At 44.1% G+C, this 143,742-nt stretch overlaps 2 protein-coding genes across 2 annotated transcripts; one reads left to right on the top strand and one right to left on the bottom strand.

Moving 5' to 3' along the window:
• Window positions 1-3,330: 3,330 nt before the first annotated feature.
• On the bottom strand, window positions 3,331-24,468 carry LOC306952489 (protein-glutamine gamma-glutamyltransferase E-like; the record flags this gene model as incomplete). The annotated part of the gene is made up of 13 exons (XM_079543201.1): window positions 3,331-3,478; window positions 5,510-5,643; window positions 5,839-5,996; window positions 6,741-7,046; window positions 7,673-7,918; window positions 8,387-8,490; window positions 9,364-9,499; window positions 9,655-9,832; window positions 11,206-11,334; window positions 11,824-11,942; window positions 12,258-12,500; window positions 12,784-12,955; window positions 24,391-24,468. 13 exons carry the CDS (start codon window positions 24,466-24,468, stop codon window positions 3,331-3,333), a joined length of 2,151 nt encoding a protein of 716 aa, XP_079399327.1.
• A 15,969-nt stretch (window positions 24,469-40,437) lies between these two features.
• Window positions 40,438-138,203, top strand: KCNB1 (potassium voltage-gated channel subfamily B member 1; the record flags this gene model as incomplete). The annotated part of the gene is made up of 2 exons (XM_079543298.1): window positions 40,438-41,004; window positions 136,185-138,203. 2 exons carry the CDS (start codon window positions 40,438-40,440, stop codon window positions 138,201-138,203), a joined length of 2,586 nt encoding a protein of 861 aa, XP_079399424.1.
• Window positions 138,204-143,742: the final 5,539 nt, after the last annotated feature.

Genomic DNA, 143,742 nt, shown 5'->3' with positions numbered 1-143,742 from the left:
GCATTTCCTGATGACTTAACTTCCAGGTTGGTTAATGTGACTTCTGGTTTTGAGACCGTGCCCCCTGCCCTAGGTGAAATGATAAATTCCCACTAGAAACAAATATATGTCTACATGTTTTGTTAGCCAGCTCCATATTATCTATTTAAACAGAAATTTTCTTTAGGGAAAAAAAAAAAAAAAAAAGCAAAACAAACCCACAAACCCAGAACCCAAATTATTAACCACGAATACTTTCTATCAGTGCAAACTTCAAAATTTACTTAAAAAGCATGCAGGTAATAAAGTGATATTTTTTCTGGGGACAAATAATTATTATGTTTAAATTTCTCATCTCCACTGATCGTGTTTAGTGCTCAGTAAAGACTTAAAAAAAAAAAAAAAAAAAAAAAAAAAAAAAAAAAAAAGAAAGAAAATATATTAATCTGAATTTTGAAATTACAGCAAAAATAGAAAATAAGCAGAAATTACGATCTATTCTTTTTCTAAAATTAAATATATATATACATATTTTTATATTTATTTAAATATATATACATATACACACGTGTGTGTATATGTATATATATATATATGTATGTGTATGTACATATATATATATATATATGTAGGCTTCTCACATCTTTCTTTGAAACTTGGCTTTGATAGCATGAAAACTAGAAGAGTACTTATATGACTTTCATGCCTGTCCTGTCTTGAAAGAAAAACACTAAAGCTTTTCATACTTGGCAGCCCTGTATCTGCTATGACAGTGTATATTTTCACTTACATTATAATTCAGACGTCCTTCCTCTTCTTGGAAGTTCCTGGGATATTCAGGCTCTCAGAACTTGTTCCAGGAGTCTCCTTGAATGGATTTGATTGCTTTTCAGAGCTGCTTTAGTTAGTCTTTTTCTCTTCTCCTTAATTCATAGTCCTTGGAAACCATAAGAGCCACAAGCCTCTGATGTTACCTGATCTTCACACACAGTCCTAGTGATGAACCGCATCAACCAGTTCTTAAGTTCAGGTGTTCAGTACTTACAGTGATTGCTTCAGACGCTTCACACTGCTCCCTCTGGAGCATGACTAGTTCCTTTCTACTTCCTTACTACTCACATAGGCAATTAAAATTCACACCACTTTTTCTGTCTCGGCTGCATCCACCTCCTTTACCTCTTGTGACGTACCCACTGTGGTGTTCACCAAGCCATCCTAAACTTTCATAGTGTCCTACATCCTAAACCAGCACCTGACGGTCGACACCTTCACCACACCAAAGCATTAGCAGCCACTTTTGTAATCCCTTTGGAATGCAGCGGTCATGGTTCCTATGTGACTAATGACTTAATAGTGTCACAGGTGTTTTTCCTAGCTCAGTTCCACCCACCTATCATCCAAAATGGTCAAAATATTTTATTCCTTCTTTTCCATAGTTTCATGGCCTTGAAATTGCCCTTCAGTTTTCCAACTTTCCAGTGTAAACCTAAACTTACATTTTTCTTGCCTCCTCAATAATTTGTTGTTTGTGTATTCTGCTATCATGACCTCAGATTAGCCTTATTGCACCTTAAACTCATGTTGTTGCTAGTCTTTTCTAGAAAGTATAAGTTCCACAAAAACATTGCAGAATCCTATCTACGAGTCTGTATCCCAGTAGGCACACATTTAATTAGATGTGTTAACTTTATGCACATGTGAAGTGTTGCAAGGGAAGGGTGTTGCCTTTCTTTAATTCCCCTAGACGTTCACCAGATTCTGTCATTTCTGCTAGTGCAATTTGCTTGACTTCACCTGAATCTGGTTGTTTTCACTCATTTAAAAAGAAGTTGAAATTCTGAGTCAAAGTCTGTCCTTGAGCTTGAACTTCCATCATTTGGTCTATGTGATGATTTGGTCTTTGTTCCTGCAAGTTTTAAGGAACATCAGGAGAAAATCTGTGGGCTATTTGTACAACTTCCCTGTAGCTATGTGGTTATGCAGCCAGTATAATGATGATGTACTAATGTCATGTGTCTGGCACTGGTAAGTTAGATGGCTGCTGGTGCCCTCCTCAAGTGCTTTTGCAGGGTATAGGTACAAGGCAAGTTCTGCAGTCCAAAGTACAATAGAGCAGTAGCGTAACTTCTCATTCACTTCATCTACACAGTTCATTTTTCAGCCAGAGATTGACTTAGTGTTGCATAATTATAAGCCATAAACTAAATCACTTAATGGGCTACACCTAGCTCACTTGTTCCAGGAATCTTGCTTTTAGCTTCTGCTTCCCCACAAACTATTTAATCACCTGCCAGGTAGAGTTGCATTGAAAGAACATCTACTGTTACACATACTGTTTAGCAACAGGAATTCAAGATGTGGAATTCATAAGTGAAGTTAATTATGCAATTTTTAAAGGAAGGCTAAGGCACCTTTTATTAAGACGAGCCTTTTTGCTACCATTTTTGGCCCTCACAACAGTCAAACAAATTTGGATGCATTCTTTGCTCGCACCAGTTTTTTCATGTCTGTGGTCTGCACCTATCTGCCATTAAAAGTTTAACTAAGGTATACTGAACTTGATCTCAACATTACTGGACTCCGTATTTAATATATTATTTGCTGATAGAGGTGGCTTCCTAACACACAAACTATCATGATAAATTCTAGTTTTTCCAGAGTTAAAATACCCCCTGACCTAAGATTACTCTCCCTCTGATTTGCGAAGAGTATCAGTGAGTACAAAACAGCAGCATGCAAAAAGAACCTCGTATACGTTGAACTGGGCAATTATCCTAACATTTTTACCAAGCTGCTCTCATACTGGACGTCATCCAAATTGCTTTTCCTGTGCCTCACTTGGCCACTGTGATTTGGCAGAAAAGAAAAATGTCATGATACTTACTCATTATTGCTAAAAAGACTGGCAAAAAATTGTGTAAAACATGCACTTAATCCTGGCTATTTTCTAGTATCGTGATTGCAATGAAAGGAAACACCACTTTGCAATTGCACTGTATAAGGCTTTGAATGTGTAAAAATATGTTTATATTTGTGTAGAAACAGCCACAGTCAGAAGTAATGATTTCCAAACAAAAGCAGACACAAGTCAAGCAATCAGTCTCTGAGTAGAAGGTAAGATATTCTGTTTAATTAACATGGATGTGCACAGTAGTAAGTGAACCATTCCACAGTTTATTAAAAATTACAATGTAAAATTTTAATGATATAAAGTTGATAAACCCGTATCACAGGAAGCAAGGACTTTGTTCTGTTACTTTTCTCCTAGTTTTCTTGTACATTTCTTACACCATTTTGTACAACGTCCCTGCATTTGGTAGGGACAAAGATCATTTATTGTGTATCTTCCTGTTAGTCAATCACCTTTACAGTTTTAAAGGCCTTGATATCTGCAAATTTATCACAGGAGAAATTAACAAGCAGATGCTTGGAGCCCGTCTCAAAAGGGGTAAGTTTAAATTTTGTACTGGATATCTCTTTAGCTTTCAGTGGTGGTACGCTAGAAATAGAAAACAAAAGAAAAAATATAAGCTGAAAATAGGCTTATGCATCACATGTCAGTTTACTCTTTAGCCATTTCCATCCTGTTGTAAGAACTCCTATCAGCTCAGTCTAAGATGGTCATGAAAATAGTGTGCAACACTTAGCTATTTGACAGCACCATGCTGGACTGGGTGGCTTGACTCCCATTTTCAACAGTGGAGAGCCAGTCAATGGAATCAACTTCAGATTGAATATTAAGAATAATTTCTTCTTTCATGTTCCAGAACTGTGGCTCTGAGGGACATAGTCAGAGGCCATGTTGGGATGGGTTGAGGTTGAGCTTGTTGATCTTGAAGGTCTTTTTCAACCTGTTTCTATGGTATATATTTAAATACTCAAGACCATGCATTAAGGACTCAAAAAACATGCAGTAATCCAGATAAGCTTACTTGGGATGAGGGTGAAAACATACTCATCTCATATAAGAGAGAGCTTCATGCAGAACAGGAAGCATAAAATACATCATTGTGTTGAATGAGCTGGAACCACAAGGAGTATTGATGCAAACTCCTGAATTACAGTAGATTGTAGCAACGTGAGAAAAGTGTTTGCACACCAGGAAATTCTAAATCGACCTTAAAATGTTTTATACTAGTATATTTTATAATTCTAGGAAATCCATGTTTATGATTTTACCGAAGAGTCTTAGCCTGTGATATTTTGTCTTGCCTGAGTATAAAGTTGTATACAATATGTAACACAAGGTTAGTGAATTCCCTCAAGGGAATAGGGAATATATGAGATAGATATAATTGTTCAAGCAAGAGTGACCATCTTAAGTTGCTGTGAATGGTTTTTTGTTTGGTTTTGTTTTTGTCAGTGTGCATGTATGTGTTTATCACAGAATCATAAAGATTGGAAAAGACCTCTATCATCCAGTCCAGCCACCCACCTACCACCAATATTACCCACTAAAACACGTTCCTTAGGACCACATGTACATGTTTCTTTAACACCTCCAGGGATTACATGTTCACTTGTGTTCACTTAATCAGCATATTTCCATATCACAGGTAGCTGGGATCTAGAGTAAAAGGAACCCATTTTTTTCCTAGTCTTCTCATTCCCTATCTCAACATCATCTAGAACCTTTCTGACTCAGTTTATTAATCTCCCAACATCATTATTTTGTGGAGTTCTAAAAGCAGAGCTTGAAAATCAATGTACTCATAGTTCCTGTTTTGGAAAATCTTTATTTATCATAATATTCACTATTTTCCCTATCCTCTTCCTGCCTGCCTTAAGTATTTATGTTCAAGTTCCAGACCATAGTAAAGTAAATCCAGTCATCTAAGGTGTAGACTGCTGGTCCTGGCTTAGTCTGTTCTCTAATGTTCATCCTCTTTAGTCATGATTTATTGTGCCTGGAATAGCTACACATAGAGCATACTTTGGGCTGTTTTTTCAGAAGTGCCACTCTTTGAGATCACAGCCTGTCCCTAAACAATCTGTGTTCATTTGTGTTTACAAAGCTGGGACACTGGTGCATCTGCTTTTTACATTACACAGCTACCTGTCTAATGTAGATGCAAATTGTTTAGAAGGTTGACCACTCAGACTGGCACTCGTAGTCCATTTTAAAAACAAAACAGAAAATCCTGGTTAAAATGCAGAATAGTTTGGGCATAGTGTGGACAGAAACACTCATATCTTATTGCTAATCCTACAGTCAGAACAAGAAGGTCCAACCCGTCTGGCCCATAGCAGCATACACTGCTTCAATAGCATTTATTGCATGGGCATACATAAAACTTTTGCTGGAACTGTCGTGGCCTGTTGGGTAGGGAAGAAAGTTCTATCAAATTGTAAAGTAATTATTTGCCCTCCCAAAGTATGGAGTCAAAGCCTATGTGAGATGGAAAGGCGATTTAAAGTTGTGTGCTAAAGGAAAATTCTGTCTCATCCTTGTGTTTGGTTCAAAGTCATCCATGGCTGTGTTCTGGATTAGTTATCTTTAGTAGCAGGAAGAGGCACTTTTTGTACTTACTCTATCATAAGGATTCCTCTCAGCAGGTCACTGCCTTCTACCTGCAGCACACAGTCCTTCACTTCGATATCAATGGGATTGGTAAATACCACTTCCACTTCCACTTCTTTATTCACTTTTGCCTCACCGAGTACCTGAGCAAAGAAAATACTTAAAAGGTCAGATTGTCAGCATTGTCAGTCATGTCAGAAGAGGGATTACTATGAGGAACTGTGATGAACCAAGGCAGAATATAAGCAGAACATCTCTTCCTGAGAAAGAAAGTGCCTAAAGGGCTCATTTTCCCCTTACTCTGCCACTGCATTTAGAGTAAAGGGAGAATAATTCACCTGTATATCAATGGCAGGGTTGTCCAGGGCAATGTGTCTTTGCACCAGTACTTGAATCCCACCTTCTACGTGACATAAAGCTGTTACCTCAATTGCGTTATCTGTAGTTAACTGCTGTTGATATTCAGCATAAGATATCTTAATGGGAAAATGTTTCTCTGTGGAGGGAAAAAAAAATAAAAAAGGAACTAATAAGCACTTTTGTAAGGGAACAGACTTTCTACCCAGTATTAATCCAGGGATGGGCATGCTCACTTTTCTGGGCAGCAGTGCCAGGGCCTCACTGCCCTCTCAGTAAAGGATTTCCTCTTCACATCTGACATAAATCTCCCCTCTTTCAGTTTAAAGCCTTTCCCCTGTGTCCTATCGTTATCTGTTCGCGTAAAAAGTCAGTTTTCATCTTTTTTATATTCTTTATGTACTGAAGGGCCACAGGAAAGTCTCCCTACGGCCATCTCTTCTCCAAGCTGAACAAGCCCAACTCCCTCAGCCTGTCTTCACAGGAGAGGCACTGCAGCCCTCTGAGCATCTTCATGGCCCTCCTCCAGATCCACTCCAATACCTCAACATCCCTCTTACCCTGGGGACCACAGGTCTGGATGCAGTACTGCACATAGGGGCTCATGAGGGCAGAGTAGATGGGGACAATTCCCTCCCTGCCCACTGCCACCCTCTGCTAATGCAGCCCAGGACACTGTTGTCCTTCTGTGCTGCAAGCACAAATTGCTGGCTCACTTTCAGCTTTTTATCCATCAGGACCCTCTGCAGGGCTGTTCTCAAGGAGTTCTTCTCCCAGTTTGTAAATGTCTCTGATTGCCCCAACCTAAGTTGACCATCTCCTAACACCTGCTTATTGATAACTTTTAATAAGAATCGTGTGATTATTTGATTTGAAAAATTACCTTCCTCAGGAGACAGAGAGACAGACAGGGAGTCCTTCCAGATCTCACGGACTGGTCTTCTTGTATACACAGTGCTCCAAGCAGTCATATTTACTTGAACAGATTTAACTTCAGATTGTAAATTTGCAAGAACCAGAATTAAATTGAGGTCTTTTCCGACTTCTAAAGGACCTGCCATCTTAAACTTTCCTGAGATATCAGGCTTTTGTTCAATTTCCTTTGGTGTTGGTGCTGTAGGATCAAACTTATCCTCAAGTCCCAGCTTTTTGCGGGCTTTTTTAAAAATATCTCTTTCTTTTTTAGAGCCTGTTAAAAACAGCAATGAAAATTACCCTCAACAGTTAACAGCTAGAGACTATTCAGCAAATCATAATTCTGTACTTAGAGAGCAACTACCACACTTAATTTTCTGGCTTTGCCCTCAGCAATGTCGCTGTCCCTTTAGTAGCATCTTCTTGTAAAACAAAATCTTAAGTCCAAAATTTTACACCCTTTACATTTCTATGGTTGTTTATGGTTGTAAAATGTATGGTTTTATTTGCTAATACAGAAAATGCTCCTTAAGTAAGGGAAGGGCAATGGTATAATGTGGTCTGTTGACTCTGACAAACAGCCAACCACACACCCAACATCACATTCACTCCCCATACCTGCAGGATAGGTAGAAAATAGAAGAAAGGTGAGAACTATGGATCAAAGTTATTTGGACTTGCCTTATTTAGGTCCCACAAAGCAACTACCTATCAGAAAGTGGAGGGCATTATTTTTTACTCTTTACATTCTCTTTTCTTTTCTGCTAGAACTGAATAAATTTAGTATAAGTTTTCCCCTTACCATATAGATGTCCAAAATTGCCAATCAAGTGGCTTCTATCACAAAGTTTATGTAACTTTTCTGGAATGAACCAAATATAGAACTATGAAGTTTTTTACCTTCTTCATATTTATAATCACTGGTGATATCTATACGATCATTTCTACCAACTGCCTTTGTGCTGATGAGTTGGCCGATTACTGTCGACTTGTTGAATAATAATGTTTTCTTTCTAGTTGCAGGATCATAATTCCAGTACATACAGTCTGCATTCACTTCTGCAAATACAAATGGACAGTCGTAGTCCAGATCTACGTCTCCTTCTTTGATGGCATTCCTTGAGGCAGGACCACACTGATAAATTCCTATGGCATCAAGAAAATAGACCTTAGAACTAATCGATGGTTTTAAAGTAAGCAGATTACTGGGCAGATATTTATCAATGACTCTTGAATTACCAAGTGCTGGTGGCCCATTCTGGCCGTTTCATCCACACAGACCCTCATAGATCGTATTTACCCAATAATCAGTGTGTCTTGCATTTATTCTCAATGTGCACTTGATCTATTTTATAGCATTCATTAATCTTCAATAGCTCTAGGCACCTACATTGGAAATATAGAAAGAGCTGCAGAAGACTGGCCCTAGAAACCTAATTTGCTTCTTGGGATCCATAGAGGAACTGATGCTTTTTTAATTAGGCAGAAACTGTCATTCCGCTTCTGAGCAGGAGAAGAAATTTCTTTCACAGCAGTTTTACAGTTCATTTTTCTCTCTGAAAATGACTGACTTTATGATATTTCAGCATTACTCCTAGAATGAAATCTGTGTACCTCCACTTTCTTCTTGGGGAGTTGCATCCAGAATTTGCCATCCGCTGTATGAAGGGCCCAAGTCACTGCGGGAAAACCAGCTTTCATTCCAGACATGGAAATTCCTACATTCAAGAATAAATAAAGCAAGCCCATGGTACGTGTTTCTGCATTTCTATTCACGTTCATTAATTAGTATTCTTAGTTAGAAGTCTCAAATGCTTTACCTTCAGAAGGTTCTTATCTGTGACTGATGACTGTCATTCTGATTCTGGCAATCTTACTTATGCAGGAGTTGAAAATTGCATTGTGGAACTATTTTCAAGATGTCTTGAGCCTCTTTTTCACCCCCCCAAAAAAAGTTCTGAGCCTGTGGACTTCCTTAGTTTTAGCTGTGCTTCTTATTGTACAAAACTATAGTATTTTTGTAATCTTCTCTTTGATTTAGGACATGTACAGAACAAGCAGGAAAGCAAACAAGGTAAGCAGTGAGGAGCTACACTCTTCTTTGCTGAATGAAAGCTTATTTCCATTGCATTTGTTACTTAGTATTGATAATTATTTTCACTGCAAATTATTTCACTGCAAGAAATATTTCTCCTTTCTCCTTTTTAGGAGAAGGAGAGGGGAGCTTGTTCTATTGAACTCTTACAGTTTAATGTGGTTTTGGTTTTGAAGAATAACTTCAAACAAAGTTAGGTTCCAATATTTGATATTTCCAGTGTAACATCCCATTTTTTCAGTAATGTGTGGCAGCTATAACTTTGTCTATCTTGGCTTCAGTTTGCTGTAGTAACTGATGTTAATTCTCTGCTTTATTAAGAAAAAATGAAAATACCAAATTTTGTGGCAGCATAATATTTGTTGATCCTGTGCATGTAGTTGTTTTAAAGACAATTTTTCAGTAGTTAATAGAGTATTTGTCATCAAAATCTATACTCTGCACCTGAAGACTATAATACTGACAGGTCCTATTACTAAATACTGCAGAACCTTACCAGACACTGTCAGCTCCCTCGTTCAAATGATTTCCAGAAGCATCATAAAACTCATCCACACGCAGATTTGCATCTGCATCGTGGGCAGAGCTGAAGTTTGTAATTGGACGAGTGGGAATCCCCAGACATCTAAGCACTAAAGGGAGAATGGAAAACCACAGTCAGAAAGCACCATTTCCAGAATACGATGTTTGATATAATAGATGAATATTCTGAAATATTTTCATGTAGAAAGTGTTATTAGTGCACAGACACTGTGCAGTATCATTGTATGCATTACATAAATCATACCTGTAGTTAATACTGCTGCAAAAACCCAACACTGTCCATATCTAACAGGCTTGAATCCTGATTTCTTCCAGTTTTGCAGGATTTCACCACTTCCAGTCCAGCTGCTTGGACTTTTCCCACCATCATAATTTCCACTCCAGTTTCCTTGTACCACCCCTTGGTCATCATTGGCATTGACCTGTAAAAATATGCACAAAATTTATGATAACATAAATCAAGAGCTTACAATAGATGAAGTAGTGGTGGAGGAGGGGACAGGAGAAAAGCTTTGAATGACACTTTAATGGACAAAAGTCATTGCTTACAGTTGGCCTTCAGGAGGAAATCTCATTGTTTCAGAGAAATTATAGAAGTGTCCTCATAAGTAATGAAAAGAAATTAACCACTGTTTCTCCCACCCAAGTGCAGTAGTACTCAGCAAGATGACACACACAAGTTTATGGTGAACCTTTCTGTTGTGAGGTGGCAACTTTACCACTGTGTGATAGAATGACATAAATGCATATAATGCAGTGAATCTGTCAAAATGTGCCTGCTTGATAACAGGATGAACTCTTAGCAAATGTATAGACAATGTTAAATTAGGGGAAGGGGCAGATATAAGAACTGCAGAGTCCCTTTAAGCATCTTGAATACTGGGTCAACAGAAATCTCATGAAATCCAGTATGAAAATATGTAGAATTCAGGATTCAGGGCAGGAAAACCCAATGCATTAGTACAGGCTGGGAAGTAGATTGCTGAGTGACAACTCAGCTGAAATGACCCTGGGAGTTACAGTAAGTGCCAGAAATTATCAGAATACTGAAGGAAGCTGTTACAGCTCTTTAATTATCACTGTGCCAGGATTACTGTCCAGCTCCTCTTTCAGACTTCTCAGTTCAGGGGAATGTTGTGGCACTGAGCAGGGTCCAGGAGATGGGCCTACCAAGATGGTCATGAGCCCTTAGAGCACAGCACTTACAAGAAGCTGAGAGTGCCAGGCTAGTTCAGTCTAGCAAAGATGAAGACAAAGGAGTCTATAGTAAGAGCTTACAACTATTCATATGGGGCATACAAAGTCAGGAGTCCAACTTTTCTCTGCACTGGTATGTTACATGCCAAGAGGCAACGACAGGAAGTTGTAGCTTGGGAAGACCATATTGGACATAAGAGAAAAATTAGACACTAAGAAGACAGTGCAGCTCTGGATTGGTTACCCAGAGGGGCAGTGAAACTTCCATCCTTGGAGATTTTCAAAACAACTTGACAAATCCATGGATGACCTGATCTACTGCCCCAGTAGACCCCCTTCAAATGGGAAGCTGGATTAAAGACCTCCAAAGTGCTCAGCATAACAACCCACAACATAGCTTTGAGTTTGCATACTGGATATCAAAGTGTTAAGTGTGAGACATACATAAATGAGACAAGTCTGGAAGGCTGAGACCAAGACAACAACTTAGGAATTTCCCTGGCCCGCATTTCTGCTTTGTGGTGCATACAAACACTGGCCTAAAATTTTCTGAAAAGTGAACAGTCAGTAGTTTGGACTTTCTGAACATGTTGTTTACCATTGCACTGAGAACACGGCCCAGATATTTGGGATCATATCGGCGAGATACATCTGTGGCAGGATCCTTACGGTAGTTCAAGCTTCGATCCAGCATGGAAAGGCAAATACTGAGGATATCTGCTTGAAACTATGTTATAGAAATACGTTAGTGTATTAGAAACACAGATCATTCTACTGTGCTAAAATATACAGATAAGTAGAATTACGTGAACATTTAATATTTCTTTAACCATAAGATGAAACTTTGCAGCTCAGCCAAGAATTCCACATAAAAATGAGCCATCAACAAACCGTGGAGATTAAAACTCTTAAGAGATTTTCAAAACTCAGAATGTGTGGACTGGCAGCCAGGCCTGTGCCATTCTGTGATGCTCCACTTTACTGCGCAGCAGACTCTTAGGACTCTGTGTGCTAGCTCATATCACCAAGTAGTCAACTGCAAATTTTCTCATCAATCAATATAATAGAAGTTGAAGTGAGTTCTAACTGCATTACCAGACTCCTGATCTTCTGAGGTGTATGGCTGTGATAAACATTAAAAAATAAACATGCTGATCATCCAGCTTATGTGAAAAAGAGCACAAAGCACTGGCTGCTGGTTCAGTGCTGTGTTTACCTGGCCAAAGTTCCATCCAAAGCTGTTGATATGATTATTGTTGCCAGCAAAAATGATACCAAACTCTTCTAGCACATATTCCTCACACTCTGCCTTGTTAGGCATGAACACATCATCACCTGAAAAGCCAAAGGAGAGATATATACAATCACAGCGGGCAAAATAAATAAAAAACCTGCAGGGTTTTGGCAGAACTTAATCTGCATTTTGGGGGGGGAGCCAGAGGATCTCCATTCAGTACGTGATACAGAGTTGGTTTTATGTAGCAGAAGGTCCTAAGAAACCATTGTATGCTTTTCTTTTCTCACTGCTAGGTTATGTGGTGAATGTTCTATCCCCATACTGCAGAAGTGTAGGTCAAGTGGAGAAACTGGAAATACTAATCAAACTACAAGTAAATCAGTTCTTTCAGGGGAATGCTGATATATTCCTACCTGAAGACCAAGGGTTGAAGAGCAAAACAAAAGTGCCAAGGACTACTGGAGACGAGCTGCCAACTGAAGTACTTTGAACACTCAGCTTGTAACGTCCAATGACAGCATTAGCTGGGCTGGAAATGGAGATGCTCACGGAGTGGGAACTGGTGGACTGAAGAACTGCACTCCAGCCCTCCTTGCTTGCTGTGCTGGAGATACCAAATGTGGCTTGGGTCTTGGCCTGCTTGGAGGGTTTTGGACCTTTTAAGGAAAATAAACAACTTTTTTCTTTTCAGCTTGCTGTAACTTGTCAAAAAACCCGTCTGATTTTTAACCCTTCTATTAGATTAATATGGCATATGTTTGAAAATGAAAGAAACTACCTCTGCTAGCTGAGGTGGAAGTAGTACGGCAAACACTTCAGACACTATTTAAAGCAGCATGTTGGTTCTGAGGTATTAACTGCCTACCATATAGCACATACCAGGCCAAAAGAATGTGGCTTAGGCATTGCAATTTCTGGGAACGACGTTGGGAGCCATACCTGTTTCTGCGATGAATGTAAAGGTTTGCTCAGGGTGTTCTGTTCCATTAAAGGTGATTACAAAGGCCTGACCTCTCCTCACAACCAACTCTTTGCTAGAGAATTTACTTGTGTGGTGATCTCTCCCATTTTCTTTCACATGCCAGTCAGTACTTGGCTGCGTCAGAGCTAAGAAAAAGTGAGAAGTACATTAGAAGGAGGAAGAAGCGCGTAAACAATTGCAAGAATTTCATGTTACTTTCTGTAAGTAGCTAATAAAAATGTGAAGTTTCCACCACAGTAAGTTATTTCTGAGCATTTTATTCTGTTTTGAGAGAGAAAGAGAGAGAGAGAGAGAGAGAGAGAGAGAGAGAGAGAGAGCTTACACCTTTACAAGATTATTAAAAACTATCTGCGTAATTATTAAAAAAGTAGTATATCCAGTACTAAAGGAAAATCAGAAAAGAATCTAAGAGGAAAGAACTATGAGAGAATGGAACACCTGTGAGTTGCTGAATACAGAATCCAGCTGAACTCAGCTAATTCTGTCATGGTTTCATTCATTCTATGACATGATGGCTTAATAAGAAACGAAGAAACCAGAATGACCAGAAGGATGTTTCTGCATTTTAAATCATGATGAGTTCCCTAGCCACATTTATGTTACATGTATCTCTGATATAAATACCAGTTCTTATCTGTTGAAAGCACCTAACAAGAACATAAAATCAGAATTATTTGAGTTGGAAGAGATTATTAAAGAATCAAACCAACCCCCTTGCAATGAGCAGGGACATCTTCAGCTCAATGGGTCATTTGACAGTGGGAGAGATGACAGAATTGGAGAGAAAACACTATTAAAATCATATGTGTGAAATAATATGGTGTGGAATGCTCTTGTGTGCAAGCTGTAGCTTTATCAGAGGCCAAAGAACAAGCATCTGAGGTTGGTTTGGCTCTGACATGGACAGAGCCTATGGAGGGTTCATTAGCAGAAGATTAACTTGATGATTGAAATGAAGTGCAGAAGTACAGAAGGAAAAGATATCAGTGTGTGTGTTCTTTAAAAATTATTTTTTAAATAAGTTAAAAATAATATTTTATTTTTAAAATAGTTTTTACTCTCTTTCTCCTTCCTCCCCTTCCACTTCATAGAGAGGAAGAATAGGAAAGTCCTTAGTAGTGGGACTGGGTTGTTACTGAGTAAAAAATCAGCATCCTGTGTTCACCTTGATTCATCCATGGGGAGGTGTTCTTTGCAGCATAATCTTCAGCTTATCAAGTCAGGCAAGCCTTGAAATAACTACATTTGTAGCCTAAGAAATACAGTCACATTTCAAATGGGGGGAATACGTTTTGCTTTTTTTTTTCGTCTAGGTAAGCGGCATGTACTTTGATTTTTTAGGAATGTACCTATTTAAAAAATAATAATTTTTAGAAACTCAGCAATAAAGCACATCTGTTATAGAACAGGCTCAGAGGTGAGGAAAACTTGTCTTTAGAAAGACAGAGATCAGCTGCCAAGGTAAATGCAGCAAAGTAGGCAATTTGCATAAACATAAATTTTAGCAGCAAATCAGAAACAGACAAACAAAATCCTTACATTTTTGTATGCTCTTAATTTTATCTTCAGGTTTCAACCTTTTCTGTGCATTCTAACCTCCCTCTGCCTTTTCAATGATACCTTCTCCAAATTGTGCTTCTCCTGTTGTGTCAGATTTGTCGGTCTCCCATTTACACTGGGCTGACAACTTAAAATACCTGCAAACTCTCCCTTCGCATTCAGAGCTGAATACACATCTTACTGATGTAAGAGAATAACAGAGAACCACAGAAGGGTTTGCCCCTTGCTCACCTTGGCCCATATCTGATCGATATGTCCTGTAAGAGCAGCTCTGGAGTTTTCCTCTCAATGGCCTCCTCTACTTCTGTTGACTCAAGGAGTAATTGGTGCCTTTCACTTCTTTAAAGTCTACTTGTAAAGCTTTTCCTGTGGGAGGGTGGAGCTTCAATTGCTCTCTTTGCTTTCCAGCCTTTAATATGAACAAAGGGGTTGAAGATTCTTTTTTTTTTTTCTTCTCTTTTTCCTTCTTTTTTTCCTTCTTAGGCTCAACATTCTGATCGCACTTCCCTGCAACCTAACTTAGAAACTTGGACAGTATCATAGAATGGCTTAGGGTGGAGAGGACATTATAGATCATCTGGTTCCAAGCCTCTGCCATAGGCTGGTTGCCACCTACCAGATCAGGCTGCCCAGGGCCCATCCAACCTGGCTGTATTTATGCTTAGAAATCTGGATAGCCATTAAAAGTTTCTTATTGTGTTTGAATTTATAAGTATTTCAGTGTTCAGTTGTTTTTCTTTCTGTTATAATAACAACATTCTAGTAAAAGCATGCTGCTTCTTGCACCACATTGTTTTTAATTTGGAATTCCTCGTGAGCAATATTTACAGTGACATTCTTCTAAAATTAATTCAGTGAATCCATTTTTTTCCTCGAGCTACTTCTGTGAATGCTTCTCAACACTCAGGATCAGCAGAATTTTTGGGAAAGATAGGACAGTAGTTTTATCACATGAAAAGTCTAACTGTAATTTTAAAAATAAACAACCTTAATTCACATATAATTGATTGTGCATTTGTTTCAGGGTGGGAAAGCAGTCCTTATCTTCATCTTTAAGATGAAGACACCAACAAGGTGTCTTTCTTCTGTATTCTTCCATACATATCCCTGAAGCACCATGTTACAAACATCTGGACATGACTTACTGGGGACTGCCTCATTCCCTTGGGAAATTGGACTGTCCTGTCTCTCCTCTCATTCCTTTGTCGGATAATTAAGCAAGGAATTTCATCACCAAAATCACTCCTGCAACCCTAGGTGCAGGAAGTCAAGTATTTTTCTACATTTATACTATATTTGTAAACCTCTAGGGAGGGCCCTGGGGCCCTGGAATAGCAATGTGGACTGACCTGTGTCAAAACTCTCCAGGATCAGAACCTGCTGATGTAGATTGGTCAAGTCTATAAGGAAAAGCACTTGGCTGAGATCTCTTCTAGGTCCTATATATTGCCCAAGAAACGCTTCCTTTTTTTTTCACTCTTCATCCTCCATTCCAAAGGAGGTGCTCCTGAAATGTGGAGTCCTCAGTACAGGAGAGAAGTAGACCTGTTGGAGTGCATGCAGAGGAGGGCCACAAAAATGCTCTGAGTGATGGAACACCTCCCTATGAGCACAGCTGAGAGAGCTGAGGCTGTGCAGCCTGGAGGAGAGAAGGCTGCAGGGAGACCTGAGGGTGGCCTGTCAGTATCTAAAGGGGCTGTGAGAAAAAGGACAGACTCTTTAGCAGGATCTGTGTGATAGGACAAAGGCAGATGGTCTGAAATGGAAAGAGATTTAGATTCAATATAAGGAGGAAGGTTTTAACAATAAGGGCAGTGAGGCACTGACACAGAACACCCAGAGATAAGGTGGTAGCCCCGTCCCTGCAGACAGTCAGGGTCAGGCTGGAGGAGCTCTGAACGCTGATGGAGCTGTGGGTGTCCCTGCTCACTGCAGGGGAACTGGGTCAGATGGCTTTCAAAGATCCCTTACAACACAAACGGTTCTATGATTCTATGAGAATACCTCACTTAACAGGGCACATGTTACAGCGTGCCAGGAAATTCCTGGAAACTCAGATTTTCCCTTAGGATCTTGGCAGGAATGCTATGGATTTTTTCAGATGGGATGTTGATAGTGACATATACTAGCACAGCAACTTCAAAAACTACCAAGGGACCAGCACCTAGAAATGAATCAGACTTCCCAGACAGCTCCCACATAGCCAGACATGACCTGGTGCTTACAGCCTATTACATTTAAATGTAATCCCCTACCTCTCCCACTTATACACACATCCCTTCCACTGAACTGGAATAAAGATGTTATTTGGATGTTGTAACTTACAGTTAGAGTTGCACACTCATCAGAGCTACCTCTTTGCAAGCTCCGTTCACTGTTAGACTCTGCTTATTTCTTCTAAGAACTTCAATCCAGCATGACCCATCCTATGGCCAAGCACTCCTAATTCTGGTACATAAACAAGATGCTTGCAGGTGTGACTCACACCTTAGTGGTAATGACACAAAACTGAAGACACAAGCAGAGATAATTGAGTGTGAGGCTGTGAAACAAATTACTGAGTGCTTAGTAGCAGTAATGTGCTGCAGACTGTCAAAACTCTTAGGGAAAAAAAGTATTGTCAAATGTACAGGACCATTTACAATGCTTTTCCCATTCTTTAGGCATCACCTTCCTTTCTCTTTCTGGATTCTGTTAAACCAAGTCCAGTACAGGCTGGCCCACAGATGCACTGAAACTTTCTGGAAGAGTGTTTGTATTTGCAGGATGTGTGATTTTGGAACACATTTGTGTGCATATGTGAAAGCAGTCATGGGCACACACACCTGTGCACATATACCTGTGCACACACACACACACACACACACACAGCTTTTTACATTAAAATTGTGCTTGGCACTTTGAGGAGAAACCCTGGGTACTTTTGACTTCTCTAACTGAACTTGGGCTTGCAATATGACCTGGGTATTTCACAAGCAAGAGCTGGCTGTGATCAGCAAATAACAGTTTGTTCGTTAAATGCTGCTATTGCTTCTTGCATTTACTGTAATGAGAAAATTGTGGTTAAGAAGGACACACTGATGTATCACGCATAAAAAGGAAGTTTTTAGGGACTGCCTTGCCAAAATGGCAAAGTTAATGTCTAAGCCATTGGCATATCATTGCTTAAAAGGAAGTGTTACAATGCAGAAACAATTACTTTGTGGTTGTTTCCCCATTGCTACAGAGGAAAGTTTTTACTGTCTATTTTACTGTCCATACAGTTCTTCTCTTAAAGGGATTTTCCTAATCACTCCAGTCTTTCAGATTGCCTATCAAATTGTGTTTGGCCATTTATTTGGTCTGCTGAGAGGAGGAGATGGATGAGGGAATCAACAGCCTTATGCCCACTGTGTCCACCTGATTCCCTCCCAGCCCCTGAACAAGTGGAAATCTAGATGATCTCACACTTAGCAGATGCAGTCATTAAGTAAGCACCGTCAGGCCGGGCAAACAACAGATGCTGCTGATGAACACCAGCACAAGTAGATCAGTCAATAACGTGAATTATTTCAGTGATTGTAATGGATGAATACTTGTATCCTAAGAGTTTCTGCAATTGAGTCTCATCAAGCTTTTTGACCATGGTGTAACTCTGCCTGTTTTAATCTCCACGAGGGGAAAAAACACCTCTCATTTCTGTACTTCATCCTCTGCTCTATGGATGGTTGCTTTTTGATTAATTTCCTAAACTTTTCTAGTTAATATCACATAAATCCAGCAGAGCGTGAACTACATGCCTGGAAGTAACTCCGTTTTTACTGAGTTCTCAACAAGTTGGACCTAAGCAAGAACAAAGCCAATCTTGCTACAGTGTCTTGATTTAATATCTTTCTTGCTATGACCTTACTCCTGGACATCTGTACTGATTTGTCTGTATTATAAAGTCCCTTTCACAGTAATTTCAACATATAGTTAAAATGATATTGCATTTTGCTGACTCTGAATCTCCAGGAAGGAATGTAGTCCGTATCTGTGCTCATGGCACAAATATTCTCATTAATACAAGATTAACTCATACTTGAACAAGCCCTCGATTCATTAAGTTTCACACTACAAGATAGTTAGCAGTTTGCCATAATTTCTCCTGCTCTATTTGCGGTTTTATAATACCTGGTTCTAGCACAGTAATGGACAGATGATCTTTTTTCCTTGTTGGTGTCTTTTGAAAAATTCAGGAAAGAAAATGCTGAAATAACCTACTCAAAATCTCAGTATGTAGAACACTTCAACAGTTCAGAGCCTTTTACAGATAGTAACCCTACAGAATAAAAAACATACGGTAAATTATTCACTTACCCATCCCCTATTCAGGAAGAGATTTATTTATTTGTTTATTTATTTATTTACTTATTTATTTGCACTTACCAGCCATGCTTCCTTGCTCCTCTGTGTCTTGGGCTTTGTATTTCTGTGAGCAACTGTAGAGGTTTATGATAAGACTTCAAGCTTTGGCTGCGTGGCAGCATTTATAGAGAAAACTTTAGGCCTCTCCTTCAGCTCAAACCAATTGTAATTCACATTAGGTGGGTGAGGCAGGTAAGTCATTCCAGTGGGCATGTAAACTTCCTAGTGACCATATATTAGCTCATGGGTTTTAACACACCACACTTATGCAATTCAGGCTATTTATCCCGAGGGTTGACTGAGATGCTCGGAAAAGTAGAACATTTAATTGCATACCTGGAATCCAGATTTTCACATCCAATGATGCGTCACTTGGGAAGAGGAGAGGAGATTTTTTGAGTCAGAATGAGTGAATATCTTTTCCTAGCATGATCCACAGATGAGTGTTCACAAAATAAAAGTATATATTCCTAATCAAATTAATATAGCTCCCTATGCATATGCTCATAAGTCTTACAGTGAAACAACAGAACTTTTCACTCACCTCAGTAGTCCTTGATTTGGGATCACTGAATCTTTTTGGGCTCAGTGATGCTTTTGTGTCAGTCTCCCCTTAGAGTCCCTGTGAACAAATAGCAACAGCATTAATGCTGTACATGTCAAGTAAGCTGCTATTAAACTGATGAACCACTGAATGGTGAATAGCTCTGAGGAGTGGATCTCAAGCAGTAATTCTCCCTGCACAAAGGGAAACTTCATCCTCATAAAATTAAAGAAAACACTCATTTTGTAGCAGGTACAAATTAAGACTGTAATTTGTGCTTCTGTGGTGATTACTCAACTAGTTTCTGACTATAAAGGCACAACATTAAAAGCTAAAATACTTTGATCTGCATGTACAAGGAGGGTGTTTATAGATACAAAGAAAATGAATTCATTGGCATGATTCATGATATTTCTCTTTTTTTTCTGGCTAATTTTTCTTTTTTTGTTTGTTTGCTTTTCTTTTTCTTTTTTTTTTGTTGTATTAGTCTTCTGGCTATTTGACTGTGGATCTTTCTATCTTTTTATATGGGAACTTCCATTTTTTATGCTTACTCCAATTTGATTAAGGTATTTTGTCTCATTTTGCTATTGCTTAATCTCACTTATCTACAATGAGGAGCAGAGCCTGAAGCAATCTCAGGAATGTTAGTACTCACCTTGAAGAACTTGAAGAGTGAAATTTTCATAAGATGAGGAATGGGAAAGCGTAATACCTGTGTATAATACAATGGGGTAAGAGCCATGGGAAGGAGCCTAGAAATTGCAGTTTACATCAACTAATTTAGTCATAGAATCATAGAATGGCTAGGTCGGACCTTAGAGATTATCTGGTTCCAAACCCCTTTGCCATTGACAGTTCCTGGAGAATAATGGAATAGAGAAACTTGTTAGCTTCACCAACATGATTAAAATCTACCATGGACTTTTTAAGAAGTCAGCCAAGCCCACCCATTTTTTTTCCCTCTTTCGTATAAACTTTAATTTGTAGCAACATCCTACATGGTATTTTCATAACCATATGAAGACATTATTTACACAAAATTTCTGTGAGCTAATGGCATAATTTGCAGGAATAAAGCAAATGGCATGTTGTCCCAATGTTTCACTGTCCAACTGGAAGGGCGTAGCAACAGCAGAGCCAAGAAAAGCTGTCTTGGAGCTTTCATGTTTGCTAAATATGCCCTGTCTGTTGTTATTAGGACTTCAGATGAAATGTTGTGTCCAACCCTGAGCACAGAGTTGAATCAGTCTAAAACAGAGGCAGCTATGGAGATGTGATGACAATTTTTCAAACGTGAGGTGGTTACAAAAAGAGGAGCCTAAAAATCTTTAGTCTGTCATAGAAATGCTAAGGTTAAGTATAAATTAAAATGTTGGCAGTGAGGATAAGTGCTGGACTAGACCCTCTATGGAGGTTGTAAAAGCATATGTAATTGTTTTTCACTGGAGATTAAGAATGGACTGAATGAACGTTGGGTGAGGGTAATATAGACGTGCAGTCAACCTTACCCCAGGGAACTTATTTTGATGTCAGATCTGTCACAGTGACATTTTCCCCCTGTTGTGTATTCTTGGTACTTGAAGCTGAGCTGTGTCACATAGAGAGGGCCTTAACATAGGTGTCTTACATATCACATCTTAACTGCTCATTCCAAGGAAGGAACTGAATGTTTTGAACAGAAACAGAGGAACGTAAGCACAGTATTTAGCAGTATAGAATTGGAGGTTCTTGTTTCTGCCAATACAAATGAGTTCCCAAGGCTGGCTGGGAAGCCCCATGGCACTTTACTGCTCTCCTTGTGAAGGGGAAATCTACCCCACTTTCAGTCCCTTCAGAACTTGCTCCCTGAAAGAAGGAATTTATATGACCCTAAAATAATCATGTTATCCTCTTGTGCAGAGAAAAGCTGCCTCCTTTATAGAATCCATTAAAGTTCACTGGCTTTCTGTCCCTTAGAGCAATGAATTTCACATGCTAATTATGAGTTGTGTAAATAATTCTCCAAACATTTCCTTTCGCATTTAAGATCCACGAGTTCTTAACAGTGTCAGTGTTGAAAGGTGCCCACGGCTTTCCTTCACTTATTGCTCAGTGTTTTGCATTCCTGTCATTTTTTATCACCCCAATTATGGAATTTCAGATTTTTCAGGCTCTTGTCATGCTGATATCTTAGTTTGAATATGCCATGTATTTCTGAGACTCATTTAATTTCTTCTGTATACTTTATGATATGAAGAACACACTACCAGTAAGCATTGTGACAATGACTATTAGTTATTTCCTGATCTATTTTTTATTGATCCTTTTTTTTTTTTTTTTTGTGGTTTTGATTGGTTGGTTGGTTGGTTTGTATGTTTTATGCAATGCTCAGCTCAGCCCACAAGACTGCATTTTTGAATCCTGTACAAAGAAATATGATGCATGGGTATATAAAATGACAAGATCCTGGACAAGTTGTTGAGAGGTGTAGATGGATAAAAAGGTGCATATTAGAAATCTTTAAAGGGTTTCTAATTCAATCTGGTGGCTGTAATCCATAATAAGAAATGTAAAGATTGGAGTGAGTTAAATTAATTTGCAAGGAGCTTGTAATTGTTCAGGAGCTGATAATTGCAATGAAAACTCCATAATAGATGGGAAGACAAGTGAAATCAGTTGTTCGAGAGAGAATACTGCTTTCTGGAGGTAACAGATCAGCCTGTATTTGCATCTTAGAGTCACATAATTCTCTTTGCAGATTTAAAGAATTGTTAAACCATTGAAGATGGTGCATCGTATGACCAATACTACTGGTTTTCTTTTTCTTTCTGGAAAAGGAAAATGAAACATCTTTAGTTGAACAACAAAGTAAATGCCTTCTATGTTAAGATAACTGCTAGATTCATCAGCAAAAACTTACTATTTGGACAGGATTTGCTTTTGAAAGTCTAAAGGCACTTTTAATTGCAAAAGATGGGGATGGATGTGGATATGGAATATGTTCTTATTTGCAGGTATTTTATCTTTTTTAGTATTCATCTTGAGTCTCTGGAAGCATAAGAATTTCACAGCTTGAGGCCATTCCCTCTTGTCCTCTTCCTTGTGTTTTGCAAAACAATCATTGGCGTGACTTGATGACACAGGGAAAGAACAAGTCACAGGTACCAAATGTCCCTCAGTTTTAAACAGCAGCTGTTGGTATTAACAATAATGATATATTGACTATTGCAAACGATTTTACCTTTTCTCTTTCCATTCAATTTAAAATACTCAGTAATATTCTCTCAGTATCCAAAGGGAAACAACAGGGAAGAAGGAGACAAACTCTTTAGTAGGGTCTGTGGTGATAGAACAAGGGGAAATGGTTTCAGGCACAAAGAGGGTAGATTTAGTTAGATAAGGAAAAAATCTTTTACAGTGACAATAGTGAGGCACTGAACAGATTGCCCAGAGAAGTGATTTATGCCCCATTGCTGGAGGCTTTCAAGGTGAGGCTGCATAAGGCCCTGGGCAACCTGATCTAGCTGTGATGTCCCTGTTCAATGCATAGAGTTGGAATACATGGCCCTCAGAGGTCCCTTCCAACTCTAAGATTCTATGATTTTGAGAAACCATAAAATCTGAAGTGCTTTTTAACCTGCAAACTGCATTTCATACCTGAAGTCTGTTTTCCAAACCTCACATATATGAAGGTAAACTGAACCACTCATTTTATTGCCCTCCTTCTGTCCAGGCTGCTTGCATTACAACTCTTGAGATATTACTGTACAGAAATGTTTAGGACATTTCCTGTAATTTCATACTTGAGAAACCAGCTTGTCTTAACAGTTATTTCTTCCCTTTGAACTGTAAAATAAGAACTTCTTGGTGCAATAACAGAAATTGTAAATGTGCCAAATCTCCTTTGGTTAAATATATATATATATATATATATATATTGCCTCAAAAAGAGAAGCTATTGCAAGCTTGCTGTGTCCTGCTGTCCCAAGAAGCTCCCTCCCTTTCTTGACATGGTTCTGTAACCATGTGATATTCACTTTTATTTTAAATTTTGAATATGGTAAAGCTAATTAGAAGGTTGTATAAGAGGGGAACCTGATTATGTTTTAAACAAAGCTGATTTCAGTCGCCCCTGCTTGTTTTCCTATTGATTTCATTATCCAGTCATATTTGTTTTCCATGCCAACATGCTAACGAGGATGAGGATGTGTATGTCTGCCTCGTCCAACCAGCATGACTTGTGGTGAAATGGGGTAAAGGCCTCCAGATCTAAAGTCACCATCATATTTTGTGGGTTCTTCTGGCCAAGTAACCGTGTGGTCACATCGGATGTCCCTTTTGTACCCTTCAGGTCTGTGGTGTTTGGCTGCAATACACTTTTAGAAATGGGGAAAGCGATGAAGATTACAGGAGTGGGAATTGGCCTACCAGACAGCAGCTGTCCTTCCATCCTCCATCTCCTGGAGGCTGATCTTTCTGTCTCTCCCTGCAGTTTACAGCTGCCTTCACCTCACCTGTTGCCCCCCAGTAACCACACCTACCTTCATGTGGGATTAGTGTTGGAGGTGACTTGAGATGTCCCTTGCTAAAAGAAGGTACAGCATTGAGGAAACCTCCAGAGTGGAATACAGTGAATATACAAAGAATCTGTTCCACGATGGCTCCCTAGGCATCGTGCCCTACAACCTTGGATGCTGGCAGCAGCAGGGGAGCTTGATGTGCCTCTCTTGCCCCCCATAGGAACTCCTACTGGGTGAGATTTGCACATCAGATTATAGTGAAGCACTTCCCCAGGAAACTCAAAATCACTATAGAGTTAGTCCTTCATTTAACACATTGCAGCTGTGTTATTCACATTTTTGGAACTCGCACGTGCTCTGCAGACAGCGTATTTACCACCGGCAATCCAAAAGAATCTGCAGTCTGTTGCTTCAGTAAACAGCACAACTCGTCCATCCGGCCCTCTGAGTTGTCTTGGAACGCGACCAAATGCCTTCGAGTGGGGGGGGGAGGGGTGGTCCTCACTGAGCGCTGCTGCCACCTGCTGGAAGAATCATGGTACTACAGGAGCTGTGTACAACAGAGGGCTCACTGCTGCCGCCTGCTGGGGAAGAGGCGATGTAGATGCTGATCCACGCATGAATTGCAGCGCAGACTCGCGCCCCGCCATCCCGTACATGCGTGAGCAGAGCGGCACCTGCAGTACCGCATTTCATCCAACAGGCGGCAGTAGCGAGCACCTTGGCACTGGTGCGCATGCGCAGCGCTGGGGCGGTCTTAAGGAAATTTGCCTCTCCCACGGTGGAGCACTTGGGGCGCGCCGGAGATGTTGGAGTGCCGGGCACCTGGGAGAGCTTCTGGCTGTGGGTTCTGTAGGCTTGCAGCTGCCTGCCTTTCAGATAAGTCCAATGGGTGAAGGGAATGGCAGTCTCCTATCAGGACCTTGCTCCTGTAGAGCTGCAATCTTCTCGAGCATTTTTCTCCATCTCTTTGCAGTGCACTGTGCTATACGTATGGATGCTTGACCTCTCCTGGCTTCTCCTGGCATAGCCTGTGCTGTTCCATTCCTTGGGCGTGTGTCTGTGTCCCATAGCTGGGCGTTGCACTGCAGCCACTCCAGGTTCCTGCCCAGCTCCCTGGCAGTACAACACAGCAGACTCCCTACCCATATCCCCACGTGGAGCATGTCCAAGTGTCCCTGCTGGATGAGGAGCAGCAGTGAGAGTCCTGGGGTGTGCAGTGTGCTGGGCTGTGCAGGAGTCCTCAGGAAGAAGGAATGTGAGGGAGGAAGGCACGCTGGGGTGGGGTTTTGTCCTTCACCACAGCAAAGCCAGCCTCAGCCTGGTACCTGTGATGTCTGCTGGGCGGGGAAGGGATGCAAAGTAGAAGAAACAAAATTAAAATGACAAGGAGCTTGGAGGAGGTTGGCCTAGGGAAAAATAGATGCACTTTTTGCAAATGGGATGGGAAATCCCAGTGTTGCAGAGAGACTGAAAAAAAACAGAGTGAAGCCAAGTGTACATCCCATAGCGCCTGGGGATGCTGAGCAACTGGTGGGTAAATAACCATTGGCTTTTCTTCTTTGGCATGAGACAAAGCCTGGCTTTGGAGGTGCCCCCAGGACCCTTTGTGCTTTGTCCTTTTCCCTGAGTCATTCCTGCTCTTGCAGCTGTTGCTTCCTACCAAGAAAAGCTCAGTGTGGCTGCTTATCACTTGCTTCATTGCATTTGTATGCATGGCACTCAGCAATGGCAATGCCCAGCATGGATCTCCCTCTGGTTCCCCCTCACTGAGCTGTTGTGAGTTTTCTTGTCCTGTGCCCCAAACCAGGGAAAGTTCTGAGCTGAAGAGAAACACATGTTCTCAGCCTCAGACGTGGTGCTACACGTGGTGCTATTTCACCCTTCTGCTTAATCCTTTTCTCCATTAATATTTATCCACATAACATTTTTCTTCATTTAAACAAAGTCAAAGCCTTGCTTTAAATATATATATATATATATATATATATATATATATATATATATATATATATATATATATATATATATAAATTTTCTCAAAGCTGTGGGAAAGGCTGAGGAGCACTGTGGCAGCCCAGGTGAAGCTCAAGATGCATTGGTGCTGGAAGCCTCTCAAATATTGTCCCTTGAGCTGTTGCAGTTCTTGTTTTTCTCAAGCATACACCAATATCACAGAACCTGACAGTGGTTTACATTGTCAGACTCCTGCTGACTTTGTGTATCCATCTTTCGCCAGTTAGATTTGAATCAGTTCTTTGGGTTTTTCATGTTCTTATTTGGTAAACTTAGGTCAATGTTTTGAGGAACTCGCGCCCTAAAACAGTCTGTGGATATAAATCTACGTCAAATTAATCCTAAGCCAACATTTTTCAAGCTGGATCTTGAGTGAGAGAGATTTTTAGTTGATACAAACCAGTGAAAATTTATGACAAAAGATTGCTGGAAGTGTTGAAGGAAACAATCTGCTGAAATATTTGTTTCTCATGACTGAAGTCAACAACTGGAATGCTGGTTTTTTTTTTTGTTTGTTTTTTGTTTTTGTTTTTGTTTTTTTGTTTTTTTTTTTTTAAATCAGTGGATTCTTGAAGCCCTGCTGCATCAGGAAAACAGCTGTACATGGCTCCCAAAATACGGGGTGTGCTCCTACAGGTAACCATGTAACTGCAGAGCACGTGTGAGGTTCTCATAGAGAAATCCTGTGTGTGGCAGGAAAGAACATGGAGGTGAGCCCTCATCCACCCTCCTGTACCAAGCCAAGATCAATATGTCTAGACCATTGCTGACAGGTGCTTACACACCTTCTTGATAGCGTTAATGTCTCCATCCTTCAGCCTCATTAGACAGTCTGTTCCTGTGTTTCATCTCTCTTATGCTTTGCAAGTTTCTCCTAACAGCCATCCTAGTCTCCCTCCCTGCTATTTTTGTCTGATTCCTAGCAAACATAGAAAGTAAGTCCTTGCTCCTCTGCAGGATCCTTGTATGAAAACTGTTACTCTCACCTCTGTTTTCTGTTTTCATGAGTTAGCTGGCCTATTTCCTTCCATCTCTCCATAGAGGTTCTTTTTTACACCTGTGGTCGCTCCTGTTGCTGCCCTCTGGGTTCTTGCCAGCTGGATCCCATCTTTCTTGATGAACCCAAAGCCAAATGCAGGATTCCAGCTGAAGCTTTACTAGTGGGGAGGGTGAGGTTTGTTTTGTGTGTCTCATGTACAACTTTTCTGTTTATGAATTTCAGCAAATACAATGTCCTTTTGGCTATCAGGATGGTGTGGCCTTATGAGTACACAGGTGAACGCATGAGTGAAATGGGTGAGTGATGTTTTCTCATCTGTTCTTCAGCACAAGTGTGAGGCCAAAGGCCGGCAGCTCGCACAAAGCTGGGCTCTGTGCAGGAGTTGGCAGAGGTGCTCAGGGGCAACGTCCTGTGGGACTGGAGTCTCTGTTGCCATAGTAACTGGATGCAGTCTTTAAATATAGATGAAGTTCTGCCCTGTATCCCCTCCATCCTTTCCCCTGTAGCAAAGTAATAAATGGAGTGTGCTTCCCTTTATGTGTGAGTCCCTAGGGCCAGGAATGGTGCCAGCTTTGCTGCAGCATAAACACCCAGCAAGTGCAATGCGAGAGGTCAGTAACCATTAATAATGGGTTTGGTTCTGCTCCATTCAGAGCTTCAGCATTGGGGCTCCAAATGCTGCTCACTGAAGGTATGAGTTGGATTGACACAAAGAACCATTAGCAAGGATGGCAAACACATTAATTCCTGCTCTATTGCTGTGGCAAAGGGCCCCCTTCCAGCACTGAAATCCCTCAGGTTGGATAAAGCACTGCATATGCAACTCATGAGATGCCTTTGGTATTTGCATGTGGTTACACATCAAAGCCATCTGTTAGATTTGTTTATTCCTCAGTGACCTATCCAGATTCTTTTAGAAATTAACTTTTTAATTAAATACTGGGTTGGGTTTTTTTACAAAATAGATTAGGAAGAGTCCCAAACTACAGGAATTATTTACTGGTGCAACATAGTGGAAAAGCTCCCAGGTTCCTGATTTCATGGTAGCATTGCTTTCACTCTCTTCGTTAAATTGGTGTAATTTTGTTCTGCTGGCTTACTGCATTAGAGGGATATTTGGGTTGCAAAACGAAGCAATTTATTGATCTGAATTGCTAAAAGTAAGGCTTTCCCATAGAATCCTGATTTCTCTCCCTAGTTTGTCTGTGGAGACGTGCAATCTGTAAATGTCGGATTACACCTTTTTCTTCTTTTCCCCCTATATAACAGCTCCATCTCTCTCAATATTGGATACTTTTCTCTTTACATAATCACTAAAAATGGCTGATTTTCTTGAAATTGTCTTTGATTCCTATTAGAAGTCAACAACCGCCCGGAAAATTCCAATCTGAGCAATTTTAATGTTGGCAAATCTGAATACAAAAGACCTTAACAAGAGCCAACAGTTCTGAACCAACAGTTTGCTGGTTGTAGATTTATTTTTCTCCAATCAATGCCTTCCAGCGGGCCTTGCTATCTGCCCTGCAGCCCTGCAGAAAAGCCCCTTGGCCGCCAACGCTCTGCAAAGCACGCTTGGAGGCGGCTTTGGCAAGGGACATGAAGACTAACAAAGGCTTCCTTCCACAAGTGCATTGGCCAGAAAAGGGAAAGGCAATGTACGGCCCCAACCAACCAATAAATAAGACAGGAAGAGCTAATGACTAACAACTGACGTGGAGGAGGCTGAAGTTAATGTTAAAATTCATAGCCCTAAGGAGGATTACACACTCCAAGAAGAATATACAACGATGATGTTCATGACCCTCCTCCAAAGACATGTTAAAAGTCACCCCAAAAGGGAACAGATTAGGCTAGGATGTGAGGGAAAGTCCTGGAGGGTGCAGAGGAATAGCAGGAAGAGAGATGAAGTACCTGAAAGGTGCTTACAGTGAGAGCGGGGTAGGTCTCTTCTCACTGCTGACAGGTGACAAGACGAGGGGAAATGGCCTCAAGTTGCGCCAAGGTAAGTTTAGGTTGGACGTTAGGAAACACTTCTTTACAGAAAGGGTGGCTAAACATTGGGATGGGCTCCCCAGGGAGGTGGTTGAGTCACCGTCCCTGGATGTGTTTAGGAGCCGTTTCGATGTGGTGCTCGGAGATACGATTTAGCAGAGGGTAACTAGAGTTAGGGTACTGTGGTTAGGCTGCGGTTGGACTTGATGATCCTTGAGGTCCCTTCCAACCTGAGTATTTCTAGGATTCTATGATTCTAAGGAGACAAGAGAAACAGAGAAGCTGTGCTGCTCTTTCCCCACCAAGACTGGGAGCCCTTCTTGCTAAGCTCTGCCCCTTCCCTTCCCTTCCCTTCTTGGTGAAAAACACCCAGGATAGCATTTGCTTTGCTAGCACGGCTATCAAACACCAGCACGGTCACAGCTACGGCACTGATCAATGGCAACACCAAATCCATTCCATTGGTTGCTTCAACCAATCGTTTATTTGTCATCGCTTGTGAAAATGTCCCACAGAAAGTCCTTGGCTGGACTCGGGCAGGCAAATGCCAACACTTAGCAACGCCACAACAAGCGCACAGCAAAGCTCCCCCTATGCGCGCCCTTGGCAACGGCATCGCGGAGTCACAGTCAGCCCATGAGCTCACAATGGGCCGGCATCGCGGAGTCACAGTCAGCCCATGAGCTCACAATGGGCCGGGTGCCTATAAATAGCCAGCGGGCCCAGCCCGCCGTGAGTCTTGCTGGCGACTCTCGAGGTGTGAGCGTCTTCCTGAGAGAGCACGACACACTGAGACTTTGCCAGTGCGTGACAGGAGTCTCGCGAGTGGACTGTGAGTGGAGGCGCGGAGGCTGCCGACTGCTCCGCAAGAGGCAGCCTCCAGCAAATCCATCCTCGGGGCTCCGAATCCATCCTTGGAGCCCCACAGCGCCAGGGCAGCCGCAGCCATGAGCCGGGAGGCGGCTCCCAGGCGCAGGCGCAAGCCGTGGGCCTGGCCGGTGGAGGCCCGCGAGGACCGGTGCCCGATTTGCCTGGACCGGATCAGCGACACCATCCGCGCTCTGCCCTGCAGGCACATCTTCTGCAGGGAGTGCATTGAGGAATGGGCGGCCAACAGCCCTCGCTGCCCCCTGTGCCGGCAGAGAATATTCGCCAAGCAGCGGCTGGACTGGCGCCCCTCGGCTCGGCCCCCGACCTGCTCGCCCCAGGGGAAGCTGCAGCGCGCCAGGGAGCGGCGGGAAGCAAGATCGGCCCGGCGCTCCCGCAGCGTCCCACCACGCAGCCCGCCGCGCAGCCGCTCCAGGTCCCCCCGCCGGCTGGTGCGCAGCTCCTCGTGGCACGGGGAGGTCCACCAGCGCAGCCGCTTTGAAGAACTGCCGCGGCAGGACGAGGACCGCGAGTGGCTGAGGCGGGTGGCACGGGAGCGGCAGATGGGCGCCGGAGAGCCCGCACGGCACCCCGACGGGCCCCCCTTGTGAGCAGGCGACCCAACCTCAGCCGGGAACAGCACGGGGACGGACCATCGCTTCTGACCATCGCTTCCCTGCCCTGCTGGAGCAGACCACCTGCAGCTCCAGCTCATCCTTCCGTATCCCGCTGATCGGCCTCGGTCAGCCCACAGTGCTGAGGTGGGCTACGAGTGCTACGAGGACGGCGCTGGGATGGCCCTCCTGGAGGCCACAGAGAGGGCGCGGGGGGATCTGGGCATAAACATTCCAATAAACATCCACACACCCTCAAATGAGCAGCTGTTGTGTCTAGTTCTTTCGGGAAGCTAAACCGTAAGCCTGCAATCCCAGTGCAAAACAGGGACGGGGAATGAGGAAGGGGTCAGTTGGAGAAACCAGCCGTTGACTTCCAGAACCCTGAGAGTCCGAGCTCTGTGACTGTGTGGCAGCACGCACCAGGGGGGCAGAGGGCTTAAATGGCACCATGGAGTGCCATACTGAAGTCAGAGCAGGTGAGGTGTGCCCGCAGCACACAAACAGCAGCCCCTTGCAAGCAAGACAGTTGTGTCAGTCAGGAGAGTGCTGACATGGCTTGTGTTCCTCCCAGAAAACAGCCTGAGGTGCTACTGTAAGCCACCACCTGGATGTACACGATAGGCATTGAATCCAACACAGCGAGCACGAGGCCTGGCACCTGGTTTCCTTGGACAACCAAGAAAAATCTTGGACATGATGTTACTGCAACCTCTTTTGAATCATCCATGTGTAGCAGCATTTCCAAACACCTCCCCTCAATTTCTGCCTCCAGAAAGTAAGAAAAGTTGCCTTCCCTTGCGTAAATCTGATCTCTGCTGTTGCTACAACACTTGCAAGATGCATAACCTGAGGGCCACCCTACACACACTTTAGACTAAGCAAACCTCCCTGGGTTTTATTCCAACAAGAAACACTACAGCTCGACCAACCTCTCACGCTACATTCAGCGACACTAATTCCCATCACTGCTGTAAGCAGCTGAGCCTTGGCATTCCAGCCCGCCGGCACACAGCCCATCTGGACCTGAAAGAATTTAGGAGATGAATGCTGACAGCAGGGTTGTTTGCTAAGTTAACCCAGGGCAGTGACCCTAATGTTGTGCTCAGTGTCTCACTTCACTCCCAGTTTGGCTGCACCGGGATGTGTGCTCTGGCTGTGCCATCCCATGGCTCCCTGGGGACTCTTTGATGGCAGCAGAAGAGCTGAGCCATCCAAAAGCCATCATTATGAAAGCTTAAAGCCAATTCAGCTTTTATTACAGGGTACCACACTTGTGTTTATTACTCAGAAGGAAATGTATAAGTTTGATAATTGTGCTTTTAACAGTGCATCTCTATTTGAATCACCTGTCTGCTGTGTTCCTCAGCTGCTCCAAGTGAAAGAGGGACTGCTGGCAGTGCCAGCATCTCTCCCCAGAGGTGACACAGCCACGGGGGGCACATCTCCACATTCCTTGTGCCCCAGCGTGCAGCATGGTACTGAATGCGTGCAAGATGTGAAGAATCTTCCAACAAGTGAACAAGGACAACAGCTGCTTGTTCTTCAGATGTGATGGCAGAGAAGTTTGGGAGTGTCCTGGTGTATGGGAACTACTGAGTCACGGCCTGAACCTCTGATTGATCACCTGAGACAAGCCATGAGCCAGCCAGAGGAGCACAGGTGAAGGCAATTCACCTGTGCTGCTGGAAGGGGTGGAGCCTGGCTCCACCCCTCCTAGACCTATTGAAGAGCTGGCTACCAGTGGGGAAGGGTCTCTTTTGGAGATTGTCTCTATTGGTGTTTCATGCTGAGCCTAGCCAAAGGGTAAGCCTTCTATTTTATTCTCTTTTGTTATCATTGTCCACTTTGCCTAACTCTCTTGATTATATTGTGGTTTAAACATCTTGATATCTGTTGATTATACACCTGGGAAATCCTGACTTGCTGGGGTGTAAATAACTGGCCCTTCTAAATTTTTTTGTTTAGTGTACAAAGGCAGGTAGCTGATACCTCCCTTGAAATAAGAACCTCTATGATGGTAATCCTGAAGAATCCCTGTTATTGTTATTGCCTTGGTTGTTGGGATGGCATAGCCTAAATGCTAGGAATAGGAAGTGCAGCCTCGTTTGTTATGTACTGTAGGAATCTGTACAAAGATTGCAGTTTGAGAGATGGAGGAGGATAATGGAGTGATGAGGACAGCAGTGGCACCAGAGCAGAGTTGCCTCTGAGCACAGCAACCATCACCTAGCTGGTGACAGCTGTGACCTGTGTCAAATAAGGCATCTTGTTAGAAACAGATGATGATGATTTCTGGCTGCCACAGGTGCAGCTGGGTCCTGCTGAGTGTCCCTTCAGGCCTGGTGGGGGTGCTGGTGGTGGCTCCCAGACAGATCTGCTGCCCTTCTCACAGAGGAGGGCCAATGGGTTGTATGGGAAAGCTGCGTTGTGGTTGCTTGTCACAGATTAAGCATTTACCAAAACTCTTAATTATGTTTTATGTGAGGAGTTTGGACAGTAAAATGCTTTATAGAGCACTTCATTGCTAGGAGTTCCAAGATGAGAGTAAACCTTCACTTCTGAATAGTTGCACTTCTTGGATATTTAATCACACCAGGAATTGGCAGTCTCAAGAGAGCAGGAGTGGTTGGGGCAGGTGTTGCATTAAGGGTTTTGCTGTAAGGCTTTTGGAAACCTGAGTGCCCAAATCTGAAGCAGTTGGTGGTGGGGAATAGATTCAGCTATGGTGAAGGCCTTCAGCGAGGGTCCTTATAGCCCTGCTCTGTGCTCCCTGTGGGTATTGCTCTGCTCTCAGCATTCTCCTCTTCTCCCCCTGAGCTCATTTGGGATGGGTAATTGCAGTGTTGTGTTGTAGGATTACATCCTGTTTGCTCATTTTGGTTAGTGAGTGCTGGGAGTTAGCAGGGAAAGGGCAGGCTGGGGAGAGCTCATTGAAATGCGTGGAGAGCAGTTCTGTCCCATGTGAAGAAGTTTAATCTGAGAAAGCCTTCAAGAATGGCTTAATGCAGCCTTCTGCATCGCCCACAAACACTTTGGGGAGAAGACTGGGAAAGGAGAAAAGTTACTTTAAAGCGATAAGCTGCTTTAAAGTGATCTTCGTAATCCTGAGAATTAAAATGTATTTTATTAAATACATGTTACAGATGCAAAGTAACCCAAGTAAGGCAGGAAGGGACCCTTCCCATGGGCAATTCATGGGATTCCTGCAGCTGTATCCAAGCGTCACCAAAATCCCCCCGGCTCCCAGGGGAGGCCAGCCCCCAGTCCTGGCCATGGCATTAAATGTCTGCTTGGAAGTAGATCTGAGGGCCATCCTTGTGTTACTCTGCATGAGGCTTTCTGACTCCTTTGCAGCTCCAGCATTAATTACTGTTGAATGGCCAAAAAGGAAGAATGAAGGAGGAGGGCATTTCCTCAAAGCTGAGGGCAAATAGGAGCAGGGAGCGGCCAAGAAGGGCTGGCTTCACACAGAGTTTTCAGCTCTTACTGCCAGTTCTTCAGGGGAAAAAAAAAAAAAGAGAAACAAGAAGTTCAACGTCCTTGTAGCACCACCAGCATTGCCCTCCCCGAGGTGTGTGAGCCTGGAAACAGCTGTTGCTGGGGGGAGCCTCTGCGCAGAGCGTTCCACCACATGCAATGGTGGTGAGGCAGAGTCCTGGCAGAACCACCAAGGGATATCTGTTAAGATTTAGAATGCATTTCACTGCTCATTCATCCTCCATCCCACACAGCTTTTGGCAGGTTGCTTTAATCCTTCTGTCTCAATTTCCTTCAGTGTGAAAGAGGATGTTGTGGTGTTGCCTCCCAGGAAACATCTGAAATTGCTCCCCAGCTGGAGCATCCTTTCAGGCTCTGTGTATGTGGGAGCAGAGCAGTTCTCACTCCTAGGAGCCTGGCTGCAAGGTGGATGGCACAGATAAGTGCTTGGTCACCCCTGTGAGAGGTCACTGCACCACCTCACAGCTGATAGATGTGGCTCCATCCTGATGGATGCTGGGTGATGAATAGGAGCCACCAGCCCTTGGGGACCTAATAAATTCCTGGCTGCTGAATAATACAGCACAGCAAATTGCTTTACAGAATCCAGTGCTTAAAGCTAAATGTTAGATAACATATTACAGGAAGCTGCTTGTGCCTCTGTGCCAGCCTTGCGCAAGCAGCACAAGAGGGGAAGACAAAGCATTTCCACAATCCCTACACAGAATCATAGAATCATAGGAGTTGGAAGGGACCTTTAAAAATCTTCTGGTCCAATCCCCATGCAATGAACAGGGGCGTGTGTGTAGGGAAACAGCATCCCTAGGGGATCAAGCACTGCTTTGAGACAGGATCCCAAAGATTTGATCTATGGTATTGACAGGTAGGAAAAAAGTCCATTTCTCAAATCATTTTGGAGATTTCCTAGAAGAGAGGCGATGGGACAAATCACCCTTTTGGGGACATTTGTTTGTCAGCTAGCAGAAAAGTCTGTGTTTTCTTCCTCCATGAAACAGCCTTTAGCTTTAGACCTGATGCGAATGAGGTAGATGTGGAAGGTGGTGGTGTTTTGCACACCCACCTACCTTGAGGAATAGGCTGGCCATACAGGAAGGGAGAACAGAGTGGGTCTGGCAGAGCCACCCCCAGGAAGAAGAGCATTGATGCGTGCACTTGTGGTTAGCGAGCACAGAGAGGCTGCTTAATGGCTGCAGGGGTGGAAATGCACCTCCTGGGAAGGGCAGAATACCAGAGCCAAAGGGATAGCTCTAAGTGTTCTTTGGGGGAATCAGAACCATACAGTTCCCTGTATTTGTATAGGCATGTTTCCTACCCAAGTTTGGGTGAGCTGAAATCTTCAGGTCCTTTCAGGACGCAGTGCCCATGCGGCTACTCTGCCTTAGATACAAGAGGTCTGCCCTCACCTGTTTCTTTCTCATCCAAATCCGAGTCTGCAGAGACTCTGCCCTCTGCCAAGGATTGTTTGCTCTCTACTCCTGGTCCCTGCTGAGACCTCTCTGCCCTTCTTCCCTTCACCTCTTGCAGGCAGCCCAGCAGCTCTCCCGCATCCTCCAGTACCTCTCTGAGGACCTCAGAATGCTGACAGAGGCTCTGTTATATGCTACCAACTGGTACGAACTTAAAAATGTAAATGAACAATTCGGGAATGGCTCTCCTGTCCCATGGTGTGAGAAAGAGCTGGGGTAGTAGAGGGCATGCTGGGGGAGAAGCCTAGGGCCAGAGAATAGCAGCCAAACCTGCCCCACGCAGCAGAGCCTGTTTCCCCCCACAGCACCATGAGCTTCAGCTGAAACCCTTCCAGAGCAGATTTCACAACAGAGAATGTAACGATGATGGAGCCCAGCTGTTGCTGACGTTGACATCCAGGCTCTGCTTGGCTTTTCTAAGGAGGGCACAGCACTTATGTTTCACTTTTGGATTGTATTTTGCTGGTTGCTTCCAGCATTTTTCCCTAGTATTCCACTATTTTCATGCTCTTGGGCTCTCAGTAGTTCAGTCACTCTGCCCCATTCGTCTCAGTTCCTTCTGCACTTTTCAACGCTTATTAGAGACCTCTGCCAAGAAACCTGATAATTTTCTTTCCCATTTAAGGGAAAGGATTTTGGACTATAAAAGAAATCTCCATTATATCTTAAGTGTTTCTTCGCTGGAAAGAAAATCCCTGGAAACCAAGGGAATCCTTAAAGGGGCATAATAGGAAGCACTGGAACTGAGACAGCTCATTGCATGACAGCCTTTCCCACTCATAAGAACAAGCACAGGGCCCTGGGCTGTGAAAACAATATGGGTTATTGTTACAACTTCTAACTCAATTTAGGATATGAAAACCAGCATCCCTCAGCATCGGGAACCAGCCAAAACTCATGAGCCACCAAAGCTGCAGTGCCGCTCTCTGCTGGAAGCCCATTGTTCCAAATGCCATTGCTGTGACAGCTGCAGGCTTGTTTATGTGCAAGGAGCCTTTCTTTCTCACAGCCACTAGTTCACCCGTGACCAGTTCAGTGATGCAAATCAGTCTCCTCTCCTGCTTCAGAGGATGGACAGCAGATGCCGGACTGCTGTGCAGTGTGGGTGTTTGTGAAGATGTGATGCTTCTCTTTATGCAGGCAGAGGAGGCACTGCAGAGGGATATTGTCACATCTAGGCTCTGTCTGCTTTGCTGTCATAAAATCACAGAATCATCAAGGTTGGAAAAGACCACTAAAATCATCTAGTCCAGACATCATCCCGTTACCGCCACTGTCTGCTGTATGGCCATGTTGTGGTCTGAGAAACAGTGCCTTCCAAACTCTTCTGCCTGGCAGGTTAAATTCAAGTCTGTATATACCACTGCTTATGAGCCCTGGGGAGCACATTTGTGTCATACTCTGTGCATTTTCCCTTAAGTACTTGAGGTTTTAAGTATTTCCTTGTCAATAACTGCTATAATACGCAGGCAGGAAGATGGTTTGCCATGGGCTGCATTCAAGCATTTGGCTGGCTCCGTAGGCTGTGGAAATAACAAACCATAAATAAAGTTTGGAAAAGCTCAGGGTACAAAAATATCAATCAAAAGGAATATCTAAAGCAAGAGTGGGTTAGATAACCTTGGAGAAGAGAGAGCAGACAGCACATTTCTGCATCCTCAGGCCTGCACTGCCCCTTGCTGACAAGCTCACCAGCCATGGAACAAGAAGTGCTGCAGAGAATGGACATCCTGGGGCTGGGAACATTTTCTCCTCTCATCCAGGCTCCCGGATCACTCCAGGCACAGCCATCTGCAGGGTGCCCTCCTGCAGTTCTACCTGAGGCTCAAGCATAATCCTTCATACTGGCAAGGAGAGTGTGGAAGGGTGAACAGTGCAGCAGCAGTGCCTCCATGCTGCCCTTTTGTGTCCCCTCTCCGTGGCTGGTTCCCCGGCCTCTTGCCAGACCATGTGAGTGACATGGGCAGTGTAGCAAGAGTGATGTGGAAAGATACAAATGCCTTGCAAATAAAAATGAATTGCTTCTCTCCCTGTGATTTAGCTGTATTGAATCTGATGCATGTCCCTGTATTAGGCTACTTGTCATTTTCCCTCCAACCATTCTCGTCCTCCAGAAGAGTGGTGTCCATTTGTCACAACAGGAGATAATGTGCCCTAGATGCCAGTGCTAACAAACAAATAACCTGCTCTCATACAGCACTGCCAGCTGGAAGTTTCAAGACACTTCATAATCATTTACAGATTTAACTTCACAGCCCTAACCAGGAATTTTCATCTCTATTGTAAGGGAAGTAAAGTAGGATGTAGGGGTGAAATGAAGGGAAAGTAAGAAGAGAACCAAAGTGCTCTGGATACTGATTGCAGGTTTTCTTGGACTGAAGGAGCTACTTCAGAAGAGGTGGGAGTGGGCTTGTCAATAGGATTCATTCCCAAACTTTTCTCACATCTCCATACTAAATGATTTTCTGTGCCTTTATTTCCCCAACAGCAAAAGTGATTCACTTCTCCTTATAAGAAAGTCTGGAGAAAAAAATAAATACCAATAAAAACCCAAAAAAACCTCATTGAGATTTCAGAAGGTCATCTCTAAAACAGGTATGGACATTCAAACACCAAAAATAGTAGCATAATAGTGATATTGCATACACAAGGCAATGGGAGAAGCATATGAAATAGGGAGAAGTCTTTCTCAGGTTAATCACATATACACCAGGTTCATGGTTTAAAAACCTCATAGTAGGAATTGTCACTACAGCACCCAAGAGACACGACCAATCAATGCAAAGGGGAGAAAAGGCTAACGAACAGAACTGTGTACCTCTGCTACACCTGCATAAGCAGGTGAGCTGCATTAAGTAGTGCTAATGTACCCATTAAGTAATGCTAATGAAGGTACTGGCTCCTACTGAGACCTATTTTCCCCTGTTGGAGGGGAAAGAGAACAGAGTGCTAAAAGGATACTTTGAATGCTGTATTTTCTGGTTAGGAGATGCTCTATTTCATAGAGATCAGATCAGAAATCTGTTATTATTCCTCCCATCTCTATCTGCAAAAACATGTAACAATTCTAAGTGCAGGCTTTCCCTTTGATGAGAAGTTGCTAGTGCGAGGTTGATGGCCCAGCTCACTCCTTGCATGAAGATGTGCAGCTTCACAGAGCTCAGCTGCTCCTAGCTCAGCAAGCAGGGCCTAGAAAGCAATAACAGCCCTGCTGGGCTTATCAGCACACTCTGCTTGTCGTTTTTCTCCTGGCACCAATCCCTGCTCCCGCTTTCACGGATGATACCACCGGGAGCTGGAGGATGGTGGGAAGAGTCCTACTGCTACGGAAGGATGCTACAGCTCTCCTCTCGGTATTAGATCTGGTCCAGGCGCTTCACTCGCTGTAAATCAGACCCGGGGCAGCGGGGCCAGGTCAGGAAAGCGTTAACCTTCCCTGCAATGCTGCATCCCAGCTCACGGTGGAGCTGCCTTCCTCTCTTCCACCCCCAACTTCCAATTCACTCCAAACAACTCCGGGACAGAATTGCAGGGAAAAGGTGGAGGTTCAGACTAGACTTGTTGATCTCCGTTTCGAGGCAGCAGAAGGAAGTACCGAAGCTTTCCTTTGTGTCTTCACCAAGAGAAGGGTGGGGGAAGGGGGCAGATGCGGCTTCGGAGTTGACGGCAGGCAGGAGCGAGGAGCCGCAGCCGAAGGAAGGCCTTGGAAAGCTTCCTGCCGAGGGATCCGATTTACCTCGCTTCCCTTCCCCCCGCCCCCCGGACTCCGTGGCCAGACGGGAGCGCGGCCGCCATCCCTCCGCCTCGAGGCTGCCCGCGGGGGGATGCGAGCGGGGCCATCCCGGCTGCCCGCCCCGACGCACGATGTAGCCGCCCTCGGTCCCGTACAGCCCCGCGCCGCCTCGCTGGGAGCCCGCAGGAGGAGGTAGGTTCGGGCCGAGAGAGCGGAGCCCTCTCTCGCGTGGGGCTGCGGCCGGGAGCGGCCCCGCGGAAGGGCTGAGGGCAGCGTCGGGGTTTCGCTATCGGCGTGGGGGCACCCACATCGATGGGGAGAGGGGCAGAGCCCCGGCGCCGTGCTGGATGAGCAGGGAGAAAGCCGTTCCTTTCTGCGCCGAGATTTCTCTTCGTGCCATCTTGTGTAAGCAACAGTGCTTGGGGCTGTTATAAGGCACTGGCTTTGCAATGAAGGCTCGGGGGTGGTTCTTATTCCCATTTTCGTTGATTTTCCTGTTATGCAGAGGGCTGCGTGGGGTATGGGGAGGCGTCCCTGGGTAGCCCAGGGAGGTAGAGTGCGTCGTTAGAGTGACTGGAAGTACTCGCTCTTTCTCGTTCACAGAGCTTTCCTCGGGGAAATTTGCAAGGCTGCAGTTATAAAAGCCTCTGCTCCCACCTGCCGCCTCCACGGCCGGGCAGAGCGGGAAAAGTTGCCCGGGTGGGTCGTGGGGGCACGCGGGGTATTGTTCCTGCTGTCCAGTAGGGCCTCATTGCGCGAGGGAACGGCGGGTCCGAGCACTCGGAGACTGTCGGTGGTTGGGCCGGCGCGCTCCTGTCCTATCTCTTCGGGATGGGAAACAACGTACCAGCGCAGCCGTGGCTAACGGCCGGGCGCCTTTTGGGGAGCAGCGCCGAGCGGTGCTCGGGGGAGCTCACTTTAACTCAGCAGCTCCCAGACAGCCCTTTCTCAGAAGAGGCTGCTGAAGCCGTGCCCAGCCTCCTTAGCTCTCTGGACGAGGTGTACAACCCTCCCGGGCAGAGCCTGGGATCCACCGGGAGAGAGGGCAGCACCCGGCCGCCGCCCGGGGGAGCTCGGCGGTAGCCGCCGCTCCGCCACGTGGGAGCGGGCGGCCTTCAGCACCGCGGGCGCGGACAGCGCCTGCCCGAGGCCGCCCGCCCGAGCGGGGCGCGGAGAGGGGTTCAGCACCGCGAGGGCGGACAGCGCCGCCGCCTCCCCCTGAGCAGATTAGCGGGGCCGGGCTGCCCCGGGCGGGGATAAGGCCGGCGGGCAGGCGGCCCGCGGGAGCGGAGGTCAGCGGGCAGGGACCCATGGTTGGCTTCTCTTGCAGCTCTGGGGCATGGAGGGGAAGGAGAGGTGAGGAGAGCCGGCCCCCCGCACGCCCTGCCCCACACCGCACCTTGGAGCATCCAGCCTGAGGGGGACCAGCGATGCCTCTGGGGATGAATAAGCATGGATCTCGCTCTACTACCTCTTTGCCTCCGGACCCCACGGAGATCGTCAGGAGCAAGGCCTGCTCCCGCAGGGTCAAGCTCAATGTGGGGGGGCTGGCCCACGAGGTTCTCTGGCGGACCTTGGACAGGTTGCCACGGACCAGGCTGGGTAAGCTTAGAGACTGCAACACACACGACTCCCTCATGGAGATCTGTGATGACTACAACCTGGAGGAGAATGAGTACTTCTTTGACAGGCATCCGGGGGCATTCACCTCAATCTTGAACTTCTACCGTACTGGCAAGCTGCACATGATGGAGGAGATGTGCGCCTTGTCCTTCAGCCAAGAGCTGGACTACTGGGGGGTGGATGAGATCTACCTGGAGTCCTGCTGCCAGGCCCGCTACCATCAGAAGAAGGAGCAGATGAATGAGGAGCTGAAAAGAGAAGCTGAGACATTGAGGGAAAGGGAAGGGGAGGAATTTGATAACACTTGCTGCGCTGACAAAAGGAAAAAGCTCTGGGACCTCCTGGAGAAGCCCAACTCCTCCGTAGCGGCCAAGGTAAGACTTCCACATTTCTTCTTAAGTCTTGTGTATGCTGGCTCATGATGCCTGTATGCTGTGATGATGCTTACCTGAGGTGTCAACTTGCTACCCTGGCTTTAGGGTTTCAGCAATTGTGGCTATATAGATGCTATGAGTACAGGGGAGAGAGACCTCCCAAGTGTGAATGAGGCTTAATGTATATATTTTTGGTGGTTTGGAAGAGATTCAGTTTGCTCTGCCCTGAGGGCAGCCTAGACTGGACAGCGTGAGAACAGCTCCAGTGACCCCTGGGTCAACATATGCTGGTTGCTGTGGCTGGAGAGTAGTAGACTTGTTTTTTGTTGGTCTTGAAGCATTGTGTAACAGAGATTTCTTGGGGCCCTAAAACATCTGTATCCTACTGCTCAGCCGAACTATTTCTTAAAAGAGGAAATCTACTTGAACTCCTAGAGCCAGGTCTTATCAGGAAATAATGGGTTCCCTTCTAGGGGTTACTTTTTTTTTTTTTTGTTTTGTTTTTTTTTGTTTTGTCTTTTTTGTCTGCTAAACCTAGCATTTAAATTTCATCATTTACCAGATTCCAGACTATTTTAGGTCACCATGTACAGTGCTTCTGTGGCTCTGTCCCTATCAATAGTTGCAGCACTGCTTACTCTGAAGTTGGTGCCAGTGCAACAGATCTATTTGAAAGCGTTTGGAAGATAAGATCCTTGCTAGGAAAAACCAGTGTTGGAATTGGCTCTGATAATTTAGCTGTCTCATGTTAGTCACATTCTTTAGTGAGGAAAATCTCTGTGAACACACTGATTCAGTAACCATGGGGATAAAAGTAAAGGGGAAGAGATTGAAAACTGCAGGATGGATAACTGGGAAGCATGAGTGACTGAGCAGAAGGGACCAAAACTTGTATTGTCTGTGTACTGACAACCAAGTAGAAAGAGGCCCCAGCCACCTATGCAATGTAACCCCATATTGAACATACATTTCCAAGTGCAAACCCCAACTCTGTCCCCTTGGAAGTCTGGATTTGGAGGTTTGCTTAGGGAAAGAAAAAGTCTGTTTTCACGTCTTTTCTCTTACTGCAGTGTTGCACACCATGAATGAAGAACATGTGTGAAGTTTTGGGGAGGGATTTTATTAAGTCTGGAGCTTAATGGTTTATTCTGGCAGGGGAAAGGAGAGCCATGGTCTGCTGCTGAACTGATTATCACTTTTTTAATGACAAACGGAGCCCCTGAATGTCTTTTTCTCTCCAATGGCACAGATGACACTGTGCTGAATACATTAATCATTTATAAGGCTTCTTTGGCACAGTCCTGGAATCCTGAAACACAGGCCCTGGGCTTTGCTGTATGTGGCACTGACTCAAAATCCTTTAGAGACTGTTGATGTTCACGATTTATAGTATATGAGCAGGGGGTTGTTCTTGCCAAATAAGTGTCTTTTGTGATTTATAAGTGAAATACACTCTTGCTTCATTTTCTGAGAAAATTCACGGACTAAGTGCATTCAGCATTGCAGGCATTGGATTAATTGAAAGTGAATCTGTAATGCATTATTATCCTTCCCATTTAAAGCTACCATTCTGTGACTTGGTTACTGTAACGAAAATGGTTGCTCTATGTTATCAGACCTCAAATACTTCAGCAGTTCTCAAACACAGATTTCTACCCATTTCAACTGTAGCAAAGCAAATAAGCATGATGAACAATCAGCTAACCAGGCAGGGACAGAAGAGCTGGTAAGCCTATTCTTTGCCTATTTTTCTCCCTGCTGGTGGAAAGCTTTTCTCTCCTGACAGAGTACGCCCTTTGCTTTGATCACCTTCATGAGAATTCATTCCACATATTGAATAGGCTGAACACAATCTTCATCTTCTGATGGAAGAGAGCAGAGAGAGACTTGGCAGCCTGACCCACTATCTGACCTGACCAGCTGTGCCCAGGCTGCATTTTCTAAATCTGATCCTCTGCCTGGTAGCTGGGAGAATCTGGCCAGAAGCTGTCTGTTCAGTGGAGAACTATTGCTGAGGCTATGGGTCTCCAGGAGCTTCTATCTCCTAAAGTCAGATTTAATTTGCTTTGCCAGGTCTGGGAGCTAAAACCCTTTCTGTAGGAAAGGAATGAAGTAAACTCTTCTGAGGTTTAATGACTGGCACTGAATAACCTACCATAGGTGTTCCCCCAGATTACTTTCTTTTTGCTTATTGTTTTTCTTCAGACTTGTGCCACTCAGTGCAAAAGTTTTTTGGTTTTGGTTTTTTTGTTTTTTTGTTTTTGTTTTTTTTGTTTGTTTGTTTTTTGTTTTTTGTTTTTTTTTTTTTTCCATTTAAATGTAGCAGGTGCAGGCACCTTTCATGTTCTCTGTAAGGAATCTATAAAATGACTACAAATGCTTATTTATCTCTAAACCAATCAGAGTTCTAGGAAGTCATGCAATGTAGTCCAACTCCTAGGCAGATTTTCTTGCTAATATCTAACCAGACTCCTCCATAACAGCATACTGCAGAACTTCTCATGGTCATACTGGGACCATTAAAATTCTGAGAGTGTGGGACATCTTTGCTTGTTTGTTTTAAAAAGGAATCATACATGATGTACCTCAGGGTGGAAAAGGATGTTAAAATAAGGAAAGAAGAATCCCCCAGCCCTTAATACGTTATATGTATATGCTGCTCCATTGTCTAGAGGGGATTTAGCCATATCTTTTGACTAATCAATCTGAGTTTTAAACTAACCACCTCCTGGCAAGTGATGACTTGGATCCAGTGTTACACCTCATATATAACCAAAGAGAATGCTTTGATAGACTTCATAATGCACATTCCTTGAGAGCCTTGCGATGAAGAACCAGGCAGCTGCTGAAGCCCTAGGATTGCCACCTTGTGACCCACCCTGCACCCTTGCAACAGACACACGAATCATCTCACCCTGCAGTCAGCTTTACTTTGAGGCACTGCTGGGCTCACTTCACCCAGTGGGGAAAATTCATGCACAAAACTCAGCATAGAGACTCCATATCAAAGCAAAAAATAAACATATATTTGAAGATATTTCATTTAATTGACATTTGTTTGGTTTTTTCTCTCTTTCTAACCTTGCAAGATACTTTCAAGGATCAGTTTCTCCTGCTTCCCATATATCCCTGAGAAATATTCACTGAAATCTTTGTGAGTGCTCCCTCCTCTTCCTGTGATTGTTATCTTTGCATGTTCTTGCTTTATTATTTTTATTTCTACCATTTTTTTCTCCCAATCTGCTTCAAGGTTTTTGTTTGTTTTGCCCTCGATAGCATTCCTTCTCTGCTTTGGTTTACTCACAAAACACATCTGTAACAATGAAGGACTTCCTGGTGCTCACTTCTGTCTAGATTTCTTCCAGATGAAGATGAGGTACAGATATTTTCTGAGATAGTTACTACATTTTGTTAGATGGATTTTTTTCCTTGGTATCTTTCACAAGAAAGAAAAACACCTCTCCAGAAGCCAAACAACTGCTGCTTTTTCTCAGGACTCAGTGTCTGTGTTAGGGCAGCAGTGACTAGCAGTCCTCCAGCACTCTGGTTTGGGGATTTATCTTCACTGTGCTTTCCCTCACTAAGGCTAAACCTAGGCTGCTGGTTTCTGCCAGCCAAAATCCAGATTTCCAGAGTGAAAGTCCCTGCCATAGCTGCTGTTTTCACTAATTGCACTAGTTAGGGCCTGTGATTTTGTATGTCTGGTGGGCACTCTTGCCCCCTGGGACAGCCAGCACAGTTGTAAATCCAGTCAGACTTCAGGGCATTCTGAAAAATCTCAAACTTCAATTGTTTGCTTTCCTGTATGAGCAAAAAAAAAACCAAACCAGACCGACTCAACACCTTAATTAGCTCATATAGTATTGGAAATCCTCTGAACACTTGGATCTTTCCAGCAGCTTGCAAGAACATCACCCTTTTTGCCTCTGAGGAGGAAAAGAAGTCCTTCCTTCTTTTAGCCCTTTCAAATTATTTTCCTGATCAATATTTGAGCAATTAGTTTTTCAGAGAGGGGGGCAGGGGGAAAAGCCTGCTTGTCTTGTAGACTCCTATGCAATCTATTTTTCTCTTGCTGTCCTGAAGGCTGAGAAAAACATGATGACATCACCCACTTTGCAAAAAGCTGCTCTGCATATCTGCATGTCAACTAGGATATGCTCTTCCTCTCTGCTCATGGGGAGCTGCTTCTCTTCATTGTCTCCACTTCTCCCTTGCTCCTGTCCTTTTGGGAGCTCAGCTGCAGCAGTCCCACAGCTCTGGCAGGCTATTTCTCATCTTTCACCTTGTTCCTACTATGTCTTTGCCAGTGCAATAATATCACGTTTATCCTTGAAAACATGCAACTCCAATTCAGTAATCTTATTATGCATGCCTCTACATTTGTTGAACAGCTTTTCTCGAGCTGCCCACTGCTCTCTGCTCCTAATCTCTGGATGCATTGCTTAGGGATTGAAAAGGCTGTTCAGTAAGCTCCTTCCTTATTATTGTTGATAGTAGGTACAAAATAGGAATGATAAAAACTCTTGGAGATGTATTCTCTACATCTAGAGCATTCTTCCCCCACACGGGCTTTCTATTCCTGGCCCTCCCTTATGGCATGCAATTTTCATTCATCTCTAGAAACCCGCCTGAATTAAGCATTCAGCAGAGGAAACCCCTCTCCCTAGTTGTAGGGGTCACGCCTTAGCAATGCCTCCTGCCTCCAGGGCTCTCACCACAGGGCAGGTGTTGACTTTGGCAGTTAAACCTGGATTGCCCATATTTTGCTTGCAGCTCTGAACTTATTTTTCTGCTACAGCTACTGCCTTGGCTGTTCTGCTATATATAGGAGAATATTCCCCTTCATCCAAAGTAAACTTCTGCTTTTGGAGCTCTTCAAAAGCAAAGCCTCAATCCAAAGCCTTCCCCATGGGCTCAGGGATTTGCCTCTTTGGTCTATAGCTTATTACTGGGTTTCTAGCACAGCACTGTCCTGTGGATGTACAAACAATTGCTGCTCTGTATCAGTTTCATTTCATCCTGCGGCTCCTTTCTGGGCACTTGTCCTTTCAGTGAGCTTCTTATGTCTTTTGCCTGGGGAGCCCTAATTCCTGCAGTCGGCTCCCTGCAGTGTCTCACCAATGACCTTTCCACAAGGTATTGCTGTGCCTCCAGGTCCCAGAACTCCACTACAGCCTCCCTAAGCCCTCAATTCAGGGGGAAAATGTTACTCTTGCCAGCTCAGTAATTGTGTCCTTCCATTCTTGTTGGCTTTAAAGAATCTCTGCTACAGGGCTTGCAAGCAAAGAAGTGCCACAACACTGGCTTCTCAGTCTCCCACATCCCTAATGCAACACCTCATGCTATTTTCTGGCATACATCTGCCAACAACAAGCATATTCTAAGCTCTTCAGGTTGGGCCCTCACCTATCAAGTGTGATTCTTTCTCCAGACTTATTACTGGAGCACCACTGGATGTAGGCAGACAGCTGCCCGGCACTTGTTGCCTTGTTGCCTTGGGTTCAGCAGCTTACAATACAGACCTGTAGGTTTGCAGTCACTGAAGTGTTTTAAAAAAGGATAGTTGAAGTTGTTACGCCTAGTAGTGCTTTTGATGCACGTACCATGAAGTATAGTGTGAGTAAACAGATATGTAGGCACATCCTTGGATTTTTAACTCATTTCTGACTTTCTGCTAGGAGAGCCTGGACCACGTTGTGGTTCTTTGAGCCTGGGTATCCACATCTGTATGAGAACGCCTGCCTCAGGGGGGGAGTGACAAGCTGCTGTGCTCAGAATGAATTCCTCAGAGGATATGTGCTGTAGAAGTACAGTCGATGCTATTTTTAAAGCACCAGCTCTCATTTGTACCTTTCAAAAAATCTGTCTGAGATTCATTCGCCTTGCTGCTCAGCATTCTCCCATCCTCTCAGTTGCTCAGCCTGTGTGCAGATATGATTGAAGGTGCCAACATCAGTCAAAAATGTAGGAAATCTTGCAAGAATGGCAAATCCGTGTTTTGTTCATCTGTAACTGTGGAGTCTTAGGAATAAAAATTCTGAAGAAAAGTGCTGGGCCCGGGCTGCAGGAAATGCAGTGTGGGTAATGCTCACAAACTGTGAGTGCAGTTTCAGTTGCTGCATTGCTAGCAAAGCCGTGGCCAAGAGTTGGAGCTGGCTGTGCAGTGGTGCTCTACAGCTGTGTGAAAAATCAGTTATTTCATTTTATAAAACATTTTCTTTGTTTAACAGTCTTATGGGATAAGTGTCCTTGCCATCAGCTTGAGGGAGGGAAAGGGGTGCTTTGAGCTCTTTGTTCCTCTTGATCCTGCAGACCACACTTTCCTTCTGATTTCTCTCAATGTGAAGCCCCCACAGAGACGACCAACCCAATGGTACTTTTACAACAGCAGCGTTGCTATTTGTCACTACTAATGGCAAAATATTTATGTCAAAGAAAGTTCACAGCTGATCACTTAGTTCTTACAATAAACACAGTCAATATGATTTACTCCATGGAGATATCTGGCAGCAACAGAAAAGACTCAGTGTGGCAGTGAATGTGAAGCAAGACACTAATATTAGTTTTGGCCAAAGAATCTACACATTGTCACCTTTCCTGCACTAAGGCAGAAGGAGATTGGAGATGATGTTACCATGAGCTGCCCCATTTGTTTCCTGAGTCTCGTAGTCTGACTCCAGCAAGGGCTTGTTTGAATGAGAGGCATGGAGTCCTGCTGCTGCCTGAGGGAGCAGAACTGCTTCAAGGGCTGGCTGGGTGAATCAGTATCTTGTAGCTCCATGTCACACACCTATGGACTGGCAAGAGCTCAGAGATCCCTGTCCCACACCCTATTACTTAGCATCTTTCCTGCCTGAGCTGCTTTAGCTTTGGCTCCCTTTATCCTTAGGATCACCTTGCCCTGGGTTCAGTCCCCAGGGCAATATCTGCACTCCCACCTCCTGTTGCTCAGTTACTCTGAGTACAGCAGAAGCAAATCTTGCAGTAAGCTTCCCTCAAGTGTGACTGCTTTCTGACTTCTGTCTGCTGCCTGAGGTCTCTTCTGTCCCCTTTGCAGCCTGGCACAAGCCAAGTATTGTTTACCAGCAGGAGTTGGTGAGGTCTTGTTCTAATTTTTAATGAAAAAATTATACTCATTCTACAGTAAGTCTATAAGACTTTCAAGCATCTCTGCACAAGTGCTGTGCCTTTGTATTCACTCTGTGTTGTGCCCATCAAAATGCTAGCATTCAAATATCGCAGGCACACCTATGTCTAGGTCCTGCGATGCTAGATGCTTCTCTATGAGGTGAAACTTCCATTGAATGTAATGGGAGCAGATGAGTATTATAATGTCTGTGCTCATCAAGCAAAGCTCTCAAAGTGCTTTGAAAAGATGGATTACTTAAGGCCAGGACAAACCTGTGATATATGTATTATCCCCATCTTAAAGTGAAGAGGTGACAAGTGCCCAAGGTCAGAGGAAAGGTGGGGGCAGAGCTGGGGGGGACCCTGACTTCCCAGCACCCTCAGACACCGTGTGCTCCCATGGCAGAGGGGAGTGTCCAGGTGTCCTACTGTTTCCTAAAGGAGCCCTTCTGCATAGGAAGGTGCTGAAAAACTTTGATATCTTTAAGGGTTGAGTGGTTACCAAAAAAATTGGGTTTTCTCCATAAGATCCAAAACCACAAAGTCTATATAAGGGCATTTTCTGATGCCATTCTGACTGTGGGAAGGGGATTCTGTTAAACTATACTATGCAATAAGACAGTGCAAATATTAGGCTGTGTATATAATTGTATTGTGAAATGGTATTGTCAAATCCAGTACAGTGTATATATTTATACATATATATATTTGAAATTGCCCTTCCATACAGAAGTTCCTTTGTACCCCGGACAAGGAAAATGCTAGTTTTCAGTTACCTCTAAGACCCAACGAGGCCTCTTTGACAAACACAGCAAATATAACAAACAAGTCAAACATCTCTCTGCAGCAGTCATGTCTCCTAAGACAAAGAGAGTGCAGTTGTTTTAGCAGCAGGATGTGCAGGACAGCAGCTGGCCAGAACTTGAACTTTTGCTTGCTTTGGGAGTTCCTTCCTCACATTTTAGGCAGCAGCCAAGAAGGATCTGGTGTGCCTTGCAAGGACGGAGGTCTTCAGGCATTGACAGTCTTTTTCCCCATCGAATCTCCCAGGCTGTCCCTGGTTCTCTCTTCCCAACTCAGGGCTCCAGCACTTCTCCATCCCCTACAGCTTTCAGTGGATTTTTAGAGGAGAAATCCTTTGGTCTGCTCTCTGGGAGCAGTTCAGTGTCCCCTTCCTGCCCCATGCCACCTCCAGGTTGACATTCAACCTCTGCATGGCCTCAAGGCCGTGACACTCACAGTTGTGAGCATTCCCCTTTATCCCATTCACTAGTCTCTCCCTGGCACGACATAATCTATGTGTGGTTTTGCTGTTTGCTGAAGTTTGCAGCTATTCTGGTCCAACCATGTCCCAGCTGTGACCGCTCTGTGACATGGCCCCGAGGCGCTGGCAGTGATGGAGGGTGGCCTAAGCTCACCACCCCACATCCTGTCTGCTCTCAAACCTGGGTGTCAACTCAACAAGGGAGATCAGCAGCACAGAACACAAACCCGTGCACCTGTCTGTGCCTGGATCTCACATTGACAAAACACAACATCCATCAGGCATCCCCGTAATAGGATCAGAAATCTGAAATCGTGAGCAAAGGGGGATGTCTCAGCCTCACTGCTTAAAATCTTCATAGGGGGATGGGGAGCTTTTACTCCTCGTTTGCTAATTTGTAGATTTTTGGCAAATCTGTCTTCTGTAGCATGAAAGTCTTTTTAGAAAAGAATAGGGAAAAAAAGTGTTCTCTCCTCCTGTCAGTGTGCCAGAAGTTTATTAATAATGCATAATAATTATACTTTGCATTTCTTAGCTCCTTTCATCTGAGGATCTTAGTGCTTCACAAACATTAATTAGGTAATCCTCATGACTGTCTGGTGCAGTAGCTCTTATTATCAATCAACACTTAAATATAACAATGCAGAAATAACAGTAAATAAACAAATCTCTCAGATAGAGGAAAGAGCAAACCTGGCCTGGAAAGGTACAGCATCTGGAGCTGTGGGAACCACTGCCTGCGGCCGACCTGACTGGCATCATAAGAAATGGGTTTGTTTTCAGGAAGAATAGTTTTTGTTAGGCTAAAGTAGAGATTAAAAATAAATAAATGCCAGTGTTGTGGCAGCAGTTCTCCCTCCCTTTATGGACGTACCTCTCGCTTGCTGCCAGTGAGCAGAATTAAACTCGGTTAGTCAACCCGTGGTTATTCTTAGCCTCTAATCTACCTTGTCAGGTAGAAGTCTGGTGGATCTCAGCAGGTTTTGCAGCATTTAGCTGAGGAGAGCCAAGGCTTTTATGTTTGTTACCTGTTACTGTGAGGAAGGAAGGCACCCATAACAGCAGTTCTGTTTTTCAGAGCTCCTGCTCTTTTCTATGATGCATTAAGAGAGTATCTGTATAGTAGGTGATGTGGACTCTGTTCCCAGGAATGCTGAAGACCCTTTGGTACCATGAGAGACCTCAGAGGGCTCAGCTCTGGGTTTGCCTTTTGGAGGAGATGCCAAATGTTATGACTGGCATGCACTTTTGGTTTAGTTTGGCAAAGTAGTGGGCTTGGTGTTTGATTCCAGGGATGCTGGTTCCTATTTATTACTACTTTGACTCTTCAAGCTAAATTTAAAGAGATGAGGTATAGAGTGTATGAGCAAATTTCCTTTGCTCATTTCCAAGCCCTGCCTTGACTGAAGCTGTTCTTGTCAAATAGGAGTGTTTTAGGAGCAAAACCTTCCTACTGCCCAAGGTGCCAGCAGACCCAGCACTGTCTGTATGCTGACGCCAAGTTTCTGTGTGAGGTTCAGGGGAACACAACAGGGCACTTTGTGCTGATAAGAGATACCTCCACTAGACACAAGCTTTGCTGCGTTCTGGATTGTGTTGGTTATCAGAGCTCGCTCTGCTAACTGACACGTTTGTGTTCTGTCTGTGTTTACATACAGTGTTATCCTATAGGAGTAACTTTAGACTTCCAGCAACCCCAGGGGATGATCTCGTTCAATACCTGCAGCTGTGGCCAAAGCCAAGTTCAACATGTAAATTCTGCCTGCTGAAATGAGACATCCATCATGTTAGACAAATGCATGAGGTCTCACTAAAGTGATGCCTGGCCTCTCGTTTGTCTCTGCTGAATACTGGGGCAGGTATAATTCCATTATTTTTGCATGTTCATTAAGCTAAAGAACAATTTGCTCAGGTTTCTGGTTATGAATGACGATGAATGAAACCCTCTTGACTTAGTAGTTATTTTTAAAGATGCTCTTAAGAGCTTCTTGTAAAGTGGCTATGAAATACTTCTTAGTTTGCACTTACTTCTGAGAAACTTGCTTTGTGGTCCAGATAACTTGGGCATGGAGAATACCACTTCCAGGAGTTATAGAGGTAATTTACTGAATTCATAAACTCTTTGTAGGAAGTTCCATCTTTTGTTCTGTGTTTATATGCCACTAAGTGCAATACTGTCCTGACTCACAGCTCATGCATGCTACCCCAAAACAAGCCATAAATATGTTTTACAGAGAAAACAAAAACTGTTCTTGAATGGTATGGAGTTTACTTTCTGTAACTGTTAATCACATAATCAGATTGGCCCTTTTCTTGACAGGTCAGTGCATATCAGTAGGACCAAAGGTCCCCCCAAACTTAGTGTCCCATTTCAAGAAGTAGGCAGCAATGGATGCTTAGAGAAAGAGTGAGGAGCAGAACACACATTTCTCTTCCTTTGGCAGTGAAACATCTTTATTGCTTTGGCCAACAGGATCTGCACTCTGGGCTTGCTCTGGGCGTAAACTGTGTTGCTCAGTAAAGCAGAGCTAAATGAGTGCATCAGCCCTTGTTGGCCCCATTGATTTTGCTTTGAGTGCTTGCAGTGTGTGGGTCAGGCAGATGTCACTATGGAGGGCACTATGCAGGGCATCCATCACCACTGTTGGCACACTTAAGTTGGGATCCCAGCTACTGGTTGGGTTCCAGTCTGGGAAGGTTGGTGGGGACTCAACCTGCCTGCTCATCACAGGTGGTGATCTTTGTAACAGTGAGCAGTGCAGACAGAGAGAGAAAGTTACTGCTTTGGCTGTCCCTGCTTGATTTACTTAAGCCTGTTGCATCAGAGGTTTTGTTGCTATAAACTAATCCTAAAGCAACTCAGAAGTGACCACCCAAGAGGTCTGAGTTGGTTTTGGAGGTGAATTTGTTGCTGATTTTTTCCACAAGGGTGTAATCTGTGATTTGCGTAGACCCAGGCAAATGTGTGCGTGCACAAAGCAAGATGAACAGTTAGTTTGTACACATATTTGCTGTGATTTAGCATGCAAATCAGGCGGTTGGAATATGCAAATGTACCTTGCAGTTTATGCAAGCAATTACCCAATCTGCATGTGGAAAAACAGGATAATTGTGTGCAAATTAGATGTATCATTGCACAACGTGCAGTTGTGTGTCTAAATGGTCAGCAGATTAGATCCTTTCTATCAGTAATACATTAACTTATATCCTAGGGGAAATGAAGTACTGAGCTTCCTCCTAATTTTATTCTCTTTTTGCTTTTCTATCAAGTCCTTAAACAGTTTTGCACCACTTAAACCTGTGCTGTCATTTAATCCCTTGTTGTTATCTGGAATATTTCCTTTCCTTTGTGTTTTTTTCAGGGGAATGAGCCATAACCCTGGTATATATGCTCTCTCTTCCTACCCATAAAATGATCTTTTGCATCAAAAGGACATTGCGAACCCCTCTTAAAAGCCTGTTTCATCCAATAAGCATCCTTCATCATTGATCTCCATGCTGCAGTCTTTCTCAAAGTGGTTCTAGTGAGTTGGATGAACCACTGAGCTCAGCGCTCTCAAATTCAGCCCTATAGCACTGTCCCTCTCTGGTGTGTATGCTCTCACCCAGGTAGGTAGGATGAGCAGAAAGTGTCAGGATGAGAGGTGGTGGTGTGTTGGGCAGGGGCTGGATGGTATTGGTACATCAGAGCATTCCTGCACAAACTCCTGAAGGGCATTTTCTCTCTTGTGCCTCTGAAACAAATCTGCATTGACAAAAAATCTTCACCAAGCTGGTCTTGGTAGAACACAAATCCCTTGGGCATCACTTCTTCACTCTGTACTTTCAGCCCTAATTCAAGGGGCAAAACAAACACAAAATGCCTTTCTGCTATTCTGCTGATACAGCATCATTTGTGCTTGTGTTCTTCGGAAGGAATACAGATAAAGCTTAGTTTGGCCAGCTGTCGTCTTTTTGATTTAGTGTCTTAGGTGGAAAACAGCTAATGATTAATCTTAAATGTCACCTCTTTCCCTTTCATACTGATGCTTTAAACTGTTGGGATGTTTCAATACATTTTAAGTAAAATAATGATGTGCTGTGCTAAAGCACAGAGAGCAAATATGGCAGAGCTCCAGCCTTTGCACCTGTTCTGATGGGCTTTTTTTCCCTTCTCTGAAGTGCTGTATAATTGTCTTCTTCATTAGCAGCCTGCTGAATTCTGGCATGTGAGGGATTAAAAACTCTAATGAATATGGATTATTTCAACCATTTTCTTCTGGGAATCAAATAGAGAATGGAGATTTTTGGAGCTATAAATTGGTACATTAACAAGGAATGTTGAGATGCCTTCTCTTGCATTTTAAGACATTTCTTTTAAGAGTGAGTATCAGAGCAGAGAGCTGATCCTGCCTTGCTGCCTGGGGCTACGTGATGCTCACACCCAGCCAGACCCTCCACTGGATCTGCCTAGAGGCAAAGTGAAAATCTTGCTAAGAGTAAGAAACTTCAGCACATGCCAACTTCCAGCACGTGTGTCGTCCCTCTGAAGTCAACAAGACTTAAGCATCTGCTTAGCATTAAGCTTATAGCAAAGAGGGAGCAAGTTATGGTGCAATTAAAGGCCCCATTTCACTGGGAGATCAGGAGCACCTGCTAGCTAAGTTTCTATGAAAATAAGGACATTTTCCTCCTTCAGTTAGAATTCTTCAGTATTTAAGGTTAATGTGTCATCTGCAGCATCTAAGAGGCCTGGAGAAATCGTTTCTGTGGAACAGCTGTTCAACAATCTGCATTTTAGTTTGCTGTCAGTTTGGACATTTTCTTGCTTCTGCTTGCAGGAATTGGATCCTTTAGACATAGGAGAAAGACTGTAATCAGGATATCAATTTGGCTGTGTTGTGTTCCTCCTGATGGCAACACCAAGCAAGGTTCTCCCGAAGCCTATCTTACGAAAAGGGAAACTGAGACATGCACTGACATACAAGTAGCTTCCTTAACCCTCAGGTTGGATGTGAAGTAGGGACAGCTGTGTCCCACACCATGCAGTCAGTGCCCAGACCCAGCCCTGCTGGTGTCCACTTCTCCATCCCCTGCCCATCTCTCCTGCAACCCCAGCACTGAAGGCAGTGGGGACACACGGGTTCTTCCAGCCTGAGCAAGGCCCACAGAGAACATTGAGGTCTTTTTAACCAGATAATAAATCTCTGTCATTAGCTGGCTGCACAGTGATACTGTTCCTCTCCAGGTGAAGAATCACATGGCCATAAAATTCTGTAATATAAACACAGCAGATGTAGTCAGAATCCTATTTGGACAGATTTATGACTTGACTATGGAGCAGCAACCTTGCCTGGGCTTTCTGCCACCAGTAATTAATATGCATCCCAGGCTCTGTTTTCCTTCTGGACAGTGTACTCTTGAACGCTTGTGTTTTAGGCTGTAAGCATGAAAGTCTGCTGTCTTGGGAAGGTTGTCCTGGAAAGCTTTTGCCTTGTAGATTGCATGGAAGTGATAACAAACAGCCAAATTTGGGAACACAGCATTTTTCTAGCACACTTAAAGCCTCCAGGTGACTGGCAATGAATCTTTGCGCAGTGGCTTCCACAAGGGCAGTCAATATCTGCCACAGGTTCTGCCTGAGATGAGATTAAGAGGCTGCTGGAGAAACCACGTGTTGTCTGTTGACACTGGAAAGTGCTCTCCAATTCCCAGCCCCATCGTGGGCTTTTGTGTAGGCATTCAGGCACAGCACTTACATGCAGAGGAGCTCAGGCATTGCGTGCCCTGTCCCTCTGCTGTAGGTAAAGGTTGTGGTATAAAAGATTTATCTAAGTAATGACCAGTGACTTAATGCCATTTGAAACTATCTGTCACCAAGGAGGTGGCAAGGCACGGAGCATATGAAAATATCACTTTTAGGATTTGAATGTGAAACGAGTATGGTTGCTGAGCTGGGTTATTTGTTACATCATTAATGGGATTTCTCTGCACTTTACTGTCTCTGTATCATTTAGAAAACACATTTTGGTAGCCCAGCAATCCTAGAAACATAGTTCTTAACAACAAAATCAATATAGTTTCATTAGGCTTAGTGCTTGGTGTGCAATTATGCTATTTTCTCAACAGCAAGCAGCTGTATTAGCACGGGCACGGAGAACAGCTTAGCTGTGAGCTCGGTGAGGATTACCTGGATGTGGACATTGGGTTGCAGGAAGCCAGGTCTTGAGTTGAACACACACCAGATTTGCACCAGCTCCTCACAGTGGGATTTCTGTGGGTACTGTGTGTAAGCAAAGTTTAGTCCCCAGTTGCGTGTTTGAAGCCATGGAGACTGTGGATGGTGAAGGCTACCTTGTGTTTGTGATTAGAGTTAGTCACTGATGGCTGAATAAAAGGATTCCGTCATAGGCACTCTGTGGCACAACCTCCCAAAATAACCTGGTTGTGTGGCAACCTCACAGTATATGTATGGCCCTAGTTATTTCTTTTTAAAGAAATAGATGAGGTAACAGGACCTGGTTTTCTCATTAATGCCTTCGTCTGTATCAGTCAAACAACAGTCAGTTGGAAAGGCTGGTTGTGGTGGGATTGATATCTCCAAGAAGGATTTGGGGGGCTGTATGGGTATTCCTAAGTCTTTGGAATGGTGCACGAAGTGTTGGTGTAGCAACAGGCTATTTCTTATGTGAGGTGAACAGCGCACTCTGCACTCAAAATGACCTAACTGGTCTAATTATAGAGCTGACAGCCAAATTATAATTGGGATTTCCAAGTGAACGCTTCCCCTCCACTGCTGAGGAAAGTGTATAAAAGTGCAGACATATCCATTTGCTCCTTTTTAATTTGATTTAATGACACAAGAAGACTTGTGTGGAGTAACATGTTTGCATCTAGCATGTCTATGAGTGGTGAAGCTGGAGTTCTTACCTGTGAGATCCACCCTAAATGTAGACCAGCAGCCTTCTAAATCTCTTCCCATTGCCCCAGTGTCCCCTTCCCATTATTTACTCTCAAGGAAGATCCAGGAAGAGGAGCGTTCTTAAAATTTCGTGTTCATATAGGTGCAGATCATTCCTGGTTCTCTTACCACTGAAGAGATATTTGCAATAATCAAGATGATGGATGATAATGGCTTCTGAGCTAGTCACTGACTGCAAAAGAAGAAGGGATGCAGGAGGATTACCACTAGATAAATCTATCACAGCAGTACAGAGATATTATCACCTGAGTTTGGAATACCCTGAAATAGCTCAACACCATGGATATTTTGCATCATTTACACTCTCAGCTCAGAAATACAACTTTTTAGAAAAGGATCAGATAAACTGAATGTTTCAAGAAGGTCTGTCTCTATTATTCCTATTCTTAAGCTTCGCATTCCAGCAGAAATACTTATTTTCCCCAGGGGCACCGTTCATTTATACACCCAAAACACAGCCACAAATGCAAACACCAATAAAACTCAAAGTGTTCTTAATTAACAGCTTCAGGAGCACCGCATCAGGCAGGTAGATATTATCACCACTTTAGAACAAAGTAAACTTAGAAACAGATGCAGCTATTTACCAAAAGCTTCCTCAAAGCCAGCAGTAAAAGTGTTTGTTTTTCCAACATATGCCATGCACTCACCTCTTTAGTTGGAGGGAGTAATCTAGAAGATGTTAAAAATATATAACATAGATGAACGGGCTATAAAACAATGTTAAAAAAGCAGTAAACCAAGGAAATCTTTCTGCTTTTTTATGGCTGTATGACATGTAAGTCAGAAGAGGTCATAGGGAAGGATCATGTATTGGGCCGTGTTGCACAAAATATGAATCTCTCTCTTTGCAGCACGCAAATCAGGTGGAAGCACACTCAGGCAGCTTCTGGAGGAAGTCTGATGCTTTTTCCCTCATTTTGCTGCTTTTATTTGCTGATCTTTAGTTCAAGACCTAAAGGGACAGATGCACCACAGATCTAGCTGCTCGTTCTGAGTATCACAGAATCAGGAAGATTGGAAAAGACCACTCAGATCACCAAATCCAACCCCAAACTACCCCACCATGCCCGCTAATCATGTCCATCAGTGCCACATCTCTGCAGTTCTTGGGCACCCCAGGTGATGGTGACCCCACCACCTCCCTGGGCAGCCTCTGCCACTGCATCACTGCTCTTTCTGAGAACAGCCAGGTGTTTCCATCATCTCTCCTGAGCACAGCCCCGGCTCCTAATGCAGCAAACCCAGGTGTCACCCCTTGTTCTTTGCAGGTCCTGAGCAACTCTGCCCAGCCCTGTGGCTTTGTTGCAGGATGGGAGCATTAAAATTTGTCCTACAAGAGGAGTTCAGCTTTTGTGGGAAGCAGCAAGATGATTCAGGTTGTATTTTCCCTTCTGCAGTAATGCGCAGTGCAGAAAAGAGAGGTGGTAAGAGCAGGAAATGAGCAGGAGAGACATCTGAGCGCAGGATGAGCTTTTTCACTTCTGAAAGCTGGGGCTGGCTGCCAGGATGGGGCAGGCGGGTGGATCAGGAAGCATCAAGTGCATGGGGACAGGCTGGGAGCTGGGAAGGGCTGTGGGCTGCCCGGGGCTGGTCTGGTTTAGATGCCACCAGCCACAGTCTGTCATTAGGTATGAAGCTGAAACACTGAAGCACCTTTAAATCAGCGTTATTCACTGTTTCAGACCCAGGGAAAATGGGGGGAGGGGAGGAAAAAAACACATTATCTATGTTTTGACTTGCCTATTATTTTAGACTCTATGTATTGACCTTTCTGAAACTCCATAAAAACTCCTTTTCAGGAGAGCCAAGCCTTGCCCTGGGCTCAAGGGGGTCGGGCAGTTTGGGGACAGCACGACCACTGCTGCTTCCACTGAGAGCCCAATATGAAATCCTGGCCCTCGAGCGTGCACTCGTACATAATTCATTAGTGTGTTTTTTAAAAGACATTTGCTCTGTCTTATGTCAGCCACACGCTTCTGACTGTTGAACTGCTTATTCTTTCTCTTAAGCCCTGCCCTTGTTCTGACAAAGGGTTTCTAGTAGTTTATTTTTGATTACTAACAGCCTGGTAGAAAGTTACGCACGCAGATGTTATTTTCCTGGTAACACAGAATTCAGCTGTGGCTTTTTTTCCTTTCAGCCTGTCCATCAGGTGGATAAAGCAGCTCTTTTTTCCTCCGCTGTCAGAATTTTCAAAGGCTTCTTCAAAGCAGGTGCATAAATTATAGCAAAAGTGAAGTCAGAGAGAGGAAAACTCTTAAGTCTGAAACCTGCTGAGAGGGATTATGGGGACTGGAAAGTATGAGTCATGCTATGGCTCCTTCTTTTAGACGCAGCTAATGCTGCTCTGGAGCAGGGCAGAGTCCTCTGGAGGGGCAGCGCATTCTCTCGGCTATGAAACACATTTCTGTGTTTGCCTGCACAAATCTGATCAGGGTTTGGGAAAAGATGAAAAAGAAACAAGTCGGTGAGATGTACTTATCCTCTGATCTTTCCCTAAAGTCCAGTTTCTTGGCTCGATTTCCAATATTTCAGCATTAATAGCTTAGCAGTGTTTAACTCTGTTTTGACAGATTTCTCCTGCCTGCTCTCTGTGTATGCCACTTGTATATGGGGACTGAATGGGAGCTTTGCCCCCAGTGCTCCTGGCTCGGGTGTTTATGGGGCAGCCCCACTGCTCCTCTGGGCCTGGAGCTTCACTGTCCTGCCCTGCACAGTACTGTGTGCAAGTATTGAACTGTACAGGTATTAGAGGGGCCACTAAAGGAGCTGAGAGGCTCGATCAACTCTCATGAAGATCCCAGAGCACAGCAGCATTGATCCTGTGGCTGTGTGTGGGGAAGCTTAGGGGTGCCTGACACACAGCACATGTGTGTGCTGAACAATGCGCCTGCAGCCATCAGGAAATCAGCAGTGAACCCCAGGAGGTTGATCTCATTCTGCTCCGCTCTCGTCATCCTATTCTTTGGTCTTTGTGAGTGAACAAACTGTGTTCCCATGGGGAGCCTGTGGGATCCTGGCATGCTGAACCATGAGATTGCAGCTGCTTTTCAGTGGGGTGGGGATGCTCACCCAGTGCTTGCTTTCCTGCTAATCACTGAGTTCTGGATCCTCGCAGGGGAGCATGTCTGGTGCCCTGTGTGCCATGGCCAGAAGAGACCAACAAACCCAGGATGAATGTTAGAAAACTGCTGATGTAAAAGCTTTTTTTGATGCTTTAGGTAGGAACAAACATAATTACAGACAGAAGGACACCATCATTCAGCAATGTCCTTGCAGTGGAGTTTTGGTCTCAGGAGGACTGTACACAGATTTTCGCAGCATCGCAGTTACGGAATGTCTCGTTCTTCAGTTTATTCTCCAAATATAACACATATCCAGAGGGGTATAATTTTTCTGTTAAGTTTGTGACACCATCCTTGTTAGCTTCATTCCTGATGACTCACTTGTCACAAGGAGAACCTCAACAGAGGAACAACCAGCAGCGGCTTCCCCCGGTACTCCGCGCTGCTGGTGCAGGCATGGCCTCAGCGAGTGTCCCAGCAGGAATTTCTGGGATGCTGTGGAGGTGATCCACTTTGGGTCACTGTTTTATACCTTGTTGTGTTCAAAATTCCCAATGATCAGGGAGATACTAGTGCTGTTTTGTACCTTCTCTGCCACCTGGCCTACTCCAGGGCTGCTGATAGGAGTGTGCAGAGTGATTTCATTTAAAGGAAAAGTGCTGTCTGCCCAGCAGCAGCTTTGTCTGGACACAAGCACAAGATCTAAGTGCCAGTTACTCAGAATTCAGGGGGTTTCAAGGCGTCCAAGCACGCGATGTTGTGTGATGACAGCTCCCTTGTATTTCCATGGACAGCTCCTCCATCCATGCTCTCTCACATTTATTTTTCCTCAGCTCTTCTCTCCATGCCCCATGCTGCCACCTCCTTTATCTGAGCATGGCCAACCCCAGGCCCCTGTCACTCCCCCCTGGTGAGGGGGTTCCCCCCGACACACAGGCACACACTCCCATAACCCCTGCCTGGTCCCACCTCCACTCAATGCCGCCCTCATGGGGATGTTCAAAATGGTGTTGCTAAATCTGTGCTGTGTTTTCTGTAATTACATGCTCTTAGAACCACTCTCTTCCTTTCTTATTGATGTATATATCAGGGAAGAATGTATATATGCTTTCCTTCTTGCTGCATAAGATGTAGGCAATGCAAGTTTGCACAGACATTCCCTCCCCTCTCCTACTTGTGAGCTGTGTAAGGGAAGGACTTGTGCTGAGCTGACTGGGTTTTGGAGGGGTATTCTTGCAGCTCTTTTAAGGACAGAAATGCAGCTGGATTGTGTTCAAGGTTGAGGTGGATCAATGTAAGGTGAGAGAGCCCTGAACAAAGCACTTTGCACCATGCAGTATGCAAGATGAGAGTTGTTCCTTTTTCGTACTGTCAGTTGAGCTTTCTGTCCTGGTTTTAGTTTCTTCCCTCTTTTGCTTCTCTGTCCTCCAGATGCCCATCACCTGGCTCCTCCAGCAGCCACAAGCCCCAGCATGCCTCCCCAGCACTGGGGAGGGTTTCTCTGTGGAGGGCATGCTGCAGCAATGCATCTCCCTCTGGTTTTACAGGAGTGAAGAACCTAGTGAGATTTCTGTATTTTGACGGAGGACATGGATTTTAAGGAATGTATATAGGAGTGTGGTACCAGGGGAGGCCCAGGGATATTTCTGATATTGGCTAAGTGTGGATATCTTGAGGAAAGCTGCCCCATGGATGTATGTGGCAACCCAAGCCCTATCTGGTCACAGAATCATAAAGAATGGAAGAGATCTCTAAGATCACCAAATCCAATCCCATGCCCCCTAACACCATGCCCACTGCCCACGTTCCTCAGTGCCACATCTCTGTGGCTTTGGAACACCTCCAGGGATGATGACCCCACCACCTCCCTTGGCAGCCTATGCCAACACATCACCACTCTTTCTGAAAATAAATCTTTCCTAATATCCACCCTGAACAGGGCAGGAGGCAGAACTGACAGGATCTGTGTCTGCCCTCCTGGGGAGATGCACGGCAGATGATGCTTCTTTGCATGTTCTCTGCAACTCAACTTCTCCATCCTTAGCAAAGCTCTGGGGATCATAGTGTTCAGGTGCTTATATTTATAACTATTATCAGCAACATATGAAGTGCTGTCCATAATTTTAACCAAAACCTGCAGGCTACCTCCAAAGACAGAGGCTGCTTTATCACTCTGCCTGGCCTTGAGGCTCTGGAGATCCCCGTGTTTGGCTGAGCCTGTTGCCATTCACCTCCATGCAGCTTCCCAGCAGGTGTTGCACTGAGTGGGTTTGTGCTGATCGGTGCCAGGATTGGCATGAACACTTGGATAGCTGAAAGCAAATGTTCTTTGGTATCATTTTCAATGAGAAGGTCAAACAGTTCAAGACTATGATGAAAATAATTTTCTGCTAATGCTTAGATCAGCGATACTGAATTCATGTGCCAGAGAAAGTGGAATGATTTCCTTCGTGCTGAGTAATACGGCCATACAGACTGAGGCTGCTGCACGCTGTAAGGCTTTACTCACTAGATTCGTTCAGGCCAAGCTTGAAGTTAGAGCTCATGAATCATGATTAGTTACACGGTGGTGGTGCTTGGGAGGTCTTGCCCTGCTTCAGGAGCTGGGTGCTGCACAAACACCCAGTGTCAAGGGATTTTCTATCCCTTTGGAGGGAATGGGAAGGAAGGGGGACAAAGACACAGTCCATCCCATAATGAATATCTGAAGAACACAAGTTTCACCAAGTATTCTTAAAAGGTGCTGGAAAGGAGAGAAATGTTCTGCATTTCCTGCATTGTGGAGTGGGCTGAAGAGGGCTGTAGGCAGTGCTAACCCAGCTGTTAGCATGAGATGGGAACCGCATTCTGTTCCTGTTGGCACAGAGTGAATCTTTAATAGCAAAAACTCTTTGTGAGGAAAAGATAAATGCTCTCAGCATTGGCAAATTAGTGCATTATCCCCTAGATTAATTACTGTAAAGTGAAATAAGGTGCTCATTATTTATTCAAAGCTTCACTAGGAATCCTTGGTGGATACTGAACTCAGAGGCCTGACTGGATAGAGGAAAGGACAAAGCCAGCAGCCTGTAAATAACAGTGCTTTACCTCTGTACCAGTGAGGAGCTCCAGGGGAAGGGAAGGAAGCAGCTTCCCAGTGTGGAGGGAGGGTCAGACATGGGACAGATGGATGCTGTGCAGTATGGTTCAGGTGTCATGGCTGGCGTGGGTTCAGCCCAAGGCACTGGTTCCTGGGCTGGCCCAGCCTTTGCAGTGTCGGGGGGGAAATGCTGGGTTTGGATGTCTGCTGCCTCCTTGTTTGCCTTTCCCTTCCAAGCCTGAGCGTGGCTTTGAAATGCTAATCACAAACTTCACGTGGTCTGTCAAAGGCAGTTTGAGTTATTTTGATGTATTTTTGATGCGCTCTGGAGCTTCACAATGCAAGGCTGAGGCTCACTCAGGAAGGTAGGAAGTGCTGTGCTGGGGCTGACAGCCTGAGGCAGTGCAGGAGGGATGCAGCAGAGACCAGGGCTGCTCAGAACTGGCCCCAAGCTTCAGGAGTGGTGTGTGGAGGCTGCAGAGGTGTTGCCCATCCTTGGGTGTGTGTTGGGTTGCACTGAATGTGGGGAGAAGACAGGGAGCCCTCGGGCTCCTTGGAGTATTTTAGGCATTGGTGTAAGACAAACGAGAAGCGCCGTTCCTTCAGTGGGCTAAGGAAACTGGGTTGTATTGAAAAGAAATGTTATATAAGGGGCTAAAATTAGCAGGGTGGAAAAAGAAGTCTGCTAAATAATCCCGTCTCTCTGTTGACACAAGCAGACTTCCATCAGAAATGAAGGGCTCCTTAACTATACCTCTGCAACGTGTTCCAGAAATGAGCTCAGAGTGCTGCTGGGAGAGTGGCAGGGGCAGCACTGGCTCTGACCTATCCCAGAGCACAGGTGAAGAGAGTGGATCTTGCCCTGTCGCATGGGAAGGAAGGCCTGCCACCACAGCACGGGTGCCCAAAGGCAAACATAACCAGTGGTAACAGGGGCAGTTTTGGAGGTTGCAGTGTAAAAACTTAGCCCTGCATAACCTATGAGTGAGCATACTTTTTGGAGGGAAGCGGATACGGCTGGTGTGGCAGCCTCTCCAGATGAAAAGTAGGGATTAGAGCAGCAAAAGGATGGTGGGTAGCAAATCTTCTCCCAAGGAAAGTGAGTATTGGGAATGTGACATGGGCAGAAGTTCTGTGCACAGCCGGTACATGGCTGTGATGCTGTGTGGAAGCTCCCCTGGCACCGTCATCCCTGACAGCAAAACCCATTCACCAACACCCACATGCTCAGCATAGCAGGATAGAGCCTTTATATATAGGTGAGAAGCATGTGCTGTGCCACTCTGAGCGGAGGGGATGCCTCACGCATGTTCTCCCATCACCTCGACAGGAGCCAAGGGTTCTTCACTCCCAAAATGAGGATAACAAAAAGGTCAGGTGTTACCAGAGAGTAAGTGGGGCATCTCAGGGTTGTGGGGGGCCCTCCCAGGATCTCCAAAAAGGAGCAGGGTCCTGGTGCAGGCATCTCGCTGCAGATGTGCCCTGGGAGCGTGGGGGCTGCTGGCAGCAGAGCAGTCTCTGCACTTTCCTTCCTGGGGCCCCATGCAGCTGCAGTGAGAGCTGCTGGAAACATTTCCAGCGAAGTTGTTTTCTAACCAAAAACAGTGTTTCAGCAAAATGAAGGGTTTGTTTTTTTTTTACTGTCAGTATTTTGTTTTGTTTTGTTTCTTTTTTTCCCTTAGACCATTTAGATTATTTTGTTATGAAATGATTTGGAAATGCTTTTGCACGGATCCATGGGAGCTATAGTCCAGCACCTCATATCCTGCTTAATTCTTCTCTGGGCTCTCAGGACAGAAAGTACCCACATGATAAAACTCATGTGGTTTTATCATGAGATGAAACCATGCAGTTGCTTGAGAAGCTTTGATCCAGAAATGGGGATTACAGCAGGAGGTATCTGTGGCAAAGCTGGCAGTAACTGGGGTTAGATGGGACAGCTTGAGCCAATAATGCTCCTAGAGCTAAAACTATCAATGACTGCAATTGGAACAATTTTTTGTTCCAGTCTGACAGAGTCCTACAGTAGCCAGTGTCTTACTGTGGCTGAGCTGGATGTGGTATGGAAGTGCCAATGTGTTTACAAGGATAATTGCTTACAGTACCGCTGGGTTACACTGTGCTCATCATGGACTTCAATTTCTCTGTCCTCTTTTATCCATTGCTTTCCTGGGAATACTGACAAGCAGAAGGGGGGACTTGCTGGCAAGGGTAGGCTGAGCTATTTTCAGCAGGGTCAGTCCTGAAGCACATAAATCACCAATAAGTGACATATTTGTCTTGAACTTTAAATTCAGACAATGGAAAATGGGATTCTCAGATCAAATAAACATTCTCTTTCCATTGATGGAAAAAAAATAAATGCGAGCTGCTTAAATATCCGTAGCACATAATTTATTAATCACAGGAGGATGAAAAGCACAAATGCACTGCGATCTGATAGAAGTATGGCTCTCAGGAGGGCAGAAAAGGCTGGGAGAGGTCAGTACCATAAGAGCTGAATAAAGCAGCAGCTGTTATTTCCAGTTAGGATGCAGAACATGCAAGTGGGGAGCACGCTGTGCATTGGGATAAGTGGGATGCTCTGGTTGGCAGAGGTGGGTTTCACTTTTCCATGCCCTTAATGATTCATTTCTTCTTGGTCACGTGCATGACAGCAAACCCTTCTCCACCAGGTCCTGCCATGCTAGGATTCCAGGCCATGGAGCATCATGAATGCAGGAAGAAATGCTTACATGTTCCCCTTTGTGCACTTTGAACCACACTTTTCTATTTCTATTCCTTTGAATTTGAGTGTCTTGGTCATCTAAGGTTCTTACCAAGAGGCTTGTTTTGAAGTGGTTCTTAATGTAGAAACAAAAGATTCATATGGTGCATGTGTACGTAATACCCTTATTCATGGCACCAAGTGCCTGATCACCAGTCATAGCATGTAGGCTCTCCTCACTCCCTAGATTTACACAGCAGTTAGAAGCTGTTCTACGGTGCATGCATGCTGCCACTTTGAGCAGCAAGTGCAGATTTATATGGATGTGAATATTTGACCAGACGTAGGTGAAAGCTGAGTCCAACATTGCAGATGTTTTTGGCAAGGGAATGCAGTGTTATTTCCAGTTTGGAATCATTTTACTTTCTTCTGAAAACATATGCAGCACCTCTGAGAGACTTTACTGCTCCAAAAAACTTTTAATTATCAGTCTCGTTCCCCCATCCTCTAATGGCTGGGAACCTGAGCTTTTATTTCTGCATCATGGAAAGGCAGGATGGAAAAGGTGTTTTGTGCACAGAGCAGGCTCTGAGAAGAAACTAAACTGGAGTCAGTTGAACACACGATCACAAGCATATGAATACACGAAGGAAAGAGCTTAAGAAAAAAATGCAAGTTCTTACAAATCAGGCTTTTTTTTTTTTTTACCCGTGGTACTGACTTCAATCAATTTCTGTTACATGGGACCGCGTGAAAAATATCACACAATCCCAGAGAAAACAAAAGCAAAATGAAATCCCAAGTGCCAGGCTTTCACTCTGCAGCAAAGTCTCTGCAGATGAAGCTTTCTTTTGGCTTCAGAGAGAAGCAATTTAGATAATAGGTGGGAGGTAGTTTCAAGTGGCCATAAATCTCAGGATCTTTGATGGTTTTGTGTTCTCAGTTACACTGTAAGGCTTTGCTTTGGTTGAGCTTACAATCAAGATGTGAATTGCAAAGCCCTCTCCAGGCAGCTCCTCGCTCTGCTGTTCCAGGTGGAGTCTCTTCAAACAAAGCGGCTCAAACTTTCTGCCATGTGACTTCCCCAACTTCTCTCCCTCCTGTCGTGGAGATGCCAGCTTTGTAGATGCGATGCTTTTGCAGATTTTCAAAAGCCTCTTGCATCAAACGGGATCAGAGCCCCAGTTTGCAGTTGCCCGCAGAGGAGAAGTGGGTCAGGCACGGGGTTTTTTGCCCAGCAGTCGGGTGCCGGCACTGTGCTCGCACCATGAGTCTGCCAATGGTGCTGCTACCAGGGACCCCACGTCCCTGTATGAACACGGGGGGAAGATACAGCATGCCAGGATGCTGTGGATTCCCCAGGCTCAGGCGAACTGTGGGCTCACACCAACATGTCCCAGGCTGGGATGCTTGGCTGTTCAGGAGCCCCTCTGGGCGATGCACTGCATCCTGGCCATGCCACAGCCCTTACAGCAATGGCAGTGTCAGTCACTCTGTCACTGGGGGAACCTGGAGAATACTCTTTGGTACTTAGGAAAATGCATTTTTAATTTCCTCCCTAATCAGAAGATAGAGTTTAAGGTTTTTTTTCTGAAACAAGGACTGAAATCCTCTGTCTGTTTGCAAGGTTTGCTCTTGCTGGGAGGGAGCACTGACTTTTTAGCGCTGCCCAGCTCTGTGTTCCTTCACAGAGGGTTTCTGCTTTTCTTCACATGCCTGCATCTTCCCCACTCCTCCTCCTTTGCCCCTTTGCACATGTGTCCTGCCTCATCTTCCTGAAACTTCAGCTGCAGATTTTTGAAGAGGAAAAAAAAAATGGCTTTTTCTATCTGGACATCTCTGTGACCTCAACTTAGTTTAAATAAACAATTGGCTTTTAGGGTTTTACCAACAGTGAGAACTTGTCTTTCTCTCTGCTAATGCAATTCTTATTCCCACTAGTTTTTCTTCCAAATGTTGACAGGCAGAAAAAGCTTTCACTCTGAGCAGACCTGCATTAGCCGGCCCTGAAGCAAATTATTTCTTTGCAAATTTGGTGATTTCCATCCAAGCTGGGGTAAAATTTTCTTGAAGGCTTTGCCATGCCCTCATTTTAGAGACGGGGCAATGCAATTCAAAAAGAACCTCCCCCAGGGTGCCAGTGTGAGCCATGAGATCAGCAAGGGTCAACCCCTCTGTTTTCTGTTTCTGAAATGTGCTCTTTTTCTCTCATATTGCTCTTTCATTTGTTGTGATCTGGGGAAAGGACTCCCAGACCACCATGTGCTGAGTTTCCATGTGTGTGAGGAAAGTAAAGGCTGAGAAATGAGGCCGGTGGGGCAGGGCCTGGGTCCGTGATGGAGCTGTGATGCAAAGCAGTGTAAAGGGGCAGCTAGGGGTTAAATCCTGGCTGCTGCTCTTCGAAGATGATGAAGGAAATTTCTCACCTGTTTCTTTCCAGGGAACCAGGGCTACTCATTATGCATAGCTAAGTAGAATTTTATCAGAGAAATGCCTAAGTCCTTTGTCAATTTTTCCCATTAACTGGGTCATGTAGTGGTGCCCCACACTTTGATCCGGATCAATCAGGGGAGAGTCAGGATATCAGGAGCAGAACCTGTGTCAGAGGAACAAGCCGTGGGATGGCATTGCTGCTGAGTCCAATGGAGTATGTAACCCAGGTGTGCACCCAGCCCAGAAGTTTAGGCCAAAATTAAGACGTAAAACAAGAGGTGGAGATATCAAAAAAGGAATTAAAGCACATCCAAGGCAGCTGGAGACTTTGAAAAGGAATTAAAACGAGATTAGAACAAATTCTGATGAAGGACCATAGGCTTCAAAACAAAAACAAACAAAAAAAAATGGAGTTAGAGGAAATCTGGAAGTTTCCTAAAGAGGTTGGAAGATGTCCTATGGGCAAAGGGTGAAACCTGTGCTGGGAGGGGAGCACAAAAAGTGCCACAAAGTTGGCAAACAGAGATCAGTCCCTGATGACACTGAGCCTGGAAGGGCTCCAAGCTGTGAATTTGTTGTGGTATTCTTCCTGCAAAGGCACAGAAGCCTTGGGGGCAAGGTCAGGCTATCTCCTCTTGAGCAGTCATAGGATTGCAGGGACTGGAAAACAGACATGGGATTTAACGTTAGGGTCTGAATTTAGAAAGGGGTGAAAAGAAAACCCACCCGAATTCCTGATTTCTTCAGGTACCCACAGGGTCTTTCCCAGGTAACACAGTTTTCAGCCTGGAGGATGCTTGCTGGGTTTGGGTTTCAAATTGAGGGCCAAGTGAAGATGCTGCTGCCTGCATGTCCCTTTGCTGCAGCTCTCAGTAGGAAAATCTGCACAGATCAGGGATAGAGCTAAGGAAGGGCAGTAATGTGCTCTGCCCTGAGAAAGCATCCAGGCTGCAGTAGGTGGGAGGGATGGTACTGTTGATTGCTTTTCTCAGGTACAGGATGGGAAAAATCTCCTTGCAGCCAAGCAGATTTCCAGGACATGCACCTTGGGCCACAATACAATAATTTGTGAAATGCCAAGGATCACTGGAACAAATCTGGGCATAAAACCTCGGTTATTCTGTCTGTCAGGCTCTATTTTGATAGAGATATTAGCAGTGTATTGGACTTTTTTTTTTCTTCTTTTTTTTTTTTGCTAGTAATTAGATGCAAGTCTTACACTAGGTCTCTCTATTAGAGTGAAATTAAGTGTTGTTATCTTCCAACAAGGAACATCTCTGAGTGGCAATACCAGGGCTTTGCAGCAACAAAAACTGGTAGGAGCTTGGCAATTAAAGCCTAAAAATAGCATTTCACTGGAATGCTAGATAGGGGGAAGTGATTAAAGACAGATTAGCCAAGCACAGCATGTGAACAAAGCACTGGATGGCAAGGGTGTACCAGGGCTGGTGTGCTCCTGCTGCAGGACAAGGTGAGGCAGTGTTTGACACCAGCCTGGAGCCTCCTGAGGTGATGGGAGGAAAGAGATGGAGAAATCTGGGGCTTTTGGCCCCATAGCTCCATGCAGGGTCTTGCAGTCACTACTCCTTCCCCAGCCCTGTCTCTGGTTTTCTGTCTGTGCATGTCCCATGCATGGCATGCTGGCATGTGGGAGAGTCCTGCTGCTCTGCAGGCTTTTTTTCCCAGGGATTGGTGCTATTTGCTTAATCTTTAATCCATCTGATAACTCTCATTGGAAGAATTGCATTTAGTTGTTTATCAGTTTGTGAGAATTTCCCTTGATGGCTGTTTCAGTTAACTTGCACAGATCTTATCTGCTGTTCTTCCTTCATGCCCCTGTGAAACTTTTTAAAACAACAAATATAAGGATGGGAAACTCAACTTGGGAGTCAGCATGGCTGATGTAAGAGAGCGCTCTGGCAGCAGAGAGTTGGGATGATTCTAGGATAAGAGGAGGTTCGGGTGTTTGTATTTCTGGGTTTCCTGGGTTTCTCACTCCCACCTTTTGAGAATATTTTTGTGCCTCAAGCAGGAAGTGAGGAGCCAGCATGGCCACTCTGCCACCAGCAGCCCCCTGTCACCCCAAGCCCTGATCTCCTGGCCAGAATCACAGTGGCTTTTGAGTACCAAAAGATGTGTTTGATGATGCCTTTGCTTCACACATGGGGTTAAATAAATTATTTTTTTTTAAATAACATTTGCAGGCCAATAGATTTTAAGCTCCATCACTAAAACCCAAATTTTTATTGAGCTGGGGCAGTGTATGGGGTTTCCATTCCACCCATGTTCCTAGATGCTCCCTGCCTCCTTCCAGCCCATGCTGCCCCTGCACCAAGAAACTGCTGCCTCTCACCCCGCACTGCATTCTAAGCACAGCCCAAGCTTCTGCTGGCCCCTTGTGCTCCATTGGCAGTGCAGTGCCATAACGGAAGGGGAACGTGGATGGAACTGTCTGAATAGCAGTCTACCTGCCAGAGATGGATTTTTATTTTTCCTTTCAAGTCTGACAGTGCCAGGAAATACCCTTTGTGGCAGCAAATGCCATTGAAAGAATCTCATTAGCACAGGACAAGACTGAAACCTAGGGTGATTTTCTGCATTCCATTGAATTCTGGCTGGTGATGCATTTGTGCCAAACCTCATTTGCAGCACCTCTGCCCTAAAACAGGTTCCCAGATTGTTTATCTCAACACTGTATGAGCACAGAGGTTCTCTCAGAGGATAAGGGGTGATTCCAGCACTGTGTCTTGGCGAGGGAATGCTCCTCATCTGTGCTTCAGGCAGTTGCTGTTAGCAAAGGGCATTCGCGAGGTTTCCATGGCAGCTGAATCCCGCTGCTGGAGCTGCAAGCTGCGACTGGGGACTCTGCAAAAGCACAAGGAAAACCCAGAGAGTGCACACATTTGCAGCCTGCAGGGCAATGAGCCCCCCTGCTTTGTGCCAGCTTCACCCAGGAGCTGTGGGCAGCAGGGAGCAGGAGGGGCTTTGTGTGTGGGCATCTGTGTGTGCATATGGAGTGGGAAGGAGTCACGAGCATCCCTCCCTGAGTTATCCACCACCCATTGCACATGTCATGTGTGTGCTGCACAGAAAGCAAAGCAGTTTGTCAGTGCCATTGGCATCTGGTGAGAGAAGAGATGGCAATGAGGAAAGGAAGAACTGAACATGAAGCAGATTTACTGGGGTTGCTGGAACCCTCTTATGTACTCACTAAGCCCGACACTCCAGCAAATATTTTTCCATCTCCACTGATTGAAGTTCAGATTTTTTTCCCCTTTGCAGCTGCATGAGACCTCAGTGCCTGGTTGGGGGGAAGCTCAGCAGCAGGCAGGATTTGGGAAAAGCCCTTTAAGGGCTTTTTGCAGAGGCGGACCACGTTTTTATTACAGGGGTGGTCTTTGGGACACTTTTCAGTACACACAGCGCAGTGTCTTGTGGAGGCCCTGCCACTGCAGCGGCTGTGTTTACACGCTCTGTGAGTAGCAGCACAGGGATGGATTTAGCAGCATTGCATAAGTGTGGTATTTGCAGACACAGGCGAGATCGTGCGCTGATGTCAAGGAGCAGAGCTCAGCTGGAGGCGGTGCAGATCTCCACCTACTGAGGGTCAGCCCTGGTGCCAAAAATGCAGTGTGTTTTGTTTTCAGAGCACTGGGAGAATATGTCAGGTTGCTTTGTTTTGGTTTTGCACTTGGAGCGCTGAAGTAAACGTTGGCATGAAGCAGCTGTCAGGGTGCTGAGGACTCTGTAGACAGGCTTGATGTCAGCTGATGAAACCCCGAGGCACTTCAGGGGCATTTCTCACTGTGAGGCAGTCTGGGCCTACAGACTCTGTTTGGGCAAGAGACGAGGTTTCACCATGGATTTTGGTACAGGCACATGATGGGAAGTTTTCAGATCATGAGTTGTTTACCTGAGGTCAGTGAGGCTGTGTAATTCTTGAGACCTACCACAGCGTGCTGTTGCCACAGCAGAGTTCTGTTCTGAAATCCAGCAGCAGCACCTCGTAGGCATGCTGTGTTGGGTTAGGGTGCTCTGGATGGAGAGCCCAGGAGACTGGGTCTTTGGGTTCTGGCATCTCTTAGTGGGCTCCAAAAGGAGCTCAGAGGTCTGGGGGTGCTGTGCATCAGCCATCTTGGAATGAAAGAATGCCCAGGGAAGTGGTGGAATCACCATCCCTGGAGATGTTCAGGAACAAGTTAGATGTGGCACTGAGCAGTGTGATTTAATAGGCAAGGTGGTGACAGGTCAACTGCTGAACCAGATGACTATAGTGTTTGTTTTCCAACCTTTCTGATTCTATGATTCTACAATTGTAGTATGTCTCCCATCAGCTCAGAGCCTGGCAGCACTCCTGAATATCACTGTGAGACTCAGCCCTGCTGTAATGCATGTGAGAAACAGTTATTTCCCTAATAAGTGCATTTCCACCTGTGAGCTGTGGCCTGTTGGCAGGCAGCAGCAGTGGAGAAGCCAAGGACCCAGTGGAGGCTAGCACCCAGGTACACATCATATGCTGTAAAGGGAATTGGCTGCCTGAAGGCACTTTTCTGGCTCAGAGCCCCTCTGTACAGCCAAGGTGAGCTGTGAACCCTTGAAGCCTGGAAACAGACCTGCAGCCCAGGAGCTCCCTCGTTCTGCCCTGCACAGTGTTGCTCTACTCGGGGCCAGCCCAGCCATGTCCCCATCAGGGTTTTCCATGCAGAATTAACAGGTCAAGCCATGTGTTTTACACAGATCTTGGCTCTCAGGAGCATGCTGTGCAGGAATACGGCCTTGCTGCCAAGTGCTGGTCTCTTTGGTGCTCAGCAATGGCACAGGGGGTATGGTGGGCCAGGATGCGTGGAGCACAGTGGTCTGCCCTGTGCTCTGTTATCCTCCATAGAAAACTGCCTGGCAATGGGGAGGAAGGCACATTTATTGCAAAACCTGAGCTAGAAGCAATTTGGTGCTTGCATGGCATTTGGATCAGTGTTCTGCTGTGCTCCCCCAGCACTCACTGCAATAATCAGTGTTAAAAACATGTCCTGCCTCACAGCCTCAGGGCTGCACCAGAGCTGTTTTCTTCTCCTTCCCTTCTTCCTTGCAAAGGGGGAGAACCTTGTATTTGTGGGGGAGAAGCAGGGTGCTGCAGGTGTTCTGCAGTGGGGAGGTGTGCCAGCCTCTCGCCTGCGTGTCCCGTCCTATGGCGTGCTGCTGGCAAGGCTCAGCACTGTGTCCTCTGGATCAGCTTCTAAAAAGGAATTATTTATGTCTCGTGCATATTTCTGGGCTCGACTGCCAAAAATGGCAAGCGGCATCAGGGCACACTGATAGCGAGGTCGGTGGAGAAGCGGCAGTCAGCTTTGGGCTCATGAGCAGCCCTGGGCAGCTGCTGACAGCCCTTCTGGGCATGGGAAGGAGCTGGGGGCAGCCGGGGGCTGAGCTGCTGGGAATTACTGCAAGATTCAGGGCAGGTTTGCTGTTTCCCTGAAGTAGTTCTTGGGAAAAAAGAAAAAAAATCATCTTTTTTTAGATCTCTGTAATGGATAAAAATAGCTAATATGTTATAAGAGAGACAGAGCCATGCCCAAAGATTGGGTGTCCTGGTTTGTATCCTGCACCGTCTGACTGCAGTGACTGTCAGATGGCTGCTGAGAGAGGGGGGTTTCGCTTTTTTAAAGGAGGGATTCAAAATGTGGAAGCGATTAGTAGTGTTGAAAGAGAGCAGGAGGAAATCTGTATGAAAACTGGAGAATACTGGCTTAAAGGTGATGGTTTGTCGAGTTTTTGCAAGCTCAATGAGCATGCAGGAAGCAGAGCAGCAGCATGGGCCGTGCTCCTGGTCAGGACCAGCCCTGGGCAATGGGAATGATCTTGCTGAGGTTTTGTTAGGGCAGGACTGTGCTCCATGAATAAGGGTTTTACCATCAAAACCACTTCACAAATTTGAAAACTTTGGTTTTGTTCATAAACCTCCCAGCAAAGCCACAACACTTCAGTCATGTTCGAATTAAAATGCTTTGTGGGCTGCGTTAATTTTGTCTGAATTCCCCACTGGAACAGCCCAAATGAACCCATGGTTTTGTTTTGTTTAACTTTATATTAAATATAGATATTATATTTAACTATAATTCCTCTATTATACTTAATATTCATATCATGCGTATTGATCTTGTTAGAGCACAGCATTTCAGTGAGTCAACTTTCTCTTGAATTTTGTTCCATAGGAAATATCAAGCTTGGAGGCTTTTTTCTTCCAAGGCAGAAGGTTTGTGTTGCATAAACCTATAATAACCAGGATTTCCTGCAGATGGAAATTCTGGTTCCTGCCCACATGGCTCAATATTTCAATGGAGAAATTATAGTTAAATATAATATCTGTATTTGTTAATTGCTAGACATGGGTACATGCATGTTTCATTCCTATCACATCCCAGGGGCATACCTGTTGACAGAGTTCTGCCATTGGATGCCCATGAAACCTAGATTCAAGGACCACGTGAAAAATGCATGGAGGAACACTTCCCTGCCAAAACCACAGGCTGGATCTGTGATCATAAACTTTATCTTTTCACACAATTTCCCTGAAATACTACCGAATCAGGATGTTGTGTTGTGTGCACAGCCCTACAAGTGGAAGTATTAAAAACCTTCTGAAGAGGGAAAATGACATTAGTAAGTGTTTGGCTGGCGCTTCCTTGGGATAATATAATCCAACCGTGCAACCTGTCGACCTGCAGCCTGACCCCTCTGCCACAAATGGAGAGATTCCTCTGATAGATTGGCATTTATCTCATAATAAAATGTGTCAACATCCAGAGTTTCTAAGGGCTCATATTGCAGAGCTGAAACCTGCCGCAGAATTGATCTTGCACCTGGCAGCCAGCAGCACTGCTGGGGATGCTTGCTGGCCCTATTCTGCTTCTATTCACTCAAAAATTAAAAAATCCCATTCATTTCCACAGCCCCAAACGATAGACAAAAGTGAGCACTTCTGAAGTGCCACCATAAGTGTGTTGATAATAATAATAGGCATTGCTCCTCCAGCTCAGGGGAAGGAGGAGAGCTCCATGCCATCCATGACTCAACTGATGTGTCTGTAGGAGTGCTGCTATTCCAACTCGGGGCAGTTATGTGCACCCTGTGCCTGAATGCACCTATAACAGAAAGCAGGAGCCACAGGTTTCCCCTCTGCCTCCTCACTGATGGCATTTAAATCAGAGACATTCTCAGAATAGCCCTCCATCTGAAAGCAGCTGTGTTGAATTCATCTGGTGATGCATCAATTAAATTCTTTTCTCGTGCTTCTCCTATTCACAAAATGATTAAACATTTCTGGAAGGTGGGTTTCCTTGTTTCCAGATGCTAACAGCACGATGGTGCTGTGTGCTGACACCCTTTGTCTGCCTCAGCACAGCTGATTTGGCATTGCTCTAACAAAACTTTTCTTTATTCCTGGTCTCTAATAAACTCCAAAAGCATGGTTTACTCTCCTCAGTTTGGATCAGAGCTTGCTGCCCAGCTTCACCTTGCTAGTGGCTATCTGCACACCTAGTGTCAGAGGCCCAGCAGCGTGGTGTCCACACCTGGGACATATCTGTCTTAGGCAACAGTGTGTAGCTTTTGTTGTTGTCCTTTCTGATGTGAATAACCAAATGTAGTTGCAGTGCTGCAGGACTGTTAGAGGACTGTTTGTTTGGGCTGAGCATTCCACATCTGAGATTTGAGTGGTGATTTTGGTCTCTTCTCAGACATCTGTGTTCTTTGTACTTCGTATGTGTGGAGCAGATCAATTTTTGTCTTGAGAAGCAAAGGGAACAGCCTATGAGTGGCCTCATGTCATGGCAAAAGTCTAGTCTGATCAGGAGAAGGAAAAATAGTCCTCATCTGATTGCTGGGGAAAGCAGGGCTCCTCCTAGAAGAGGGCACCACTGTCCCTTGTGCTGGGGACATGAAGGGATGCCATCAGATCAGTGCTCCCTCCCCCAGAGGCTCTTTGGTGCTTGAGGTGGGTGTACCCCTGGGGTGTTGCTGCTCTGAGGAAAGCAGGTCTCTAATCCATAAACACATCCATGCACCCAGTTTTGTGCAAGTCAGCACATATGTACATGCCTATGTACATGCACCCAATCCTTCACTTGGCAATGCTTCGGTTAGCTTCGCAAGGGGATTTCTGTGTTTATTTAAGTCCATTGTGATGGAAGTGATTTATCTGATGATCAATTTTAGCTTGCAGTCTGTTACTTGTATTGTGAATTACTGCCACTTTCATTTATTGGGATTATGTCTCCTGTTAAAGTGGTATTACAACACATCTTTCATTGTCAGAACTCAATCCTGTAAGTTTTTACCTTTAGCACAAAATTTTGGAGAATCATCTCTTCTTGCTAAAATGACTGAAAACAGCCCCAACTCATTAGGTGACAAAGAAGTGGTGGAATTCATTTGGAGCTGGGATGTTTTCATTTGATTCTGTGGAACACGTTTAACCATTGCTTGAACAGTTCAGTCTGGATTCTCTCCATTTGTGTCTCTCACTCAGCTCCTGGAGATGCATGCAATATGTAACCAGCATTCAGTTGAACATGCTCGAGTTCCTTCTTTCTCCCATTAGCTGTTCAGCTCTGTTCTGCTTGAAAAATGAGATATGACCATACTGCACCAATATTTGCTTCTCCGCGATGAGGAGGAAGATGCAGAATGACTTCAAATGTGGTCCTGCTCCTGCAGCCATGTCAGGAGCAAGTGCCACAGGATGGGGTCTTTTATTCTTTGATGGGGACTTTGATACCATCTGAGCACATGGACTGAAGAACTCAGAAAGAACACAGCAGATGTAAATAAGAAAGACAGAAATCCCATCAAAACATAACCATGACAGACAAGCCAGCAGCAGCAGTGAGGCTTTATTTACATGCTAATCAAATCAATTCTGCTTTGTCAGCCACCTTATCTGCATTGAAAGGAGCTATAAATACATAGGAGAAGAAAGAAGCCACAGAGCTAATTCTGGTGCATTATTGCTGTTAATAGAAAGGATGTGCTCTCTTTACAAGGCCTGATTAAGAGTTTTTGCCCCTGCAATGCATAAACAGCTATGCCTCTAAACCTCAGTGCAGACATCTGCAAAGTGTCTCTTGTTATTTCCTTTTGCCAGCTTTTTGATATAGCACTCTAGTGACAACCTGTGTCATCTTATGTCAGATATAACAGCTTGCTTTGTGTTACTGCTTCTCGTTGTGTGAGTTTATCACTTGGTGTAAAATGGCATGACTCCACGCAGCAGCCCAATTGAAAGGGAAATCTTTAGTTTGTTGGAAATGGAAATGCATTTCCATTTCCTTCCCTCCCTCCCTCCCCCTGTAAGCATTTCTGCCAAGAAACAGAAGAATTCAAAAGTATTGGTGGAGACAGGGTTTTATAGAAAACTTCCATTATGAAAAAAAAAAAAAAAAGCAAATAGAATTGGGACATTGTTTGGGTAACATTTTTTTCGATGGACAAAATTTTAACTTGGTAATTTTCAATATTGGAAAAGGAGTATTTCCCATTGCAATATTTCTTGGTGTAAAACATCTTCCCTTCTTTTGTGCTGCATCCACTCTTTTCACACTGGCAAAGTAAAAAATGAGGTAATGCAACTCTCTGAAATGGGAATTTTGTCTTGTCTTTAATGGGATTAAGACCGGCTTTGATCTTGAGAAAAGCTAAGCTATAAGGAAGCATTGTTTGCTGGTGAATAATACAGAAAGTTCAAGATATTTTACAAATGTTCATTTAGATTCTATGTTAGTCTGAGCAACAGGAGTAGGGAGAAAATTGCTGCTTTCTTTGAGAACATATATGGTGATTCATTGTGCAGATGTTGTTTCAGATCATGGTTGAAACAACATGGTTGTTTCAGATCATAAAACTTAGAAACATGCATGGATATCCCTGGCAGATAACTCCAGAATCTATTTCAGCTCTCTTCTCTCTGCGTATCAGCAGAAGGTGGATACCTTACAGCTAAGGAGCAATCTATCAAGCCGTAGCTGAACAAACAGATTATACTATAGTGACCATGTATAGATGAACTGAGGATTGCAGTGCATGTTGTCTGGTGGTTTGGTTATGCTTTTGTTAAAGTCTCCCCTTCCAGAACTGTGAGTGTATAGAGGTCTCAGCTTTGTTGACAAGAATGGTTTACATCATGTTTTCTACCAAGGGCAAGAGGACAAATCATCTTGGAATACTTCCATGCATGCTGTAGGACTTGCAGGCAGATCCATGAGACCTCTCTTTTCCTCATGGGCCCATGGACCAGGGAGCTGCAAACTACTCACTGAAAGTTTTGCAAATCAAGACCACAGGTGGGAAGGCAATTGAATTATTCCTTGCCAATTTTACTCACTTTGGTGAGTAAATATTTCCATACCCATGTTTGTGCAGTTGAATCCTCAAGTGCCCATTCTCCTGAGGAGGAAGGCCATCTGCATCCTTGAGACAGTCTGGCCAATTTTTTTCCTTGCATATCTTCTGTAAAAGTCTGAACTCCCCGTAACTCCAAGCCCCTCCTCCTCCTGCTCATCAGCAGACACTTTTTCTCCACTTGTTCTAAATAAAAATAGGTCAGTTGTAAGTAATTTATTATGCAATGATTTTACTGTATTTTGCCAGACAAAAATCATACAGTCATAGCAAATTCTGATTTTGGACAAGTAATGGTTCATCTCCAAGAGCTGTTTCAGCTCTTCGGATTAGTTGCTCCTGAATAGATTTCAGAGATCTCAAATATTGTTCCTTCTGAAGTGAGTAAGTCAGTGAGTGAAGTGGCTCTTTCTTCAGAACAGAAAAGATTGAGTATGACAAAAATATTAAGTGCTAATGGTGGTTTACATCCTAAAACTGTCTTCTACCTAAAAAACAATCAAACCTGCAACATTCTGCCCCAGCACCCAGTGTCCAAAGCCAGAGGAAAGGGTAAAGGGTGATGGTCACCCAGACAGCAAGAGGTCTGACTTGGTCTCATTGATGAGTACAACGGAAAACCCAGCAGAGCTCTGCTCCATCTTGATCTTATGAACCAATTATAAGTGCAAACATAAGGCCTTGTTTCTAAATTTTCTTCTGTTAGCTTCTAGATTTCAAACACTGGTAGATGGAATTCGGAGAACCCTAGAGGCTTCATTTGCAGTGTGCCTCTAAGAATCTGTGTGCAAGCGCCTGCTCTATTCTCTGGTGGCATGACATGGTAGGACAGGTTAGGTGATGTTTCTGCTGTATTCCTTTGTATGAATTTGAATCACTGTCACTCACAGGCTCCGTTCTCTGTTCTGCGTACAAGTCGTATTCCCTGTGAATAGGGTCAGAGCTTCATTTCTACAGTGATTAATGAACACAGGCAGATGAGACAGCCTCAAATCCAGCTCCGGGAACCAAAATGTATCCATTTTTTCTCTCCTCATCTTTTGCTTCACTTGTATGAACCACCTCCGCACCCAGAAACATATTTGCAAAATCTATTTTCAGCCTCACAAGGCAACATGATACATATCAGCTAACATTTGTCAACTGAAAAGACTCTGATTGGATAAAAATTACAGACCAATCCCTATTGGAAGTAAACCATGATAGCTCTATAGTCATTCATTTATACCATCTACAGATCCGACACTATTTTTATCACTAAATATTAAGATGCTATTAGCTATGCTAATGTTCATATGCAATTACCCTGACTGCACAGGCAAAGGCTATTTTGTTCTGCAATTGCAGTAATTAAGTGTGCATAAATTAGGTACATTTTCGTGAAACAGGTTTGTTCAAAATGAAAATTTTCCAACTCTTCATTAATAAAAGCTCAGATGTCTTATTAGGGCTGAGCAATTAATCTGAGGCATTATTTTTACTGTGGGCCTTAGGGGGAAAAATGTGGTTGCTTTTGGTTCTGCACATTTCTGTTATCTTTCAGTGCTGCGGGTCAACATTTTAATTTGGGAACTCAGTGAGGATCCCCTTGTGGCTGTTCTACTGTCACCCCAGGGCCATTCCATATGCCATGAGAGCTATTGCCACAACATGAGGCTCCCAAAAAGGTGTGGAGTCCTCTTAGCGGAGCTGAAGGAAGGAAAGGGGAGGGCAGGAGGAGAGCAACAGCATTGCATGGGTACCAGGGGCTTTCTCTGGTAAGAACTGGCTGCCAATGATTGCAGGTCTGCCATTGTATGTGGCAGCCAAAGAACTGGTGTTTGCAGAAGATGCATCCCATTTTCCATGGAAAGTGAGTCTTTTGTCCCCTTAGACACCTTATATTCAAGCAGCAGATTGTCAGGCACTCATTAAGTATTTATGCCTTGTTTACATTGTTTAGCAAAGATCATGAGCAATAGCAGGTCTTAGGCTTTGTTGATCTAGCAGTAAATTCTATAATCTGCCTTTAACATTTTGTTGCATGTGCCTCTCTCTGGAGGTCCCAGTCACTTGCTGGAAAACAGAATTGCTCTTTTCATACACAGGCAATAATGCTTCAGGGTATAAATTATAGTCAATAAAAACATGGCTGTAAAATATGCATCGTGCTTATCCAGAGTCTGAGGAGTACTGTTGTATGCTGTAATGTTACGAATAAGATTGCTAAAATTGCAGCTGGGTTTTTATCTCTTGATTTTATCCTGTAATGTACCATCTTGTAATATCTGGTTTTAATGTACATTTTATGGTCAGTTGTTATAAACAGTCCTACCAGTCAGCTTTGCTTTATTTATTGTTTTGCATGTTATTTCCTATTTATTCTCAGTATAGCAAGCAGAGTCCCAGGGACAATATAGCAAATACATCCACTGTCATTGAACAAGCCATGCAGTACACACAAATGGTCCATCTGCTTGCTCAAATAAGGCAGGTTGGCCAGCTGTTTGTGGACATGAGCTGCCCATCTCTAGCAGACAGATGTATCAGGCACAATTTGGGTTTGATGGGAGGGTAATGGACCAAGAGAACTTAAGGCTGCAGTGTCAAAAAGCCTTTGCTTAATGTGCTTCATGTCTCCTGATGTGCATGTGGCAGGCTGGGCTGTGTTCAAGTGGACAAGGAGTCAAGCTTGGGAAACGGCTGATATGAAACATTCTAAAGAAGCAATGATTCTGTAGGAACGGAAAAGTGAGATTCACCTCCAACAGATTTCAGGCTGCTAGTCAGGTTCTTTCTGGCACTCAGTGAATCATAATAATAATATAGTAATAATAGCAATAAACGGTGACCATCACTGGGGGAACATTAACCATTTGTCTGCTGCCTTTATTGGTTCATCTACAAATTCATCATTGTGACAAGCAAAGTCAGGAACATTCTCAAGTCATTAATTTCAGGATGAGACCATCACTTACCGCTGTATTTTCTTTAAGGCAGGAGTCTTTTGCCCTAAGTGGTTTTATGTGTGTGTTTTCCCATGAATTTTCAAAGCTGCTAATGCCCAAGGGATGAGGTGGTGACGTGGAAAATAGTCAGCTCCCATGTGATTTGTTCTCATGATGATACCACAGGCTTCCTGGTTCATTAGTGATAAAATTAAATTCATTTAAGTCTGGTTTCAAAAAAAGCTCTAATGCTCCTAAATCGTATGCAAATGCCTAATAGTCCATATTTATTAGTCCAAATGGGAATTACTATACTCAGTATTTTGTTGTGTCTTGGCCTACCTATTTGATGTTGGCTGCCTGTAGGCTAGAGCAGAGGATGGCAAGGAGGAGCCGGGGCACCTAAATTCTAGCAGACACAGGAACTCGTGTGTAGCATTTTCACTCTATGGAAAACTTCATAATCCTCAGAAAGACTAAAACGTCAGAGGCAGGACCTGGCTGTCTGACCTCCAGTTATTTCAGCTGCTGTCTCTGAGGACTAGCCCCTGTATTTCAGTTTGTGCTGAAGCTGCTGTGAAAAGCTGGAGCCTGGCTGGAGTCAGGAGTCATTCGCAGAAAGGACCTGCTGCTGCAGCAGGGCATCCTGAGAGCCCCTCAGGCACTGTGATTTCCATCTCCTCTCCTTTTCCCCAGCCTTTTTTCTTCTGCAAGGAAGTACAAGGTCAGAAGAACCCAGGATGTTTTCAGTTTTTAGCAGGTCAAGAGGTCGTTGCCCTCTCCATGCAAAGAAGGTTATGGGAGTTACTGGCACAGAGTTGTTTTGTGAAGCTTTAGACTAGAAATAGAAAACTCACAAAGATCTGTTCTGACCCTGGTCTTAGCATGCACACAAAACCATCCAGGTTTTCATTTCTAGTCCACAAGATGATGATAGAACTACTCTTTTCTTTGTAAAAAGGCCTGTAATGCCAAGTTTGTCTAGAAACTGTTCAAAACAAAGTCACTGTTTGGAGGTCAGGAAGTTTCTCTTTGAGCTCAGTTGGAGGATACAGATCCAGGAATCGTGCATGTCTTCTGAACAGGCAATTCTGAACTCGAGTGCGAGAACATGCAACTCCTTGGAACTAACTGACAGTTTCCCTTTGAGTCTGCTGTCACAGTATTATTTTCAGAGTCACTGCTTACAGAATACGTAATGGTTCAGAGAAAACATTTTGGCAGCCAGGAAGACTTTGGAAGAGAAGTAATAGGGACAAAGTTCTGATCCTGTTCTTTGTGCAATATTACTGGCCTTGATGAGCACGTCCCTGTTCCACCCTGGATGCATTCCTTTGTGGCTGTGTGCGTAGGGATTCTGCTCTCTCCAGTGCAGCTCCAAGATCCTGAATCTTCCAAAGTAGAAGGAAACAAGGCTTTGTTTAATGCAAGTCAGAAAAGGAAACTTCTAGTACATAATTGATGTTCTATTTGTATTGTTTGCTTTAGACATTTAAAGCTTGCTAAACTCCCAAGAGAGGAATGTGGTCAGTGACTTTGTCATCTTGTAAAATTTTGACTGTCCCAACAGCCACAAAAGAAATGAACCACAGGCTAATAATGAGATCCCACGAATTTCTAAGGGATACAATGCCCCCTTCTGCTGCCATGGTAGAGAGCACGCAACCACAGCACTGGGTACAAGTGGGTGTTTCGGTCACTGGCCAGCCTGTGTTCCTTCGCTGATGTCCGGAGTCTGAGTGCAAGAGTTTTCCTGTCCTAAAACTCTAAACCATGTATGGTATAGATCTGCTCTAGTTGCATATTTCTATGGCAGCTTGTATATATGGTTTGTGGCAGCTCATGGGCAAAACTGATTGTAGCTCATCCCAAAAGTGGCAGAGGGAAGAAGGAATTTATCTTATCACTCCTCAGGGCATGATTTATTTGAGAGAGAAGAAATATGGGGCTATGGAGAAGGAAAATCTATTACTTTCATTTTCAGAAGAGCAGGTTAGAGAGACCATACAGTTCCCTGGCACAGAAGTGTAGAACAAATGACGCACCTTCGCATCAGGGAACCAGGGGCTTCAGACACAGGCAATGAGAGACCTAGGGAGGAAGCTCTGCTCTACTCAGATGTAATTGTGAAATGAGCAGAAATGGCAAGGAGTTTCCAGTTCTAGTTCTGCTGGTGTCAATCCCTGCCATTTTCATTTCCCATCTTGGATAACGTCCTGTACAGCAGGCATGAGATGACAAGCATGGCTAGCAGGGTTCCCAGTAGCCCTGTGGATGTTATGTGCTTGTTGGTCATGCCTGTTGACCAGCAAGCCAACAGGAGGCTGGGTTTCCCAGTGAGTTTGTTTGCTTCCTACCAACTGTCTCTGAGAGGCTCTGTGGTGCATGAGAGATTCTGGAAAATGATGTTTCCAAGTTGCTTAATTCCAATTTCATGAAATAGAGTCCAGAAAGGGAGTACTGACTCTGCCAGCAGTGGGATCAGGGCTGGGGAACCATGGAAGGGAAGAAGAGCTGGACTGCAAGTTCTCATGGAAAACTCAGTCTGTCTTTTTGAAAGACAAGAAAGAGCTTATGGTCAAGAAGAACTTTAAGATTGATAACCCTGAGTCTTCTATTTTAAAACTTGGGAACAATCCGATGCTCTAGGAATGCTGTCTGGGAAATTCCTGACTAAATATTTTAGATGACTGTTTAGGCTGAAGCTTCTTATGGGAAAGTGTCAGTTTTCTGGACATCCCTCTTTGAAACAAATCTTCTAAAGCCCTTTCCTCGCTGAACTTGTAATCTCTCACACATACCCCATAACTCTTGATATTAGGCAGTTTGGCAGTTGTGTTTGTTTTGTAATGGGATTAGCAGGAATTGCAAAAGCTGAGGCTGCAGATACAACCAGCCTTGCATGTGTGTGTCTGCATGTTTGATGCGTGGACTTCAGAGACACTAAAAGACTGTCAAGGCCAAAGGCAGAACATTTTCTCCTCCTGAATACATTGCAGCAAGTCTGAGGGTGTCCTCAGGGAAATGATTCACCTCTGCTTGCAAACACTTCATCATCCCAAATGCCAGCCAGGGAAATGCCACTGCTGCCCTCCAAGCACCAAGGAGACAAAGTGTGACTTCATGTCTCTAAACGATCTCTTGGCTGCACACTGTGGGATTGCAGAGTAGGGCCTTGCTGAAGTCTTGGACAGATTTCATCATTTCAATCCCCTGTGAGAAAAGGAAGTAAAATCCCATGTCAGCCCCAAGCTGTGTGCCCTCTGCTCCAGCAGCCCCTAATGGGATTCCCTTCCTCAGGAACATTGCAGGAGAAAGGGCAAACAAATACCTTGATTAATAATCAACCAAAGCTCTTTGGACCTGTTTCCATGGGGACTGCAGCATGGCTTAGGCTTATCTGCGACATAGTTAGTGCAGATAATAAAAGCAATGAAGATACTGCAGAGCAGACTTCCAATGAAAACCCGTCTCCGTGGGCGGGTGCACCGTGTTGGGGTTGTTTCCCTCCCTGCTCCTGTCACTTCTGCAAAGGGTGAGCCTGGAGGTGGAAATGGATGGCTGGAAGCATGCTATGAAGCTGTAGTTTTGAGGGTTGGGCCAGTGCAGTAATGAGTGATGGAAGGGCGGTCATTAGAAGAATGCTATGCGTAGACAGAAAAGACAAAAGGTCACAGGGGAGTGAAGTTTTTTGGCTGCTGGTGTTTTGCTTTGGTTGCTTATCGAACGAAGAGGTTCCAGGCTCTTTTATAACACTGGGATGCTTCTGAGATGCTTTAGGCTATGTGTTTTAGGGCAGTAATGGTTAGTTAGCCAGCTCACAATAAAAAAAATAAGAAAACAGGCAGATAGTTAGGAAGTGTCACTTAGAAGTTCTACTGAACCCCTATATCCTACTTAATGCCTTAAATTGTGCTCTTAGAAAAAGCACTCTGGTACAGCTGAAAATCCATTAGATGAGCAGTAGTATCTTTCGATAGAGGTGAGAAGGAATGAGCACAATCAGCAAAGATCACTCCAGATGCTCTTGGTTTTAATGCTAGATCTGTGTATTTCAAAATGGAAAATTCAGTCTTCACTTCTGCCTATCATCAATACATTTAGGTTTAATTCATTTCCAGACACAATTCAGGGGGTAGCATCTGGCTTATGGCTGGTTTATGAACTTTAAATACCTGTTCTAGTCTGAACAATGGCGAGCTGAAATAGTTGAACATGACTGCCTCATTTCCTGCTTGAAGAGATAAGCTGATTCCACAGAACAGATTTCCCTTCCAGGAAAAAGGTTGTAGAAAGGAACTTCCATTGTAGAGACACGTATCCTCCACTCTCCACATAGTATTTCCATATCTCCTGCAAGATACGTGAAATGTTCAGGTGTTGTATACAACATACACTGTACTGAAGATCTTTGGATGAAACACAGACGTTCCTCTGAAGAGGAAAAGAGGAAAATCTCTTTGTCTCACCTTCTGTCTTTAGGGTGAGTTGATCATGCCAGCAGCTAACAAGATAATCAAAAGCATCCTATTTCAGGCAGTGTGGCTCTTCATCATCTTTTCCAAGATCAAGTCATTCCTCAAGGTCTGAGGAATGACTTCATGTAATCTATTCATGCCCCTGGCTTCACAGGAGCACCTACATATTTGGAATAAACAAGAGGAAAAATAAACAAAACAAGCTTGTTTTGAAAATACTGCAAGTTGTACAGCTTTCAAGCACAGCTGGAACTCATATTTGGTTGAGGGGCTAGAGGAGTTATGGAAATATGACAGCAATAAATTCCATCGCAGATGCCCCAAGCTTACATCTTTACAAGTTATTCCTGCTTTCTTCAATGTATGAGGAGACCCAAAGCTGGAAGAAACAATGTCTTTACTTTGAAAATGGATGCTAACCACCAAGAGCAGCTGGCTTTGGCCTTCAAAATAATAATAAATTCAAGTGCTAGATTATTTACAGCATTTGGCTCTGAAACAGTGATGAATACAATATGAATACTTAGGGCTCTGCTGAAGCACTGGCACTGACTGCTACTTGTTAGGAGAGGAGAATAATACAATGTGCAACAAGTAAACAAGGCAAATCACTATACTGCACAGGATAAAATGTTCTCATCCTGCTCTGAGAGTCCATGCAAAATAAGTGTCTTTTTCTGCTTAGGATTAATAGCATTATTCTGGGCTAATTATTCTGGATATTTCCCTCCTCTTTTTTTAGCTTTCTCAGAGAAAGGAAAGGAATCTTTATCTGTGTGAAATGTTTTCATTTGAGTCTTGGCTTTTTCAGGTATTCATTTTCTACTCCCACGCTTCCATAGTTCTTGTGTCATTAAATGAAATAATGAAGCCAGCATGGCTTGTTATCTAACAATGATTTAAGGTCTGACTCTAACCTCACTGTTACACCCATTTTGCTCTACCCTTTTCATATTTACTGCATTGGTTTCATAGAAATGATCAGAAATTCCCTTCAGATCTTATCCCAAGCTGGTATTAAGTTGCTTTCAGCTATGCTGAATGGCTGAGCCCTTAGCTGGTTCCAGCATCCAGATGTTCCTACGTATCTCTTGTATACTTGTCCAAAATGATCTCTTCAAATTTGGACTATGATTTTTCCCAGAAGACTTCCAGCATTCCTACTTTTCTAACATGGTTCTGAAAAGCTTTGAGAGAATGTCTACTAAATGTAGTGATTCAACCCAGATCAGTTAGATATATGGGACAAAGAGATTTAGAATATAACAGTCATCATTGTTTCCCAACCCCTTCCTCCTTGAACATTTTCCAAACATCAGCAAGCTTTTGATTTATTTAGGAGATACTAAGTTATAGCTACATTTATGACTTGATCCATGGACAAGGAGTATGGGGCAGTGCCAAAGACCTTAAGTCTCAAGTTATGATTGTTTTTTGCCTGTGTCTAGATTACTCTGTAACTCTACACTACGGGAGGATAAAGTTTTCTTTTTTGTCAAACTGGGATTTTTCTAGTCCATTCTTTTTCTGCAGTGTTTTGGGATCAGAAATGAAAAGTGCTGAATAAGTCATTGGTTGTTGTCTAACTAGGAGCATTTTAACAGCTTGTTCTTCCAACTTTATAAATAAGTTTGGAGGAGAGGACTGAGGATCCTAAAGTGCTAAATCAGTCAGTGCTGTTAGCCCAGCACATACAGCCTGCATGGAGTCCCATCAGGCTCTCAGGCAGGGTAACTATTGAAACATGTAGACATATAAAAAAATACAAGCTTGAAAAATATGCATGTGGTAAGTTAATCTGGACCCACACATTTATTCACAATGCAAGTCATGCTCTGTGGAAAGGAGAAATCAGAAATATCAGCATTCAGTCAACTTTCTTGGCAGGAGAGTGGCTCTGATGGGAAAAATCACCATATCTCAGAGGCCCTGAGCATACCAAACCCCGACAGCCCCCCGCAGCATTTATCTGCAGCCTTATGGATGTCTGCTGCTAAGTACAGTCACAAATGTGACAAGTTTCCTTGAGTTGTTTGGCCAAGGAGAGAATTGCCCAGGCTGTAACTGATGAGGAACACAGAAGAGGGCATGGGGAAGGATGGGACATTCTAAGGGATGTCTGAGAGCCCAAAACCATACCCAGCTCCAGATGTGCTTTAGGTTTGTAGGATCTTTTTTTCTTTGAGCCCTTCCAGTTTTGTAACTCAGCACTTTGTTCCGAGTTTATCCTGCAAAATGTCTGAAGTAAAAGCTCAGATGAGGTAAAAGCAAGACACAAAATGCCCTGCTTTCTTTGAAGCAGTAAAGGTAGATAAAACTGAGTTGCAAACCATTGTGGTGTTTGTAAAATGAGTCAGACCTGAGTACCTGAGGGTAAGATGCATCTTGTCATATGTGTTGAGAAAGGATGTTAATATAAAGGATCAGTTTTTGGTGGGAGTAAAGAGGAGTAAATTAATCTTGCTGAATAGAAAGATTTGGGACCTTCTGGCAAGGATTTGGCAGCGAGGCAACAATCTGACCAAACACAATAAAAACAAACACACGGGAGGCACTGAGCTGGAGGTTGTTCCTTGAAGTCTGAATTCTGAATAGATTGGTGTCATAAATATGTGTTGTAAATATTCTGCACTCCTGGGTCAGGTCTTTTCACTGCAATCTATCAGATGACGTTATGAGGAGTCTGCTGATGAATTTTTGTCTCACACTCAACTTTTTTAGCGAACTCAGATTTCTGCAAATAAGAACCTGTCTGTCTCTTTCTACATCTTAACATAACTCCTGGTTAAGTTCAGTTCAAGATGGGGATTTGGAATAGGTGTTGTTTTCAGCAGGCTATTGGAGTGGGAGAGGCCAAGTGAAGTGCAGAAGTTTCACCTGTTCTTAAGAAATTCAATGTAAGTGGTTTGTCCTTTACTCCTCCAGCAACTGCACATCAATGGGAAACCACAGTCCAGTCTTTCAAAATGTGCCTGTTTTCATGAAGTCCTTCTATTTTATTCTAAGGCATTATTTAGTTGAATGTTTTCATAGCTCCAGGTTAGCACCTTCTACCAGGTACAGAAATCATATTTTCTTGTTTATCATCAAATAAATAGCATTGCAATTTGATGTATCATTACTGAGTCAATGCAGTACTATGAAAACTCTTTTTTTTTGTGTGTGAATACTTCTTTAATAATAATACTTCTTTAATATCCTTGTTGCTTCTGCATTGTGCAAGGTTTTGTCGGACATCTTTGCAGCTGTTGCAACAAGAGGAAGGTTCCTCCCTGCCTTTTCTTTACATCTACCCATGAGGCCAATGATACAAGAGCACTGGTCAGGACCTGGCATTGGAGTTTCTTCCTATTCACATCAGGAATTCATTTTTGTATGCCTCTTTTCAAAGCTGATTCCTGCCTGAGCGTAAAACCCCACTTCAGCACAAACACTTGCCCTGTGTGGGCAGGTGGAGGTTCCTCCAGCCTTCCCTTGCCTTCTTGCATCAGGCCTAACCAGCTTCATTAGCAAACACACAAATTTTCCTTTCTCATGCCCTGCTGCATTTCCTGTGCTGCTAGAGTTGCTGTCCCTCATTTCCAACTCTTGCTTTGTAAACAAGCTCTCTGCATGTGGTTTCTCCAACACTTAAGGCCTTGTGGTTTTACCCTATTTAATTGCTGTAAAGTCAGTGAGAACGGGAGTTCTGATTAACATGGAAGCTGCTGGCCAGGATCGCAGAGGCTGCGTGCTCAGCTAGGTGACATTTCTGGGTCTGTCTGCTTCTATGTATGGAACACGATAAATTTTTCATGCTGTATTCTGTCCAAGGAAAGGATGAAGATGGGCAGCCTTGTCATCTGTGAGGAAGAGACTGGTGGCCTCCATTGCTAGGACTTCATAAGCAGCAGGAATGGAAATTGGGAGGCTATGGGTTGGGGTCAAAGAGAAGAGAGAGTGCTTTCTTCAGGAGCACCTCCTACCATGGAAGGGAAGGATGGAAAGGAAAAAAAAAACCGTGGGCAACAGGTGGGGAGGAAGGTGTTGGGGAAGCCTGGGTGTGGGAGGGAAGAAGGATCATGAGAGAAAGAGCCTCAGAGCAAGAGGGAGGTTATCTTGGGTTGCAAAGGTACAGGAGCAGCTTAACTGAGTCACAGATGTTGTCTCTGTTTTGATATTTATATAATTGACTGGTTCAGACGCTGCTCCATAAACAGGTGGCAAATACATATTCCCTGAAGTCAAAGCACAAAAGTCAGGCTTAACATTTCCTCCTCCGGAGAATATGAAAGACCAAAGACCTAGGAATGCTAAATGTTTTGGAGTAAAATCACTTACTAAGTGACATTTATAATTATTTTCACTTTTTATTCCACCTGTACTGGAAAAGCCATGTACATAAAGGTGTTCAGGATATTCCGCTTTGGATTATATTATCTTGTTTTCTAATTTTCTTTATTAGGATACCTCTTAAGTGCTGAATGAAGCAGAATATGGAGTTCTTTTTTCTTTTCTTAACAGTCTCATGTAGGATTTAACAAAGGATAATATTCTTTCTTAAACCAGAATGTAACATCATACAGATGAAGTGTAATTCTCCATTTAATCCTCTAAGCTCTTGCATAAAATTCTCCACAAACTTCTTATTAACATCTGCAGGTTCTTATTTCTTATTTTTTATTTCTTCTTTTGTCCCTATGAATTTCTAAGAGTCTTTTGTATAGGGAGGAATGGAGCAGTGTGTCACAGGAATGGATTCACATGAAATCGTATAGTCCTGGGGCTGATGCTCCCCTTAACTGACTGCTCACACCAACAGAACGAGCTGAGAAGTGCATGCAGACATCCTGTTCCTACATGAGCTTGCAAGCTGCCCAGTAGCATGGAGTGGCCTCCCAAACTCCTCACATCTGTGGGACCCTTGCAGAGAACTAAGGCACGTTTGGAGTAATGACAGCCAGCCTTACATCAGTCCTGACTAGGAAACCCACTTTTCCCTGGCATAACATTTTTCCAGCAAGCTTGTGCAGCTGCAGAGGGAGCATGAGACAAGAGTGCTGGTGCCAGAGGGATGCAATATCACAGGGCCTCCCCAAATCCTCCTCATGTTAGAAATGTTTCACAGAACCGTGTCAGTTCCGATGAAGTGTTTCCTGGGAAATGTCAAATCATTTTGACTTTCTCATTTAGTTTCACTAACATCAAAGGTGTTTCATTTTGCTAAGGTAAAAATGTTTCCCTTTGATTTGATCATTTCAATTTGTGTCATTTAGGCTTTTGAGTTAGATGGAAATACGTACTTTAAAACTTGAATTTATAAGGATGTAAGGTACAAACACTACTCAGTACTTCATAGTGGGTTGTGACTTTGCAGTTTTAACGAAGTTTGATCATAATTCATCAAAGTGAAACAATCCCACATTATCAAAGCATGTTATCTAACATTCACTTTTCTGAAACTCCAAAGAAAACATTAAAATGATGGCTCTAGGTCATCAAAAGTTTCCACAGAACATTTTTTTTCTGATTAGCTTTTCTAAAGTAGAGAGAGATCTGACATAACTGGTGTGTCTGGAGAACTGCATGAACTCGGAGATTCAGAAGTATCAGTGGGATAAATCTGATGGCTGTTTTTTGTTCCATTTTCCCCATCAGAAGAGCAGGTGTGCCTTTTTGGGGGTTTAGTGGAGCTTACCAGCAAATACTGGCAGTTTTACTTCACTATGCATAGAAACACTGAATGATCTTGGACACAGAATCATAGAATCACTTGGGTTGGAAGGGACACCAAGGATCATCCAGTTCCAACTTGCCTGCTGCAGGCAGGGCCACCAATCTCCTGATCTCCTGATCTCTGGGAAACTAAACTAGGTTTCCCAGGGCCCCATCCAATCTGGTTTTGAACATCTCCTGGGACGGGGCATCCACAGCCCAGGCACAAGTATTTTAAATCCTACCATTGGCCAGCTCTTTGTTCAAGTTACGTTCTCCACATTCGTTGGTAATAGCTTCCCAAACTACTGCCTTCTCCCAGTAGCTCTGCTGCTGTTGTGTAGCTTCACATCTCCTAGTTGTGCTGCCTGGGGACAGCCTGGCTTATGGGACAAAGGGCCATACCACAACTGCTCCTCCCAACTGCAATTTAGGAGGCAATGGGAGTATTCAATTCCATGTGTTGTGTCTTATTGCATGCAGATTTTGCTCTCACAGCTTCCTCCAATGGCTGGTCATCCCTGCAGCCAGTCTTGTGTGTATCATAGGAAGGGAATAGGTTTTCTGCTACTGCACAAATGCAATACAGGAAAATGGCAACTGCTCACACGGAGTTCTGCAGCTGTGCCTTAAACAGAAGTCCTGGTAAGGGCTTTCAAATAAAAATCACTAAGATAACAAAAACAATAGGCAATTTCTATCTTATGCTATCAGGGTCTCTGACTGCAGAGTATTCTCCTGTTTTTACCTCTCTGTGGGATACAGGAGTTCTCTGGGCTTTGCCAATGGAAAATTGGATTTCAGGAGTTTCCTGGAATTTACAGATTTAACACTGCAGCTGGGAGCATCTGAGAGCAAGTGGTGCTGAGGGGCTGTTCATCTCCTTCCCTCAGACATGCAGAGCATTGTTAAAGAAGGCAGAGTAAATGTACTTGTTCATATGGTTAACAATTAATAATTAAATCCCTCCCAGTTGCAGCTGTAATGTAATCATCGTGTGTGTTTACTGCTTGGTTTCAGCTCATTGCTAGCTGACAATTCTCAGGTTAGTTCTCCAGAGTGCCAACCTTACCTCCTGTCTGAAGGAAATTATTATTAATAAATTCTTATATATCTCAGGGAATTCATTACAGTTTTACATTTTTTAAGAGTATATGTACTCTTTCATTCTCCCCTCAGGGCCCTTCAGCCTTATCTAAACAAAACATCCCTGTTGTCATACCAACCATGTAAATTTACGTTCAGATATCTTTCTGTTTTTCTTCTTATTTTGTTTGTAACTCAACCCATATAGCTTTAGAACATAAATTCCTACAAAACAGGACAATGTTATCCCATCGCCTATCAAAATTTTTCTTTTTGTGAGGTGGTTTTCAAGGAAATGAATAATTCTCTGGCTGCTAGGGCTCAAGCTGTGGGAAGGCTTTAGAAAATTTGTGAATCTTTGGCTTTTGGTGACAGCAAGGACCAGGCAAGAGTTTCCTGAATTGCTTTCTTCGAGAGCAACTTAGGTTCTAGTCAAGCTAAAGCTGTTCCCAAAAGGTCATTAGGAGAAAGCAGTTGCACAGGTTGATTGCATTCATGGTCCAGAAACATGTAAAACCAAAGGAATAAAAAAAATTAGACTGCATTTGCTAAGTGGACACAGTTGGGTTTTGGAGTCATCTATGCAGACCACTGAGGCAATAGAGCAAAAATTGTTGTTATCACTCATCTTTTCTGTTAAATGATGCAACAGCTATTCTAATGGGAGGCCAAGGGGTACTCTGGGCTTGACCAGGCAGATGAGCATTGAGAACATGAGGAGTCTGCTCTCAGCCAAATCGGAAATACAGGTTACAGAATATTAAGAAAGAAACAGGCAATCAAGAGTAATGGCTCCTTTATTAATAGGACATTGATAAAGTCACTTAACCCCTGGGCAACACAGTGTCATCAATAGAACTGGCGCAATGGCCAATTTATCTCAGCCACAGAGGCCACTTGGTGATGCAAAATGCAAGAGGTGAAAGGTAGGGCATAGACATGAGGAATCAACAGGGTGGAAGCTTCCAGAGGAAAACTCACCTCTTAAAAACAGTGTTAACAGAATGGCATACTCAGCTTGCTTATATGAATGGGATGAAATTCAGTATCCACTATTTAGGGCTGTGCTTTCAGACAAAATATTTTTAACCTTCACTGTGTGGCTTGTCCGCTTGCACAGCGCAGATTCAACAGTGGCACAAATACAAAAAAACCCACAGCACTGAAAATAGCTTCGCAGGTTCCAATCCTGCATCACAGTGTACTTTGCTAGGTCTCCTTAAAGCCAGTAAGAGCTTCTTTTATTCGTGATATTAGCTGTACTAGCCAACCTTATGGCAGACTGGGGTTTCAGGAAGTATATATTTGTCTTTCCCCCTGGAAGAAGTCTCTGTTCATTCTACCATATGTAGCAGAGGTTAATTGATCGTATTCCTATTGTGTACATGTCTATTGCTAGTAGTGTGACACTACCTCTACAGAAAAGGATTTCCAGTGTGGGAGGAAGACAACACAGTTTTGTTGTTCTGTATGAATTTATGTCTCCTGGCCTGCTTTATTCAGAAAGATTTGTTTTTGCTTCCAAGAAGTCTGTTAAATGGTTCTTGGCAGATGTGTGTAAAGAAAATGCATCCATTTGGACATGACTGTCATTGCATGTTTGCAGGGTGCTAATTACAGTCAGTGCCTCGCAGATCCTGTTGCTAATTAAAGTGATTTCATTGTATCTGTTGGTCATTAGCACAACCAAGTCCAGCTGACAGGCACAGTCCAGCTGAGGTTCCAGTGAAGAGAACACAGACCAAAAGTAGACTACATTGAACTAGGGAAGGGTGAAACACTTCATTGTAAGCCAGAGTAAACTGCAGAGAACGGCGACCAAGTTTTTCACAATAGAACATGAACAACAGCAGAAAGAAGTAGTATTCAAGTAGGATGGGGAGCAGATGGGCACAATAATGCTGCAGCAGCTGAGGGAAGAGGAGAGCACAGGTGCCCAGTGTACAGGAGGAGCTTCTGCAGCACGTCTGGAGGCTGCAGGTTTCTATGCCAGCACTTGGTACAGGAAGGTCTAGCCATGTCTGCCTGGGCTCATATCACTGCCTTTGGATGGGTTAAGCATGAGGGCTGTGTTTAAGGGAAGGTGCTGGTCTTGGCACTGCTGAAAGCTGACCAGGAGCCATTCCCTGGGTTATCTGCCCCAGGCAGTTGTAAATGGGTGCACCTCCTGGTAAATTTCAGAATAACAGTTCCTGACATTTCACGTACTACAGATTACAGTTGGCCTCACTGTGGTACCCCAGGATAATCATCATCTGCAGGATGAGTGTTAGAAACTGCCAGTAGACAGAGTATTCCAACTCTGAGTGCTTGCAGCCTGTCCAGCCTTCCTGGCCCAGCAAGCTCTGCTACCCTTGCCAGGCTCAGCACCAGGATTTGTACATAATGTGGACCCTAGCCAGTGCTTCAGCACCTTACAAAACAATGCAAAACTCAACTATTGATTTACAATTAAGGTTGATCCAGCAGAAAATTAGGTTTAGTTCACATTTATTCTTCAAGGCTGTACTGTCTGCTCCTGGCTGAGGCAGAGGCACTGCTGACAACATGGGCTGGCTTGCAAACTCTGTGGCTGTTCCAAGACACAACTCTTTTGGCTGGAAGTTAGCAGAAGGATTAATATGACAATGGATGCTTCCTTAAATTGTACTTCTCCGAACTGGGTTTGGGTGTGTTTTTGGATATATCCCAGCATGCTGAAAATTTTCCAGGACTGGTCCTCCTGGTATCTGCTGGGTGGGAGATGAAATGGCCTCCAGAATGGGCTGGGCAGAAGCCAGGCTGACTTGGTTACACACACTGAATGCTGAGGTTTTGGAAACACAAAAAAATGGATAAATGTTTGCTTTTAATTTTTGTAAGAATGAAAAATCTCAGGTTGTCAGAAGCTAAACTGTTTTGCTTCCTACCTCTCCCTCATCCAATTTTCTTCCTCTCTTTCCCTCTCTTTTCCATCTTTCATCCTTTCATCCCTTTTGACTTTGTTTCTTCCTTATTTTTTTATGTGGAAATACAAGGGATTTGTTCAGTGAAATTCAAAAACATATCAAGAACTGCATGTGCTTTATAGATGTTATCATAAAGACACTATCACTATGACAGTGTGCTGGAGAGATGAAAACATGAGTGCCATTTCAGCATCTTCCATAGCATGACTCAGAGAGATTGATAGTTATCCTCCTGCAATTAGAATTTTTATTAGCGCTGCCGGCGGCCCTTGGCATGCTGTGAATGGATGCCATTTTCTTGGAGTGTTTAGTCTTTCATAATGCTTCAGAGAAAATAAAGATGGACTGGATTCACTCACCACATAATGCTGAGGGGAAAATCACATTTTATGCCACCTGAGGCTGAGTTTTCAAGCTCCAGACAGCAGGAACAAAGCACGTTAGTTATCCGCCCAGAGCAAAGCTCGGCAGAAGCTCACATCTCCAATGTTCCCCAGCTCAGCAGCTGGGCCAGGCTCTGCTGCCCTTCCCATGGCTGATGATTCCTCCTCTCAGCTCACTCCAATGCTCATGCCCAGCCATCTGTGTCAAAACCATTTCATTCCCTAAGGGAATTCGACCTTCTCTACTTTTTCTTCTCTTTGAGGCAAACACAGAACCTGGGTTGACCTGATGAGGGTTAAACCAGCCATGGCACTCTTCTGCAGTATGCTTTTTATAGTCAATTTCAAGAAAATCCTGCTATCACAAAGAGCAATTCCATTTTTGCCCTTTCCATAATATTCATATTACTGAATCAGGGAGAGTGTAAAACCTGTGCTGGAGACAAAGGGCAAAATGGAATATATGTTCTCTTTTGAGATTTCAAACAAAGCTTTATGGTCTTTGAAATTCCACTGCTGAGTAAGGCTGCTTAGTGCAACCTCATCTGCATTGCTGGGAGGCAGGTGCAGTGGTTTGGCAAAATCGTCCTCCCAGAGCTCACACTGGCCTGGGGAGCACCATAGGGTGTTCTCCATGACAGCCTGGGGACCAAGCCTTCTTGATGAGGTTTCCTGATCTCTCCACAAACACCAGCGGCTCTGAAGTTGGAAACAGGGCTCTGAGCACACAGTGAGCATTTCAGCCACATCCAAATTACCATCAGGAAACACTTCTTTATGGAAGGGGTTGTTAAGCACTGGAATAGGCTCCCTAGGGAGGTGGTTGAGTTACCATCTCTGGATGTGTTTAAAAACCATTTGGATGTGGTGCTCAGGGACATGATTTAGCACAGGGTTGTTAGTTATGGCATTATGGTTAGGTCATGGTTGGACTCGATGATCTTTAAGGTCTTTTCCAACCTGAGTGATTCTATAATTCTATGATCAGGCAGACACTGCATCCCTAGTGGGATCTGTGCTGCAGTTTAGGGTGGGCTTGTCAGCTTGGCTGCCTGTAGCTGCACGAAGATCTGCCCCACGGTGCCCACGTCCATTCTGAGAGTGGGAGGCAGGCTTCTAAATCCAGCAGGCACTTGTGAGCATCACAGCCGGCTACAGGGCAGAGCTCTGCAGCATCTGTGCCCCCTGAGATATGGGTCCTACATGGAGATGGCAAATGGACACCCTGGGCAGTGACACTCCTGGAGATCTTGCAGTGTGTCCAGCAAACCAGCCAGAATGGAGCATGCAGACAAGACACTTTTGATTCAAAATAGGCCCTATTTTTCCTTTGAAAACCCACAATATGCAGGTTTATTTTCTGCAACTCTTCCAGGCAGGTTACCCCAACTGTTGGCAAATGGCTGGGTTGGGGTTGCCATGGATACACTCTGCACTGATTCACATGAAACACATCACTGCATTATCCCAAGAGTGGTGAAAGCCTTTCACAGCTGATAATTTTTAAGAGAATGATTCATCGTTAAATATATCGTGACAGCTTGGCATTGTTTTCTCTTCCTTGGAAGCATCATCTGGAAATAGGCAGCTCTTGGGATGCTCCTGAAGTCGAGAGTAAAGCTGTGAGAAAGATGTCTGCAGAAGTGCGCCATGGTGCTTAATTTTCTTCTCCCTCTTTTCCTCCCAGGGCAGAAACTGAGTGCCCCAACCTCCCACCATCTCCTCACCATGTTTGCTCCCACACATGGCTGCTGGTGCCCACCTGGCTGGGAGAAGAAGGGACCTCTTCTTTCTTCTTCCAACTGCGTTCCAAAAAGTAGCAGTGAGCACAGCCAGGGCTCAGCCAGGCATTGTTCTGAGGCACCAGTTATGCTTTGAGGTTTTGTGCGGCTTCTGGTTGTGTAGGAAGAGGTTTGGAAGACTCTATTTTTTCTCTAGAAAAAGATATGAACTAAGGAATGACTGAAAGCCTTTTTTTGTCCCATTCTGAGTAATGAGGAGGGAAGCACAGAGCTGGGACACACACATTGAGCTGGCATGAGCAATCTGGGGCAGAGGGAAAAGTGCTGATACCTTTTTGTATATTATCCAGACAAGAACAGATAAGGCAACTCAGTCTCGGGGTTGTGCATGTCCTTTCTGTTCCCATGAGCAGTGTTGGCAGGCCAGGCTCCAGACTTGCTATGCTGACCCAGGCCCTGCTGCCCTCCATGGCAGCATGGGGATGGGAGAGGAGAAAGGGGAGAGACGGCAGCAGGTGGGAGTGGAGAGCACCAAGAGGTGAGGGAGAAATGGATGATAACTAGAGAATGGAGACATCCTGCTAAGCTGTACTCTTCATATCCAAGGAAGGGCTGTGAGCATCTCCATGCCTTACTGAGTGGCCATTTAAAAACTATTTTGATTCCTAGGTTGGTGGATTTTCAGGTGCTGGGCAGTGGACCATGGTTCAGGATTAGTTGCATGTCCTCTGGTGTCCCCAAAGAGCCATGAGACAACGGTGATGTGGCATGGGAGAGGCACCACACTGATTGCTGTGATTTTGAAGTAGGACATTGAGAGAATTTACTGAAAACACAAAAACTTTCTTTTCTGTATAAAATGAGCCCTCGTGAAAGAGCTGCCTGCACTTAGAAAGTAACCCAAAACCAACTGAAACAAACAAAAAATGTCTCCATGCTCTTGACTCCATGCCAAAATAATTCTCAGTTATTCCCAAGACAAAACTGTTTCCTCTGTCCCTAAAAGCCAAAGACGTACATTTCATGCATAATTAAAGTGAGATTTTAGCATACATCAGAGCCTGGGATTGTGTAAGGCACAAATGGGGCTTTCCAAACAAGCCTTTTGATTACCAGTCATTTTAAGTGAAGGAAATAATGGCACTGCAGAGCTCTCCAAGACCTCTGAGAGGAATTTCTGCCGTGACTGATGGCTCCCAGTGCATTAGGGCTTCCACCAGTTTAGCCACCTGGATGGGAGCACTGGGGGACGCTGAAATCCCATCAGACCTTAACCTGGGAATGGTGACCCCCACTAGACTCCACACTGCCCTATACCAGTCACTCTCACCTGCCCTATGGCAAACCAGCACGCATGACAAGTATTTTTGTAGCTCTAATACTCAGTGAGTTTTCAGTCCTTTAATCCCCCTTTCCATGCTTCTTTGAGAGCAGCCAGTAATGGATGAGGGACATGGATAGAAGTTCCTATTTGTGCACCATTAGCACTGCTGTTAAACCTTTCTTCCTTGGGTCACACAGCACAGATTTTCCTGGGAGACTTTAAAAGGATGAGCTCTGTTCATATGGAGGTTCATAACAACCCCTGTGTATATTGCTGGTAGGAAAAATCTGACTGTGATGTGTTGCGCTGTGCTGGCACAAACCTTACTCCAGTGTCTCTTCCTGGGATGGTTTGGTTCAGGGTCTGTTACCCTGCAGGTGCTCCCATCCCTGCTCCCATCCAGTCTGTAAGAGAAACACTTAGCTAATGGAGCCCATGTACTTCCTGGGTTCTCTTGCAGAGCAGAGGACACCAAACTGTCCTCTGGCTTTGCTTCCTTTAAAGATATTGGAAAGAGATCTACCTTTGATCAAAAACAAACACTGATTTTTTTGTCTTCTTCTCTGAAATCTCAGAGGCACAAGAACTCAAGGAGAAGAGGACTAGCAGGGGTGAGAACTGAGGGTCCCGGCAAGGACAAGTTGAAGGAGGGAAGATTTAGGTTGGATGTTAGGGGGAAGTTCTTTACAAGGAGAGTGGTTAGGCCCTGGAACGGGCTGCCCAGGGAGGTTGTGGATGCCCCGTCCTTGGACGTGTTCAAGGCCAGGTTGGACGGGGTCCTGGGCAACCTGATCTAAATGTGCATGTTTGGTGGCCCTGCTAGGCAGGGGGGTTGGAACTACATGATCCTTGAGGTCCCTTCCAACCCGGGTGATTCTGTGATTCTGTGTGATTCTGTGTGACAGAACAGAGGTGTCTGACAGGTGCTGCTGCCGCTTGTCCTTCTCTTTGGGTTTCATTGGAACCTCTTCCCACTGCCCCCAGCCCCACTTGACCAGGGGAAGGAATGACTCCTGACAGCATTTGACACAATTAACCAAGTGGATTACCTACCTCTTCTGACTGGCTACTAGCCTGCCTGCCCTGCAGCACATACGAGGTAGCGGGATTGGATGGGCTGTGTGTCACTGCTTCCCTTTTCAGTTGAGTTCTGTGCCCCATCACAGCTCTCCACCAGCCCCCAGCTCCTCATTGTATTGCAGTAGCCTCCTTCTATCCAGGCTCATCCCAATCCTTATTAAGGTTTGGCTTCAGATAAGAGCATTGAGAAAACATGATCTCCTTTCCCCTTTCTCACTCCCTCTCAATGACACAGTCCCCTTCCCAAAGAGAATGCTTGCAAATTTAAATCTGTCACAGGACCTAGTGCTGCTCTGACTATGTACTGCTTCTATCCTCCAGCCCCTAGCCCACTTGGACCCCCCAGAATACATCCAGGCTTAGGGTATCTCATGGAGCTGAGCTCACAGAGCCTTCATGGGGCAGCATGGAGGGGTGTGCCATCTCATCCCAATGAGGTGGCAATGTACCTGGCCATACTAGGCCTCACCAACCCTCAAATACAAACAAGTAATTGATTTATAGGAGAGGTTGTTGACATGCAGAATGCTTAAAGTAAAAGTAATTCCCATGGCATGGGAGGATGAAACAAGATAGAAGATATGTTTCCTTCTCCTGCACAGAGCTATTTAGCACACTGGATTTGAAAGACCTTTCAAAATCTTTCATGTGCCCATACTCAAAAAATAGGTCACAAATAAGCTCTCAGTTTCAAAATGAATCTGCATGGAATGATCCACGATGTGTGTAATTGTACCAAGGATCTCTCAAGCAGCAGAACTGTTCGTTGGCCCTACCTGCAGCTCTGCACAGCTATCCATGGTGGGACCAGGACAGCTCCCTCAAGAGCTCCAACCATCCCACCTTGGCCTTCCTGCAGGCTCATGGGGACTGGTTAAAGCCAAACATTTGTGAACCAATAGTTGCCTGTGCAACCTGTGTGTGCTTGAGTTCCACAGCGGTGTCATTTGGTTGGGGTCTCTCTGGGGCTCAGTCCCCCTTGTTAGCTCCAGTTGTGTCTGAAATGGTGTACTCAGCTATCACAACACATCTTTAAGGCTTCATGTCAAATGCACATGGATTGGATTTCAAAGATCGGGATGGGTATGTAGTGAGGAACACAGTCCTTATATTCGTTATAACCAAAACCAATTCTGTGGTACTTCTACCTCATTTAAGAGTCCTGGGAGAATCCCTCAATTAGGAGAATTACTGACACGTTTATAATACCCCAGGTTCTCTGCTCACAGCCCATATCTTGACATTTGCAAGCCTTCACAAAACGAGTCAGTTACTGTTCACTTGAGCCATGAGACGTGTTAGCTACTGAATGTCATACTGCCTTTTTGTTGCCGTATTCAGTAAATGGCATTTTGACCTGTTTGCTAGTGCATCTTGCTGCAGAGCAGAAACATTACCGGGTGATATAAGCATAGCCCCAAAGTACTCTTAAGCCTGCAGTATAACATGCCTCAGGGGTGGAGGTAAAAAGCAACGGTTGTTGGCTCCAACCTCTGTTTTGGGTGAAGGAGTCACAACACTCTGAAATCTTTTGCTCAGTCATGTTGCGTTCATATTAAAAGTGAAGTCTACAGTCTCTCTTCCAAAGCACTGTGATTCCCCATTTGGGAATCAGTTTGGACTGCTGCAGGTCACAAAGAAGCAGGTAACAAGGCTGAGCTGAGCCTGGGTCCATGGAGCAGTGGATTTGCTCTGTCTGCCTTTCTGTGTTTGGGGTGTAATAGCTTGCAGTGGGGTGGCATGGGGAAAGGTAGGTTTTCTCATGCTGACTGCTACCTACCAGGATATTAGTAGCTCAGTGGCAGTGCTTAATAACTCACAGTTGCCCAGGTATTTTCCAGTAAAATACTTTGTCTAGGGAAACTCATGCTTTGTTAGAGTACTTAATTTACCTGTGTCCTGGCTGTGTACTACCCCAGTTAGGTTTGGTTAGTGCTGCTGGGGGACAAGGGTTTGTGGGAGAGGCCAGCCCATACCAGAGTCTGCTCCAGGGCTAAGGTGAGGTGTCTCACGTGCCTGTAGGGATGCCAGTGGAGAAGCATATTTCTGGAAGAAAATAGGAAAGAAGATCTGTGTTTGGTGAAGTTGAGATTGTGTAACTTTGATTCAATTTTGGAACAGCTTTTCTTTCCAAGATGCATCTTATTTTCTATCGCCTATGGTAACACAACACTTCTTAATGTCATGGTTGGACCAAAAGTTTTCAATATTCACAGAACGTTTTTATTTATCTGAAACATGTATTTTCAGTGATGTTGTTGCGCAGTAAATTTTAAAATGTCCTTATTTCCTATGGGACATGAAAATAATCTGACTCTATGGAGATGCTTTGTTAATGGCAAAGACCTGAATTTCCATACTGGAAACCTTCAGCTCACTTCATTCAGCATACCAGAAAATTATATATACTTACATAGCGCTATTGTATGAAGTGACCCTTAGTCATATTGTCTAAGCTGCTTATTGCAACAGAAATAAGATGTGTTTGGTAATCTTCTTATACTTACTGACAAACCTGAACAAGGCCAGCACTGTGGTGGGGTCACTTATTTCTGGCTATAATAAGGTTACTATACAAGGAGATATTAGTATTGTAAAACACATCCCGAGGATCTCATGTTTAAGTCAGTGTAATTATTTGATCTCAAATAAGTGAAGATACATTTCTTTAGTGAATATCGACCCTCCAATAAGGCAGTGGAGCAAGTAGGAGATCCCCATGGGGCACACCAGTGTGAGTGCTTTGTACAACTGGGTAATACTATTCTCTCTGTCTTCCTTAAGCAAATCTTGTACAACCAGTTGTTCCCCATGTCATTAAAGATCATGGTGCTCGACACAGCATGTTGCATTTCTCAGTGTTGGAGCAACGGCAAACACTGATTGTCAGTAAAATTAAGCCCAAAGCTACAAGGTAGGAATCACACAGTTGAGATTGCATCCATATCTACTTCCCTTCCCTTCCCTTCCCTTCCCTTCCCTTCCCTTCCCTTCCCTTCCCTTCCCTTCCCTTCCCTTCCCTTCCCTTCCCTTCCCTTCCCTTCCCTTCCCTTCCCTTCCCTTCCCTTCCCTTCCCTTCCCTTCCCTTCCCTTCCCTTCCCTTCCCTTCCCTTCCCTTCCCTTCCCTTTCCACAAATGACTGAAAAGTCCATAGAGGTCTTAGTGTGCTCCAGTTCCAAGTACTCCTTGCTTTCCCCAGGTCAGTGCAGTGTGGGTAGACTGAGCATTGCAGCCCCAGCCAGAAGTGGCTCTGCGATATGCCATGAGAGCAGCTCTGAGCCCAGATGCTTTTTAGGCAAGGAATAACTTTCCTACAATGTCTGGGTTGTTAAGAGACAGTTGGAAAGAAAAAAAAAAAAAAAAGAAGAAGAGCCGTGGATCAGAAAATGTTATAGAAGAAAGATTTACACTTTGTTTTTCAAACATAAGTAGCAAAAGCATTTGTCTATAAGGACTAAAAATGGTTTAGCAAAAAACTGTTTTTTCTCTGGGGAAAATATATCCTATTACTCCAGTAATTCCCAAAGTGGGATCTATTGAGGGTCTCTGTTCTGTGTCATATTTTTGGAGTTGCTTCTTGGAAGGCAGAAATGTTCCACGAGGGAAATTTTCTCTTACAGTACTCTGCATGGAAAAATCAGAGTCATTAGTTCGCATAAGTGGGGTCACATTCAGGGCTCAGCTCACATGCACGCTCCCCGCCAGCAAAGGCATTTCACAAACACAGCAATGCCAGAAAGTGAGCAAACAAAGGGGCTATGGCTCCTCTGCATCCCAGACTAAGGGCAGGAATAACCCATTGGCCTCTATCCCCCATCTGGCACAGCAGAGGTTTGTGTTGGCACCAGTGATTATGCAGTGCAAAATGGTATTTAAAAATAAATTTGGAACCAGTCACCAGCCAAGTTCACCAATGCTGGGCACAATGGTCATGGAAACAGTCACAGGAATGGAGAGCAGCACTGCGGAGAAGGAACATCACAGAGATCTCTTAATGCAGAAATAATTTTCCAGAAGTGCAAAACTGAGATTGAGCAATGCATATTTGGGATAAAACTAAGGCCATTAATCTTAGTTGCTCTGCATATTTGCAGCTCCTATTCAAAAATATTTTTAAGAAAAAGTCCCTAAAACAACACGTCAGAGATTAGGGGAGCCTCTGGTGTGTTTTCTTGCTTGCTTGTTTTGCATACTACGTAGGAGAGAGATTTCTCCCTAGTTTTGATGGATACCAGGGCTATTGCTGCAGGTGCTGAATAGCAGATCAGCCCTGAAATTATCAGGGTCGTTAAGCTTATTAAGCATATATCTGGAGACAGGGGCTGTGTAGGGAAGGCAAGAGAAACCCAACCTAAGGGTATCCATGTTTGATGCTGAACGGGCACCTGAGCTGACAGAGGTCCTCTACCTAATGAAAAGAACTTCTAGAACTAAATCCAACATTGCTGTTCCTTAGACTTCAAAAGCACAGGATTACCAAGGCAAAGACAACATCCTGGCCTCAGGATTCAGCAATGCTGTGCACTGGGCAGAGCAACATTTCTGGGCCTTCTTGGTCTGAACCCTTTGAAAATGTAGGGTTTGATAAAGCACACGTGCAAAATAAAACTTGTGTCAGCATTCATTTTGCAATTCCTTTACCTCTTAGAGATGAATAAATAAATAAGAATGCAAAATAGACACTTATCCCACCACAAAGTGTCAGCAACCCGCTCAACTTCTTGCTGTTCTTCCATGGGATCTTGAAAAGCAAAAGGCAGCTAACTGCAAACATGAGTCAGAAATTCAGAGCTCTCCTCTGGCCCCATCTTTTCCTGATTGCTCTAGGAGATGATGATGAATGCGACCTCTTGGATCAACCACTGTGTAACTGATCCATGTTGGCATGGACCAAACCTGGCTCCTGGGAATGGGTAACATTGGTGCCCATGTTCACATTTACAGTTTGGCTGCTGTCACGATGGGTGAGTCACAGTTCTTTGCTCATTCATGAAAGTCAAAAACGGCTACTGGGGACTTGCCAAATCTTGTAGGAAAATGAGGTCCTAGACTAGTGACCAGTTTTGCAGCAGCTGTGAGGAGAGGACAGGTGCACAGTGTGTACTGCAGCAAGCTCTGGTAGTTGAGGAGCTGTGATGAATACAGAGGTGCTCCTTCTGTTCCGCCGATGGTGTGTGTGCCTAGTGTGCTCTCCAGTGGAGCTTATGCCTCTGAGATTGGTTTCTTTCCAAAGGCATGATGATGAAATTATCCGTTGTGCTTAGAGGTTGTTGAGTTCTTTTGTTTGTTTGTTTGTTTTTAAAGAAAAGATATCTATCCAGCCTTCTGCCCTTCGGCAGATGAGTTGAGTTCTTCTTCACCTGGCTAACCTGGGATATTCATTTTATGAGCATGGTGTTTCTTCTCATTTACCTAAAAGCTTACTGTACTCCTAGTGCTTGCAGATACTTTTGCTGTCATGGCAACAAGGTTATTTATGCATAATAGATATGTTTCTTTTTTTTTCCCCCCCAGTGTGGCTAAGTGGAGACAGGGTCATAAAATCCAGTGGGAAACTCTCAGCACCATATACATGCTAATGAGCCTTTGAGACCTCTTCCCTCTTCTCTGCTGCCTGGCTAAGCCAGTTCAAGTCCCCGAAACTGCCCTCAGCTCAGCCTTCCATCTGGCGACAAATTGACTCCAGTCAATTTGTGACAGATGCTTTATCAGTACCACTGTTTAATTATTTAACAGTGAGGCCAGCGAGGAGAAGTCAACACTCCCATTGTCAAAGCCAGGTGAATGAGCAGGTTCTATGGCTAAAATATCAATTTAGTGAAGTTCTCCTTTAAATTCTTCCTGGGTTTCATCTTTTCATTTGCCATGGCAACCAGCAAGGACCACAGGTTGGAGAGAAGATGTAAAGAATCATTTCAGTCAAATCAGGTAGGCTTCTATTAGCCACCAGAGCACTTCACTTCACTTGAGAAGGATTTTCCATGAAAAGGGCCTTTTCTTGAGGATAGATTCATGTGCCCTGAAAACCTCAGTCTGCAGAGCTTTGGCGTTCTCCTTGCTGCAAGAGCATCTTCTCAGGAGCTTAATCAATTCTGTTTACATACAGTACTGAGTCCAAAGAGTGCAAAACCCTCCACAGAAAGAGGAGAGTAAGTGGCTGTCTGGAATTCAATGTCAGATAATGATCCAATCTCCCAACAAATAAAAAGCTTCTTTCTGCAGATCACGCACTCCACTTAACTTGGCCCTGCAGATGCTCACAGCAGCCTGCTTTGAATAAAGTCTTCACTTTGCCAGATTTCAAAGTCCTCAGATGCTGCCATGTGATGACTGTCACTGGGAGTCTCCATGTGCCCGACACCATACATGTGCAGTGCCCTGGGCATCACAGCAAGTGATGGAGGAAGAGGGTGGTGACACTGGCACTGTGAAATCAATTCATTCTTCCCATATCAGTACTTGTGGCTTTTCCTGAAGTGCAAGTCCCTGTTCTAAGCCTGGTGAGCAGAAATTGAAATACAGCTTGTGAGTGCAGTGCTGAGCCCCAGAGCAAGGAGCACCATCCTGGGGAAAAGCAGGGCACGTGAAGGAATAACAATACTTTGTTCTTATGTAACTCTTGCCTAAAATACTTCAAAGTGGGCTTGCAGATACATAATTAAAGATAAACCAGAAATAACTATCAATTTGTATATCAAAAAGTTAGATTCTCCATCACCTCAGTGGTGGTTGGCTATCAAAATCCTCCTTTTTGTGGGCTGAAATGAGGCCACGTGGCTCCTGATGCTGACCAACAGAGTACCAATGATTTCGCCTTGGTCATAGCTAGTTAATTTTTAGGCCAAATATTATTTACTCAGAAAAATAGTTCTGAATAATGACTAATTGAGAAATTTCTGATTCACCCACAGGCAGTTTGCAAGAGGAGGGGAAGCAACATTTATCACATAAATTATTTGTGAATTAATCACTGATGCTCTCCGAAGTCGATGGGATACTTGCATAAATAAGAGTATTTATGGAGAAGATCAAGTCTTTAATGGCACTTTAAGAATGGGAAATTCATTACTGAAAGCAATGATTATGAATCAAAAGGATTGGGAGGAGAGAAAATCAAGTCATAATTAGTCACTTAAATTGTATCAAGTAGAACAGAAGTGATTTTAAACAAGTCCAAACAAAGGGGAAACGATTCGTTCTGATTAAGTCAGTCTCTCTTGCCCTTTTAAAGATTTATGAATTAATGTCAATAAATTATGGCTCTTGGGACTCAACCTATAAAAACTGCATAGAAATGCAATATAATACAACATCAGAGAAGTGAATTAGACACAGCAGAACAGAAATAAAATGCATGCTTATTAAGGAGGTATATAATGAGTCTCATGTCACCCAAATATTGACCAACTACCTCTACTCTAAACTCTCCCCTTTGCTCCCATGGTTAGTTATTCTCTCTCTGGTTGCTCTTCTAATGCTGAAGTCAGACCCAGTTTGACCACTGACAAGCTTAATTACACTGCTGAAGGACTGCTTGTAGAACTAAGTGATCTGAATTAATTTTGGTGCTGGCAAATTATGTAGCCTGCACATACAAACCCATTTGGAGTTTCCCCTCTTTCCTTTTACAGCATGTGATTGGGATTTCCTCAAATACATTTTTCAGCTGTCCTCAAAGGGATGCTGCAGCATCAGGGAAATGCTCTGTGTGGTTTCAGGGTCTCTTTTTTCAAAGCAATGTTTTGCAAGGCGGGTATAGGAAAAGCAAACTCTATTTGCTATAAAATGGTAAATGCAGACATGCTGCTTTTGGTGCATTGTTGTGCTGGTGTTCCTGTTCCTATCATTGTTACAGGGCACATCGGTAGCATGCTCAGTACCCAGACAATATGTTCATTGAACCCGTATCATGGTGGGCTCCTGATTGGGACAAAAATGAGGCTCAGAAAAGGACTGACTTTTTAAACTAAAAAGTTTTCTGCTTTACTGAACTAATCCAAGCACCCAGCCCTGCCCATGCCTATTTTGGGTACCCATAAATCTCATGTAGACATCACCTCAGTCACAGCCTGTTCCCCAGCCCCTAACTCCACAGACTTCTCTTTGTTCCAAATGTAATTGCTCTTCATCCTTTTTTTTCCCTTTTTTCCCACTGTCTAGAACTATATCTCATCATCCTACACTTCTCATTATCTTAATTAAACCAGGGCAAATGAGTGGTCTGTTTTATCACCTGACATTACACCATACCATTTTTTAGCTCAAAAGATGTGAGTTAGTACTTCCCCCTGCTCTCAGTAACCATGGTTGAGGAGGACAGAGTTCCACATGGAGCAGAACACACAGGTGCTCTGTGTGAACTGGGGGGTTCTGTCCCCACCACCCCAAGGTGGACGCTGCATTTACCTACAGCTCAGTATGGGTGTGGAGCTGCCATTATACCCCAGCTCTGTGGATGTACCTGTCAACAGTATAGCACAACTGTTCTTTCTGGAGAATTACCTGCTGGTTAATCAAGCAGTGTGTGTGCAACATCAGGATAGCTCTGCTGCAGATGGCGAGCAGCCCCACACTGCAGCGATGGGGCAGCTACTCTTTGCTCTACACAACAGCCACCAGCTGCATGCTGCACGCTGCTTGCACCTGTCTGGAGATGAGTTGTGGAAGGGGGAAGGTGGTATCATTAGCAAGTCATAAAAACTGTGAGATTTCCCCAGCCCAAGAGAGCCCTTGCAGGTTTGTGTCTCTTCCCCCTCAGTCCCTGGCTTCGTTCTTCTGCAGAACAAATGGAGATGATCTGTGGCAGCAGGATGGCCAACAGAACTACATGGGCATTGTAATGCTGGGTTTCTCAAACTGTTTGTTTGATACTCCAGGTTCAGGATTGTAAAGATGTCCAGTCAGCATTGCTCTGGCTCAGGGCTGCGGGTCCACCCACACCAAGAGATCACCATCAGCTCTCATTCCCTGCTTCTCATACACACACCCTCCCACTCTCTTCATTTTCACACCTTCTCCTTTCTTTACCTGAAATAATCTGCTTCGGAAGCAACTTTGCTGCCATCAACAAAGCAGGGTCTGAAGGGGAACTCCAGCCACAGAGAGGGGCCAGGAGTTGTACCTGCAGCCCTGAGGAACATTAATGTGGAATTAGACATGAGTCACAAAACACCTTCTCCTAATGAGCTTCGAAAGTGGAGCACCATCTGGCCTCACCTTCAGCCTGGGGTTACTTGAGCCTCCTGCAGCTGCACAGCCACCCCTTGTGTAAGCAGCTCAGCCCCAGGGAGGGAGCCCTGGGTCCTGGGGTTCCGCACTGGGCAGGGCCCCTGCAGGTCAGCTCTGAAGCTGGGGATGGGCAAGGAGCGGCACTGCGGTGTGCCCAGCAGGGAGCAGGAGGGGACAAGATGAGCCTTTAGTTTTCATGGAGTGCAGTTTCATCTCATGTGAAGGAGATGCCCGTTCCCAGAGTTGTAGAGGGAAGTGAGACTCAAATGGTATCTGACTTTATTTCTTTTCAAAACACTGCCAGACAAATTTCCATTTTTATTCTGAAGTGAAAATATGTTTTTAAAACATGCCATCCCCCCTGCAGCCTGGCCACTGCAAGACACTCAGTGGTATTACAAAGCTGATGGCTGCTAAATGGCCTTCTTTCCAACACTAATGAGCTGCATTTAATAATGAGCTAAACATCATTAACCAGGGAAGATTTTGGTGAATGCTTCTTTAATATCATTGTGCAGCAATTACCACTGGAGTGAATAGCTCAGCTCTGTCCAGCTGCATCATTCGTCATTGTTTGGAGGAGGAGTAAAATCACTCTGGTTCAGGACGCTAATAGCATTAAGTGACACTGAGGAAAGTACAACCAGTGTTTCTGTTCATCATGCAGCCCCGAATAACAAAGATGGTTCATTCTGCTCCACCTTGCTTTCAGCCAGCTGACCCAGCTGCCCTGGTGATGTGTCTGCAATCAACAAAAGCCCCTCTCAGTGTGAACTAATTCACAGGCACATGAAGTTTCTTTATTAAAAATTGATACGCGCAATTAAACAATGATAGAAGATAATAATGGGCGTAATTAAGCTATTTGGTATTTGCAGTCTTTATTATACATTGCCACTCCATAACAATGAGACCTTCTGCACTTATTTGTCATGTCTAATTAGAAGGTCATCGTCATGAAAACACGCTTGGTGCTTCTCCAGAAATCCTCCTCTCCTATTTAATGGACTTTGAAGCAACAACAACAACAAAAAAAATAAAAATCAAAGCAGAAATTCACTGACAGCTCTTTGGTGTTTCCTTACTGCTTGGGGATATGGGTGGACTAGATGGGGTGATGGCGGGACTAGATGATCTTAGTAGTCTTTCCAACCTTAATCATTCTCTGATTCTCTGATTCTGTGCTATAAATGAGTGACATTTTTTAGCAAATCATGTGTCTCCCAGGTTCAGGAGGAGAGGGGACACTGCACACCTGGCAGCAATGGGGAGCTGTTCAGGTTGCAGCAGTGAGATGTGTCCTTCAGGGATGTCTACACATTTATTTGGACAGTTGTGAAAGGAAGTGGTCTCTTCTGACGTTTTTTAAATGAAATGGTTCCCTCTCTTTTTGGAAATAGTTCTTGATTTTGGTAACCTAGCACAAAGCAAAGTTTTTTCTTTGGTCAGAACCAAATATTTTGGGTCAAGTCAAAATATTGTTTCTCAGCTCATCTGCTGAGCTGAATGATTCATTACTCAGCAGTGCCACTCAATGCATCCCAACCTCCCAATGCACCCTGACCTCTCGATGCACCCCTGCCTCCCAGCTGGAGCAAAAGCTCTGCTCCACCTCCTCTTCAGAAAGTGGACAGGCAGCAGACAAGACACAGCACTGCCCCGACCTAAAAAAAGTATGTATATATATATGTGTGTGTGTGTGTGTGTATACATATACACACATACATATAAGTAAGAGTGAAAAAGCAAGAGGCAGTATTCAGTGCTCTTGTGCTTTGTGTACACCTGTGATTTAATTCCCCTCTTGGTATGAAAGCTTCACAAGCCCATTTGCTGCTCTGTAGAGGATAAGTGCATTTGCAGCGGTTAGATTCAGCCCAGATAATGCCAAAGGCCTTTTTTCTCTTGAGCTCTGCACTCCACTGCTCTGTGTCAGTATAACAGCAGTGATAGCACATTGTAAAGAACCAGTTTCTTGGTTTTGTACCTTTGTGTAATATTTAGCAGTGCTGCAACAAACAGACCCAACTGTAAAGTAGCTCTAGCAACAGCATTGCATAGTAAACATGGAGACACCAAAGTGTTTACAGACATAAAAGAATGTGTGTGATTTAGTTAATGTCCAGACGTCCCAGACAGCTGCAGCTCCAGGCTGAACACAGCCGTGAGCAAATTATACCTGTAAAGGTCAAAGAGGTCAAAATATTTCATGCATTCCTTGCCAAACTGGCTGTTCTGCAGGAAGGAAGGTGATGTGGTTCCATTCAAGGGACCTGTTGGTATGTAGGGTCTTTGAGGCCAGGACAGATTCCTGCACTGCTCCCCTGCACCCATTTGCACACTCAGCAGTATTCCGGTCTCCATAGGGCCTCAGGAGCACTGCTACCTGCCTTGACTTCACCCATCCAAGGGTGCTCCTGCAGTCACTGAGCCCTTGGGGCTCTGTGCAAACTTCCAATTCGTCCCCATTTCTATTGGGGTGAGCACAGTCCGATCAGCTCCTTCTTTCTTCCTCTTCTTTGATGATCAAAATATTTACAGCTCAGTGAGTGGGGCTGGCAGCAGCCCCAAAACTTTGTTCTTGATAGTAAATGTCACATTTAATATTGATGATGTGGGCTACTCAAGTCATGCTTGGATGAGTTATTAACCATTGGGAATGACATCTATAATAGGAAGTTCCTAAAATGTGAGCTGCCTTATATGTGTGTATAGCTTCTCTTTTCTGAAGGATAGAGAAATCTAAGCAGTTCACTAAAAATATATGGATGTCGTTCATTGTTATATGGCCAGGAGATGTGATCTGCTGTCCAAGCTGGTTTATTGTTCACCTTTGCAGTGCATAAAACTACACCCTGCAGGGAACAGAGCAGTTCTTTTATCATCTCGGTGAACAGAGCAGGCAGTGCCTCTGTGCTGTGCCACCCAAGTCAGGTCCCGTCAGCTCAGCTCCGTGCTTCCTGTTGCTGAGGTAGGGCAGAGCAAGGCACCTAATGGTCATGGCAGACTTAAGAGTTGTTGAATTTTCTCTTGATTGTGCACTGAAATTAAAGCAAACTGTTTCACAGGGAGTCAGGCCAGCACTCATACAGAATGAATGATTTGGGCACCGTGTTTTGAAACCACTAAGAAATAGTAGGGTGAGTAGTACAAGTAATTTGTAGTTGGTGCTCTGCTGGGACTTGCCATGAAAGAGACTCTGTACTTTACACAGATTATGCATATTTATAGCTTGTCATAAAAGGGTTTCTTGTCATGTGGAGATAAATTCTGTTCTCATGTGTGTTAGTGCAAAAGTTGATTCTTCAACAGAAATTTGGTGAGTTGGTCAAACCATGCTGTGAGCTTCATCAACTGCAATGTTGATCAAGACACTGAAATTTATATGAATATTCCACATCTGGCAGTGTGATTTCCACATTACTGAGATTAGCAGATAGATAGTCTGGGTTGCAATGCAGTGCAAATGGTTGTTCTCCGGTTGGCTTATGTGGCTCTGAAACACAGACAACAAAGTTCTGTAAGGGCGTGTGTTACTTAGGCTAGAGAGGAGTCTTGTACTGTGAGAATAGCAACTTCAGTAGAAAGGGCATTGAGAATGTGGACAGACCAAGCTGCTGTATTTGGTGTTCACGTTGCCAGCTAGTAAGTTTCCAAGGTGAATACATCTACCATGCACTACATCTGGTTGAATAAACTCAAAGAAGTACCATACAGTATTGCTTTTTGCCTTCCAAAAGAGCAGTATGGATTTCAAGATAGAGTGGAAACACAGCTAGTCACAGAGGAAGCTGCAGAACAACACAAGAAATATCTACTCCTCTCATGGTGCTTCTGAAGCTGTCAGAGCTCACTTTGCTTCACGTTATGCTGCTTATCTGGTAAAGAAAAATGCAAAATGCCAGTTGCACTGCAGTGTGACCTGGAGTGTCTCCTCCTGCTCCCGTGGGTGCAGTCCTCCAGGCCCTGCTGCTCCCAGCTGAAAGGAGCAGTCATTCCCCGCACTGCTGACTTCTGTAGCGTCTCTCAGCACATCACAGACTGTCGCGTGCCAAAGTCTGACCAGACTCATTCCTTCGCCCAAGTCAAGAAAAGCTGTCCCGTTATGGCAGTGGCTATTAACCTTGTTTTACTGATGGAGAAACTGTGCACAAAGAGAATAAATTATTTACCCAAGGTCACAGAACAGATCCAAAATACCATGATTGGGAAGAGGACCCAGACTGCCCGATTCTCATTCCTGTGCTTTAGCAGCAAAAGCTGTTTTTCCTCTCCATCGTGACTTGCTCTCCCCTGGGCACTCTGTCATCCACATGTGTCCCCTTCTCATCCCCTTCTCATCTCCTACCTATCCTACTTCTGCCTTTCTGACTCAGCAGAACTCTGGTACACGCTGAACCAGTCAGTCTGAATGTAGCATCGCATCTGGCAAAGTGAGATTTGCATTTGACTCTTAGTAGTCTAAATGCAAATTACACAGTTGTGTTGAGGCACCAATTTATACTAATTTGCACTCTGTTTTGCTTTGGTAAGAGCTACCTGAGAGACTACAGCTTTTTTTAACCTTTAATAATGACAAGGTTTTAAAAGCTTGTTCTTTAAAGTGGTGGAACTGATTGTTTCATCAACTTAAATTGCCACCAAGATAAATTCAGTCTGTCGACACACTCAAGTCTTTCAGTCTTGTGCAATTCCTGCTGCCTGCTCAATGCTGGCGATAGCTCTGGTTCTCTATAGGCCTTGCCGAGGGTCCTGTTGCCTGTAATCAGGTGCTGAAGTGTCAAGAACAGATAATGCAACAAAATGATCATAATCAGTATCTTAGCCAATTTTAACTCCTTGGTGCATTAACTGGATGAGGCTTTTCACAGGATAAAATACATGGTATATTGCCAGAGTTTGCAGGTAAATGTATAATGTTTCTGAGAGGCACTATCAATTGAGATAAAAAATCCCACAAAATATAACATATTATCAAACCATAAAAACACTTTGGCATTGTTTTTGCAGAAGCAAATCAGAAGTGAATTCACTGTGCAAGAAAGGAAGCCAAATGTCATTCTGTATGTCACAGAGGTCTTAGGAGAACCATAGAGGGCCACCAGATGAAGGAGCCACTATCAGGCTTAGAAATTAATTTCCTGCAAAAGAAAACAAAGAGAGATCATATGTACGGGGTTTAGCATGAAGCAGGTGTGCTGTGAGAAAGCCCCAAAGAGTCCATGCACAGGTTCAGCCCAAGGGCAAAGAACTGTCTTTCCAGCATCATGGTTAATACAATTTCTTAGAAGTTCAAAAGCTTCCAGTAAGAAAGTTTAGAATGACTGAATGTTAATTTAAAAAAAAAAAAAAAAAGGAAAAAAAACAGATAACAAATCATTGCTCTTTAGCTTTGCAGCTTGCTTTCAACAAGAGGAGCTTCTTGACATGGAGACCTTTTGTGCTCCAAGGCACTGCAAATGTGGGATTTCCCTGCAGTGGACACAGTGGAGCATGTAAGGCGTGCAGAACCCCAGAGGAGGTGCAGATGTGCCTGGCTGCCTTTCCTTGGCCTTCTGAGAGCCATCTCGAGCTATGCTGCGAATGACAACGACATCCTGAGAGCTGCCAAAATATCACAGGGAGCAGCTGGCAAAAATGCTCCAACCTCCCAATGCCCTTAATACACCGTAAACAAATCTGCTTCACTTAAACCATACACAAGGTGACAAGGAATCTCACTCTCAGATTGATGGGGTTTAGTGCTTATTATTGCCATTAGCAAACACAACATAAATGTAAAGCACTTTAGGAACAGAAGTCACTGGGAAGGAAATGCTTTAAGCTTCTCAGGTTGTTGCTAATGTTTCCAAAAGATGCAGAGATTTTCTGGAATCCCATGGAAAAAAAAAATAAATAAAGTCTGAAAATGGCTTTCTTTTCTGTTTCTGGCCAATCCATGACTACATGTGCAACTGGTGTCTTTGTTACTGAGCACAGCTGCTCTATGAGAGGAGTGAAATATTCACACCTTTTGGCTAGGGATTTTATTAAGGTTTCAGGTGCCTATCTTCTGCCATCCACTCCATTTAAGTAATACTAGCTGAAGCTCAGCTCGTTTCTCAAAAATTAACAGCTCTCTGTGAATATCTGGAATGAATGTCTGGAAGCTCAGCCAAAGGATGCTGCTGCTCCCAGATCCCAGGGAAGGCCCTGAGGTCAGTGCTGGTTCTCTTACTTTCTCACTTATTGAAATCCCAATGTGTCCCAGTGTGGAGGTGGTTGAATCCCAGCGGGGAGTGAAGCAATCCAAAGGCAAAGACACATGGCCTTGCCAGCAGCAGGGAAACTGTCTGGCTCAGAGCTGCTATGAAGTCACCATGAGTTATGACTAAAGGACCCTGACATCTTACATTGAATTATTTTGCAGTGCTGCTTTCTGTAAGTTCCTGATGCACAAGCACTGAAGACATACAGGTCACAGAGGTCTGTGCTGATGTGCATGTGGAAAGCCCTTTTACACTCTCCTGCTCATTACCAGGGCACTAAGGCTACCAGTGCAACCCTCTCTCCTCTGCTCCTTGCTCCTTTGACTTTTGTGTTTCCATTTGCTAGTGCACTCAGCAGACATTTCCAAAACCCAGACATGTGTCAACCCTTCCTCGTTCTCTCCTTTTTCCTGCCCTGATGTTGTCAGAGCTGTCCATTTCCTGAAAGCTCCCAGATGCATAGTGTAGAGGTGTTCAGTTCTACCCCAAGCCAGGATATCTTTTGTCCATTACAGCTGATACCTGGTCAGTTCCATGATACCATTTCATAACTATTTAGCTCTTTGCCCATGTAACTCAGGAAACCGAAATGCCCAGCCTGGCACAACTGGACAGCCGGGTATGACACCACTGAGTATGGGCTCTCTGGAGCCAGGTTTGAGAGCTGTTGGCTTCATCACAAGGCACAAGCAATGACAGGTTTTAGAGCCTTTGCTACCCCTATGGAGCTGGCCCTCGGCTGCTCTGCTGCACCTCTTCAATTCAAGTGGTGACTCATGGGCTGGAACTATTATGTGGATGGCATACGCAGTTAGTGAGTGGTGGTTTTCAGTGCTCATTTTACTTATTATGTTATATTTTGATTTATAATTATATACACAGAGCATTCCTCTCCTGGGCTCTGTGTGTCCTTGCCAAAATTAAAAAGTACAGTTAGCAAAACTAAAGCCAGCAGATAAACAGAACTTTCAATCAGAAATGACCAGCTTGGGCTGACTCTTTTTCCCACCAGTTCTTCCTACAATTTCTGTTCTCCTTACACTTTTCTTCTCAAGGATCGCAGGATGAGGAAAGCCACTCTAAGCCCCTCAGCAGTGATGAAGGGAGCAACAGAGCAAACCCAATTCATTCTCCAATCAGGCCTCCCACGTCTTGCAGATTCATTTCCTTTGCCCTGTTGGGAGTGCTAGGAAAATTGTGCTCACCCCAGAACCGTCTCTCTCTCCATTAGTGGGCAATGGCTGCCGGGTGCTGCTGGGGGAGACGAAATCAGTAACTCAGGGCCATGCCAACACCAACAAATCATCTGCTAAAAAGTCCTCTGTGGGATTTTTAGACAAGGTGAGGTAATATTTACTGATTTGCCTCTAGAACGTATGAGTGATAGCTGGCAGGACGGCGTCCAAAGAGCCAGTTGGAGGGTTGTTAAAGCTGCCAGCAAAGAAAGCACCATTTCATAATTATTTCAGGCTTCCCTTGGAGATCTAAGAGCAATGCTGACACAGGGCGGGTAGGGAATTGTCTAGATTTAGTGCAAGGCAAGAAGAACCTAACACTGTGATTACTGCTGGAAATGACTGATGGGGGAACACCTATGGAGCCAGGAGCTGATTAAGGATAAAAAAGCTTTGCTTTTTCCTATGTGTGAAGCAGAAAGGAGACACAGGATGGCTGTGTCAGCGGGCAATCATGGGGAGGCTGCAGGAGGGATTAGTGCCGTGCTCTGGAGCAACACCAGCAGGAGTTGCCACTCTTTGGCACTGGGGTTTATGGGAGGGATGCTAATTCAAGTGAAAATTGGAAATTTCACAGAAATTCCTGCATCTCCTTGAAAGATGTTCATAAACTTGCTGCAGGTCTGAGGAGCAGCTACCTACTCAGTCCTAGGGAGAGTTTTGCTTTTTCTGAGATAAATTTCACAGAATTGCAGAATTGTAGTGGTTGGAAGGGACCTCTAGATATCAAGTCCTAGTTTTGCTTTGTATGAACTTTTACAGTTGCAATCTTTATGTGCTGATGAAGCTCTCAGATGACAACTTGTGTTTCCTGAAGGCAGTGAAGCTCAACAGCTGTTGGTATTGAAATTCAACAGAGAGCAGAACCTCTGGCTCCAGGACCATCTGATTCCTCAAGATATGTTTTTGCATGCTTTGAAAACCGACATTGTCTTTGTTGGTGATACCACTGCTTAAGTGTTTGTCCATATAAAAACTGAGACAAGGATGTAAGAGGATCCTAATAATGTTTTCTAGTGCCCACTGTGGAAGATGTCATTTCTGCTTTGGTTAGTTTCCTGATAAATGAACTCTTCAGCAGGGTGATCTCTCTATGTATGCAGTGAAATGATAGACCCATGATGGCTACAGGGATGCAGAAGGTGCTCACTGCAGTCTTACACTGCAGTAGCAACTCCCAAGCTCACTCCATTCTACAGACCCCTCTCCTGACACCAGGACAGTACTTCCCAACCAGCTCCTTCAACAGCCTCTCAATATCTTGGATACAGAGATGCCCAGCTCTGGCAGTTGGACCACACTCATCCCAACACCACAGCCCATCACTATCTGCTCCAAGCAGGATGTCCCTGGACACTGACACAGAGACATATGGAAAGAGGCATTCCTCCCCATGGCTGAGGTTTCCATAATTACTGAGCTGAAGATTTAATTAATTCCTTAATTTTGCTGAAACAGTGATTTGAATTAAGAATGAATCTCTTCTACCTGATGCCTTCAGTCCAGCCCCAGCCGTGGCACAGCTCTGGCAAAACCCGTGCTCCTGTTCCTTGTCCTAAACCCCAGCCCTGTGGACACAGCTATTTTCCTGCTGCTGTCAACATAAATCAGCCAGACTCCTTTTAAGCTACCTACAACTTTTGACAGCTACAGTGATGTAAATAAAGCAACTAACGCAGATGCTAATATTAATTCTCATGACCCAGTTGTGCTTCACTAATAGTATCTGGGTTACCAGCCAGGCAAGACAAGAACACAAAATATTTAGCCTGTCTCAGTCTGTTACCCCAAAAAGCAAGTGTCTGAGGATATTAATTTCTACAGCTAATCCTGCAAGGTGCCCTGCACTGGGAAAAGGAAGGGGAAAGGTCCCAGGAATCTGCGTTCAGTGATGGTTATGGGTTCAGCCCTGCTGGATGCACAATGGCTGGCACTGCACTGGCACTGTGATGTCCTCAGGGGTTTAGAGCACTATTTGTGATATTATTAGCACCAGAAAGACTCCTTTCTGGTCATAGGATAATCATCCCTGTAGCCCTTTCTGGCTGCTGTGTGTGTGCTCTTGCATTCCTTTGGCTTTGCGCAAGAGCTTCACAGGTGCTTGGTTTTCTTCAGAGAGATTCAAGGACTATCAAGCATGAATTGTGTGAAAAAGTGACAAGTGTGAAACATGAATGTGGGCATCTAGGAGCATGCAGCTGAAATGAAGTGGCCAGGACATCCAAATCTGCCCCATCACCTGTCACGCAGTTGGACACTGCTGCTCAGTTCTTAGGTCTGTATGGGAGCTCAGAAGCTTTGTGCTGATGCACAGCACAGAGGCACTGGGGCTGCTGCAACCCAGCTCATTATTACTCGCTTTTGCTGTAATATTGCTTCTTTAAAGCTTTGCACAGGCCCCCCACAACGGCCAGGCTGATCACTTCCACTTTTATTTATCCTTGCTGCGGGGAAGCACAGCTGAGCAATGAAAACACAGAAGTGCATGAGCGAGTGCTCTTCAGCCTCAGCACAGCTATTTAGCAGAGCAGAGTTATTGCCACACGGATGTGTGCAGGGATTTGGGCTCACAGTGATAAAGAATTAATGGGACAACACTTCCTACAAAGGACTTGCCTTGAATTTCCCAAGAACAAGCTGAGTAGAGGCAGGGACGCAGCGCTGGGTGTGTATATGGTGCAGGTGTGCTGCCTGTGTTTGCTGCGATAACCATGAGGTTACAGAGGCAGAACTGTGCTTCTCGCAGCAGGTTTGGAGGCTTAATTAAGCTTCTAGTGTTCTGTAAAGTTCATTTCACTGTTCGGTGGAGGACGGTTTAGGATAAGCATAATAGGATTACTGCTGCTATATACAGACATGTAAGCCAGGAAGTCCTCATAATGGGCCTTTACTTTGTAGGAAAATCTTTTCAGAGGATGCTTTTTATAAATGGCGTGGTTACACATGCTGTGGGTGTTTGGGGAAGGTAGTACTCGCCCAGGTACTCTACAGTGACACAGACCTTGGAGCACAGAGTGCATCCAGGTTTGCTGTCACTAACACTGCTGATCATGTTCTCGCTGTCCTGTGGAGCATCCTTTCCTTTTTGCCCTGCTGCTGATCCTGGGGTTGCGGTGAATATCTCTGGCTGGGGCTGTGGGAGGTGATGACTGAATCCTGGGGGGATTATGGGATTCACCACACCTCAAGCAGGGCTGCATTCACCTGGGAATGGCTCATTCATCAGCAGCATCCCATAGAAGCAGAAGACTCACAGCAGATGGCAGAAATATGGGATGCCCTTAGCTCCAGCTGGGCTGAGATGATATTTTAGGGCTGCTCTGCCCCAAACCAGAGAGGCAGCGCTCAGCAATAAGAATGTCCCATACTGCTGCTCCCAGGCAGGCCAAGCGGGTTTCCTTATCTTTGCCTTTCCTGCACAGCAGCAGGTAACTCATAGATAAAGCCATCAGTGGTTATACATACATGCAGACACTTAGCAGCTATTCTTAATCTTTCCAAATCCCCCAGTATACCTTATGTATACAGTTTGGAGCTTGTAGATTTAGCACGATAGATTGATCCTGCACACTATCTCAGTGCAAAATGACAATAAGTAAATTCTTAAGTTTTTAGTGCTGGCTAAGCTACTGCAAAGCACTGAACTGTGTAAATCTGCTCAGGGCACAGCAGCAGTGTCATCAGAGAAAGTTGTCTGGTTGTGGCTGATGTTATTACTTGGATTATATAAAGTCCAAATTCTACAGCAGCCATAGGAAAGTTTCACCAGTAATTGCTATTTGAGCGTGCACTATATGCAATCAGCTGGAATTACTGGTTTTAATTTTCACAGCTACTCCAAAATGGGGAAAATGCTTGAGAACTGAATGGCTCATGCAGATTTGCTGCTATGGCAGTTTGAAACAGGTAGCTCTTTGAGTGCACCGCCAGGAATTTTCAACTGATTTCTCCAGTAAGAGCTGGCAGGTAGAAACCCAGTTTGCCCTTTACTCAACCCATGGTGCCATTGGGCACTGGTCCTCTCAGTCCCCTCTCCTTGCAGGGATGGATGCTGGCCATGCCAGCAGAGCCCTGGCAAGCTTATCACACTGGTGCTGGCACAGCCTCAGAACTCAGGGTGCCTGTGCACAGGCATTCTGCATCTCCTGTGGCCATGCTGGGTCTGCACTACCAATAATGGAGCTTTCAATGAGTCTTCTGTGCTTCTCCCTTTTGCCTTCAGAGGAAAAAATGTTTCCACTGCGTAAACTGAGCTGTGGCCAACCATGGCTATTGTTTGTCTACGTTTTTATGTCCCTTTCAATATACGTGCCAGCTCTGCCACGTTCTGTCTGTTAGAAAACTTGGCTTTACACATTACCTCATTAAGCTTACTGTCTATCCAGCATTTTTTCCATCCTGCATGCTCCTCACTCCTTCTTACATCACTGCGATTAAACATTTGTTTAGGCCATTAGCTGCGGAGCTCTGTGATTTTATACTCTGATGGAGTGGGAAAGGGCTGAGGAGGGGAATGTGCTGCCTTGAAGTCACAAACTGGGGGTGTCAGAGCAGAGCAGCATGAGGAGTGCGCATTTTGCAGTGCTGCTGTCACAAAGCAACACAGCAGAGCATGGCTCTATGTCAAGAAACACTGAGCAGAGCAGTTTCTGTGTTTATTTTCTGGAGGAGGTTGAACCAGGAGAAGGAGCCTCTGAAGCTGTTGGCTTCTCTGAAGCTGTTTCGCCCAAAAACACACAGCCCCAGCAGCACAGCTCACAGCAGGACGTGCATCAGCACATGGGGTTCACCACTGCCCTCCCAGCAGAGATTTTCCAGCTGATTCCTCTGTTGCCATGTCACCCACCGGGGCTACCATAATGAAGGCCCTGTCAACTTCCAGCAGCTGCCTTCACACACTATGATTTTCCTGGGGGTATAATTTAACCCAAAGCTCTTGCTTGGCATCACATTATTTTACAGGGTTACTTAAATCCATGTTTAAACATTTCCAAATTACAGGTTGGCCCCAAAAAATCTTTTCTCAAACTAGGGTCACCTTTTTAAATATAGGCATTGAAAGTTGGCTTGTAAATTATCTGATACCTGTTGGATGCAGGGCCTTCAGGGGGCAATTAAAGTGCACTCAGAGGCAGGTGCCTGTAAGACTGCAGTCTGTGCTGTGCCAGTAGGCAGCTAATTGGTGCTGGAATGAGAGACTGTGAGGGAGAGGATGTGCATGATGTCAGGCTCTCATCACGTGATGCTGTGGGCATGTTGGAGCCAGGTTGGTTCGTAGCCTGGACAGTCACATCTGCTGTGGGGACATTGCAGCAAGCAAAGCCAGGTGGTCCTGAGCAGGTGGAGGCAAGGGGAAGGCTCATCAGCACTGTGCATGTACATAGAGAAATCATGCAGAGTAACACAGAGTCTGCTTTGGAGGGAGAGTTATAGGTTTCACGAAGGATGGACAACCATGAAGGGATGGCTGGGATGTGCACACAGGCTCCTGTCCCCTCTGCCTGGGGCCACCTCCAGGCTGTGTGACCTCTTGGCTGTGTGACTGGAGCTCCATGCAGGTGCTTAGCACGAGGATATACCTTGAGAGTTCATAAAGTCTCCTGTGCTGCAGGAGGGAAATCCCCTTGACATTGTACCTAATTCAGAGCAGTGGGAAGGAGCCCATGTACTGAGACACTGTGCCACCTGGAGACTGTCCACGTGGTGCTCACACAGCCATTCCACTGCCAAAAAAAGAACGCTCTAATTGACTTCTTTTCTTCAGAATGATAAAAGAGAAAAACAGCAACAAAGCCAAGAAGAGTGAAACGATAACAGCAAGAGTCTGGTTTAAATCCCCCAAAATAACATCAGCCAGAGCCTGATTTTGAACCAGCAGACAATGTGCTCTAAACACAGAGAACTTCTGATTATTTTTTTTCTTCAACAGATTCTCTTTAAGCAGTAATCTGTGATCTCTCTTTGAGTATTTCACATTTCTTCTGCATTTTGCACCATCTTCACACAGGGAAATGGGCTGATGGTGCTCTGTGTGAGCAGTGACTTTGGAGAAACACTGGGCCTGACCTGGATTCCTCAGGGCATCCAAGCCTGCACAAATGATTTTTTTAGTGCAGTGCTGTTTTGTGGGGACACTGCACCATGCCCCCAGCTCTGTGCCCAGCAAAATCCTCCTGGTGCAGCCCTCCTGCAGGCATGGCACCATTCTTGTTGATAATAATTCAGGAATGTTCAAGACCTGTTTTATTTGAGGGGTTTCAGAGGTAAACTATCAGCATTTCAGTGCTTCCTCACAGAGCAGTGAAATAACCCAGGAGCGGGTGTTTTCTGGTTCATTGTCTTCTTTGCTAACTATGGTGTATGTTAGCTCGGTGGTTTAACTGGATTTTGGAGCAAAACCTAGAAGTGTAGATGGGATGGAATTTGATTAGGGCATCTTTAAATAGGAGCCTTTCCTTCCCACACAGCCCCTAGTATAGCCAGGCTGCTGCTGCTTACCAAGTGTTTGTGATTTTTTATTTGGTTTCCAATAGCATCATGTATAACATGCAGGTCTAACGGAGCCTGAGTTGCTCTTCGTGTTTTCAAGAGCAGGTTTTCAGTCAGAATATTCCAATTCTATCTGCTTTGGCAGCCAACTTGCCCCCAAGGCTGAATTGAAAGTTTTTGAGCCTCCCTTTAGTGATCTGTGGTAAGAGCAGGATGGGAGGGCACAGAGGTGGCTTCCCAGGTGTGCAGCTCTTCTCATTGCTTTGATGCTTCGGTCTCTTTTGAGCAGATGCTCATAATTCTGGGAAGGGAGGTGGTGAAGTCTGGCTGCACAGTGTGTATGGCACCTCTGTGTTTTCCGTAGGAGCAGAGCCTGACCTGCCTGGTCTCCTTATAGCATCTTCCAGCCAGAAGCCTGCCTGGCACATCTGCAGTGGCACAGGATCCAGACAAAGCATTATTTATTCCTTCTGCAAAGGTACAAAGCATAAGAGGAAATTAGCTAACAATGACAAACCTGAGCACATCCTCAGCCAAGCATAGCTGCAGCAGTAGTGAATCTGAGTCCATTTTATTCCCTCCAGAAAGAAGGGATGGAGCACTCCTCTCATCCACCTTGCAACAGTCTGCACGGACTGGGCATCTGCTCCCTGCCCTGCTGGGCTCATACTCAGTCCCCATCCCCACCCCAGCCCATGGGCTGCTCATTCATAGAATTATAGGATCATGACGTTTGGAAAAGACCTCTAAGATCATCAGCCCATACCCACAGTGCCCACTGAATTATGCCACTCAGTGCCACATCTATCTTTCTAATGAAAACCTCCAAGGATGGTGACTCCCCCACCTCCCTGAGCAGCCCATTCCAATGCTTGATCACTCTTTCTGAGAAGTAAATGTTCCTAACATACAACCTGATATGCATTGATCTGGTTGGACTGCTCCTGCCCAGAAAGTGCTGACACCTCACTTCAAAGTTTTGAATCTCATGGGACTTTGCCAGCACAATTCTGTAGAGAACAAGATAACCCTGCGGAATAGTACAAGGAGAAAGAAACAAGGTGTTAAATTAAGAAAGTAATTGGTTTCGTTTGGCATTTTTACCCCTTCTCCATGTTTACACAGCTATGCAGGGTGGAACTGAACAGCAAGGCACAGATCAGGATTCACCACTTAATTTTTTTCTCCTGTGCTTGGATGGCTGCTGACAGCTACAGCTTGGGAATTTCCAATCCAGAGGGAAACCCTTCCCAAAACACCTGTACCAGAACAGTTTTCATGCAAATTACAGAACCGCATCTTGCTCTAGATGCGTTAATCCATAGCAAGAGCTGAGACCAGAATGGAACTGCTGCATTTCTAGAGATCTGAACCAAGTTTTCCATGTGTGCTGGCACTCAGGGATGCTGTCAGAGTCCCCAGCTCTGCACCAAGCCAAACTGAATGCTGTTCAGAAATGCTCCCAGTCAGTTGCATTCTGAAACCTGGCAGTGGTGTGGTTCCAGTTTATTTCCACTTACCTCTAAAATAATCAGATCGTCTCTGGTCACTGAGTGTTATTTTAAAAGTGTGTGTCTGAAATGATCCAACGAGTTTTTCAAAGGTGCTCATCATGAGATGGGGTGAGCTTTAGAAGTTCTCAAGGTCAAACCCAGAACAGCCTAATGACTCCGGGACTCAGATCTGACCTCCAACAGCAGCAATGAGCCAGGAGAACATGAGCAGTTCAGGAACCAGAAAATGAGGCTTTTGAAGCCAATAATACCCTCTGGCAGTGAGCAATCAATTGACAGAAAAATGAGAGAGAAGGAGAAAAAAAAGAAAAGAAAGACCATTCAGCCAGGCTGTGGGAAGGGTAGCGCCATAAAGCAGAGCTATCTCATAAATAGAATGGCACCTTTCTTCCTTCCTTTCCTTCCCAAGGGACAGTGGCCATGGGAACAGACAAGCTCTGAGCCCTCTAAAGGGGATGCAGGGGAGAGCAGATTGACCCTACTTGCAGAAGGTTAATTGGGACACACGGCTCCAGCACAGCTGCTGTTAGGAGTTTTTTTTCCTCTCTAAGAAGTAAAGGAAAACAGTAAGTCAATATTAGCTTCCCTGATGAGCCTAGCTGTTCAGGGCTGCCCTGGGATTGCCGGCTTCACATCATGCATGGAGAGCCTCAGCTGCAGGGACTTCCACTCACATCTGTTCTGTGCCCAATTCCATCCATTTAAAGGTTATTCCTAGATCCCTTTGTTATTCCTGTAAACATATACCTGACATACTGAGATATTTTTTTTCTTCCTTTGGTATTTTGTCCTTTTAGATGGCGCTCAGCCTAAGGTTTGTTTTTCCCACCCTGCAGTGGGTCTGTCCCTGTGCTGGGTTTTCTCCACTTATCATTTTCAAATACATTCTTAGAAGCATGCTGGGATCTCTTTCAGACCTCGCGCTGTTGGAGATTCTTGGCATTTTGTTCTGTAGCCATCAAGAGGCCAAACAGCAGAACAGAAATACTGCCATTTCTGCTGACATGCTGAGGACCGGCCAGCCCCAGGAGCGTCTCTTACAGAGCACAGATCACATTGTCCATGGTGTAATCCCCCAGTCAGTAACTGGCTGCATTGTTCTGATCTGTGTGAGCAATGTGGGTCTTGTTCAGGACGCAAATAGAGCCTGGGCTTTTCTGTAGGCAAGCAGGCACACATGGAAAGAGTTAAGCGCTGCCCTCAGAAGGTGGCTCTTACCAGTTTGTCTCAGTGGAAGAGCAGAGTGCTGAAGTGTCTGCCAGAGCTCGTTAGGGATAATGCAACTGATCAGAAACAGAGCTTTATCCAGCGCTCAGCGAGCCCACGGGGCGGCTCGTGGCTGACCTTGCACTGGATTGCAGGACTCCTTTGCAGGCACCGCAGTCCTGCTCCCACCCGCCTGCGTTCTTCCTGAGGAGAGTTATTGGGAAGGAAGGGATGGATGCCTCTGCTGCAGGCAGAGCCCAGTCAGACCTGTTACGGGCCATATGCACAGAGGGCTGAGTTGTTTCTGCTGGCCAAGTACAGTTTCAATGGTAGCATCTGAAACACGCTAGATCTTTATCACAGCAGTGAGTGGGGAGTATGAGCCGAGCAGAGCATGGTCTGAGATGGAAACAGCAGCCTGAGCCTGGGACTTCTCAGCTGAACTGCAATGGCATCTCAGAACAGGGAAACAAAGCGACCTGGCCCCCGTCCACACACGGTATGTGTTTTGCAAAACCCAAAGCTCTCATGCTCACAGCCTGTTAGATGTGCGAGATAAAGGCACTGCATGCTTGACCGAAAGCCCTGTGTTTCCCAGGACATCAAAATGGAGCATTTCCCCGATATGACAAGTTCTATCTTTGGCAAACACAAATCAGGCTCTTTAATGCACCGTGTTGGCTGTGTTTGTTGAGCAAACAGTTACTAGGAGGCCTCAGCAGCATTAAAAAAAAAGGTGATGCTGGTATTATTATTCATGGATGGAGGTGGGGAGGAGAAGGAAAAACAGTGCTGAGGTAGCCAACAAGTTCAAGTAAGGTTTCAACTTTGCTATTCCAAAATCTGCTGCAATGATAATGAGACAGTCAAATCAGCTCAAATTAAGAGCTCAGGGAAGCTCAGCCTCTCAAAGAAGTACATTCGTGACAAGATTAATTTCTGCCAGCCAGTGTTATAGTGTGGTATCATCCTATATTAACATAGAAACCCTGAACAAAAAACAGGCAATTGAAAACTTGCTAAAACCTGTGAAGTGAATCATTCCCCTTCATCTTCAGTTCTGGTCTTTGCTGTTCTGCACATTGATTAAAATATGGTATACCACCTGGCACTGCTCATCTGCCATGTACAGCAAACCTTGCCTTTCCTTCTTGCCCCTCTTCTCTGCTCAAGAAACTTTCACTAAAATGCAGCACATTTTCAGTGCTGCTTTTTTCAGTTTTCAGTGACTTCGTTAGTGTAAAGGGCAAAATATCAAGTAAATGGTCATTAAAACAAACAAACAGAGATCCCCAGAGGATAGTGTGAAAACAAACAGTGCTCTCTGACAAAAAGAATAAGGTGGCTTTTTGTTCTTATTTTTCTTATTTTTCTTTCTTTTCATCTCTACTTTTTCTCCAGTTCTGTGAGCATTGGAAAAGGAGTAGTAAAGTAAAAATCTGTTTTTGTTGTGAAGTTACTTCTTGGGTACCATGACAGCAAGAATGGGGCTCAGGTGCCTGCACTGCAGGTTGGGGGCCATGCTAGCAGCATGGCAATAGCAGGGTGACCTCAGAGGGCTGTGCTGAGGAGTAGAAAGAAGGAAGAGACTGCAATGTGTGATGCCCGTGCAATGTTTATTGATGATATGCTGTTATGCAGCAGCATAGGAAAGGCCATCATAAGAGATGCTGAAAATATCTGAAAGCCCAGGGCTGTCCAGAGTGGAAGGTGCTTGTTTCTTGTGGCTTTGGAACAGCAGTTAGTGTCATGCCCATGCTCCCAGAAGTCTGTGAACATGGAAACGGGGAGTTTCCAGGCTGCCAGCTGACACTTCAAAGAGCTTTTGCTGAGCTCAAAAGTGAGTTTAAAAAGAGAAGAAGAAAAAAAAAAGAAGTATATATTTTGACACTTCTGTTTCGTTTCCTGTATTTGTAGCTTAAATGCATCAAAACTGTCGTGCTGAGCTGAGATCAAACTCTTATATAGCTGCTGCGTTTTCTTTTCTGAGCAGAATTCAAACAGATTCTGTATCTACCGTCTCTGTTTACTACTTGCTGAGGTCTCATATTGATATGAATGATTAATTGCTGAGGATTCATTTTTAGCTGCTTTGGTTTGTCTATAGTCGTTGCTATTTATTAAATATGTGATATCTAAGCAAGTGTTTAGTGCTTACAAAGGGAAGAACCATCTGTGCTTGAGACTGCAAACAGAGTGAACTGAGTGTTTTAAAGGGCTGCAGAGAAAAGCCCTGGGAACGCTGGGAGAGGGATCCACGTGTGGCTGTGTCCCCCACATCAGCCCTGATGTCTGTAGAGTGTGAACAGGAGAGAGAGCAGAGACACTGATAGGGAAAGCAGGAGTTTTATCATTACAGAAGGGGCTAAGAACTAGGGAGGTGCTGTGGGCTTAGAGAGAACCCTGCAGTGACATTTCCCATCATCTGCAGCCTTCATATGTCTCTCTTGCAAAAAGAGGGACACATATTCAACTTCTTTGCAGGAATAAACAGTTATCATCTATAATCCCTTGTGTGAGCACGAAGCTTACTCACCAAGGCAATAGCTGCAAGTAAAGCTCCTCCTACATCAGGCTGTAAGCGTGTGGGCAGCTGTGTGGGGCTGTGCAGCCCGGGGAAGGGCTGCAGCCTGATGCAGGAGGATTTGCCTCACTAAAGAAGTAAATCTTTCCCAGACTGGAAGGCAGAAGAAGCGCCCTTGTTTTAAGTTTGAATAGGAAAAAACTCTGAAATGTGTTGGAGAAATCTCCCATGCACTGTAGGAGGCGTCGAGTGTTGTGGTTTAACCTCACAGACAGCTGAACAAGTGTGAAAAGTGCATGAACTCATGGGCTGATATAGGGATGAGAGGAGAGGAGAGGAGAGGAGAGGAGAGGAGAGGAGAGGAGAGGAGAGGAGAGGAGAGGAGAGGAGAGGAGAGGAGAGGAGAGGAGAGGAGAGGAGAGGAGAGGAGAGGAGAGGAGAGGAGAGGAGAGAAAAAGTAGCAAGAAAAAAAATGTAAAAAGGAAGTAATGAGCAAACCACCTGCTGATTGATGGCAGCCAGTCCCCAAGCAGCAGTACCTCCACCCTGTGTTAGTGTCAAACATTCTCAATGGGTTGAGGATATTTCCATTCTCTGTAGGGATTTACTGCTCCTGAAGGCTTCTCTGTCTGTTCATATCATTAGCACAGCTGATGCTTGTAACAGATTTATGCTTCTCCTAATACATTTCTGGAAAAATTGTTGATCAGGTCACCATTTTTTTGCAGACAAAACATGGAGTACTGTTCTAATTTCCTTGCTACGTGACAACCCAGTATGTTATCAATGATGAGGTGCATCTCCCTGCAGCAAAACTGATTATACCTTTTGGTGAGGAAGTGGCAGTGAAACTGGTTTAGTCTTCCAAAAGATTCCACACTGTAATATGCAGGACTAATGTGCCTTAGATTCAAAAAGAATTAATATCAATTATTTTCATGCATATTCATGAGAAAAAGGCTGGTTTAGCAATCAAGCTAATAGTTTTTGCTAAATTACATTTAGTTGATTTCATGCTAAATCTTGGCACATTCCTGACTCAATTTAACTATTAAATAAAACCTCCCACATCTACAGCAGTGAACCCCAACATTTTCATCTCAGCAGCCCCTGAAGACAGTGACTGAGGCTGAGCAGATTCTTGGAACACTGGGAGTTATTCATGAGTGTTGTCTCTTCCTGGTGCAGAGTTGAACCACGAAAGGACCTTAAGGAGCAGTTCCCAGACATTCAGTGCTGCTGAGTGCTTAGAAATTGACTTTCTTTTGTTTTTCTGCATTCAAACCATTGGTTACTGGATGCAAGAGAGAAAGCAGGAGTGAGAGAAGTACCTGATAGAGGAGCATAAAGCTTCAGGGATGGTTCTATCTGGGAGAAGTCTAGAGTCTGGCTCTGATAGGTGCATTGAGTGTCATGATTAGTGGGCATGGTCGTAATGGATTAGTAGTTGGACTAGATGATCCGAGTGGTCTTTTCCAACCTTAATGATTCTATGATAACAGCTAATGCCTTGCCATAATGCCAGCAAAACCCATGGAAATAGAAGGTTGCTGTACAGATACAGGTGCTGGTCACCAACAAAGGACCCTATGATGTGTTGCTTCTTATTGAAATGGAATTGTATTTTGAGGTCTAGCACTCTGCTATGTCAGATTAAGGATCACAGAAGGCATTAGGACAGGGGGAATAAAAAAAGCATAGATAGGAAAGAAAGTGACCTGGATGTGTGAAGAAAAGGTAAATAAAATCAGAAAAAGAGAATTAGAAAATGAAGTACAAGTTGTGAGAAAAGAGAATGAAACAAACTACTGTTCTGAATAAATGTGCCCTGGAAAAATACTGGGTTTCCTCTATAGGAAACCCAGCATGGTTTCCCAGCATACTTTCCTGGTTTCTTGTAGAGTGTTTAAGAGCAGGTGGGATGTTCTGTGCATTGTGCATGAGGTTTTCGCCTGCCTTTCAGGGACCTAAAACCTGGGGAAAAAAGGGGAAATCTGAGCTTCTATGTGTTTGTTTTCTAACTTTCCCCAGTGGCAGAAATAGGACAGATGCTTCCCTCTCATCCTTTCTCAAGCACTATTACTTTACTGATGTCTGAAGGCTGCATATGCCTTTGAAGTTTGCCTTTTCAGTATTTTCATTCGTTTATCATTTTCTTCTCCTGTGCACCATTTGCATCTGGGCTTTGCTCAAAAGGAAGACTGACATCATTTATCATTTAATGCAGCTTGATAGCTCACTGACAACTAAACATGTTCTTAGCAGCATTAAGGAATTTACAGGCAGTCATGCCTGAAGGCTACTTCTCTGCCCACTTCAGCTTAGTCAGCAGCAGTTGCAGCAGCAGCTCTGGATGCCTGTGTGTAAGTGAAGCACTGGCATATAACCAGCAGAAGTACTGTATCCCCTTTTAGGCCAAGAAGACATAGTCTCCCAATAGATAGAATTACTACTTGCTATAGCCGAAATCAAGGAATTAACTAGTGTTCAGTCTGCACTCTGTCAGGCAATGAAAAAATTGAGATCTCAGGCAGTACAAAACGAAATAGAAATACTTTTTGTTTTATAGATTTTATACTGTGCAGTAATGCTTACAGAAGAGCAGAGGCATTCGAACTCTCCCAGACTGTGCACGCAGTGACAGAGAGCACTGCAGGATGTAGGCTGATGGTGCAGGGTCCTACACCTCCAGAGGACAGAGCTTGTGGTGGAAATGGGTCTCAAGATGGAGAAGTGGCATGGAAAGTGCCAGATCAGGTACAACTTGTAAGCATAGGCTTCTATTCCCCAGAAATCAGGGGGATCTAGAGACTTGGGTGGGGGTTGTGCAGATTCAAGGTCTTAATTTGCATCCTTCTATGCACACACAAAAGAACAGGACTGAAAGTTGTGTATATTTTCCTTGCCTCTTTATCCTCATTTCCTTGTCACAATCCAAGAAGAAAGCGTTACCATTCCTAATGGCCTCAGTGCTTTCTAGATAAAGATATCCTGAAAGTCCGATGGTCAGAATCATGGCATCAGAAGTGAGAATATTCTTCAGAGTTTCAGAATAAGTAGGCATTTTCTAGTGAAGAGGTGTTTCCCAAAGCAAGTCCCTGTTAATAAATACCTGCTGTGAGTGGGTGATATTCCCCTGTGCTCCACCAAGTGGGGAGGAGATTAAGGAACTCTCCATCTGTTTCTGTGGGGTATGGCTCAAAATACATTATGATCTGTGTCTCAGGGCCTGGGGAGACATGGGCTGGCATCGGCACGGCAGGAGGGAGCTGGGCAGTCTGACTCCGAGTATATTGTTTGCTTGGGGAAATGGGAAGGCTGCAGGAAAAATCCCTTAGTAAATGGAGCGTATGAATGAAACCTGGTCCTGCTGCCAAGTTTATTCTGCATGTCCTCATGGAGCTAAAAAAGTGCATTAGACTAAACCATTATTGAACTTCTTGATTACATAACAATTTCCTCATCGTATTTCCAAGAATATTGAATCTATCTATATTCAAACACCCTCCTACTCTCTCCCACACACCACCCCTTCTCCTTTCTATATCAGCTTCATTACTGAGGATGAAGACAGAAAAAGTATAGGGCATGTTGCCATGAGCAGATAGAGCTCAGATGCTTACACTGGGATTTTAGAGCCATCTATGGGATTTGGACAGCCTATTGTCATTCATTGCAATGGCTTTGAGAATCTCCAGTCTTATACTTTGACATTAGTTAGGGTTCTTTGCAGTGCAAAGACCAGATGCATATTACCAAACCTAACACTGCCTGAAACTTACCACACCTGTGGGATAGCACTCGCAGTTTTGCTGCCCACCAAATTCTGCAACTTACTCACATAATCAGCTTGCACGTCTCATTTGCATCTGTGATAACCAGCCTGTATGCACAGTCATGCTAATCACTTCCAGGAAAGTGCTTTAAATTCATTCAAAAGCTTGCCCTGCCTGCCCTTGGGTTATTCAGCTTCCACAAAGAAATCATACCAGCAATACAGATTCACTCAGTAAAAGTCTTTGCAGAACAGACTATTTGACTATTTTCTGGAACCCTGCCCTGTACATACTGAGTCGTGCACTGCAAGACAGTGCTGTCTTTAAGAGCCAGTCCAACACCCTCTGCGAGCCACTGAGTAAAGTACCTGATGGGGAAATTCACCACTTATGGTGTGCTGCAGCAGGTGAAATGTAAAAGCAAATGCAGAAATAGAGAAAGGGGAGGAACTTACACAGCTTATTTCATGCAACCTTCTAGAAGAAATGGTCCTGGGAACATGGCATCAGAAGCATATGGCTCAAAAGTGAACCTGGAAGAGCGAAGGAAAGAGGCAATGGTGGGAATTGCATGGAAGGGCTGGCAATCACACTGAGTACCCCTAGAGTGTGAGGTATTGAAACAGGCTGCCCAACAAGGTGGTGGAGTCACCACCCCTAAAGGTGTTTGAGAAAAGGGTAGATGTTGCACTGAGAGGTATTGTTTAGTGGGCACTGTGGTTATGGGTCTAGAGTAGTCATGAGTTGGTGGTTGAACTAGATGATCTTATTGGTCTTTCCAACCATAATGATTGTATGATTCTATGATAAGCACTCGTAGTAGTGTATCTTTCCTTCCACTTTCTGTGTCTCATTACTAACAATGGAAAATGCAAAAGCTGCAGTGCCAGAGAATCAGTATGTCTGTGATAGGAAGTTCCATCAGAAAGACGGACGGTCATTTCTGTAACCTAATATACAAGATTGTAAATATCTTGGTATAGAGAGTTGTGCCATTGAACACACTGCTAATGCTCGGCAGCAACAGCAACTAGATCCTGTTTGCTGCAGACAGCTGCTCGTCAGGTGGGTTTTTGGGTGGTGCACACTGCAAGACATGTCTTAGAGAAGGATCCTCTAAAACGCCTTCTTGATAAATTTATCCTCTGTTGTTTTGGTATTTTTCAACTGAAAAGTGCTCTGAATACTTGAGGACAGTCAACCCACATTTGGAAGTTTTTCTTAGCCTGACAGCCTTCTAAAGATGTATGATTGCAGCAGACCAACAAAGGAGAAAATCTTTATCTTAGGAATACAGGTAACATCTCGCTGCAACTTGCTGGAGAAATGATAAATGTCTCTGTCTGTTTATTGCTTTGCTCTGTGGCTAGATCTGCTAGACTAAAAACGAATTTTACCCTCGGATCTCCTAGTTTTCAAATTTATGTTCATCTGGCATTGCCTTGATCTTCAAAGCAGTAAAGTATATCAAAAGAAACAAGGTTTGACACCAATTACTGCTTCTGGATGGCATCCACTGAATAAAGATGGAGTGATAATATTTACACTGAAAACGAAGGAGATAAAACACACTAGGTACATCTAAGTCTACAAATAAGCCCCTCTGTGCATAGTGGGCAGAGATAAAGCCCAGCAAGAAATTGGAAACTGCTATTGAAAACATCCCAAACACCTTCAGAAATCATAAGTTGTAAACAAAAAAATCGCTGCAAAACACTGAAAGAGCCTTCTAGGAAAGCAAATGTGGCTCCCTGCTTCTGGGAAAATTTTCTGGTCTTTAGGAGGTGATCTTTCAAATTAATCTGCAGAAATAGCTGTCTGAATTTCTCCCCACTTCAGCATAAAGTCCTCTATCAAAATATCTCCATCAGTTTCGCCTCATTTTTCCCCTTTTCTTTCAGCCAAATAGAAGCAGAATCCATGAGTAAGCTTAGATGGTTGCTTCTTCTGATTGCTCATAAGCCAGATTGTATTTCTGCTGACCTCTTCCTACCACTCAATTAACTGAAATGCAGAGATTCATTTTGAAGCTGTTTCCTATCAGTAGACTGCCTTCAGTGAATACATTTTTATACACCTAACACCAAACTTTCTTATAAACAATCTGTTTTGAAAAGAAAGGAAATCTTCCCTGCATTTCTCCTAGTAAATATGAAGTAACTGAAAGTGATGATATTTTAAAATTCCCAGCATTGCAGAGGAAGGCATTTACACCATTCACTTTTTTTCATTTAATCCAATTTAAGCAATGAAAACAGACTGTTTAATGGAACTAATGTTTGTTTCTAGTCAGATTTCATTCTTCAGATTAAATTACTAGGTCTGCACTGTCATGGTCAAATCAAAGTTAACATTTTCAGTGATTTAAATGTAGATGTTTTTTGTTACATTGATTGGGAAAGGTTTTTTAACCTGCAAGGAGATTTTAGAACACTTTTAGAAGTCAAACTGTCAAAATTGAAAGTCTTACTTTAAATTTGGATTTTTTGAAGGTGTGTGAGCTGACTTTTCTCCAAAAACAGTAGCTGAATTTAATTCAAGCTGAATTTAATTCAAGTGAAGCTTCCAACCTTTGCAGAACACTTCTGTCTTTCAGCTTCGGAGAAGAGTTGAGGCTCTTCCAGAGACAACTAAAGTGTTTCTAATCCATATTGCGTCTGCGTGTTTCTTGTACAGTAACAAGGCTTGTACTGCTGTAGGGACTGTGCATTCAACAGTCTGATAGCTCCTGACCACTAGAATATCTGTGCTGTATTTGTCTGAAGAGACATCCTGCAAGAATTTCTTTCTGCAGAGCCCCGTGTGGTTACTGTGGACATTCTGGTGTTGTGAAGCTGGCTGAGAGACACTGCTGTGAGGAAAGCTGCTATCCAGTTATATGGGCAAGGAAGGACATGGGCTCAGAGCATGTCAGATTTGCAATTCATGATGCAGAACTCCTGTCATACATCTTATAATTCATTGCTTCGCATTGTGTATTTAGTCATCACACACATATTTTGCAATTGATTTTATGCTTCTTTTCTATCTCAAGCGGAAGAAAAGCAAGCATAAGGGACCAGCTTACACTGCCATGAATGCATAAAACATTAGTCACGTACACATGTGTTTTGAAATCATTTCTGTATTTTGGCAGTAACCTAAGAAACTAGATATATTCCTACCCAATTAACAAGCTAGAGAAAGAACTCACTAGTAGAAAAAAAACATTCCTCAAATTGTCTGTCAGCTCTAAAACCTCCCTCAAATGACTTTAAAAGAAAATGTAATTAGGGAAACTGGAAAGAACAGAATTAAAACAGATATGAAGGACAGTCTGCCTACAGTATCTGAACGCTGCAAACATGCTAATCTAGCATTTCATGCTTTCCAGTTCTGCATAAAGTCAATGGCCCAGGAGCTGAGCATGTGTATGTGATTTTTTTCAGAAAGGTTTCTCACTGCAAAGCCTTCTCATCCCTTTGCAAACTCTTGTTCTCAAGATCTGGTTTCTACTGGGGGCAGAGCTTTCCACTGGCTGGATTTGCCCTGTCTAGGCTGTCTCGTTGTTGTACAGTTCCATTCACCTGGCTGGGTTTGCTGTCTTCCCTTGTTGTGGTGAGGAGCTGGGATGGCCATTTGTTTATACACAGAAAAGCTCACGTCTCAAAATACTTTAGAAAGCTTCAGAACATTTTTTGTGTCTTTCACAACTGTCGAGTTTCAAATTAGAGATGAAACATTCAAAAAGAGTATATTACTTGTGCACTGACATGTAGTGAAAATATATGCACATCACTATAATAAGCCACAGGCAAGCAAAAATAGTAGACATAGCCATGCATTAAATGGAGGACATCGCTGTGACTGAATCTTGCATTCACAATTACATTCCCTCGTGCTTAGATTTCAGAGATGGTTGTCCAGATGGGCTTTGTTGGGCACCTAATTAGTAGTTAATCAAAAGGTCCTGCTGTGAACTGCTTGAACTGCTTCACAGTCCTTCTGGCATCCTAGCTGCTTGGAACACACTGAAAATGAATGAGATAAATGCACAGGAGTCAAAGTAGATGTTTTATCTGCTCTATGCATCTGATATAACTCAAAGCAGTTTTCAAAATAGAATCACTTCAGGATGCATTTCCATGTAGTAAAAGCTAAATTAGTCTAGAAGTTCATAAATGGAAGCACAGCCATGTGTATTAATGTGATGGTACATGTGAAATGCAAAGGTAGATCATGTAATATATTCTGAGCCAAACTCACTGTCTTTTCTTTCCTTTCCAGATTTTGGCAATCATTTCCATCATGTTTATTGTACTATCTACAATTGCCTTGTCCCTAAACACACTTCCTGAATTACAAGGCATGGATGAATTTGGGCAGACGACAGATAATCCTCAACTTGCCCATGTGGAAGCAGTGTGCATTGCATGGTTTACAATGGAATACCTCTTGCGGTTCCTATCCTCGCCTAAGAAATGGAAGTTTTTCAAAGGCCCACTGAATGCTATTGATTTGCTAGCTATCCTACCATACTATGTCACTATCTTTCTCACAGAATCCAATAAAAGTGTACTTCAGTTCCAAAATGTACGACGAGTGGTCCAAATATTTCGGATTATGAGGATACTCCGGATTCTAAAGCTTGCCCGGCACTCAACGGGTTTACAATCCTTGGGGTTTACACTGAGGAGAAGTTACAATGAGCTTGGCTTACTCATCTTGTTTTTAGCCATGGGCATTATGATCTTTTCCAGCTTAGTGTTTTTTGCAGAAAAAGATGAGGACGATACAAAATTCAAGAGCATCCCAGCTTCCTTCTGGTGGGCAACAATCACCATGACAACAGTAGGCTATGGAGATATCTACCCCAAAACACTTTTAGGTAAAATAGTAGGAGGACTGTGCTGCATTGCTGGAGTGCTGGTGATTGCTCTTCCTATCCCAATTATTGTCAATAACTTCTCTGAGTTCTACAAAGAGCAGAAGAGGCAAGAGAAAGCCATTAAGCGCAGAGAAGCTCTTGAAAGGGCCAAAAGGAATGGTAGTATCGTCTCCATGAACATGAAGGATGCATTTGCCCGTAGTATAGAACTTATGGACATTGTGGTTGAAAAGAATGGAGAAAGCATAGCCAAAAAGGATAAAGTTCAGGACAATCATTTATCTCCCAACAAGTGGAAATGGACCAAGAGAACACTCTCTGAAACTAGCTCTAGTAAATCTTTTGAAACTAAAGAACAAGGATCTCCAGAAAAAGCTAGGTCATCTTCAAGCCCCCAGCACCTGAATGTCCAACAGCTAGAAGACATGTATAACAAAATGGCAAAGACTCAGTCACAGCCAAACCTTAACACTAAAGAGTCAAGTCAACCTGGAAAGCAAAAGGAAGAGCTAGAAATGGAGACCCTTCCCGGCCCTATGGTGCCCTTGCTGACAACTCGCACCGATGGGATCATTGACATGAGGAGTATGTCCAGTATTGACAGCTTCATAAGTTGTGCTGCAGAGTTCCCTGACTCTGGGAGGTTTTCCCACAGCCCACTCGCTACACTTCCCTGCAAAGGTGGCATTAATGTGATTCAGGAGCAGAGCAGAGCAGAAGGGAGTAGTGCCAGATTTGCAGAAATAAGCTCTGAAGGCAGCCACCGTTCTGCTTTTTTCATAGAAAGTCCAAAAAGCTCCATAAAGGCCAGTAACCCTTTAAAACTAAGATCTCTGAAAGTCAACTTCATGGAGGAGGATGCCAGCACATTAGTACCAGCGTCAAATGTCCTGAGAATATATCCAGACACTCTCAAGAGCAGGGGAGCTGCTTCTGCCACCGCCACAGATACTTCTTTACTCTCTGACAGATCTCTCATGAGCCCAGAAACCTCCATCTACACAACTGCAAGTGCAAGAACACCTCCAAAGTCACCAGAGACACAGACAGCCATAGCTTTCAACTTCCATGATGCCGGCATTCACAAATACATAGATGCTGACACTGATGACGAAGGTCAGCTGCTTTATGATTCAAGTCCTCCTGGAAATGTGAGTCCTAAGTACAATGTTACAAACATTGGTTATCTAAAGCAAAAGGACAATGTTTATAGAACAGAGAAGAACCATCTAGAAGCTGCTGCTTTACCCACCTCCCCTAAGCTAATAGGGCAAAACTGCATTTATTCTATGGAAGGTATCACTGGAAGAACCCAGGGCAACCAGGAGACTGTCAGACTAGAAAATCACATTTCCCCAGAAGTCCACGTATTACCAGGCAGTGGAGGACATGCTAACACACATGATCAAAGCATCTGAACAGGCTCCAAGATAACTTACTGAAAGTTTAAGGGAATGTCCATACAGTCAACTCAAAAACAAAAAAGGAAAAACAAAAAACAAAAAACAAACAAACAACAAAAAAAAAGAGCTTCTGCATGGCATGAACTTGGCTGAAATAAGCCATCTGTTTCTAAAAGTCTGAGGGGAGGTCCAGTGTGGGTTTGTGAAAATGTCCTTCTCTGAAACAACTCTAAAGACATTGCCCACGTCAGTCAAAAATAAGGATTGCAAATCATGATCACACATTGATCTCCTTTCATGTTGTCCAGTGAAGCCAATGTGACCAAATATCCATCCATTCCCCTTGAACGCTAGAGCTCCTTTTGGAAATATTAACACCTGATTTGCGTTAGTTCCATAAAGGATGCCAAGGCAGCCAGATATGAACTCTGGAATAATTTGCTGGGGTTGGTATAAAGCTATCTAAAACACAATGCTCTCTGCTTCAGGGCAGCTGTTCCTCATCTACAGCTTTCTCTGATGGATATTATGTCTAAAGGTAACAGGGAACACTTGCATTATTAGAAAAATCCAAGTGAAAACCATTTAAAACAAATAGTGGTCTAGAGAAACCAGTTATTAAAATGCTCTGTGTGTGTTTAACAATACTATATCCTGTAGGACCTGACGTTTTCTTTTGAAACATCAGCAGGGTGAGTTGCACCACTTGTATCTAACTCCAAACACCCCTTAGGACGTAGTGAAACTCGCACTTACCCTCTGCTAAAATTAAAAGCTGCCTTGGGCCAGCACGTGGCCCTCGGGGCACACACAGCCCATGCTGGGAAGGTGTGAAGGAGCCATGCAGAAGCAGGGATCTCCGGCAGCATCACAGCCCCCTTCCCGCAGCTGGGGAGCGTGGGGTTAGAAGGGGAGCTCAGCTCCTCTCTGGGCTCCTGGCTGCACCATGGCAGCTCCCGGCCCTACAGGGATGGCCGAGTGCAGTAGCTGGCCCTAGGTTTGGTCCGAGCATGGCCGGCTCCTCGGTCCTACCCTTCCCGCCCGCGCCCTGACTTCAGGCATCAGCTGAAGTCTCGCCCTTGGCGTAGGAGAGGAACCAGTTGGTCTGAAGCTTTTCGCGCCCACGTGGCGTGGTGAAAGATATGCAAGCGTTACATAAATATGCAAAAAGAGGGATTCTTTAGCTACCCGCCCCGGGCCTGGTTGTGCTCTCTTTTGTGAGGAGGTTGGGTGGGAGCATCTCCTGTCGTGTTGGTGCATCCAGCAGCGCAGGGAGATTGCCAGAGACAGCAGGACCAGGCCTGATGTTTTAATAGCATCCACTCATTTTTAAGTGAAAGAAGAAAAAAATAATAAAAAAAAAATAATAAAAAAAAAAAGATTTGACCATTTTAAGTGAACAGAACTAGCAGCCACCAGCCTAGGTTTTTAAAATATTATTGTTTCAATAAAGTTCTGTCAAATTGTGTAGGAAATAATTTGTCTTTGGTTTTTAATACTGGGGGGGAAAAGCACTTTACGTTGACTTTTTGTTGTTGTTGCAATGCTGGAGTAGGATAGCAGAGTGTAACAATCAAGCACTTTAATCAAGCACTATTTTAATTTGTGCCTCCTGTCGTGACTGTGATTTGTTACACACCGGTAGCAAGTCACAACCTGTCCTGTGATAACTGTGATGGTAATCTTTTATGTTGTTATCCGTTTCTACTGTAAAACTCAGTTGTAAATAACTCTGTCAATAAGTGTTTCCTGACCTATTTCGGAGCACCTGCCGGGGCGTGTAGCTATCTGCATGCAACAGGTCTTGGGGCGTGCGGAGGCACGGGACTTGGGAGCGGAGGCGCACGCTGGAGGAAGACTATAACCATGCGAGCCCACTGCGTTTTGTCCCTTCCCCTTGTGAAAAAGCCGTTGGTTGGTCCTGAATGTAACTGTCTGTCCGTCCGAGCTGTACAGTACTTCTGTCTGTAATCCATAATAGTGAATGCAGCATGTACGGACAAAAGCAATAAGCACATATCTGTTTTAGGAACTGTTATGGGTTACGATGATAGCTTTGCTAGGTCTCTCCGTGGCACAAACCCTCACGCATGCTGGAGCGGTTGTCCCACTGGGCTCCTGGCGGTGGGATGCAGCCCGAGGCACTGCTCACACGTCCTCCTTGCCTCCTGCAAGGACAGGCCCTAGGGAATGCGCAAGTGAGACCTGAGCCACCACCTCATGAATTCGCCCGCTGGCAGTGGAAGAGGCCTCGTGTCATGCAGAGAATTACGTGGGAGGTACTCAAACTCAGTGAGTTGCTCGAACTCGGTGCGAGCAAACTGTGCTCTCCAGGGTATTTACACAGGGCCAATTCCTGAGGTTCCTCAGCTTTTGCTCTGTCTTCACTCAGTCAAAACCACCATTCCTCCAAATGGGCTCTTTGCCTGGTGAAGGACTTTAGGATTTGGCCATAGTAAATACAAGTGTACTTAAAGGAACTGACGTATTGCTAGTTAAGATTGAGTCGTTATGAAGAAGTAAAGTGACTTTCCAGCAGATAAGCTTTAAATACTGATTTATTCTATGGCTTTCCGAGGCCATAGACTGGCAATGAGAAATTTTAACGAGAACAGTCTTAACATAACCTCTATGTTTCAGTGATCATTCATGTCTGCCATCAGCACAAATGTAAAAAGAAAAAAAAAAAAAAATCAGGGACAATTTTTTTGATAAAGTAAGTAATAGTGATTTCCAAGCTAAATATTTTTAGAGCTGATGCTTTCATGTGGAAAAAAGTCATATTTTACATATCACAAAAGTGAGCATATTTAAATATAGCCATATATTGTAGTATTTACCACACTTTCATCCAAATTGATGTATTTGGTTTATAGATGGCACTGACAAAAATGTATAGATCAACGATTCTATCATTTTTAACTGATAATCAACTGGTGCAACTCTCCTTGTAACCAAAGGCCCTCTGTTTGCCTTGTGTGTTTACTTACAACACATATCTTATATCATCTATTTAGTCCTACCTTTAAAGTAGCATTTTATTGAGTCACTTTTGAAAGCCAAATTCAAAAGTATCATTAAAAATCTACCTTTTAAGTCTGAATAGCCAAAGTCCTATAGATTTCTTATAGAAAGCAAATAATTTAAAATTGAGCATATAATATGCTTGAAGAGCATTTCTTTCTTATTTGTGTATGAAGATGTAGCTCTCATTTTGTGCCCAGTTAAAAAGGAAGTATGTTTAATTTATTTTAATGAAATAAAGTCTGATTATGAAGTATGTACCTATATATGTGTGTGTGTGCATAATACACATATATATAATGTAAGCACTGGGAAATCTACTCTAATGTAAAGCTATGGTAGACTAAATCTGTACTCATTACAAAAGGAAAGGCAGTGCTTTGAAAACATAGTGCTCACTAAATCCTATAGATACTAGAAAGACAATTTCATTTTATAGTTTGTTTGGTACATATCTCCCAGAGCTCATCAAAGTAGGAGCAAATATGCAATATCTCTTGCATCAAGCTGAAGTGTGCAGTTTAATCACTGACATGTGGCATTCAGGTCTGTGAACTTACTGTGTATCCTGGATCAAGCAAGACGACAGTTTCACCTGCTGCTGCAGAAGACATCGTATCTGAAAGGACTGTGTACGTGTGATGTCTGCTCTTGCTTGTGTCTTATGCCATCAACACCATTTTTAATACATATATATAAATATATATATATATAGAATATATATATTTGCGGGAGGAATGGGTGCAGTTTTTTCTTAACTAGGAAGCAAACGAAGATCCTTTGAGTTTTAGCCTTGAACAAAGGAAAGCATCAGTCACTTATTGCAGTAGATTTCTCAGTGCCTTTTCTTAGAAACTTCACCTAAGCACACTTACGGAAAACTAAATAAAACGAAACAGTCTCCTGTGAAATCCACGTTTTCTGAAAGGTTTGAGAGTCTATAAAGGTAGAAAAAGAAGAAAAAAATAAAGAGGAAAAGAAAACCCATGGAACGCACATTCCCTTTCTCAACATGCCGAGTGTCACATGCCTGGGAATTTGTCTGTGCAAGGCACGCAGGAAGAAGTCCAAGGCGGTTGGTTTCTTTGGCAACTATGGCTGTGATAAACTGTAGCCTTTTCTTCCCTTGCAGCTAATAAGATACACATTTCTAAGGAAAACAGTATTCTCTTCTGTAAAGTTGTAATGTATTGTTAATATTTGTACCTATTGTATATTTATGTCTTGACAGAATTATGACTGGTACAGTTTATAGTAAACCACAAGGGTATTTAAAACTCATTACAAAGACAACGTCTCTAAAGCCAAGTTCTCTCTCTGTTGGTAAGTTCCCCATAACACAATCTCCCATAGTTCTTTATGCCTCATTTTAAAGCAAGCAGTAGAATTACTGAGTAAAGCAGCAGAGTGATGGGGACTGCATGGCACTGATGCCCTTCCTGCAGCTCAGTCAGGAGCAAGATGGGGAGGTGGGCTTCCCAGCGGCTCCAAATTGGCTCCAACTTCTTCATCAAAGCACTCGTGTTTGGTCAGTCACTTCTGCTTATGGTAACTGAACAGAACAAGTGTTACCTTAGATTGCTTTAGGATCAGCCACTTGGGGAGAATATGGCTTTAAATAGTTCTTGAATAAAGTACAGATGTTTTAGTTACCTCTGTACCTTCTGTTTGCCATTGTGTTGGCTTTATAAGTATCTGATGTATGGAAAAGTCATGTGACTTTCATGCATTCCAGAGTAGTCTATTTTTCTGTTCAGATAAAAAAAAATTATATATATATATAAAAATATAAATATATATATATGTATTTTTAGCAAATTTATAATAGGGCAATCAAGTCAGATCTCTTCTTTTTGTATTACAGAATAATATATTATATGCTTTCTTGTTCATTTACATAGCTGGTCCCCTAACTTTTTTGTTGTCATCATTTTCCTTCATTCCGAAAACACCCGCAACATCCCTCCTGGAAGTGAGTCTGCGAAAGGTCATGAAGTTTGTCTGATGTTGTCATGTTTTTGTATTTTCCCATTTGTGCTGTGTAAAAATAGCCAGGGATTGGCTATGGAAACTAAGTTGTACTTTCTGAGAAACAAAGAAGTGGCCAAACTGTCCTCGGTTATGGCAGTACTGGTACATAACAGCCAATGCCACTGGCTTCAGCATTAACCATAGCCTGGGTACAGTGGAGTTTTTCCAGATTTACATCAATTAAGATGAGAGCATGAAGAGACAGGATTTGAATCTGATTGTCCTAATTATTATGATAGAATTGGGATAAGTATCTCATTTCTGTTTTAATCAAAATAGAAAAGTCAGACTCTTATTTCAAGGGCAGTGACCTAGCAGTTCTCAGGCAAAACTCCCTCTCTAGCTTCTACATCCGGGGGAAATTTCCCTGGGTTAAAACAGAAGGATCAATAATTATTTCTCACTGGGTTTTTGGAATTTCTACTTTCAGTCCCAGATAAAATCAAGAAATTGACAAAAAAAAAAAAAAGTAAGATAATAAAAAAAACAGAACATGTAC

This window comes from Tetrao urogallus (assembly GCF_951394365.1).
Source record: "Tetrao urogallus genome assembly, chromosome: 16".
Lineage (NCBI taxonomy): Eukaryota > Metazoa > Chordata > Aves > Galliformes > Phasianidae > Tetrao > Tetrao urogallus.
Note: the sequence above shows the minus strand (reverse complement) of the source record. Positions and strands in the feature narration are given on the sequence as shown.